At 45.9% G+C, this 142,604-nt stretch overlaps 4 protein-coding genes across 17 annotated transcripts in view; 1 reads left to right on the plus strand and 3 right to left on the minus strand.

Moving 5' to 3' along the window:
• The first annotated feature begins 3,351 nt into the window (after positions 1 to 3,351).
• On the plus strand, positions 3,352 to 33,281 carry MFSD4A (major facilitator superfamily domain containing 4A). Of its 5 annotated transcripts, XM_059940251.1 has the most exons (10): positions 3,352 to 3,675; positions 13,318 to 13,516; positions 14,184 to 14,444; positions 17,496 to 17,658; positions 18,104 to 18,219; positions 19,290 to 19,463; positions 22,201 to 22,348; positions 25,738 to 25,808; positions 27,110 to 27,230; positions 28,378 to 33,281. In XM_059940251.1, exons 1-10 carry the CDS (start codon positions 3,446 to 3,448, stop codon positions 28,431 to 28,433), a joined length of 1,539 nt encoding a protein of 512 aa, XP_059796234.1. In that variant the 5' UTR covers positions 3,352 to 3,445; the 3' UTR covers positions 28,434 to 33,281. The 5 variants fall into 5 exon arrangements, 2 of the variants coding, with proteins under 2 accessions (XP_059796234.1, XP_059796223.1); XR_009505939.1 differs by lacking the exons at positions 27,110 to 27,230; positions 28,378 to 33,281 and adding an exon at positions 23,430 to 23,602 and having other exon boundaries at positions 22,201 to 22,576; XR_009505947.1 differs by lacking the exons at positions 25,738 to 25,808; positions 27,110 to 27,230; positions 28,378 to 33,281 and adding exons at positions 23,430 to 23,586; positions 23,984 to 25,731 and having other exon boundaries at positions 22,201 to 22,576.
• A 347-nt stretch (positions 33,282 to 33,628) lies between these two features.
• ELK4 (ETS transcription factor ELK4) lies at positions 33,629 to 72,876 on the minus strand. Of its 2 annotated transcripts, none has more exons than XM_059940260.1 (5): positions 72,353 to 72,876; positions 46,652 to 46,867; positions 44,625 to 45,500; positions 43,743 to 43,859; positions 33,629 to 41,667 (listed from the first exon to the last, which is right to left on the minus strand). In XM_059940260.1, the coding sequence occupies exons 2-5, from the start codon at positions 46,856 to 46,858 to the stop codon at positions 41,569 to 41,571; spliced, it is 1,299 nt and encodes a 432-aa protein (XP_059796243.1). In that variant the 5' UTR covers positions 46,859 to 46,867; positions 72,353 to 72,876; the 3' UTR covers positions 33,629 to 41,568. The 2 variants fall into 2 exon arrangements, with proteins under 2 accessions (XP_059796243.1, XP_059796251.1); XM_059940268.1 differs by lacking the exon at positions 72,353 to 72,876 and adding an exon at positions 52,434 to 52,627.
• A 5,753-nt stretch (positions 72,877 to 78,629) lies between these two features.
• On the minus strand, positions 78,630 to 98,073 carry SLC45A3 (solute carrier family 45 member 3). Of its 8 annotated transcripts, XM_059940315.1 has the most exons (7): positions 97,643 to 97,758; positions 96,032 to 96,108; positions 94,733 to 94,794; positions 85,135 to 85,545; positions 83,533 to 84,318; positions 82,560 to 82,825; positions 78,630 to 80,412 (listed from the first exon to the last, which is right to left on the minus strand). In XM_059940315.1, the coding sequence occupies exons 4-7, from the start codon at positions 85,304 to 85,306 to the stop codon at positions 79,975 to 79,977; spliced, it is 1,662 nt and encodes a 553-aa protein (XP_059796298.1). In that variant the 5' UTR covers positions 85,307 to 85,545; positions 94,733 to 94,794; positions 96,032 to 96,108; positions 97,643 to 97,758; the 3' UTR covers positions 78,630 to 79,974. The 8 variants fall into 8 exon arrangements, with proteins under 8 accessions (XP_059796298.1, XP_059796288.1, XP_059796337.1 ...); XM_059940305.1 differs by lacking the exon at positions 94,733 to 94,794; XM_059940354.1 differs by lacking the exons at positions 94,733 to 94,794; positions 96,032 to 96,108; positions 97,643 to 97,758 and adding an exon at positions 98,051 to 98,073.
• A 29,367-nt stretch (positions 98,074 to 127,440) lies between these two features.
• The window catches only part of NUCKS1 (nuclear casein kinase and cyclin dependent kinase substrate 1), a 24,313-nt gene continuing 9,149 nt past the window's right edge, over positions 127,441 to 142,604 (minus strand). Inside the window, exons 2-7 of one of the 2 annotated variants that reach the window (XM_059940374.1) lie at positions 137,092 to 137,141; positions 135,136 to 135,241; positions 132,367 to 132,422; positions 129,804 to 129,956; positions 128,885 to 129,031; positions 127,441 to 127,947 (exon numbers count right to left, since the gene is read on the minus strand). In XM_059940374.1, the coding sequence (XP_059796357.1) occupies positions 127,748 to 127,947; positions 128,885 to 129,031; positions 129,804 to 129,956; positions 132,367 to 132,422; positions 135,136 to 135,241; positions 137,092 to 137,141 (712 nt within the window). In that variant the 3' untranslated portion in view covers positions 127,441 to 127,747. Of the gene's footprint in view, positions 127,948 to 128,884; positions 129,035 to 129,803; positions 129,957 to 132,366; positions 132,423 to 135,135; positions 135,242 to 137,091; positions 137,142 to 142,604 lie in introns of both variants that reach the window. The other variant, XM_059940366.1, reaches the window with a different exon arrangement.

The following is a 142,604-nucleotide window of genomic DNA, read 5'->3' on the forward strand; positions in this document are numbered from 1 at the left end:
AAGACATGCAGTTGATTTGTTGCTTGTAAACTTCCAGGTGTTAGCAGGAGTCAGTGTAGTGCAAACATCTCTCACCAAGGAGTCAATCCCCACACCCAGTGAAGAACAAACCCCATAGCCCCTGCCTTGAAAAAGCAGCAGTAAACAGGTCATTAGCAATGGTTTACGTTGGGAGCCCCAAGGAGGGACTCTAGGAAGGTCAGGGAAAGCTTCCTGGAGGAGATGATGCTTGAAGCAAAAGAACAGATTTCAGGCAAGAGCTTGAGAACACTTCACTCCTTCAGATTCTTTCTGTCAGTCTATTCAGTCTTCCATATTTTGGGGTCTCAAACTGCTTTCCAGAGCTTGTGAGAGGGAAGGGTAATTTCCTTCCAGTTTAGAAGGAGGTAAATTAGAGAATGGCTAAGGAACTACCCAAGGTTTTCTTTCAAATTTAAGAATGACCAAAGGGTGCCCAGCTAGGGCTAGACATTTGAATACACAGCACAAAGGCAATATAGGATAGACTCTGCCCTTGGGAAACTTGTTATTACTGGGAGATATGGTATGTAAATGAAAATCAAAAATAATTGTAAAGGTGTTATGCAAATAATTCAGTTCCCAGCTACTTATCCAGGACTTGCTATCTGCAAGGTGTTCTGTGAGGCATTGGGTAAAGGAGAGGAGTTAGAAATATAGGTAAATATAGTCCCAGCCTTTAAGAACCCACAGTTTAATTGGCTGCAGGAGAGACAGGGTGGCAGGAACAGGAAGCTAACACTTGGTTAAATGTAATAGCTGACACTATGAAGACTGCAGGGTGAAAGGAGTGGAGGGGGCTTGCTGGAATTTGGGGGCTGGATAGAACTTTGCTGAGAAAGCTTCCTGGAGGAGGTGGACAATGTGATTCTGGAAAACAGAGGAGATAGAGAAAGAGAAGAAGAAAGAGCACATAAGCAAAACCTTTTCACATACTTGCCTTTCAGATCCATTACAGTAATCACCTCTTCCATGAAGCCTTCCCAGGCATAATTAGACACTGCCCCCGCCCCCCAGACTCTCAAAGCATGCCTATTACAAAATGTACCTTATTGCTTTTTTCCTTATCTGTTTTTCTCCGATCAAGGGCCCCACACCACCAAAGGAAGGAAGGAAGGAAGGAAGGAAGGAAGGAAAGAAAGAAGGAAGGAAGGAAGGAAGGAAGGAAGGGAGGGAGGGAGGGAGGAAGGGAAGAAGGGAAGGCCTTTCACTATAAGGTGACTGGGTACTGCATTCACAGTGGGGTGTCTCACTTTGTTTTTGTTTACTTATTTTTACTTTTTACTATTTTATTGAAGTATAACTCACATACGGTGAAAGGCACAAATCATAAGCATACAGCCCAATGAATATTTACATGTTTACAGCTGTGTAACCACCACCCAGATCAAGTTATAGAATGCTTTTAGCATTCCAGACATGGTGGGCTTCCTCACTGACCTGAGTCACTGCTACTGTGGCCCGAGGATCTGAACCAGTAGGGTGATGTAACCGGGAAGCACCATCCAAGAAAATTATGAAAGAATTTCAGGAATTTGGGCTGGAAAAGCCAAGTGTGCAGGGGGGAGTGGTGGGGGGTGAGATCACTATGTGTGTGAAGGGCTAACACGCACAAAGCAATAGTCTTGTCCTGTGGGTGGCAGTGGGGAGCCACAGGGAGAAGCATTTCAGTTCCACATAAAACCTTTCCTACAACCAGAGCTGAACCACATTGGAGGCAGCCCCCCAGGAAATGATAAGTAAGCTCCCCATCAGTAAGAGGTATCAGTCAAGAACAATACTGACAAGCATTTATCAGCAGTGATGGGGTGGGGATACGGGACTCAACTGGAGATGGCTCCTTCCAGCTCTGAAGCTTCTATGGTACTGGAATTCTTTGAGAGTGGCAGAGAGGACTCAAACATTTGCAGTTATTATTTAGTTTTGCTTTTTCCCTGCAGAGGATAACTTTTTACTTAATTGCAAGTACTGTGCAGGCCCATCATTATCACCACTGAATAAGTAACTGTCATCACTTATAGGCCAACTGAGCCAGAGGGACCCTGGGGCTCCCCTCCCTGGTGCTCACAGCCTAGGGGAATGGAGCAGATGCTAGGGTGCCACTGTGAGGGGGGAGGGTACCTGCAAGAGAAGCTGGTTGCCCCGCCACATGCCAAGCTGTCATGGGGACACCCACCTACCTATCTCCTCAGCCCTTTCAGCCCTGGTCCCCTTGGTGGGCAAGTGGTCATGATGTCATGGCTCCTGCCACTACTAGGACACTTGGGCAGAGTGACCCTGAAGGACCTTTCTGCTCTGCTTCCAGGTGTCAGCACAGGAAAGGTGTCTGGCAGCCTCATGAGCAGGACCACACGGGACCCAACAGCCCCGTGGCCACTTGGGGGGAGTAACAGCCTGTGTCAGCTGCAGGATCCTGGAAGGACTCCCAGTCTGGAGTCTAACATCCTCCCACTCCACCCTCCATCCAGCTTTTTCCCGCAACAAAAAAAAACAAAAAACAAAAAAAGCAATTTTCCTCAGAACTCTTTTTTTTTTCTTTTCCTAGAGGATTATTTCAGAATTCCTTCAAGTCACTGCCCTGCTCCTCCCGCCCTCTCCTCACCCCTCCCCCAACTAGGAAGAAGGGAGAGAGATGGAGTCTGGAAGAACGTCTACATCTTCCTCCATCCGGCACCTGTACAGGGCGCCAATGTCATGTGGCAGGTGAAGACCGGCTCTCAGGCCCTTCTGTGGAGCTTAGAGTGATTACCTTCCTGGTGAAAGCCATGAATACTCTACCAAGAAAAAAACGTATGTATGAAATTTTGCCTTCTATTCCAGGGTAAGATGGGATGCTATCAGACCCCCGAAGTCCATCAGTGACGCCCCTAGGTTTAAGGGGGGAGGGCTCGGTGTTTCCTTCACCGCCAAAGCACAGGCCAGATGGGTGTCTGGGGAGGGTGTGCAGCTGCCCCGAGGGAGAAGCGCTGGAAGATCCTGCTCCCCAGCCTCTTGGTGTACCTACAGGACGTCTCAGGCTCTCAGTTTGCCCAGCTCTAAAATGGGCGTCCAGGCCCTCCAACCTTGGGGGGCTGGATAAGAAGGCTGGAGAGACGCGGAGCTGGGTGGGAGCGGGGGTGGCGGTGAAGAGCGGCTCCCGGTTGGTCTCCCGAAGCCGGGGGAGGGTGGAAACGTGAGTTCAGGAAGGAGGGGAGGCCGGCGCCTGGCACCGCACGAGGAAGGCGCTGGCCAGGACGCGGTGCCCACGGGCGGCCCAGGCGCCCCCGGTGCTCCCTGGGCCCGAGGGCGGGGCCCCTCGCCGGGCGGCCCCTCCCCGCCCCTCCCGCCCCTCCCCCGGCCCCGGCCTCCCCAGCCCCGCTGGCCCTCCCGCGGGCGAAGCGGCACTCGGCACCGCGCGCGCCCGGACCAGCAGCCGCGAGCCGGCACCATGGGCTGCGACGTCCGCGTGTCAGGGCTGCTCCGCCGCAACCTGCAGCCCACGCTCACCTACTGGAGCGTCTTCTTCAGCTTCGGCCTGTGCATCGCCTTCCTGGGGCCCACGCTGCTGGACCTGCGCTGCCAGACGCACAGCTCGCTGCCCCAGATCTCCTGGGTCTTCTTCTCGCAGCAGCTCTGCCTCCTGCTGGGCAGCGCCCTCGGGGGCGTCTTCAAGAGGACGTGAGTGCCCGGTCCGCGCGCCCGAGCGCCGCAGCCCCCCGACCCTTCCGACCCTTCCCGCCACCCTCGTCTCTGCCCCCGCGGGGCTCGGGCCGCCGGTTGTACCTGCCTTCTGGAAGGCAGCGACCACCCCTCCCCGCTCCGCTAGCCATGCCCAGCCTTAGCTGGAGGGCTGCGTCCCTCCCCCACCCCAGCTCTCCCCGCAAAACTCTCTCTGGAGACTGAAGGTGACTTCTGGATTGTTTATTTGCCTTCGCTCACCCCGGTGAGGGCATAGACTCAGCTCTCACCCCTCTCTCCCACCCACACCCCGAGGGAGAGGGGTGAGGGAGTTTGCAGAGGTGGGAGGGTCGCCCTCTTGCACAGCAGACCTGAGGTTTGTCTGCAGCCCCTGCTGCCGGGGGTGGGGGGCGGAATTGGAAGTGAGGTGGAAGGAGAGGGAGTGTCACCTCAGGGGCCGTGCCCAGTGCCAGAGCTGGCTGCGGCTGGACAGAGTGCCCTGGGGCGTGCTCCACTCAGATCCTCAGCTCCAGATCAGCTGACACGGGGTGTCCCTTCCCCTGGGCGGCCACGGGGCAGGTGGGTCCTGTGTGGTCCTGCTCCTGAGGGAGCCAGGGTTCCTGCATTGGCCCCTGGAGGTGGCACCCTTCTGCCTCTGAGACAAACAGGACCTTAGCACTTGGGTCCACGTAGGGGAGGCACAGGGTGACTCACCCATAGCTTAGTGAGGTGACACTCCAGCTCTGGTGCCAGGATCCCCCTCCGCTTTCCCCCACCCCATGTTACTCCTCCCTTGCCTCTGCCTGGCATGGCCCCCAGAGATGCCCCTTTGGATACCATTGCAGAGCCTCAATCCCCCGGCTCAAATTCGACAGGGCCACCTCCACGGAGCCCTTTGGAAAGGCAGTAGGATTCACTCTCTTAGTGCAGCTGGGAGAGCAGACCCAAAGCAGGGGCTAGATGACTTGCAAGTCAGAGGCTGCTGGAGGTTTCCCTAGTCCTGGCTTCTGGCTGGGTGGTTTCCTGGACTGCATGGACTCAGGCAAGCAGATGCCTGGGAACAAAACCACAGCTGACGCCTCTGGGGAGCCATTCTGCGCCAAGGGCGCTGCCCTTTGGCTCTCTGCTAGAGGTATCTGTGAGGTGGGTTTCCCCCTCCACCTCACTTCTAGAGCTGATGGAGAGGAGCACAGGTGTCTATACATACAGACCCCACATTAAGCCACCCAACTGACAAAGCATCAATTAGGGAGTGATTATCCCCACTACCAAAATCCTCTTGTAAACCAAAGTGTCCTCTTGAGAAGCAAGTCTCCTTGTGTACAATAGTGTTTCTGTGGGTTTTGTACAGGATTGCATGCATGGGGGACTCCGAAAATCTTAAGAAAAAGCTCCAGATCCTTTCTAATTCTGCCTAGAGGTTTAATTAGAAATCAGTCAGGGTATTTTTCTGGTTTTGTTTTTAAGTATTTTGACTTACAAAAGCTCCCTTACCTGGAACTTTTTAGGAACCCGTGTAGTGCAAAGAACAGGAAAGGGAATGAGGATCATTCTAAATGGCAGGTTGGCATGCCAGGCTTTGTGAAAACAGCAGAGGTACACAACAAGCTGGGCCAGCTCTTCCTTACTTGCTTTGTGCCTCCCTCAGGGCTCCTTACTCAACGAGGGGCTCTGAACAGGCAGTGGAAAGGGTCTTGCCTCAGGAAACTGGCTCACAGAAAAGAATGATCATGGTGGCAATAATAACTAGCTTTATTGAGTGTTTAGGCAATGCCAGGCACTGTTCTTACTTACTGATACTCACTGTATCAATTCATTTAACCTTCACAACAACCCTGTAGAGTAGTGCTATTATCTCCATTTTGTGCATAAGGAAGCTGAAGCACAGGGAGGTTAAGAAACTTGCCCCAGGTCACACAGCTATTAAGCTAGTGAGGATATGAACCCGCACATTTGTGTCTAGAACAAGATACTTTGGAAATCCCTCTTGCTTTTTCATAAAAAAAGCAAGCTGACTCATAGTAGTCAGCTTCAGCTCTGAAGGGTACAAGTTATACCCTATACTCACCAGGCAAAGGCATGGCATGAGTATCCCTGTGTATACTCATGGGCTGAGTACTCCTGAGCTGACACTCCTGGGAAGGAAACTATGGGCCTCTGGGGCTTCCTGCTGGGATCTGAGGGGTGGGGGTAGGGTGGAGTAGGGGGAGTAGTCCCATCAGTGGTTCAGGTTTAAATTCTGAACCTCAGTCCTCCCACCCCAAGACAGAATGTCTTTTTTTTTTTTTTAAAGTTTATTGTATTTGTAGTTGATTTTACACTTTTAGTCTTTTAACTTTTTTTTTTTTTTTAACTTTTGGGTTTAATTTTATTTATTTATTTATTTATGGCTGTGTTGGGTCTTCGTTTCTGTGCGAGGGCTTTCTCTAGTTGCGGCAAGTGGGGGCCACTCTTCATCGCGGTGCGCGGACCTCTCATTATCGCGGCCTCTCTTGCTGTGGACCACAGGCTCCAGACGCGCAGGCTCAGTAATTGTGGCTCACAGGCCCAGTTGCTCTGCGGCACGTGGGATCTTCCCAGACCAGGGCTCGAACCCGTGTCCCCTGCATTGGCAGGCAGATTCTCAACCACTGCGCCACCAGGGAAGCCCCGACAGAATGTCTTAAAGAACCTTTTCCCTTGGTTAGGAGCAAAGTAGACTTCAGTGGAAATAGAGGGCCATCACAGGGGTGGCCTGTGTGTAGACAGGAGTCATCACACAGCTAGGGCTGGACAGCTGAGCGCAATCCTCCATCTCCCAAAACAAACAGAACCTCCACCAGCCCTGAAACCAGCCTCTAAAGCTTGATTCCTTGGGGCTTCACCACAAGTTAAAACGCTAATACCACTGCTAGTGCTTTCAGCTTACGTGATTACTGCTGGTGCAGCTCGTCTGGTACTGCGAGAGGAGGGTTGGTTTAACAAATTGGGACGGGAGGGCCAGCTGTTGTGCGAGAGTGGGGAAAATTGCAGGATGACACACACCAGGGAGAGGAGAGTCAGGGCAGCACTCTTTCTCTAGGGTTCCTGCTCAAGTCCTGCCTACTCCTTGGCCCAGACTGAGTTCCAAGGCTGAATAGAGTTTCTGGATGCCTCCAAAGGGACATGCATTGGAGGGACTGGGTGTGGAGAGCCTTGATGTTAGAGTGGGTGCAGAGGAGGGCAGGAGCCCTCCACTCAGGATGGGACCAGCTCTCTCTCTCTCTCTTCTGACATTGACAGAGATCTTGAAGGAGGCCACCAAATGCAGGCCAAGAGGGAGAAGGGTGCAATTAGGGCCAGAAAAACCTGGACTAGACCTTCCTTAGAAAAATCTTGCTTATCAAGAGCAGGAAGCCTTTCAGAGAAGAGAAAAACCCAAAGCCACCTGGTTGGCAGGGTATATAGATATGTGCTTTGTCAGATAGGAAAGAGGAGGGGTATTTAGACAAAAGGTTAGGGTTTTGTTCCTGGTTCCATGGGGACCTGTTTAACCACCCTGGGCAGTTTGGGAGACCCCTTTATCTCAAAGGCATCAGGGCAGATAAATGGCTTTCAGAGTTTCCCCAACCTTTTCCCAGCCTCACCTGGGCCTCTCCTCTGCACACATGCTCTTAAAGGAAGGCTTGAGTTCTTCTCTTTGCTATATTAACTATCTCTTTCTCTACCTTTCTTTTTTCCTCAATTTCCTGCAGCCCTGCCTTCCCAATACCCACCTCTGACTCTCTCCTGCGCACTGCATGAAACCCAATCTCCATGCAATGTTCCCCAGGCCACTATCTGACCTACTTCCCCAGGATGCTGGCCCCCTGTGGTTCTGGGATCACAATACAAAAGCCAGTTCCCTTCTCTGAGCCAGACCCTGGTTAGTCTCCCATCTAGAAAGCCTCTGCCTCTCCCTCCAGCAGCTTGTCCACCTTTCAGCATGTAGCAAACGTGGGCTGAAGGTCTCCTAGGGGTCTGGCACCAGACATGGTTCTTGCTTAAAAATCCATCTCTACATGGGAGGTAGCATCTGACCCAGCAATTTCACTCCTAGGTATACTCCTCAACGAACTGAAAACATGTCCACACAAAAACTTATACATAAATGTTCATAGCAGCATTATTCATAATAGCCAAAAAGTGGGAACAAACCAAATGTTCATCAACGGATGGATGGGCGAACAAAATGTGGTCTCTCCACACAATGGAATATTATTCAGCCATAAAAACGAATGAAGTACTGACTCGTGCTATAACATGGGTAAACCTTGACAATGTTATGCTAAGTGAAAGAAGCCAGTCACAAAATACCACATACTGTTATGGTGTCATTTATGTGAAAGTTCAGAGTAGGAAAATCTATAGAGGTAGAAAGTAGATGAGTAGTTTCCTAGGGCTGAGGGTGGGATGCAGAGGGGAATGGGGAGTGACTGCTAATGGGGAAGGGATTTCTTTTGGGGGTGATGTAAATGCTCTAAACTCAGATTGTGGTGATGAGTTCATAACTCTGAATATACTTAAAAAAAAACCATTGAATTGTACACTTTGAATAGATTAATTTTTTGGTATATAAATTATATTTCATTTTTTTTAATTAAAAAAATCTCAAAACTCATCCCACCCTTTAATTCACTCATTTAACAAATATCTCTTGAGCCAGACCCTGTTTTGGGGGTGAATATGACACAGGTCCCTACTCTAATGGAGCTTACATTCTGGAGGATCATTTTAGTGAAATGAAGGAAATAAGGCAGGGTAAGGATGGAGAGCTACAGAGTTGGGGGTTACTTTAGCTCAGTGGTCAGGGAAGGCCTCTCTGAGCTGACACCTGAATGACAGGAGAGAGCCATGCAAGCAAAGAACGTGGGGAGAGGTGTTCCAGGCAGACAGAGCTGCAAGTTTAACCAGTGTGTAAGGAGCACTCCCTGCGGGTCCAGCACCCATTGAGCCAGGGAACGTCGTCATGCAAGGGTGCTCCCCTGATCTGAGTCTAACAGGGATCCCCCCAAAGACAGGCTTCCTTGCTCCTCCTTCTGGGTCCCCCAAGCCTTAACAAAGGGCGTCAAACAAGCTGGGGTGTCAGTGTGGGGGGCCCCAGTTAGAGGGGGACCTGTCCCCCTGCCCCTGCCTCAGTCTGTCACCCCTTCCCTCTCGCCCTGGCTTGCAGTCTCCAGCCTGCCCTCACTCCCAGGGGTGTCCTGTCCCCTGGTTCCTGTCCCAGGCCCCGCTCCTCTCTTGGGAGACTGCCGGCCCCTTTTGGGGTGGAGGGGAGCTGGGGATGCCTCTGACCCCTCCTGGTTCTGCATTCTGCCCCTTTCCCTGGTCCTTCAGGGAAGGAGATTATCCAGGGTGGACAGGGGGAATCCCTTGAGGTAAAAATGTGAGTGCCGCCCTGGGGTCGCTCACCCCAGTGGCACGGGGCTGGCCCTCAGCAGCATTCTTCCCCACCCCTGGGCAGTGGAGGGCTAGACAGCTGGCTGACATCTTACTGTTTTGCTCAAGCCCTTCCCCTGCGTTGGAGCCTAGCAGCCCCTCCTCTTACGACAGAACCAGGAAGGCCAGAGCAGGCACCCATGGCAGGACAAGGAGATCACATGTGCCCTCTGGGTAAGGCAGAGCACCGGGGCTGACAGGCCCGCAGTGTGCTCAAGGTCACACAGCCAGCTGGCGGGGCAGGCACCTGGCTCCCTGCTCTCCCTTGCCCGTTTGCACCTTCCGTGTGGAGCCGTTAATAAGTAACCTGGACGTTTCTCAGGCTTCTTGAGGAAGGGTTCCCTAGACTGTCTTGGGGGAGTGGGGCCCTTCCTCTCATTGGCCTGAATAAACATCAGAGCCCAGGGCCAGGGGAGGGACGTTCCACGACAACACGCTGGCCTTTTCCTGGATGGGAGTCAGAAACCAGGTCCCCACTCAGCATTACTCGCTCTCTTCCCTGTCTGGGCCGGCTTCCTGATCTGTAAAATGGGGGGTAGGACTCTTTGGTCCTCAGTGCCACTCTGGCAGTCAGAGGGCCTGGCAGCAGAAATGGGTGGGGCGGGGGTGTCGGGCAGGAGCTGGCTCCAGTTCTCTGACCCTTTCTGCCCAGCGAGCCTGCTTCTCTGGGCCTGATGGTGCTCTTTGGGGGCGGCCCAGGGCCTGCAGGGAGGGGGTGAGCTGCAGGTGGCCGGGAGGCAGCTTCCAGTGAGTGAGCACAGGAGGACCGACTGTAACGTCTCACTCCCTCTGCGCGGCAGTGCTTCATATCCCTGATTTATAGCGGAGCACCTGAGGCTCAGAAGGGCTAAGTGTGAGTGGCTTGCCGTGAGCCGCCCGCTGGGAAGTGGCAGAGGTGGGCCTAGGACCAGTCTTCTGATTACAAATCCCACCACATCCGTGCTGCCAAAGCTGCGATGACATTATTATTCTATAATTTTCAATTACCCACTTTCCTGGAAGGGGCCATTGACCAAACTATTAAGTGACCAAGACAATTAGTGTATTTCAGTCTGGCTCTGAGATGTGTCTAGGACTCCTTTTTTCTTGGCAACAACATACCATTCTAAAGAAACTTGTTCAGGCTGATTTTTGGAAGGACCAGGCACAGCCCTGCTGAAACAACTGGGGAGGGTGGGCAGCCTGGGCTCCAAACCCAGGGTTCGTTGTGGTGCGGCTGTCCCCATTTACTGGGAACAGGTCTCCATCTCCCCCGCCCCCCCGCCCGCTCACCCCGCCCGATACCCCAGGAACGCAGCTGGAAGGCTGCAAGGTCAAACCACGGCCCTGGGGTTGGCAGGAGTCACAGGGAGGGGACTTCCCAAGCCAGCCTCCCTCCAGCCTCTCCTTCCTCCTGTTCTCTTTTTATCCCTCCCTCCTGCCTGTCACTGGGCCTGGGAACGAAAGAGCCCCCTTTGGGCACCGAGTGTCCTTCTCTGGAATAACAAGGTGAGAGGGTACCAGTTGGAGAGAGGAGAGGCCTGGACAGGGCTGCCCACTGGCCACCAGCCCTTCCCAAACCCCATCCCCGCCTCCTGGGCCTCCTGCTGTTCCAGTCAGCACCTTCCTGGCAACTTGACCCACTAGATTCTTTATCTCGTTACCTCTGTCTCTGGCTCTGGCTCTCTCTCTCTGTCACCCCCATACTATCCCACATCAGCCTCCTAACGGTCTCTAGTCCCTTTCTCCAGGCCATGCTGTGTGGGGTGATGACACAAGCCTTTCTCAAGCATTCCCATTTCACTAGCAACATCCAGCAACCCTGGATCAAACACCTCAGGGGCAAACACAGTCCAGACATGGGGGTCCCACAATGAACAGGATACAGCAGATGCCTTGGGAAGCTTGCAACGGAGCCAGCAGTTATCCGGAAGCAGTTGGAGTTTCCATGACACCAGCAGAGGGTCCACTGGGGGCTCGTGTTCTAGTGGTTACAGCTGTTTGCCATTGCTTCCTAAGACCAAGACGCTGAAGAATCTGGCCTCACGCTCCCTGGCTGCTCCCCTCTCCAGCTTGGCTGCGTCCGTGGCCCAGCATCAGCCTTTTTACACACGCACGCACGTGCATACTCCTCCATGGGAAAGCAGCATGGCATAGGGAACAGCAAGTCAGAAGCCCTGGGTTTGGGTCAAGGATCTGTCTGCTACTTTCTTAGCCCTTCTCAGCCTCAGTTTCCTCGTGGGTCACACGAGGTACAATTGCAAGGTCTACCTCACAGCGTTGTCACGTACACCAAATGTCTTGGACCCTGTAAACAAGCGTTCGTTGTTTTCATGTACCCTGTAATGTTAGTTCTCCTTTCTTTTCCCACACCTTCCCACAGCTCCTGCCTATCTCAGTTCACTGATCCCAGGTCCCGTGCCCGCAGGACGGTGCTACAGGACTGGTTAACCACTCTCATCCAGGGTTTTCAGGGCAATAATGATAATGTATTAATTCTTCAAGAGAGCATTTTTGTACTTGGGGTGTCGGTGCTGTACCGCAAAGTGGTGAGTGAGATTGTGGCAGTGTCAGGCCCACGTAGCAGCTCAGTGGGGGAAACACTTGAGGGGGAGATGGGGACCCTCTTGCTATCCCTGAAGTCAGGCCACCCAGGAAGCTGCCTAGTTGATCTTGTGCGGGGAAAGGAAGGGGAAAGAGCTATTCTGAGAGGCCTGTGGATTGTATCAGCCTGCAGAGGTGTGGGGGCATCGCCTCTGTGCCAGTACCAATGAGACAGGCCACCAGGCAGCAGGAAGCAGAAACGCATGAAGCTTGGTGAGTGGCCCAGGCTGTCAGTGCTGGAGGCCGGCAGAGCAGGGATGCTTGGGGAGCGGGAAGGGGGTGCTGGGAGGGACCTGAACAGGCCTCTCCACAACACGACCCTCTTGTTCTCCTTCTAGTGGCCGGGGTGAAGTGAGTCTCCCCTGCCCCCTCACACACAGCTCTGAGCTGGGAACAGACAGGGGTCATGATTGGCAATCTCCAATCAGCAGATCAGCCTGGAAACAAGAAAATGAGAAAATAAAGAACTGCTGCTACCAGCAGAGCCCTTCTGATAAAGGATTTCATCAAAGATGGGGCGAGATGAAAAGCTGAGAGCCAACAGGGTCAGAGGCAAGAACCTCTGGGAAAAGACAGTCTGAGGGGTCTCTTGGGGCCTCCCCCTTTTCCTCGGTGAGCTGGAAACTCAGGTCTTCTTGTCACAGAAATACCAACACTCCCACCTCCACCCCTCCAGGTCCGGCAGCCAGACGAAGGCACCTGGGGCTCTCCACCTTCTCATAATCTGAGACACTTTCCTCTACAACCTCTCCCTTCCAGAGCCTGCTTGCTGCCCACTCTCCTTCCCCCCACGTTAGCCTTTCAGACTGGCCCCAGAAAATACGAGGCTTCCTTCCTTTCTCCGAGAGTCTGCTTACTGGGCGGAGTGTACCCGAAAGACCGGACAGAGCCTCAGGCCTCCACCCATGTGTTCACTCATCCTTTCACTCACTCAGCCTGCTGCTGTGGGCTCCTCTGGGGGAAGGTCACCACTCAGACACCTCTCAGTGGGGCCTCCCTTCTGGACACTTGCCAGGCACAGAGTCCAACAGCTCTGCCCATAGAGGGGTCACCAATTTCCCCAAATACCTCGGCTGTGGGCTTTGGTTCAGGCAGCTCAGGCCTGGTGCCTGCAGAGGGCCTGGCGTGTTCCGGTCCTGTGCGGGGAGGGCACTGCAGCTGGGCTCAGCCGCCGTCCCCGGCCCCCCTCCAGGCTCACGCGTGTGGCACGGCTCCCTGGAGATGCTCAAAGCCACCCCCCTCACACCTTCCGTGAGAGACATGGAAATATCTTTGCATATAATTGTCTATAAGCAGACAATTTAAAGTTTAAGTAAATGATACAAAATCACTTCTAAGTCCAATAATAGCAGTTACGCTTTGTGAAGTGTCCATTACATAGCTCTCACAACCTCCCTGCGTGGTAGGGATCGTTATCTGGGCAGACCCAGTCCTCTTGCCCATGACCCATAGCTAACACGTGACAGAGCTTCTGCCACAGCTCCCTTTGCTCTTGGACCAGAGGCGGGGGGAAGCGTCTCGGCTTCCCCGAGGGGCCACCCAGTGAGTGGAGGACGGGGTGGGGGGTCTTCCTTCGAAGGGCTCCGGCCCCCCATCCACTGACCGCACCCTCCGCTACTGCAGCCTGGCCCAGTCGTTATGGGCCCTCTTCACCTCTTCTCTGGCCATCTCCCTGGTGTTCGCCGCCATCCCCTTCTGCCGAGACGTGAAGGTGCTGGCCTCAGTCATGGCGCTGGCGGGCCTGGCCATGGGCTGCATCGACACCGTGGCCAACATGCAGCTGGTGAGGATCTACCAGAAGGACTCGGCGGTCTTCCTCCAGGTGAGCCCCCAGCAGGCGTGGGGCTGGGGGCAGGCAGGGCACAGGGGAGCTCCCTCAGCCCTCTCCCCCCAGCCAGGCATCTCCTCCCCGAGACCAGGACGGTGACCCAGAAAGAGGAGCAGGGTCAAGTTCAGTGTGACCGTTTCCAGCTGGACTATACTGGGCCGTTATCTCTGGACTCAGGTCTCTTCATCTCTAAAATGGAGTGATGATCCTGGCCTGCAGGTGGTCAGAGGAATCTAAGTGCTAATGAGCAAAGGTTCTTTGTAAGTTGGAAAGGGCGTGATGGAAGGGCTTGGTGTTTTCTCTCATCTCCTCCTCTCTCTGTGTTTCTTCTTCCTTCCTTCTCCTCCCAGTTACCCAGGATTCCAGTCCAGCCCTTCCCTTTACTAAGCCTCCTTCCCTTTGGGGTGTTAACTGGTGGATGCTAACCTGGGAACAGCCCCCAGCTGGTGGTTAAGCTTTGGGAAAGAAGAGAGAGGGAGGGGTTGGCCACTGTCACCAAGTTATCCCAGGCAGGAAGGTGGTGACAGGAGCTTCGCTCCTCACCTCTCTTGCCTCCCACCCTACTGGTCCCAGGCAGGGGCTCCCCAGATGGGACACAAGGTGGGGGGCAGGCAAAGCCTGAGGCATGCCTCCACCCACCCCAATTCTCCTCTCTTCCCAGGTTCTCCATTTCTTTGTGGGCTTTGGTGCACTGCTGAGCCCCCTTATCGCTGACCCCTTTCTGTCTGAGGCCAGCTGCTTGCCCACCAACAGAACAGCCAACGCCACCTCCGGTGGCCACCTGCTCCATGCCTCCAGGGTCCTGGCCCACCACCATACTGGGGCCCAGCGTTGGTCCAACCAGACGCTCCCTGGGCTGACCCCACAGGACGGGGCAGGGGCCCGTGTGTCCTACGCCTTCTGGATCATGGCCCTGATCAATGTGAGTGCCACTGGGGCAGGGCTGGGTGGGCACTAGTGGACAGTCACCCATACCAGTCCATACCAGCTCCCAGTACAGATTCTTCTGTTTCTGAGAAACGTACTGGGGCTGAGATATGCCTTCAGGAAGGCAAGAAGAGGGGAGAACTGACCCCCGGGGATTCATCTGAACACAGGGGGCTGCAGGAGATCACCTCTAAGGTCCTTCAGTTGTGACATCCTGGGATTGCGATTGTCAAGGGAGGTGAAACAGTGAGCAGGTTTAGTGCAATGAGATCAGGGTCAACTTCCAAGTCATCAGAGGTTCCCTGGGGAACCAGCTCTTTTCCTCCAAGGCCAGATGATGTAGACCCTGGGACAGAGCACTGCAGGACATACCAGGCTCTTCTCCAGGGTCCTCAATCACTAGTGGGATTCTCCTGTGCCTGCTGTGAGGTGGGCCCCTGTGGAGGCTGGAGGATAGACAAGATGACCTCCAAGGGACCCTGCCTGCCAAGGCTGCCCTGGTGGGAGCAGAACAGGGAGACCACGTCACTGTGTCTGGGTCAGATACCAAGGCCCTCTGCACCCCAGCTCTCATCCTCCCCTGCTAAGTCAGGACTGACTCTGGTCTCTGGCTGGAAACCTCCTCTGGTGCCCTGCAGCCCGAGTTAGCCCAGGCTGGGGCCAGAGGGAGAGGTGGGACACCCTCGCCGCCAGCTCCTCTCCAGCTTGGGAAGAATGGTCGTGAACACCAGGAGCACGCACTGGGGGTGGGGAGTATTCCAGGTGGCCATCCACCTGGCTATGGGATGGAGGTGCCACATGGTTTGTCACCCCAACTTGGAGTCTGTCTTTGCTCTAGGCAGACTTGTTACCTACCCCTCCTGAGGCAGGCAGGCTGGGCCTCAGAGTGATGCTATACACGTAGCATTGAAAGAAGCCTTTGCGGGCACCCAGTCCCACTTAAACAGCAGGGCAGGGGTGTTATACCATCACTGGCTCAAGGGCCTGATAAGGGGCTAGGAAGAGGCTTGGCCAGGCTGGAACCCTGACCCCCAGCACAAGCCCCTACCAGCTGCCCTATAGTCGCTGCTCATTTTCCCTTCTCTTTTGTAACTTTCCCTGTACCAGATTCTTCACTGGGGCCTCTGAAAAACATACATACCCCTCTCCCTCTGCTCCTTTTCCTTTCTGCCCATGCCCATCATTGTTTTGGAAACAATGCAGCTTTGGGCCTGTGCCCTCCACAGGGGACCTACGAAGGCACAGAGCACTGTCAGTACAATGTCAAGGCTGAGACTCTGGGACCAGGAAGCCGGAAGGTCCAGCCAGCTTAAGCCTGAGGTCTGTTTTCTCTTGCCCCATGAGGTGCAGACTGGAGGCACTTTGTTTGCTGCAGGATTTCCGGACTTTTTCCATTGGTTTGTGTCTGAAGATAAACAGCCCACCCCAGAAGAGAATGGGCTGTGCATGCATGTGGGCAAACACATTCACACAGGCCAGCCCACCTGGCATTCTCTGACTTTTAAGGCAGAGCCTACCTTCCCTGAATGGGCTTCTTATAAAGATCTGGTGTGTTCCTGCCAGCACTGTCAGCCAATCCTCTGTGAAGTCCTTCCCACCACCCACCTCCCTGGAGAGCCCAACCTGCGTGAGCACACCTCTTTTACAGCTGTTTCCCCTTGGCCTTCCCCCAGGCATTCTGCTACCACAGGCCTCTGTGTGTGGGTTTCCTGTTTCTCCCATCAGACTGGACGGAGGGCTTCACCTCCCCCATTAGACCCAGGACTCCTGAGGGCAGGGGTTGTCTCACCCATTCAGGCCAGCTTTATGGCTCTAATGGTGCTGGGGTGTGTCTGACTTATTTATAAGTGGAGGGAGGCTCCCAAGGTGCCCACAGGGAGGTGTCAGCACAGGGGTGGCATTCAGATGACTTGGGAAAACGTCTATGTGAGCCAGCCTGCCTCCAGGCGACGGAGAGGCTTCCCCAGAGCAGCACTAGGCAGGGGCTGGCAGCCCCCTGACGTCCATCTACCAGGCCAGCTTCGCCTGCGAGCCCAGAGGAGCCCATTAGCCCCTGGGACACTTCCGCAGTTCCCTGGGCTTCCTCTCTTTCTGAAGCAAAAGGAGCTGGGATGAAGTTGCAGAGGTTAGACTTGATGAAGAGCTTCCTGGCAGCAAGGGTGGTTAGACACAGGCAAGGCACCTGCGGGAGGCGGTGAAGGCTTCTCCAGGCAACCTCAGGAGCAGGAGACGTTTCCCATTACTCTGGGGAGTTCATAAAACTGAAGCAGCTTAACATAAATATCAGTGAACATGACACTGGGCTCTGCATGTGTGTTGCTCACAGCATGCATTTTTCAATCCAAAGGAGTCCCTGTCTCTCCCTGTTTTCCCTGAGGATAGCCTCTGTACCTTCATAAGGTATAACATCACCCAGAACAGCCCCTGACATGGAGATGGCACTGGTCAGAATCAGGTTGCCCGGGCGCCAGTCTAGCACTGTGCCTCAAGTCAGCTGTGTGACCGGCACTAACGCTCTCAGGTCTCTTCCAGTTGTAACAGGTTTTGACTAAGTAATAACTTTGAGCCTCAGTTGCCCCACCTGGAAAATGGGGTTAATGATTTCCCCCCAGCATGTTTTACAGAACTGTGATGAACAAAAGCCAAACTTCTTTGTAAAGCATCACATGCTCTACCAGCATGAATGAGTGTGAGGGGCCTTGCTCCAGCCCTGCTCAGGACAAGGCTGTTAGAAAGGAGTTTATCTCTAGCACCTCCTGTGCCAGCAGAGGCCCGGTGTGAGTCCAAGCTTTGCATGTGACAAGTACCTGTCTTTTCAGGGAAATGACTGTGGTTAAAGTCGGGCAGCAATTACACCAAGCCTGCCCAGGGGTCAAGGCACCTGGCTGCATTCCCCAGGTGGGCACCCTGGGAAAAGAGCTGTCTTCTCCCAGGACTGTGCAGACATTTGCCACACAGCCACGTGGAGGTGTACGCGGCAGGCCAGGCATGGGAAATGGGGACCCTAAAGGGAACAGGGCTCTCCTGACCCTCTGCCCACCCCCAGCTCCCGGTGCCCATGGCTGTGCTGTATCTGCTGTCCAAAGAGCGGCTGCTGACCTGCTGCCCTCAGAGGAGGCCCCTACTCCTGTCTGCAGATGAGCTCACCCTGGAGACGCAGCCTCCTGAGAAGGAAGACACTTCCTCGCTGCCCCCTAAGTTTCACCCAGGTGGGGGCTCTAATGAACTCTCAGGCTCATGGCCCCATACCAAGGCTTCCCTGGTAAGCCCTCCCACCCAGAGGGAGAACGTAGATCACAGGTGAGAATGGTTGGGGAAGAACCCTTGGCACTGCTGGTCTCGGGAGGCAGGAGATGGAACAAACTGGCCAAGAGAATGAGGAAGGCAGACTTCTGGCTCCAGCCTGCATTCTGCCTAACCCCTCCTGTGTGACCCTGGGCGAGTTACCTGACCTCTCTGAGCCTTGCTTCCAACAACACTGTGAGATGGCCAGGGGCTGTTCCTAATAGACAGTTGGAAGCTGGAGAAGGTGGGAGGCAGTAAGTGGTCTCCCCTCTGCCAGGGCTCTCCTGACTGCCGGCCACTGTCCCTGGGTGCGCAGAGGAAGGGAGCAGGAGCTGAGACCTGTCCCTGCTCTTCTCGTGTCTCATCCAGGGCATGAGGACCTGTTCAGCTGCTGCCAGAGGAAGAACTTCAAAGGAGTCCCTTCTTCTTTCTTCGCCATCCACATCACAGCCGCCCTGGTCCTGTTCATGACCGACGGCTTGACGGTGAGCCTGCCCTTGGACGGTGTCCCTTATTGGGCACCCCCCTGGGCTCCCTGAGCCTCAAATCTGGGGATGGTAAGAGAAAGGAGGAACGTCAAGGTTTCCTAGAGACCTCACCTGTACTACAGTGGGCCCAAAAATTTAAACCAAGCACAAGTCCCAGGGGAGAGTCTCTCCAGAATTGAACACAGCCCCTTGGAGCTGTGGTTTCCTGTCTCATTCAGTTGTTTTTATTTTCATGAACTCTGTGGATAGGGGCCTCTGGTTTGTTACTGAGTGTAGGCTCCCCACATTTTTTAAAGGGGCAGTGCCCTATTCCCCCAGGTAGAGGTCATGCCATATAAACTCTAGGGCACTCTGCTTCCTGGAATACATTCGAAGCCTGGGCTTCTCAAGCCACGTGGTAAACAAACTACAGGCAGGATCTGGGCCCAGCTATTCAGTCCACTAGTGACCTCTGTTACTCTGTTTAGTGCCTTTTTCCAGAAATCTCTAAGGATTAGGACATTTTTGAATGGCTGATGGATTAACTGGTTGCCATATGAGGGACTCTCCAAAGAAAAGGCCCTAAAAACCTAGATGACCTGGTGGAAAGTACTCGTGACAGTACTGGTTGACTTCCAACTCTCAGTGTGACCTTGGGCAAGTCACTTCCCTCTGCCCTCTCATCTGTAAAATGAGATGCCCATACACACCTTTTTTTCAGCTGCAGCACCCTTCCTTCAACAAAAAACCTTCTGTGGAATGCTCATAAATAAGGCATGTAGTGGAACTCTGCTCTGGTTGAAGGGGGGAGCAGAGCCTGCATGACCAGACCCTTCGGGACTCCCGTGGGGACCCAGAGACACCTTCCTGGATCCCCTAGCTCCTGCAGGCACCGTCCGGAAGTTGTGGTGCCCAGGTTCCACTCTCAGCTCAGGCCTGTGTATGCCACGTGGTCTCGGCTCCAAGCCCACCCCTAAGCCTCTAGCAGCAGGACCAGTCCCTGCCAGCCCACACCACACCTGCCCCAGCTAGGCCTCCTCTGCGAGGGGACGCTGCAGGTGTGCTCAGCAGGACCTGTCTCCCCACAGGGGGCATACTCCGCCTTTGTGTACAGCTATGCAGTAGAGAAACCGCTGTCTGTGGGACACAAGGTGGCCGGTTACCTCCCCAGCCTCTTCTGGGGCTTCATCACTCTGGGTCGGCTCATCTCCATTCCCATCTCCTCAAGAGTGAAGCCAGCTACCATGGTTTTCGTCAATGTGGTAAGTGGCCTCCTTTCACTTTTTGGAGACCCAGAAGAACCATTCACTCCTGGCCCTAGCACTGCCCCAGGACACTTGCTCGGACCTGGACTCTGCCAGCAGGTGAGGAATGTAGAAGTAGAGGGAGGAGAGGAGAGGAGAGAGATGCTGGTGGGGAAGGGATGGAAATCCAAGGGGTGGAGCCTATTCATGTGATCTTGGAAAAGTCCTTTCCCCTCTGTGGGCCTCTGATTTTGTACCCATTGAAGAAAGGGGCTGTAGGAGACGATTAGTGCTGCGTCTGGAGCAGATCCCAGCTGACAGCTTGCAAGGAGTAGAGAGAAGCAGGTGGTGGCCTTGATCCTCCCTTGTTCACCTTGGTGCCCAGCTGGTCAGAGCCCTATGGCCAGTGGAGGCCAGGGATCCCTTGGCCTTCAGAATCACCATCTCTGGGCTGGGGCCTGGGAATTTACATCTTGCAGCTCTCCCAGATGATTCTTAAGTAACCAGACTGGCATGTAGGATGGCCTTCAAGGAACTGGTCTGCTCCGGAGGCAGGAGGTCTGGGCCCGAGAAGTGGGTTAAGACTTTTGCCCTCATGTGTGTCCATGCCACCATCTATGACAAAGAGGTCCAGATTACAGATTCCTGTAAGGTTGTCTAGCCCAACCTCCGACCAGGGATTGAATCACCTCTATAATATCCCTTCCAAGGGGTCCACAGTCTGTCTAAACACCCCCGAGTGACTGGAAACTCACTACCTTTCCAGGAAGTCCAATCCACTGTTGGAAAGTACTTCCTTGAGTTGAGTTTCTAGTGGAGAGAAGGTTGGGAAATAATGTAGAGGCTACAGAGGTCAAAGATCATGAGCCCCAAGAAAGGCCCTTGGATTTGGCCTTGTGCTGGTTGATGACTTTCAAGAAAGAAATTTCTGTTCAATGTAGATTGGAGGTGGGGGGAGGGGGGTAGAAGCCAAACTCAAGAGGTTGAGGGTGGGAATTCCCTGGCAGTGCAGTGGTTAGGACTCCGTGATTCTACTGCAGGGGGCACAGGTTTGATCCCTGGTGGGTTTGATCCCTGGTGGCCTGGGAACTAGGATCCCGCAAGCCGCACAGTGCAAGCCAAAAAAAAAAAAAAAAGAGGTTGAGGATAAGAAGGAAGTGGAGGTGTGAGAATTGCAAATATGTCTGTGAAGGGAGTCTTGTTTGACAGGAGTCAGGTGGTACGAGTGTGTTTGTAGGCAGAGGAGAAAGGCAGGAAGCCCGTAAGGAGAAGGCCTGTGAGGATAGCACGTCAGAGAGTAAGTGAATGAAGAAGGCCAGGGGAGAAGGGATGGGGTCGAAGGACAGAGGCGAAGGAAGTGCTAAGCTTAGTAAGAAGACGGGCCCTGTTCTGTGGAGCTGGGGTGATGGTGACGTGATGCAGGCAGAAAGACTCCTCAGGTCCGTGAGGTGGAGAAGAGTGAGGGTACAGGGGCTGCTGGTGGCCATACTCTCTAGCACACGAGGCCAGCTGCTTAGAAGACAGTGGGTATAACTCTGGGTTGGTGAGAAAAGGAAGTCTGAAGCCTCCACATGAGTTAGGCACTGATGATAAACTCACCCGGGGTGCTGGTTTTTAAAAAGGAAAATCATTTCTGGGTCCAGCTCAGACTTAGTGAATCAGAATGTCCAGGGGAGGGGGCTAGCAATCTGTGTATTCAACAAACACTCTAGGGGGTTCGTGTCATCAAGCAAGTTTAGGAAAACACTATCCTAGAGCAAGTGATTCCCAAATACACTAGACCCACTGGAGGTGCTTTTGGAATATACAGATTCCTGGGCCCCTACCCCAGAGATTCTGATTCGGGGAGCAGGGGGAAGTGTGGAGGGGAACCTGGGTGTCTGAATTGTTTTAAAGCTTTTCAGGTACTTTTCGTGGGCAGCCTATTGGGACCACACCTGAACAACCCTGAGCAAGCTCCCAGATGCGGCAGCTGCCATGTCTCGAATTCACTGCAACTTCTTCCCAGATTCCGCTCATTTTAAAATTAAGGGTCACTCTGCTCTTGATGTTCTCCTGGATCTCAACAACCACTTACTGGTTAATGAGTACACACGTCGGGGGGGCCCTGCGGGGAACTGCCGGGGTGCTGAGTTCTATAAGATGACGTCTCTGCCTTTAAGGAGCTTACAGTTGGCTAGGGAAGAAGATGGGCGGGGGAGAGGGAGCGTGTGTGTCCCGGTACAGAGGTGAGGATGAGGGGCTGGTAGGGAGGTGGGAAGCAGGCAGACAGCCAGTCTGCGCCACCGACTGAGGAGGGGGCCGCGCCGAGTGGGAGCAGAGCTTGTCGGCAGAGTTGCTAATTCGCCCTTGGCATCCTCAGTCTTCTGTCATGCAGGCTAACTTAAGAGAGTCAGGTGTTTTTAAAACTTCCCAAGTCTAGAGATTTTCCGGGTGACTCTTCAAGGCTTTGTTTGTAAGGTCGGAGCGGAGAAGGAGCTAAGCGTTTCTAACGCATGCGCGGTAGGCTGTTTGCGAGATGTCCGGCTGGGCTCCCCTCCCCCCTTGCTCCTATTCTCAGGGTTTCCCTGGCCGACACCAACTGGGGAAGGTGCAGTTCCCACATATTCCACAGGGTAGCGCACGGGTCACACAGCGCTGCCCCTGCGGTCGGAGAGGAACTTTTCAAGTCTGGAGACGGACTGCTGGTTTTCCTTTCTCCATGACCACCCAGCTTTTCCCCAATTTCTCATCGCCTCCTTCTCCGCCATGACAGGTCGGCGTGGTGGTGACGTTCCTGGTGCTTCTTGTTTTCTCCTACAACGTCGTCTTCCTGTTCGTGGGGACAGCCAGTCTGGGCCTGTTTCTCAGCAGCACCTTTCCCAGCATGCTGGCCTACACTGAGGACATCCTGCAGTACAGAGGTGAGCCCGCCCGCCCAAGAGCGAAGAGGCACTCCCTCGGGCGGGGCGCTGCTTCCCCCGCGCAAGCCCCTCTTCCTGGGGTCTTCCAGCTACAAGGTCCCTGCCCCACCTCCTCACAGAAGTGAAGGCTCCCCTCCTGACTCTGGGGGCAACAGGCTTGTTCTGGCCCACGTGCCCCCCCCATTCAACGTTATACCGGATCATGTGATTTCAGACCACAGAGAAACAGTAAGCATCTCTTTCCCATTTTTTTTTTTCCGTAGCGGTGTCTACAGACCCACAGCTGGCATCTTGTGTAACACCCATGTGCTGGAAATAACAAGTTCAAAGAAAAGCAAAGTTGCACAGGAAAAATTATAGCATAGGAAAGGGGTTTTATAACTTATCAGTAAAAGGACCTCTGTGTTTTGTTGTTCTTGTGGCTGTTGTTCGAAACAGAGGAGTAGAACAATGACTCCACACCTGATTCAGGGTTGTGCCCAGCTTCCTTGATGTCGGAAACCTCTGATTCCCTCAACTAGTCTCCTTCCCTTTCCGTAGCCTCCCAAGGGCGTATAGCAAAGATCTTTTTTAAAAAAAATAAGTTAATTAAAAGTAATTATGTTTTGAACATTTAACGTTACCCTCAGAAGTAATCAGAGGTGCCCTAGAGTGTTGGAAAACCAGCACTAAAGATGAGTGATTTCTCTAGAGCAGGAGTGGGGGCCGTTGGTGTGGGGGGTTGCGGGGGGCGCCAGGCAGGATCAGAGCAAGGAGAGCTACATTCCGCTCATCCTGAGACCTGGGTCCTTGAAATCAAAGGATAATCCCCAAACTTCAAACGAGTAAAGGAAGTAATGAAGTAATGTTGGTATCACCTGTCACATAGTATATCCCACAGAGGTTGAAGTGATTAACAAATGTTAGAGTTTAATAAGAAAAAGAATGTGATGTTGGTTGGTTCTGCTGCAAGTGGTCACTCAAATCCGTCCTCTTCTTTTCTCACCATCCCCGCCTTAGTTCAAGCACTTAACCTGTTTGGAATAGTTAAGGGTGCCCAGCTTTTCATAATTTCTAATCACTCCCATCCCTGCCTTGGCAGGTCTTGGCTTGTCTCCTGGCCTTCAGATTTGCCTCCATCAGTGGTTCTCACTGCTGGTTCCACATTAAAATCACCTGGAGCCTTTGTAACAAAGCCCAATGCCTGGGCTTCATCTCCACGAAGTCTGATGTAACTGGTCCAGAGCTGCTGAGTGATGGTAACGTGTAGCCAGGGTGAGGAACGTTTACTGGGCCGTCCTCTACACGGCTGCAGAGGGATTGCTTGGAAACACAGAGCTGCTCACAGCCTTCACATCTTCTGTGGAGCGCCTTTCCCTTCTCCAGCCTTCTCCTTCCCTGCTTCCCCTCAGAGCCCGCATTCTAGCCATGTTGAATTACTTGCTATTCCCTGATGGCACAAAACCCATTCTGTATCGCCACACTTTGGCACAAAGTGAACCCTCTGCCTGGAATGCCCTTTCTCTTCTGTCCCACCCTCTCATCTGCCTGCTCAATTCCCTCCCCTTCCACCCCCCCTGGGAAGCTCCTCTGACCCCACTGGGAAGGTGTGCCCCCCTCCTTCGTACCTGCCTCTCGTGTTTGTCCCACCTCAAGGCTTTTCTACCTATGTTATCTGCGTCCTCTCCTTGACAACACGCTCCCTGAATGCACCAGCAAGGGACAAGGGCAAGAGCATGGGCTTTGAGGTCATCAGCAGATCTGAAGGTCAGTCCTGTCTCCACACCTTCTGGCTTTGTGACCTTGTGCAGTTCAATTTCCTTCCCCTTTCTGAGCCTCAGTTTTCTTATGTGCGAAATTGGGATGCAAATACCTTCCTGTGAGGACTGTTTTGTGCACTAGAGGAAATGTAAAGCTCTTGACTTAGCAGCATAACTGGCTCACAGGTGCTCAGTATATATGTTAACTCTAATTATTCATCTGAGTACTCTCAGTGTTTAGCACAGTACCTGATGCACAGCAGGTACTGAAAGGTTTTTGAACGTATGAGTGGAATAGACAGTGGGTACTGCTGACCAGTGTTGAATCTAGAGATAGCTTCATGGAGAGGAGGGAACATGAACTGCCCCAGGGTTTGGAAAGTCGGAGGAAAAAGGAAAGGCATTCCGGGGAAGGATGGGGTGGGGGGCAGTGAACAGGGTGAGAGCAAAGGCACAGAGACAGGTATAAATGTAAGTGAGGAACTTGAAGGACAGAGGAGACAATGGCGATCTCTGATTCAAAAAACACTAAGTGTCTACCGTACGTTGGCCACTGTGCTAATATTAAGCGGTGGTATATGCCACTGAACTAAAATTCAAGGCACATCCTCTCTCATGGGCTTCCAGCCTGTAGAGGGAGGCTGCCTGGTAAACAGGTGGGAGGCGGGTGAGGCACATGAGAGTAGAGTGCAGGGGGCTGAGGGAGCACAGAGGAGGAGGAGCTAATCCAGGTTCAAGGACGGGGGCTGGGGGGAGAAGATTATGATGGTAATCTCAAAAGGTGAACAGGAGTTTTCCAGACAAAGAGGAAGAGGAGGAATGTTCAGGAGGGGGTGAAGGCATGTGTGAGAAGCTGGCAGTGAGACTGTGTGCAGGGTCAGGAAACGGAAGAGAGTTTCTCATGACTGGAGGGTAGGTTGTGAGCAGATACTGTGACAGTCTGAGCTCTCAACCTGGGCAGATTATAGAGGGCCCTGCAAACCACATTAAAGCATTTGGACCTGATCCTGATGGCAGCGTTGAAGGGTTTAAGCGGAGAACTGGCCAGCGCTCTGCTGAGCACTCACGTGTCTTGCGTCAGAGTTATCCACACAGCAGCCCTGCGAAAGAGGTGTTGTCATGCCCCATTTTACCGAAGGAAACCAGGGCCTAGAGAAAGGGAAGGACTTGCCTAAGGTCCCATGGCTAGTAGGTGACGTAGCGGGCTTGGAACTCAAGTCTGACTCTGAAGCTTGGGCTCTGAAGGTCTGTGCCATGTTGCCGGATTGACCAGAGGTGTGGCTGGTCAGCACGATGCCAGGGCAGTGAGGACACTAGCCTGCCTGGCAGAGGAGATCAGGAAATCTTTCTGGAAAGGTAGTTGGCGTTCAGATTGGGAAGGGCCCTGAATGCCAGGCTAAGCAACTTGGAATTTATGCTGGAGACAGTCGTGAGCAATTGAAGGTTTCAGAACAAGGAAGGGATATAATGACAAGCAGGACCTAAGCAAAGTTAAGAGCTAAAGTCTGAGAAATCTCAGGGATCCAAAGTAGTACTCTTAGGCAGCTGTACCACTTTGCAGAGGCTTCCCGGAAACAACCTGGATTATGCCAGCGGACTTCTGTCTCCTTAACTTGCTATTACTAAGCCAGATCCTTCTCTTTTGGTTAGGCTGTGCGACCACAGTGCTGGTAACAGGGGCAGGCGTTGGTGAGATGGCCCTCCAGATGCTGGTTGGTTCGGTATGTGGGGAAACTCGGGGTGGGGGGAGTAATCAGGGAGCGCTCCTCCAGGCAGGTGAGAAGATGTGGCCAGCCCCCGTCTGAACCTAGGCTGTCCCTTCCCTGAGCCTCCCACACAGCAAGCGGGAGCCCCACTCTGTCTCTGTCACCTGTTTCCGTTTCCAAGCCACCCTTGAGAGCTGAGCCTCCAAATGTGGGACCTGGAGATGTAAAGGGATGCTAGGTATTGTCCAAAGCAAACACAAGCCATGTCTGGGAGCAGGGCCAGAGGGCCCCGTGGGAATGTTTAGCTCTCAGAGCCTGGGATGGGTTTGGGCTGCAGGCGGAGTTCCTTTCCATCCCTCTCAATCCACCACTCCCTGCCCCACCTCTCCTCGCCTTTGGCCACCCTACAAAGGGCCCAGCTTTCCTGCCCGACTCCTGCCCTGATCAAGGGCCAACTCACCCAGTTCTCTTCAAACATACCCACGTTTCATTTGTTCATCAGGAAAAAAAAAAAATCCACCTACTTTTTATGGAAGACTGTAATGAAGATATTGTTATGCTTCTTTTTACAAAGGAGGATACTGAAACTCAGAGAAATTAAGCAACTTGCCTTCAGTCACACCTGTAATAACCAACAGAGATGATGTCCATGATTATGTCTTTCAGTCTCCAAAATCCCTCTAATCACTACTCAATTATCCTTCCCTTTTCTTTTGTCCTGCTGGACGGGAGGAAGAGCTATATCTTACGCTACCCTTTGCATTGAAATGACGTGATGTCATTCGCTTCAGTGTAATCTAGTGCAGGGAAGAAGGGGTACAGAGGGGTACAGAGGAAATATACTAATTGCTAAAGTTGGTGATGGGTCCATGGGAATTCCATATGCCACTTGAGTATATGTTTTAAATTTTCCATAATAAAAGGAGATATATATATATCATAATAAAAGGATATGTATATATATATCTTTCTCCTCTGCAGAGTTCTGGTCAGGGATTGAGCGTATAGAAACATCTAATATGATTGGAGTTCTAAGGAAGATATGGAGATTTTCAAAGGTTCCAGGACACAGAGCTGAAAGGGACTGCAGGGGTCACTGGGTCCAACCTCTGCCGTACAGCAGGATTTCTGCCACCTCCAGAAACATAACCTTGAAACAAGGCCAAGATGTCCCTCCTACCAGTGTTTCTGTCTATTGGCATGATGGGCCAGAACTTGACTGAAAAACCTGCTGAGGCCCGAGAAGGCTGCTTCCTCCAATACATCTTTATGTGAAGTTTTGATGGCCTGTTTCTCTGTGTTTTCCCCTTTGGCAGATATTCCAGGCTCAGGGCAGCTATAGTTTCCTGGTCTGTGGCGTGATCTTTGGTGGCTTGGCTTTTACCTTCTATATCTTGCTCCTGTTTTTCCACAGGATGCACCCTGGACTCTCATCAGGTAAGGAAAGAATCTGTTTCTACACAAGAGGAGGAAAACAGAGCAGGGGGGCACGTGGGAGATGCTGTGGATCTTAGCACGCTACAAATGATGTTCTGTTCCAAGTAAAATGCAAGGAAATGTTTATTTTTCTACAGCTTCCTTTTCCCCTCTTCCTGCTTTGCCCTGCGATTGTCTGTGCTGGGCTCTCAGGGCAAGAGGGAACGGGATAGGCTGACTCATGGTTTCTCCATCAGGAGAGGGGCATGGTCTGTGAACTGGCTTCCTGCATCCCACCAGACCAGGGGACCATGGGCCAAGAATTGCATTCCAGCCTGTGCTGAGCACTGAAAGGCAGAGCCTGCCTCCTTGGCTGGAACTCGGCCCAGCAGCCTAATTGGCCATTTCTTTTCAGTTTGGGACTTGACTCGAGTCCAAATCTCTTTTTCAAAAAGAAGTCCTTCAGGCCAAGTGGCAAAGAAAAGCTCCTTCAGGGCAGAGACACCTCCTAAGAATAGTCTCGCTCCTGGAGACCCCAAGCAGGGGGGAGTCCCAAAGCTGTTTTCATAACCCTGAGCCCTCACCTGCCTTTCCGCCCAGAGCTCTCAAAGTCCCAGCAACTGAACCAGCTGTGCACATAGCCAGTTCTTAAGAGAAGGTGCCCAGGCAGAACCCTTATCCTCTTCATAGAAAGTAAAGTACCAATCACAAAAAGACTGAAGGGTCAGGCATCCATGGTCCTGTCTCTCAGTAGGTGGACATACACTCCCTTTAAACATCAGCATGGGCCCCCCAGTCAGCACACACTACAGCCTTGTGCCTGAGGTGGCAGGTACCAGAGTTGTTCAGTCCAGCGCTCGGCATAGGGCCTTCAGTTAGGCCACTGTTCAAGAAAGCTCTGATGAATATCCAATGAGTAAGACTTAATGAGTTCCCTGTTCACGGGGGACAAAAAAAAAAAAAAAAAAAAAAAATATTCCCCAAGCCCTAGACACTAGTCTCAGCAAACTGCCTCCACCAACTAGTCTGCCAGAACTAGCAGGTCTGACTTTCCACTCGGCTCCCTAATGTGAGCCATTGAATGGCAGAGAAACAAAAAGTAAGCTCTCGGGATGAATAAGGGCTAATCAGAACTGCTGAAACGTGCTACCTGTTTTTTCTCTTGTAGTTCCTACCCAGGACAAAGCACTTGGAATGGAAAGCCTGGAGTGCTACCAGAGGTAAAACTAGATGAAGGAGGCTGGCGAAGACTTCTGGCCTCTTGAGCACCAGCTCAGGTCAAAGGGCTGAAGAAAGCTGGGGTGGCAGCGGAGGCAACCTCTCGACGCCTTGGTTCCGATCTTCACTAATACTTGGTTGGGTAGAAGAAATTAAATTGAGTTCTGGTACCTGGGTCCTCCCTGGGCAAATCATTAGATGTTTACCTGGCTATTCAAGTTACTCTCCTCTTCCCTGGCTCAGACTTTTGGTAAGAGCGGGCTAGGATACCCAGCTGGGAAGGAAGAAGACAGCTAGATGCTTCACTCCACTGGCCGCCTCCTTCATGGACCACGCCCTGGGTTTGAAGATCACTCTTGGTTGAAGTTTGAAAAAATAAGTTGAAATTATAAAGAGCGATGTTCATTGCTACATATAGATAGACTTTAAATTAATCAAAACAAACCCCAAGTTATTCCCTGGCATGCTCAAAGTATTTATGTGCTTTTACTTATTATAGTCCAAAGGCCCTCCAACTCCTGCTGCTGCTGTCAGTAGTTCGTCTGTAATCTAAAACATCGAAAGGAAAAGTTGAATCTTGCTACCTTTGGGGCACTTCAGTGGTATGCTGGGCTAGCTCATACCAGCTTATAAAAGCCAATTGTTAAGTTTTCATTTTGAGAGCTGGTTGTTAAACCCAGCCATTATTTAAAATTAAATTAGAGAAACTTATTACCTTTGTTTTTAATGTAATTTAACTATAACTACTCAAAACTCATCACTTCCTAACTTTTTTATACCTATGCTCTTGAAGTTATTTATTGTGCCTGCAGGGTAGAAATATTATATAAAGGTATGCTTCCATGTATGTCTTTCCAACTCCACTTTCAGTGATAACATGTTAGTGGCTTGAGATCAGCCATGGTGGGAGTATTTACATCACAGAAATTGGCAAAAGCTACAAATCATGGCTTTATTGTCCCCTTGGAGAGCCATCTGATAAACATTTACCAGCATACCACTGCTAATCATCAATGCTAATTGGTCCAGAAGTTGTCTGGGAGAATGGGATAGAGTTTCTGCTTTTCTTACTGACATTGAATGGCTTATAAAAGGTATAGAAAGAGCATTAAGAATTTCTCAAAAATATCTAATTTAAACTTTACATCTTCTATAGGGAAAAAAACTTTTTATATCACGTCAGAATTTTCTTTAACATAAAGCTGGACGACTGACCAATTCGAGCTGTGCAGTATACTGAAAGCAGTGTCTGTCAAGGAGTATCAGCTCCTGTCCAGATCAAATCCTGTAGTAATACAGAGACAGAATGCAAACTCAGCAACTTGGAGCGGGTAAGAGTGCTGAGACTTCTGTAAGTAGTGAAATGGCTATTACAGTGGCTGTTTGTGTGTTAGTTTACCAGCACTTTCTCTGTGTAAATACAAATGTACATGTATAAATATAAAATAAGTGGATCATGGTTCTCAATAACCTGTCCAAGTGGAGCAGTTCACATGCCCCACACCAAAGGCTTATCCTGGAACCGTCGGCATTGTCATGTTAGCCAGCTCCATCTGCCATCAACATGGTGTCACAGTGAGAATCTGGCTATAGAGAGAGACCTGGTTCAAGCCCTGGCCTCACCTTGTAGCTATGTGGCCCTGGGCAGATCACTGAGGCTCTTCCCAGGCTTGCTTTTTTGTATCTGTAAAGTGACATTTCTAAAAGAACCTCACCCTACCTCAAAGGAATTCTGAAAGAATTAAGTGAATTTGTGTAAAGCAGTTATCATATGCCTGACATAGAAATTTGCTTAATAACTGTTAGCAATTTTTATTTTTAAAACCTCCTCGTTAGCAGCTTAGAAACTGTTCATATGTTTGGTACATATTTATTGTAAGTCAAACAGATCTAAATTCTTTTGAAAGCTGGTGGTCTAGGGGTATAGTTTTAACTATGTCTGTAAATACTTAAAAGTATTAGATGGCAGCCAGACTTACTTGTGCAATCTAACCAGAGTGAGTGACTGACCTGGGGAAAAAGAAAGCAGTTATATTTTTCTTGTGGTTTTTTTCAAGAAAACATCCTTTTTTATACAGATTTAGAAAGAAGAATCAATAGCTATATCTAAGGTGATCATGATTAATTTGTGAATATAGAAAACAAGATTGAAACAAATCTAAGAGTACCTTTCCTAAAATAAAATATTTTAAATTTAATAAGCGTGTTGTCCATTATGAAGGACAATTGATCCTTTTATAAAAGCTCAGAAACAAATGACCAAATGTTGCCCAAAGACAGGTTTCTCTCATACTGTAGGTTCCCATGGCTGATATTTTAGAAGAAACAAAACTCTCAGAGGGAGGACTGAGAACCACTGTTCCCTCTTACATATGATCAGAATAAGGGGAAGCAGGTAGGTTTTATACCACACTTCAATATCAGTTACAGAGAAAGTAGGCTTTTTTCCTGAACTTCTTTGAAGGGTGTTGACATTTCAGAGTGCTGTGGAATCACCGTGTTCCCAGATTTCCTTCTGCCACTTGGATGTGGGAATCTAACCCATCAGTATACCAGAATCTGCAAGTATACCAGATTCACAGTGACATAAAAAGTCTTTTAGAGAATTCATTTATTCATTTAAAAAAGATTTATTGATCACCTTCTAGGTTTAAAGCACTGATCTAGGTGCAGATACAGCAGAGAATGGGACAGAAGTCCCTGCCTCACAAAGACAGTAAACAAGTAACATGCCACAGGGTGAGTGATCATTGAGTGCGTAAAGAAAAATAAAGCAGGGAAGGTGGATGGGAAGAGGGAATGTCAAGAGATGCTCCAGTGGCCTTTCTAAAGAGGTGCCATTTATGCAGAAACCGAAATGAGAGGCAGGAGCAACCATTCAAAGACCTGAGGTATTCCCGTCAGGCAGGGGACACAGCAAGTGCAAGGGCCTTAGACTGAATATGCTTATAGCGTCTGAGGAACAGCAAGCAGGCCGGTGTGGCTAAGTGCAGTGAGGAAGCGGGAACAGTGGCAAATAAGTTGGGGTGGTAGCTGGGGGGTCAGATCATATAAGCCATGGTAGGAATGTGGATTATTATTATTATTATTTTTTAGTTAGGTGAGGTTATTGGGAGAGTTGTGGGCAGCAAGGGACATGATCTGATTTACATGTTTAAAAGTAATACTCTGGTTGTCGTGTGAAAAAGAGAGAGACTGTGGAACAAGGATGAAACTGAGGACACCAGAAAGGGTATAATTGCAGTGAACTATGTAAGAGATGGTGGTGGCTTGGACAATGTTGGTAGCATCAGTAGTCAGAGTGATTGGGTTAAAGTATATTTTGAAAGTCAAACTGACAATTTGCTGATAAATCAGGTGTGGGGCATGAGAGCAAGATGGGAATCAAGGATAACCCCAAAGGCATTTGATTTGTGTTATGGGCATGGGATAAGGCCATTTAACACTGGAAGACAACGGGAGCGCTCAAGAGTTGTTTCAGGACATGTTCATTTTATGATGCTATCTTGGATGTCAAGAAGGCTGATAGATATAAAATCTAGAGGTTAAAAGTCAAGCCTGAAGATACAAACTTCGTGGTCACCTACATATAAAGAATGTTTAAAGCCACGGGACTGAATGAGGTCATCTAGGGAGTAAATGTAGAGAGAGATCGAAGATTGAGCCTTGGGATTCTGCAACACCGAGAGGTTTGAAAAGAACAGGATCCAGCAGAGTAAATGAGAGAAGCAACCAGAGAAGTAGGAGGAAGTTCAGGAGAGAATGTGGTTTCCTGGAAGGCATGTGAAGAATATCTTAAGAAGGAGGAAGTAATCAGTGCTGCTACAAGGTCCCATGTGGACTGAACATCAGCCACTGGATTTGGCAATACGGAAGGTGACCTTGACTAGAGAGGGGTTTCTATCAAATGATGTGTACTCAAAACATATGAGAACCATAAAATCAACTCTGTTCCAGCAACCTCCTTGCCACCAATGCTTGCCACCTAACTTGCACAGCTATTAGAAATTATTGTCCCTGTTTCATTTTTCATTATATAATGCCCTCTTCTTGGAAATTATTCCAGATGAAGTCAACTTCATGGACTCCCTTCAGTTACAGGGTGTATTCCAGTAATTGCAGTGCTTTGTAGTGACAATCAATGTGAACTCTTACAACTGTTAATGATTATCTCTTACCTAATAATGCCAGCCCTGGAAAATTACCCAATATTAGGATATTTGTTTTATCATTAGATGCATCTATGAAACACAAAGTATTGATAATTGCAAAATAGACATTATGCCTCTCAAAAGAGGACGTGTCAGCAGTCAGAAAGGTTAGAAAATGGTGGATTAAACAGGTTATTTATACTAAAAGATTTCTTAGAGCTTTTAATATTCTAATATGCACTTCGACTCTCCAAGAGGTGAAGACCCCATTTCCCAAACTTATTCGCCCTCGTGGGACTACTGTTCTAGGCAATGCATTTTGAGAACATTGGTTTAGGGGAATCCAGCAGTCCTCACAAGTGGTTACCACCCACTGTGCTGAGTGAACATTGCCCCATCATCTGAAGGGACATCTCACCAGGGCTAGTGAACTGTCGTCCCCTGCGGGACAGTTAGTTTGTTACTCTTATTTTCATCTAGAGATATGAAACAGAGCTCTGATGTGATTTTGCCACCTATTATAACCCCACTTGCCCCCATGTATATTTTATCAGACCAGTTCTAAAAAGGCCTAACTAACTAACTTCATTTGCTGAACGAACTGAAGTCTCTAGTTTCTAATCTCAAAAACTACGTGAAAAAACAGTGCCTAGAGCAGAAATAAGCAAGAGCTGCTTCTTACAAAGGACTAAAACAAAAGAACCTGATTGATTGATTAAAATTTAAATACTTTTTAAAAATGTAAATAAATTTTAAAAGTAAAATAAAAAGATTTCACAAGGCAAATAATTTTTCTAGCCAGTCAGTACTCTTTTAATTCCTTTTTATATCAACAGTCATTTTACAGTTTTCCCTTTTCACTACCTATCTCAACACAGGCTTTAAATATTTTAATGTAGATACACATCAAATAGTTGAAGGCCAGGTTTTAATGATTGATAACCTTTGGGAAAGCTGAACTTTCCTTACCCACATTTAGCATAGATGGGAATATAATACACAAAGACTACCTCAATAGATGCGAGAGGAGGGAAATAATTCAGAAAGTCATTTTGTTAAAAATATTTATTTAAAAAAATACAATTGTCCATATCAAGTTGCACATACATCTATTAACATATCTATATAATTTTGGACTTCAGTAAATTTGATACAGTGCTTTCTTAAAGCCAGCTTGCCATTATACAAAGCAGATTCCTCTGACAGTTCTTATATAAAATAGTTTTTAAAAACGTATCATCTTTCTAAAAAGATGCATATCATCATTACAGAATTTAACAATATTTTTGCATAAAACTTGAAGCCATAGAAAAAAAAGATCACCTGATTGGTTATTCAGAGCAACCCCTTACTATGTCTGGAGGTGCACTGAGTATCAACTACACTTTTCCCTCCTAAAAGCAGCATATTATAAAGCCCTCAAAGTGCCAGCGCATATTCTTCCTCACCAACCTAAACTCTGTAAAGTTTTTTTTGCCACACACATGTAGAGCTGAAGGCTCTGGCTACAGCCATACTAACTACTCTAAAACAACATCCCTTAGTTTCCCAACACGTTAAGTCAGACTGCTTAGCTAGAAAATGTGGCAGTTTCTCTCCAGCTGCATCAACAATTAATGTGATTTTAATAAATGTTAGCAGTTACCATCATTTGAATTGCTTTTTTAGGAAAAAGAAAAGAAAGTGATTTTAATACTTCGAAGGTCTCCCTCATGTAAATTACACTGAGATTAATCAAGACAAGTTATTAATGACAATTTAACAGTAATGCAGTCTTTTGGGTAGGTGTGCACTGGCATTATATGTAAGTATTCTGTTTATACAAAAGTAGTGGATACTAGATATTATGAGAGATAAATTTCAATAAAATAAACAAGGGGAAAAATAAACAATGAAGTAACTGTCTTCTCAGCTGAATGAATCGGAGTTTAAGAAAAGCACCCTGACAAGTTCTTATTACAGAGGCCAAACTAAGACGCTGAGGTAAAAGAATACATCTCTCTGTGTTAACACCACATCAGACACATGCTCTTTTTCTGACTTATAGATGGGGTGGACGAAAATCAAAAGTTTAACAGTATTTAATTTTCAAGTGATGTCCATACTTGAAGATCCAGTAGGGCTCACAGAAAACTATTAGTTTGTTCTTCAAAGGACAAAATTGTACACTTTTTTTTAAAGCCAACTTGATTATCTAGTGAAAAGGGCAGAATTCTAAAAAACTAAGTCAAAAATTTTATTTGCCTCAAACCAAAGCCAACCAGTAGCAAAATGACTGGACTGAGTTTCATATTTAATCTTCCCTACCCACAAAGATAAATGAAACTGCTAGAAGGTAAAAGTGAAGAAATACATATGATTGTCACTAGAAAAGGTCAAATGGCCAAACCAAATAAATAGGCCTCAAGTAATCAAAAATTAATTGCATTCATTTCTATCTTTACATATATGCATCTTAGTTCATTTCACTAATACTGAACAGGGAAGTTCATACAATATGCTACTTTATCACATAAGCAATGAATGTAATGTACACTTAAAGGCCCTTGGTAATACTGCCATCAAAAACAAAAAGTATGAAATGTCTTGGGAGGGACTGTGTCCCCTACCTGACAGACAATAAGCAACAATGATTAAACAGAAAAGAAACTTAAAAGTTGGCGAATTCACAAAGTTGAGTATAATCCACCAACTGCAAACCATTAAAAGTCATACATTTCTACAAAGCAGAATATTAAAAGCTTGTAAATTATTTTAAAGCATCCTAGCCAAAACAGCATACCTTACAGAGCCTAGAATGGCTCATTGGGTAATCCATTTATCCCTTCTCCAAACAGTCTTAAGTTCCAGAAAACATAAGCAAGCAATAAACCTTAACTTCCCTGACCCTCAATATCCTCAAGGTGAAATTAAACAAAATAATCATTAAGTGCTTCCAGTTATTAAAAACAGAACAGTGCTAATAATGGTGTCCCAAAAAGTGCCAAGTGATTTCATACCAGTATATGGCATTCCCACCCCTGAACTCTAGGCAAGCTTGAATGATGGACTGGCTAGAACTCAGGCCCAGTCACAGGGCACCTCCCCACCCCCAACCCGTCCAGAAGATCCCAGGCCTGTCCTCGCAGGGCTCATAATCCTTGGAGGGGACAAGAACAAGAACGGGCCCTTATGAGATGGGAAACAAGGCAAAGTTGAGAAGACCATTCAGCCCAAGATACTCTGAGTTTTCTGCTAATGCTTTTTATGTACAGTTCAAAAGGATGAATAGGCTACAATGCCAGAATTCCTCCACCACTATATCAATCATGGTTAAATCTGTATTTTAGAAATACTACGTCTAGTATAAACCTCCTCTCTGAGAAACTTAGAACCCAACGTAACAAGGATTTAACACAAAAATGTAGAAATTTTTAGAAAGAACATTCTTACTTGCTCAATAATACATGAACATAAGAAAACAGTTTAAGATGACTTTGCTTAGAGTATGTCACATGTAGCACTGTACAGTATTTCTAAAGAGTAGACAAGCAATTAGTCTTTAAGGCCTATGATTCTATGCATTTAAAAAAACTGAAATGTGCAAGGCATTAATTTTTAAAAAGTGACAACTGCAAAGTGCAGCCAATTTTTGTGTTTAAGTTTTAGTATAAAATAGCCTAGGAACCATCCTAGACTAGGATGACCATATGTTCCCTCTGAAAAATAGATTTATTTATACACATACACACAAAGATATACTCAGTCAATACATCAGTATACATACACACACATATATGCACTCAGCCAATCACAATGACTTGGAAAGAAGTGCTCTAGTTTCCAAAAATATTTTAAAATAAAAACTTAAGCCTCATAAAACTTCTTGATGTATATTATACTCAAAAGATTAGAGTTCAAGAGACTTACTATGTTTGATTGTATCCCTCATAAATTTTCTTGTTAAAGGTTTCATTTAAAACGTTAACAACAGCCTGAATTTCCTGGTTTCTATAGAAAGCTTAGAGCCAACCTTTCCCCTCTTACACAAACCACTCTGATTTCCATTTTCAGAACAGCTAAGTGTGGATGGCAGCACCCTAGAAATTGCTATTTTCTGGCAGGCTGTCAATCTATCACAATTTTTTCTTTTTTCAGAAAAGTAGCTTAAAGAAACTGGCAGCTTCAAATGGAACATTTATACTACATTAATAACTCACCTTTTCAGATCTGCTCTGTTTACAGGTAAAAACATGACTTTCATCCAACAGGTTCCACCAAGTACGAGAAATGAAATCAAACCGCCTTCTTTTCTTGCTTAATACACCACCACCCACAAGAATTCTAGATTCTAAGATTAAAACTTCAACTTCAGTAAGCAGAGTTCTGATGACACAGAGAAATAACAGGGCACCTTGTTTCAGGCAATGCCAGCAGCATTAAAAACAGTAACAACCCATTTAATTGTTGACCCAAAACCAAGAAGATAATTAACCAAACACTTTCCATCGAACTAATTCTCTGGTCAGAGTACCTGCTCAAGATAATTATGGCTGGCCTCCACTTCACTACTATGAATTGAACAATTAACTTCTCAATTCCATCCTGTCACACCCTCAGATCACAGACTACGTACTTCATGAAGAGTCTAGTTTTCCTGTTGCTGTGGTCCTTCACTCAGAGCTCCAGGCTTCTGCACAGAGACCTGCACTTGTCGCCATACTTGTTTACACACCTAAGAATGGCACCTCAGCACAATGCTAGATTTCTGGCATGGGTAAATAAAATATATACAATAAATGAAGTGATAGATAGAACAGACCCATCAAGAAAGTATTTATTTCTTCAGATGCCAAAATGTTACCAAAAAAATAATAATAATTAAAAAAAACTTACCAATGCAGCAAGAAAATGGAGGTTGTTATGTATTTTAACATAAAGCAACTTGAAATAAGTCTGAAATTGTTGGTAAAATGTAACATTAATAAGGCCAAAAGAAGTTTGAGAGCAGCTAGTAAAATAAAAGTAAATTATAAAGTCACACCTAATATGAAAAGGAAAGAGACAACAGGCTGTCAAAAATAATAAGCCTGAAGCTCTGGAAAACATTTGGTAATGGGCTATTTGGCAACATATGAAAAAGAAATTTCTTATGAAAAAGAAATAGGAAATTTCAGAAAGTTGACGACAAGCTCTGCTGAAACATTCCTAATCTCTACTGGAGATTTTACATAAAAATCAAATATGTAAAGGATTTCCCCATACATCAAAACCAAAGCTTCCACATTGTATTTTTCAAGATTAGACTGACAAACAATACCCTGAGTCAGGGGGCTTTAAAGTAGAGTACATGCCTCCAGGGGGGTGCACAAGACAATCTACTGGGTGCAGGAAAAAAATATTAGAATTTCTACTCAAGATTTATTTTTATGCCATCCTTAATTTCTGTTTTGTGTTATGTCTTATAGTGTACATAGGACTTTAGTATAGCAGTATATAACTTAACATATATACATATAAATTTGCAATAGGGTATTTGTGTTCAAAGCCTTTTATTGATCAAGGTGTGTGTTCAAAAAGGTTGGAGACTGCTTTTCTGAAATGCCAGTGAGTGGCTCTAATGTGCATAAATTCACTAGAAACATACAAAACTGCCCTTGAGAACTTCAGAATCATAACACAAGTTCTGAGATCAGGATGAAACAATGTCATTAGACTAGACATCACACAATGCCAAGTGTGAATGGAACTGAAGTGATAATATCAACAGCCTGCAGTTACAGCTCCAGAATTCCAAGCCTCTGATTTACTGTCTCCTCCAAGCCTGAGTGACGCATTGTATGGAGAAAACTAAAAATTGTGCCATGTAAATAGATTCAACAGTCAGTGCTGCCTTTTTTGATCTCTAATATAGTATGTAAATCTTCAAGGAATTGTAAAAAAAATCCAGTGTAAAAAAAAATCCAGTACCCTTTTACTATAGGCTCATGGGCTTATTTTCCCCATCAAAATGTAAAGAAAAAAATTACTCTAACCTGTATTTTAACCACCAAGATGTAGAAAAATTAAACCTATATTTTAACTCGAAGAAGCATAAGGTTGACCTTTTGAGGGTTTCTGGATTCTTCCATCATGTATAAATTTTTAAAAAATCAATGGAAGTTTCCACCTTTGTTTGAACACATAAAATATGCCATGAGGAATATTATATCACAAAAGCACTGTGACAAACCAAAAAAAAAATTATTTTAGAAATTATGTGAAAATCCACCCTAGGGTGAAATAAATGCAGTGGTTCGCTGGCTGAGTGTGTGGCTCTGAGCCAACTGTGCACCCCCCCTTCTCAACTCCAAGGTGGTGGCTTAAATTCAGCCACAGAGGGAGTAACTTACATCATGGGAATCAGCAAATGCTACAATGTAAGGGCCTTTTTTTCCCTTCAGAGAGCCTGGTGGTTAAACATCTCACGGCATACAACTGACTAGATATCGGCCAGAGCAAATGAAAAGTTAAGCTAATCACAGCAGAAGTCGCAAAAACTCACTAAACCTGCTCCCCTATCTTAACTTGGGCTACTTTTGCCCACCAGCATTCATCCTGGCAGAGTGACTAGTGATGGATACCAGCTACCGCTACCAAATATAAGTCTCTCCAGTGAATACTGATCTTAAGTGGTATGTCACCTTTTGATGCTAAGAAGAACTCTGTGGATGTTCAAAAAAATACAAAACAGAGACTTTTCCAAGAAGGAGGTAGTTTACAAATAGAACGATCTGCCTCATACACTTGCACTATGGTTGCAGTTTCATTTCACTTAAAAAAGTGAACACATACATACACACGAACACACACACCAACTTCCCCAGAATAGTTGATCTCAAAGAGAAAGCAGATCATCATCAACCTCCTAAGGCCCACACCTCTCAGAGACTTCTGGGAGAGGTTTATAGGCAGAGGACTCACTCAAACTGGTTCCTAGGAAGTTGCTTTGACTGAGTTTTAATGGTGCCCTTGGTTCCAGGCACCCCTATGCTGAGACGGTTAATTATCAAAGATACTATCTATGAAAACAAACCAATGGCTTTTCTCCTTTGACTCAAAATAAGATACTTTTGTGCTTTCAAAATTTAAAATATCTAGTTAAATCAAGCCATCAATATTTACTTATCTAATGTACAAAATGTGAATTAACCTAATAAAAACTAGTCCAAAGTGCTGCTGAGCAGTCTAATTTCAAAGAGGCATGCAAACGAAATGATTCAATGTGGAAAGAAAATCCAGTATGTCTGTTCCCCATCACTACTGAACACTACCTTTCAACACTGCTATTGCACATCTCAGGAACAGAACTTTTCAGCTGATAACCACAAATGAACCAGTAACAGGTCTCCAACACTACAAATATAAAGGCAGCTCCCTGAATACTATCCTTCTGCTACTAATGAACTAGCATAGACATCTTATGCTAGAGTTTCTCCATACTGTATAAAACAAAGTGGACTTTATATATCTGGAAAATGCTGGTTTATAGCAGTGTCACTTTGAGCCCTCAAGTCCTTACTACTCCCTTATTCCATTTACTTCAGGTGGTTAATTATAGGAACTATTTCTAGGGTTAAAAGACTAGTTTAATGGGCAGGGTGGTGGTGGTGGTAGCAGCATATCATCTGATCCTGGACTTTAAAGCCAAGTTTTTCAAAAGACTCAACTGTGATGTTGGTATCAAATCAGTTTAGGGGATCAACAAATCTGTCTGCACCTGGCACTGGTTACTATATGGTAATATTTTATAAATTTGGTAGAGATGAAGGCTTAAGTTTTTCATTACTAATATGAATAATCCAATCCCTGTGTATGAGCATTGCCAAATGAACTCTGCTCCTTCCTTATTAAAAAAAAAAAAAAACCTCAAAGAAATAAGCATATCTTTACTTCACTACAGATTTGGAGGCTTCACTTTGCTTTTCATCTTCCTAATTACATTGTTAAAACTATCACAACCTCTAACAACCTTAAATTTAAAAGACAAATATACAGTAGAAAATCGGATAAAATGAACAAAGAAAAGGGTCCTTCATGCCGGTACCTTCCAACTGAGAAAAGCCTTACATGTTGTTTCAAGTTATTCAATTGAATCTTTGACTCAGAGATGCCTCAAAATTTCAAACCCCAGGTTCATCTCCCTAAAAGCCATCATTTACCATACTGTATTCCGTGGGTGTGTAATCATACCACCTAGAGAGCAGATGACATTTCTGTGCCAGATATGGGGTCCCATATTCTCACTGGTTGTTCCAAATACTGTTTTAAGTCCCCGGTTTAAAAATCTCCCTATGTGGGAATAAACTAGCTCCATGCTCTGTTGACAGGTTCAGACAAGATCACACATATGGCTAAGAGATCCACCCTGAATAAATGTAAATAAGATGCCTTTTTGTGGAGTTGCTTACATATGTTATAGTTCATAGCAAAACAGAATCTACCCAACAGTCCTGCTCCAATCTTACTTTGTGTGAATAGGAATGATTCTTTTTCCTCCACTGCTTATGCACAACTCAATATTCAACAGAGCACATTAAGTCCTAAAGACATGGCCCATTTCATTTAACTAATATTTCTTTATATAACATGCTCAAAGCATAATTTTTTTCCTGGCCAAAGGGTCCCAATAAGGCAGGAGGAGTAACTTTGTTCTTAATTCTCGTGCAAAGCATAGCTAGCTGCTAAACCCCACCAAAAATTTCTTTAACACAAAGTTCAAAATATTTTTTAAAAAGAAAGCAAAAGAGGGAGGTGGAGTCTGGACTCCAATTAAGGCATTTTTATACACAGTCTAACTTGGGTCCTATTCAAAGGGAATCCTAAAAAAGCATTTTTAATGGGGAATGGCAGAAATCACAATAGTCTATTATCAGCATTGTGACATATCAATTGCTCACTTTAAATGTAATCATGTTGGGTGTCTTTCTGTTTCTTTATTCCTTGGTTCTCTCATCCCACAAGTGCATAGGTTATGTTTTCTGTAGATCTGGGGAAAATGGGCCAGGGGTGGAAGGTCCATCCAGGCCAGACAGAGTGAACGGCCCATGACTGTTCAGCACAGAAGGAAACTGAGAAAGAAAATAAAACACATTATCATCCTATTATGCAACCCTAAATTTCACTTTCTGTCCCTATTATATTCCCTGAGGCAGAACATGACATCCACCTGCAGTGGCTCACAAGACAAAGGCAGTAATTGTTTATCATGGAAGAATATGATGTCACAAACACTTTAAAAAAATTGTTTGTCTTACATGTTAAATATTAACACCCTCCAGCATACCTTGATGGAATGGAAAGAGCAAACCTATACTTTCCCTCAGATGCTAGGGTACACAGGTTCACACTTGACTTCAAATGAAGGTTTTAGAAAGTTCAGTAAATGACAGCATGCACTACAGAGTATAATTCAATTGTATAGCAAATCACAGACTGTCAAAAAGAGGTCCAGAAGGAGATGCCCATCTCTTAACTGCTGCAAATAGTTGTAGGGTGCTCATCCTAGAAAAGGGCTCCCCATCATGTATTCTGAGACCAAATTTATATGGAGATTCCAAGCTGAAGCTACATGAGCACTATGACTTTCTCTCTATAATTCAATTATCTGTTTGTGAGAGGCAAAGAAAAATGTAAAATGAAATATGGAAAATTCTCAACACTCTATTCAATAATTTATAAGTTTTTGCAAAAAATTGCAGAAGTAGTAAGATTTTTAATTTTCTTTCTTTTATTCCCCCTCACCATTCCATTTCCAAAAGAACAAATGAAAATTTAAATTACAAAATCTAAGAAAATCTCCCAGGGAGTCACCCTTCAATAAGTGAATGAATCAACTACAAGAAAGCCTACAAGTTATAAAGTCTAGATGTTTTGGGCAAAATAATGGTTTAAAGCTGTGAGACCGGGACTTCCCTGGTGGTCCAGTGGTTAAGAATCCACCTTCCAGTGCAGGGCACGACGGTTTGATCCCTGGTCGGGGAACTAAGATCCCACATGCCGCGGAGCAACTAAGCCCGTGCGCCACAGCTAGAGAGTCCAACTCGAGAGAAGCCCATGTGCTGCAACTACTAAGCCCGTGCGCTCTAGAGACCGCGCGCCACAACCAGAGAAGCCCGCACGCCACAACAAAGAGCCCACGTACTGTAACGAAGACCCAGCGCAGACAAAATAAAATAAAAATAAATAAATAAATACCTTAAAAAAAAAAAGATTAATAATACCTGCCTTGCAGGGTTTAAATAAATAAATAAATAAAGCAAGCTGTGAGACCTTTCCTAAGATCTTGGTTAAGAGGTAATACAGGCCTTCCCTGGTGGCGCAGTGGTTGAGAACCTGCCTGCCAATGCAGGGGACACGGGTTCGAGCCCTGGTCTGGGAAGATCCCACATGCCACGGAGCAACTAGGCCCGTGAGCCACAGTTACTGAGCCTGCGCGTCTGGAGCCTGTGCTCCGCAAGGAGAGGCCGCGACAGTGAGAGGCCCGCGCACTGCAATGAAGAGTGGCCCCCGCTTGCCGCAACTGGAGAAAGCCCTCACACAGAAACGAAGACCCAACACAGCCAAAAATAAATAAATAAATAAGCCTCTCTTTAAAAAAAAAAAAAAAAAAAAAAAAAAAAAAAGAGGTAATACAATATTCTTTTTGAAAAATATATGTATTTAAAATGCTGATGAATATCAATTCTGAATGAGGGGGGAAATGGGAGTATTTGATATACTATTCTCAAGAGTTTTCTCTATTTTTTTAAAATCCTCAGTTAAAAGGGGAAACCCCTCTTTAAAAAAAAAAAATATATATATATATATATACACATTTTCTTTTTTTAGAAAAGAGGATTTCTAGCATTTAAAATGACCAAAAAAAAAATTGGATGGGCTCAAAATCTACTACAGTTTTAAACAATTCTTGGTCTAATTCAAATGTATGGGATAGTAAACAATGAAAAGGAAACTCTGCCATGAATATTTATCTGAGTTGTTTGCTGACCAGATAATTAACACTTAGAAATTCAAAAATAAATCTAAGCAATACTTATTAAGTAGAAGTTTTACAATGATTAACTGAAGAGTGGATACTGCCTTCTTGCCTCTTTCTTCATTTACCACACCCCAATTACAGAAGACAAGCTTTTATGTAATTTACCTGGAAAAGTGTGTTAGCACCTTGTAGCCTGGCTGGACTTAGGGGAGCAACAGGGCTGAGAGTACTCCAAAAGTGGATACTGGAGAGCAAGGGGCTCGGAGTCAGTAAGATGGGCGTCTGCAATACACAAACCAAAAATATAACTAAATGGCTTATCAGAATTATGTTTACCCTTGTAATACACAAATAGCTCTGAATCCAAATATTGTCCTATTCTCCACTCCAAGTATCTCCAAGTCGGAAATCTTATCATGAGGAAAAATTCAGAAATTACTTTTACAACCCAGGTAAGATAAAGGTCAAAATATTTTCTAACCCGTTTTTGGTAGAATCTTTTTCAAATAGAAAAACGAAACCAATCTGAATTTTGGTATGGAGAAATTCTGGGTAACTGAGTCACAAACATATTTTCCCCTTAATAATGCGTAGGTCTGGCAGTAATCTAACTATTTAAATGTTATATGAGATGAGCAAGTTAAGAAATAGCTAATGAAAATAACTGCACAAACTTGTAAGGACCTCAGGATCTGTTGTCTTCTAACTTGAGATTATCACTGTTGTTTTATAAGACCCCCCCCCCCAAAAAAAAAGAGAGAGAGAGAGGGAATATACTTATTTTCTTTAGGAGAAAGTGGAAAAACCAAATACTTATTTACTGTAGAACAATGAATTTTTTAACACAATACTCCAAACCTTTTATTTTGACAATCCTAATTGAGGTGAGGAATTGGGTTACTTTCACAGGGTCATATAACCTTCTGTAAGGCAAGCCTACGTAGCCAAATGAGAACTTGAGGTTATAAATTCTGGATTTGTTTTAAAAGGTGAGTAAAAACAAACAAAACAAAAAAAATGCGGCACTAATAAGAAAGAAAGTGTTACCTGTGAAAAAAGTGCTGGCGTAAGAGAAGCTGTAGGGAGAGATGGGCTTAATATTCCCAGTGGGCTTGGATCACTGCCCGTGATCACCAGGGTTGGTGCCAGTTCTAACCCCTTGGGTTTCTTGGACCTTGATGAATTATTTGTTTTGTCCTTTTCTGGCAAAGCCAAATCCTGGTCTTTAGGCTCCAGGGACAAGTCCTCTGGAAGTTCCATTGGCTGAGAAGCCACTGATTCCATGTCTGTGTCCATATCTGGGTTGGAACTCAGCGGTGGTGAAGGTGTTCTAGAAGGCTCCTGCAGAGGGGACACGGACGAAATAGGTGGTGTGGTGGTAAAAGCGGCAGTTACACTAGATGCAGAAGTTGGTGCTTCCAGAGAAGGCAGTCTGGGGGAAGCCAAATTCTCCAACACTTGCATAGTTTCTTCTGAAGATGGAGAAATACTTGGCCCAGTTGAAATGGCAGCAGCAAGAGGTTCAACTGGTGGCTTTTTGGCAGGTGTGGTTACAAATTTGATAACAGATGGTGTTGGCTCCTGAGGAGATTTTTTCTCTGCCAATTTCTCAGCTGGATTCTCAACCTTTATAGATTTGAAAAGCTTCCTGTTGGAGGAGTTCAAAGAGTTGAGAGTAAATGAAGAATATAAGCCAGAGTGTATGTAGTCATTGCGGCTAGAGGTCTTGGCACCAGGCTGTGGTGGCTTCTCTTTCCCGCCATTCTCCACATCTTTGGAACTGTTGCTGCTGAGGTCACTGAAGCTTAAAGCTTCACAGTCTCCCTCAGCCCTGCCCACTGTCATCGGATCCATGTTCAAAATCTCTGGGTACGAGACAAACTTGTACACAAACTTCTGACCATTCACTTTTTTAATGATATTCTGTAGATAAATAAAATAAGCACTCTTAGACTTTCTTAAACTTTTCTTAAGCATTTCTTAAACTTTACCCACCCCCATGAAAAAGCTGACCTAATGGGGTTCTCTATTTGATAGGTAGTTTACTTGAAAACTTCAAAATCATCTAAATTTATCTAGCCATACCAAACACAGTTCCTACTATTATGGAGTACAAGTTAAAAACATTTAAATGTCTTATTAACAACTGAACTAATATGTTACATAAAAGCTGAAAGATTTTAATTGCTTAACACTGTCAGCCAAGTATCTGTATGAAGTCAAAAATCGCTGAACTGCAATCTCAAATAACTCCAAAGGTACAAGCCATTCACATCCTGAGGAAGCAAAAAGGAATTCAGAATATTACTTCTGCTAAGGTTCCTACTTCCTTCAGAAACTCCAGCTGTTTCTTACCTCATCTCTCCATACAGGAAAGCTGATAACATCAACCACTCAAAGGTGAAAGAAATTAAGATCCCAGCTTCTCACTTTAATTCTACCCATTTGAGCCATTTATTTTACTTCAGTGCCCAAGAATGTATTCAAAATAATAAGAAATTAAACAACAAAATTTTAACTAAGAAATCACATCTAGGTATTAACAGCTATTCTTTAAGGTATTAATTTGTGTTCCAGGTTAAACTAAAAAGTAAAAATTAAGTAGAGCTAAAAAAATGAGTAAATATGAGACAATTTTTAAAGTAAATTATGATATAAACAAGAGTATTTATTGATCCTCAAGAATCTCAAATTTCCTTTTCCTTATTCCAACTCTATAATCATTTTTTCTTTAAAGACAACTGTAATTAGGAATAAAATATGAGCAATGGGAGTTGGGTACTGAATAAGAATTTGCAGAAATACACCTGGAACATTTACATCTGTCAGCCTAATTCCAAACTGCTGAAGCTGTAAAATAAATTGAATTAAAATAAACCAGAACAGTGATCATTTCACAATGTCTACGAATATCGCATCATTATGTTGTACACCCAAAACCAATATAACTTTATGTCAATTATACCTCAGTTAAAAAAAATTTCTTTTAATAAATAAATAAACCAGGACATTAGTACCTCTAACCTCACCAGAAGAGAAGGATCAATTCTTGTTTTGAGGTGGATGTGTATTACCTTCACATAATAGTATCTGAGGGCTCGGCTGAGTTTGTCATAATTCATATTAGGCTTGTTCTTTCGAATCCCCCAGAGACGAGCCACCTCTTCTGCCTGCAAAAGCTTGAACTCTCCATTATTAGAGGTCCAGCAGATCATGTGATCGTTCTGAGGCTCCTTTAGGAGCTGAAGGAGGAACTGCCACAGGGTGATAGCACTGTCCATAGCAATGAGCTGAAAGAGGCATCGAATAAGATACACAGTTAACAGCCAACCGTATATGTCAGACGCTGTTTTAAGTACTCTAACTGTATTAGACTAATTCCTCATTTTATCCCAACAATCCTATAAGACAGATACTACTGCAGCCTCATTTTACATGTGAAAAAACTGATTCATTAAAGAGTTAAGTAACTTGTCTAAGGTCACACACGTAAATGGTGGAGCTGAGATTTAAACGCAGGCAATCTGGATCCAGAGTCCAAACTCTTAAGCATGCCACGCTGCTTAAGAAAAGTCTTGCTGTGAGATAAAGCTAGTTTCATAAATTGCAGGAGCAGACTGACGAATGCCAACCAGTAGAGTATCACTGTTATTAAATTTTATCTTAAAAACTCATTGTCATATTCTCCGAGGAGACCACCATTTCAGCATCTATCTAAATAAGCCCAGCTGGTTTATTTGCCAGGATATGTTGTGTGTCTCAGGGTGGCCCAGAGGTATAGGGAATAATCTACTTTTGCTCCACTGGTATTTCTCCTCCAAATAGTTTCCATTATCATAAATGTAATTTACACATAAATTGGCAACACTGAAAATTCAGCAAAATGTTCCCTAAGTTACAAGTCCTGTCACCATTCTGTCCACAGGGATTCCACCTGCATAGATCCTCCTTTTATTTGATTAGCAACCTTTATTTGATTATCAGGACTGTAACTGAAATATCTTTCAGTATCTCAAGTTTTAGGATCTTCCTATTTAGGCCAGAGTTTCCTAAATTCAGCACTACTGATATTTTGGGCCAGATTATTTTTTGTTCCTGGACGCTGTCCTGTGCATTGTAGTTTAACAACATCCCTGGCCTCTACCCACTAGGTGCCAGTAGCACCTCCTGCCCAATTTGGCAATCAAAATGTCTGCAGGCATTGCCAAATGTTCTCCTGGGGGGACCATATCATCTCAGTTAACAACCATTGGTTTAGGCAATGGAGCAGCAAGGAAATGTTCTCACAAAGTTATTTTCCTCACAAAAACTTCAAAACACCTTGTTTATAAGGAAGAATTTTTTAAAATATTTTTTAAACATCTTTATTGGGAGTATAATTGCTTCACAATTGTGTGTTAGTTTCTGCTTTATAACAAAGTGAATCAGCTATACATATACATATATCCCGATATCTCCTCCCTCTTGCGTCTCCCTCCCACCCTCCCAGGAAGAATTCTTTAGGGCAGAAACTCTGGCCATATATAAGCACATTCTAAAAAGTCTATAATTGAACTTAACACACACACACACACACACACACACACAACAAAAAAACCTTCCTTTTTAAATCTATGAATTAGATCTCACTGGATCAGAACAGGACTTAAATGAAATCAATTCTGTTAAAATACTGTAAAAACAGGTAAATTGACTACATCAAAATTTAAAACTTTGTGCTGCAAACAATACCATCAAGTGAGAAGACAATCCTTGGAATGGGTGAAAGTATTTTCAAATAATAAGGGACTTTCATCAAAAAAGTATAATGAATCCTTACAATTAAAAAACAAACTGAAAATAGGCCAAGGATTTGAAAAGACGTTTCTCCAAAAAGTAATACAAATGTCCAATAAGCGCATGAAAAGATGCTCCGTGTCATTAGTTATTAGGGAAATTAAAATCAAAACCACACAAGATACCACTTCACACCTACTAGAATGGCTATAATCAAAAAGACAGATGATAAGTGTTGGCTAGAATGTGGAGAAAAGTGAAACCCTCATACATTGCTGATGGGAGTGTAAAATGGTGCAGCCACTTTGGAAAACCGTTTGGCAGTTCCTCAAAATACTAAACATAGAATTACCATATGACCCAGTAATTCCACTCATAGGTATATGCCCAAGAGAAATGAAAATATATGTCCACACAGACACTTACACAGGAATGTTCACAGTGGTACTCATAATACCCAAAAAAGTAGAAACCACCCAAATGTCCAACAACTGACGAGTGGACAAGCAAAATGTAGTCTAACCACAGAGTGAAATATTAGCCAGAAAAAAGAATGAAGTACTGATATGGGCTACTTCAGTGGATGAACCTTGAAAACATTACCCGAAGTGAAAGAAGCCAGCCATTTACATGAAACGTCCAGAATAGGCAGAAAGTAGATCAGTGGTTGCTTAGGGCTGGGAATGGGGAATGGGTGGGGAGAAGAAAAGGGGAGTGACTGTTAATGGGGTGATGAAAATATTCTAAATTTAGATCGTGGTGGTGATTATACAACTCTGAATATACGAAAACCACTGAACTGTACTAAGTAGGTGAATTTTATGGTATGTGAATTATATCTCAATAAAGATGTTAAAAACAAACAATACAAAAGTTAGGCCTGAGAAACCTAACTCTAACTATGTCCAACTCACAAAGGGTCAGCAATGTCTGCTTCCAAAAAGGGCAAAGATGAGGAACTATACTAGAAAATACCTGAGTTTCTGTAACTTTTCTGAGACTTTCAAAAAGTCCTCCAATTATCCTCAGTTATCACTTCGAAGCTGGTTATACAGAGATACTGTCATCCAAAAGTAGAGTTGGGAAAATAATAAAGAATAGAATAGGGGAGATGCCTCCCACATTTACAGAGTTAATGGAGAAACTGAGGCCATGAATCTAAGTCTCTTTCATCACAGTCATATACTCTGTTCATTAGGGAAACCACTTCCCTAGATGGATAAAAGCATTCACATCACCAGTGGGTTGTAAAGAAGTATTACATTATTAGATACTAAGTGATAATAATGTACAAATATGAAATGCTACTTTAATGCTAAATAACTATGCTCACTAGAAATCATAGTTTCCCATAGCCTCACTTAAGCTGGGTTAAAATAGAGGTTTTATATTATATCCATCAAGTATTGGGCAGAGAGGTGGGGGGTGGGGGGTCCCTGCCATTTCTCTGACTTTACTGCAGAGGCTTTTCTTCTGATAATGCCTGTTCATGGCAAGTTACTTTTTAACTACATGTTTCCCATTTAAACAATTATTTGTTAGTCTAAATCTGTTACAACTACTTCCCAGTAAATTTCAGCTTAACCAGAGAACCCAGTCTCCACATTTCCAGACATCATCTTCATTATCAACAATGCTTACAGCAGTGTGTGAATATGTGTGAGAGAATGATAATGGTGGTGATGTTGAAGCTAGAAAGGAGGGGAAGAGGAGAGAGGAGGAAAGAAGAAAGTGAACGGGGCAGAGAACTGGAATCTCAAGACTATTACAAATTTGGTGCCTGTAATTCCATTTATTTTTGGAAAAATTCCCCAAACCAAATCCTAGAGTCTTAATGCCTATCATGCAGATAGTGCTTGAGCCCTACAGGTTTATAATGGCTAAGCAATACATGCAAAAAGAAAGAAAGAACCATCAACATCTCCACAATGAGTACACAAGCGCCATCCTGAGCAAATGGGAGGTGTTCCCAAGGTGGTGTGGGTTTACCTTCCACCTCTCCCTTTGGTTATTAGGAGAGAGTGTGTACCGAGCCAAACGCTGGTGGGGCTGTTGCATACTGCAGGGCAGAACCCAACTGTGTGGAAAACGCTGCAGCTTCTTTAGTGTACTTCACAGTGCGTCGCGGATGGGAAATGGTTGTGAAAGAAAATGGGCACTGTGGTTTTGGACTTAAATACTGGAAAAAAAATTTCTTTTGCGAAAAACTAACAAAGACGTAAAATGGACATCCTCAGTGGGTACTTTAAAGGAATATTTTACTCATTCAATTTTGATATCAGTTTATTCTTTGACTGAAAAGGTGGTGAACCACTGGGCATATAGTAAAGCTGAACCTTTCATTTTAGTTCCTAAAAGTGTGCTTTAATATGAAATTCAACAATTTCTTCAGCCATAAAAGAGAATTAAAGGAAAAGAAGTTACAGAAGACAGTTATTTAAAATTACAGAGTGAAATAAAGTCAAAAATATTAAATACTTTTATTCTTATTATCTATCAGTCAAAAAACCCCAAAACCCTTTCTTTTTCTTCTCACGAAAATCTCAATGTTTCTACAATTACAGTTTTTTCCAAAAGTTACAGTTTTAAAAGAGATTTTTAGTAGAAGTATAATGAGGGAGGGAAATACTTAACTGATCCAAGTGAAGGAATCTGATTTTTGAGGGATTAAATGTGGAAAACATAACTGATTCTAACTTAACACTTCAAAGATAGTAGATTAGTCCCTGTGCTAAAATGAAAGAAGGAGCATGTTGAAGTAACTCATTAGGGAAAGGAAGCCTCTATTAAGTGAAACCTTTCCCACCCTAAACGTGTTTACAATACACATAGTCCAGCTGCTGTGGTGACCCATGGCCCAACTATTTTTCAGAAACAGTAGCTAAGACCCCAAAAATAAATGTCTCCAAATTCAGAGTGCTGCTTAAGTAAAACAAAAGCAAATTATGAAATGTATCAAGACTAGTTTCGACTTAAAGTCATCGTAGTTGTCAAAAAGTAATCTGGTGTATCTAACTGTACAGTATCCTATACTAACAGAATATTAAAAGTGTACTGTTCCATTACCATAAAACTTAAAAACAACATTTCCCTAAATGTATTCCACTTACGCAGTTTTAACATTTAAACAAAATTAAAGAGGGGAGAGTTCCTGAGGGGGAAAACTGAATCACAATACATTTTAATGAAAACACCACTGACAGTCTTAAATACTGAAGCACCAAGTTTTCCACGCAGTGGGGCGGTGAGTGGGAGATGGCAAAGAGGGAGGGAGGCTCTGATCCACCAACCAAAGAGATGGGTGAACCGTTCTTATGAGGAATAAAATTCCAGAGTCTTTCTTTAAATGCCCTAAACTTCAAATAGCAATAGCTTGGGAAAAAGCCAACTGTGTATCGTTTGACTACTTCAGTCAACAATGCCCTTTATTTCCTGCCAAAACCAGTTAATAGTCAGCCCCCAAAAGGTGTTTCCAATTGATCTTCTTAGCAATGAAGAAGCCACCAGCCTCGCGGCAGCTGTACATTAAGCGGAAAGTAGAGGGGAGGGGGTTTGCGGGAGAGAAACAGAAAAAGAAATGAAACTTGACACCGGATGAATAGCGAGCTTGGGGAGAGGAAGAGACACGGATGACCGTGTGCCCCCGAGGAGATCAAAGTCCGGGGGAAGAGCCGCAACCTCACCGGGCCTGGGTAAGCACTGAATTACTGTACTTTCACTTTCCAACTTCCTGTCACTACATAAAGTCAGAATTGCTCCCCTCTTGCCCCCCCCAAAAAATACATCACTGCCACCTTTTGCCCCAGGGACCTCGCGGCACCAAATAAGGGGCGAAGAGAGCGGAGCGCGGCGCGCCGCATCTACCTGCGCGCCTCGGGGCTAGGGCCGCCTGAGCGGGCGGGGCGGGGCAGGGGCGGATCCCTAGGGGAGCGCGCGCCGCAGCCCCCGCGCCCGCCCCCGCGCGCTCGTTTCCTGTTGTGCAGCGAGCCCCTCGCCCCCGCCCGTGTTCCCCGCCGTTGGCGGGCCCCAAGACCCCGACGGGGCGCGGGGTGGACGGGGCGTGCGGGGCTGGCCGCTCACCGAGGCCACGCGCGGGGCTCCCTCTGGGTCTCCGCCTCGAACACGATGCTCCTCTCCGCCCGCCGCCTTCTCAAGCTGGGAACTCGAGGATGGCGCGGCAGCCGCTGCGACCCCTGCGGCGGAGCCGGAGAAGGCGCCGGCGGCCGAGCCAAGCCCGCGGGGTGCCCGCAGCCGCCCGCATCTCCCGCCGCCGCCGCACCCGCCGCGGCTCCTCGCGCCCCGCCCTCCCCGCCCCCACACGCGGCGGCGGCGGCGGCGGCGGCGGCGCGGGTCTTCGGGGCCGCTACCCGCCGGGCGCGCGCTCGGGGCGTTCCTCGCCGCGGCCGAGCTTGCCAATCGCTCCGCGGCCGCCGCCACTCTCAAGCCCCCCGGCTGCGTTGGAACCCCTCCCCGACGCCGGAGCTGATGCGCGTCACTTCCGGGGGCGGGGAGGGAGGGGCCAGCAGCCGAGGGGCCCTGCTAGCTGCCGCCGTAGCATCCTTTGCCGCTGTCCCCTTCCCCGTCCCAGTTTTGGGGGGCCAGGGGTGCGGGCGCGGCGAGGGTGCCGCTTGGGTTTCTCCGCTTTGCACTCTCCGCTGGACTACTAGCCAGTTGCTGTTTACTGAGGCCCACGACCCGAAACCGCACACCAAAGCTGCCACATGGCTCGGGACCTCGGAGGGGCCTGGGGCCCCTCCGTGTCTCCCCCGCCCGAGGGAAGAGGTGGCGCTCGCCAAGCAGCCTCCAGGGGACCACTTCTGTTGTTGCGAAACTTAAATGTTGAGGGCTTCTCCCTCCAGGCCTCCCGTCCTGCCTTCTTGGCTGGGTGGACACAGAGGTCGGTATTGCCACAGCTTTCTCATCAAAGTGCCAGATCCCAGGGCACTATGAACACTTGATAAACATTAAATCAGCACTATGGTTCTCTAGTGCCGGGACTGACAAACAGAAACACTGGTGTCCTGGGGAAAGCTCGTTCTGGCGTTGGAGTCGGAGACCTGGAATCCTTCCGTGGCTCTGCCTCTCACTAACTCGTCAGTCTTAAGCAATTTTCTTTACCTCCCAAAACAGTTTCAGTATACGAAAAATGGAGAGAACCCAATCTCTTAGAGCTGTAATGATTAAAGGAGATAAGGTGCATAATCACCTCGCAGAGTGTCTAGCCCATAGGTTCTCATTAAATAATTTTTAAGGAACCAGGTCACACTTGGTACAAGAAACTACTTGAACAATTTAGCAGCAGAAGGTATAACCTTATGCTGAACAAAACCTCCAAGAAATATACTGTGTATCCCATTTAACAGGAAACCAAGGACAGGCCAGTGTCTCACTAGCTGTGTATCCTGCAATGAGTTGCTTCACCACTATGAACCTCAGTCCCCTCATGTAAAATGAAGATAATAATGTGCAGCATTGCTGCGAAGATAAAATGTGATAAAGGCTGTAATGTGCTTAGTGCATTACCTGCAGGGCACATAGTAGACACCCAGTAAATGGTGATGTCATTTATTTTTGCCTCCTCCTCGTCCCCACAGTTGAATTCATGGTTTTTAAAAAAAAAATTTTTTTTTTTGGCCGTGCTAAGTAGCTTTCAGGATCTTAGTTCCCCGACCAGGGATTGAACACTGGCCACAGCAGTGAAAGAGCGAGTCCTAACCACTGGACCTCCAGGGAGTTCCCCATGGCAAAATTAATTGAACTCACTGAGTGAAATGGGATCATCTCAGGGAGCTCTACTCAATACTCTGTAATGACCTATATGGGAAAAGGATAAAAAAGAGTGGATATATGTATATATATAACTGATTCACTTTGCTGTACAGCAGAAACTAACACAATATTTAAATCAACTATACTCCAATAAAAATTAATTTTAAAAAATAACCGATACCATAAATGAAAAAGGAGACATCACCATCCATCCTATAGATATTTAAACAGATGATAACAAAATACTATGAATAATTTTATGAAGATACATATGAAAACTTAGTTGAAGGGAAAATTCCTAGAAAAATAATTTAATAAAATGGACAAAAAAAAAAGAAATGTGATCCTATCATCCCTTTGAAGGCTTTTGGAAGAGAATCATCACTTTAATTTCCAACCTCCTCCATCATAATACAGAGTAATTATAACACATAGAGGTATTCGTGGAAAAGCAATGCCAGCTAAAGATGTTAGCTTTTCGAAAATAATTTTATGACATATTTTCATTAAGAAATATGTGTTTTATGAGACTGACACGCTGCCTACTGCGCTGAGGAGGCAACTAAGAAATAGGTGTTTTAAAAGGAACATGCAACATCTGAAAAGCAATAGTGCTCTTGGACCCTACTACAAGTTTTTTCCTTGAAAAACTTCCATTTTAGAAACCAAGAGGGGGACTTCCCTGGTGGTGCAGTGGTTAGGAATCCGCCTGCAAGGGACACGAGTTCGAGCCCTGGTCCGGGAAGATCCCACGTGCCGCGGAGCAACTAAGCCCGTGCGCCACAACTACTGAGCCCGCGTGCCTAGAGCCCGTGCTCCGCAACAAAGAGAAGCCACCGCAATGAGAAGCCTGCACACCGCAACAAAGAGTAGCCCTCGCTCCCTGCAACTAGAGAAAGCCCGCACACAGCAACGAAGACCCAACACAGCCAAAAAATTAATTAATTAATTTAAAAAAAAAAAGAAATCAAGAGGAAAAATAAGAATTATTAAGGTAGGCTGCTTAAGGTACACGCATTGGAAACATTTGTTTATGGGAAGATTTCATTTTAAAGCCCCATACCAGGAACAGTTAAGGGTTGTAGAGTTCCTCTGCAAACTACCCTGCTGTGCCCAAACTAGCAGTAAACATCTGATTCAGCCTCAGGGTCTGTAGTTGTATCATAACCCCGAAGACTGAGCTGCCAGTATTGTCAATTGCAATGTATTTTTGGAAAAGAACCTACTTTGGGAGTTCTTAAATTAGTCATAGCAAGTCTGTCTGCTTTTAAATTGACTGGGTTTTTTGTTTGTTTGTTTTTAAACACGGTATATGTTGACAGCAGAGAAACCAGAAGAAAAGTGGATTTCAGATTAGTGAATTAAAAAAAAAGTTTATTAATGTGCCTGTTTTTCCCACTCAGGATTGTATAAATACAGAATCTCTCTCCATGGTTCCTTACACAACAGATGGTTCTGTTTTTGCAAACTCCATGGTGGTTATATTGGTCAACCAAAAAGATTGTGCTTTTTTGTTATCTTGTTTGTCATTTTCCCACCAGATAGATGGATTCTCATGCTTAGCCTTAGCTACTCAGGGCTATATCACATATAATTTGCAGATTTTTTCAGTGTTTAAACACATGTTTTCTGCCTGATCTGCCCTAGGTTGTATGTTTTAACCTTTACAGTTATCCCAGCCCTGCCACCCCAGTTCCCCCAATTTAATTACATTTCTAAGAAACAATAACAATAAGTTATGATCATTTCTTCTTAAGGCAACTTCCCCTTCCCTCGCTTCTATTTCACTGCCTCATCATTACACCAAGTTAGCACAGTCAGTCCTCTGTATCCAGGGGTTCCACATTCACGGATTCAACTAGCCTTCTGAAAAAAAATTCCAGAAGGTTCCAGAAAGCAAAACTTGAATTTGCTGCATGCCAACTATTTACATAGAGTTTACATTTCATTAGTATTACAAGTAATCTAGAGATGATTTAAAATATATGGGAGGATGTGCTTTATATTCAAATACTACTCCACTTTATATATGGGACTTGAGCATCCTCAGATTTTGGTATCCTCGGGGGTCCTGGAACCAGCCTTCCACAGATACTGAGGGATGACTGTATCCCTTTTTTCCTAAAGAAATATTTCATGGACTCTGACTCATTGAGCAAGCATGGAGCCATCCAGTTGCCTGGTGTGTCTTTCAGGCATGTCTCGCAGCACACGAAATAAAGAAGAGATAACCTTTAAGTCAAAAGGAGCACCAACAACCCCTAGGGATAGATGTGAGACAAAATTCACCACGTCTGAGATGAAAGAAGAAAAATCAGGGATCTCTGAGTTCTAGCCTTTCAGTCTCCCAAAGCTTGATCCTCCTGAGGAAATCCTAAGGAAATAATATCTTTCCTGGGCCTCACTTTCAACATCTTTGAAGATAAAAGAAAGTCATACCTTTCACTTCTAGTCTGTGGTGCATAGAGTAAAAGAAAAAGATGGTTGATCAAACTATGCCTGAACTCTTGTTAAATGATCCTATAGTTACTATATTTGTGAGAATTGAGATCTTGATAGAGGAAAAGTTATTTGAAAATAAAATACACGCTAGTTGTCTATAGAATTTGGCAGCATTTGCTAAGCCGCAATACCTATCAAGGGCCTAAAATTCACCAAAGACAAACAGTGAAATGATGGTTAGAAATGTCTTTTCACCAAGACTGTTATTCTGGGCAAATACATTTCATCCCCAATAATCAGAGAATATTCAAGGTCCAGAGAAAAATCCCTGAAAAGGTCCTTGAACAAGGTACTCGTGGCCTCTAGACTATGAGGCAAGCTCATAGCAACATCTTTCAGCCCCAGCTGTAATCTTCACACAACACATTGTTTTCCCAGAGAGGGAAACATGACGAGACATGAGTTATTGCAGTTACGTGCCTGGGGCATAGCAACTATCTAATACATTTAATGACCTGTCACAAACACACCTTCATATAATTTTCATCTTTAGAATCTACACCCGGGCTACTTCTTTCCTCCTCCACTAATATTTTCAACCTAAAATAATTTTATTGGTTTTGGGGGAATTCCCTGGTGCTCCAGTGGTTAAGAATCTGCCTTCCAATACAGGGGACGCGGGTCCAATCCCTGGTCAGGGAACTAAGATCCCACATGCCATGGGGCAACTAAGCCCATGTGCTGTATAGCACGCACGCCACAACTAGAGAGCCCGCATGCGGCAACTACTGAGCCTGTGCACTCTGGAGCCCTTGTGCCACAAAAAGAGAGAAGACTGTGTGCTTCAACGAAGACCCGACACAGCCAAATAAATAAATAATAAAAAATAAAATAAAATTTAAAAAATAATAATTTTATTGGTCTTTGATAAATGTGTTTTCTCTAGGCTTATGAAAATTGATATGGAGTATGTTCTAGAGAAAGAGGAGGGAACTTCATTCCTAACTGCCCTTTAGAAAAGATATAACTTAATTGACAAAAGCTCATGAAATCCACCTTGTGTGTAACTGTATGATTCTAGGTGGCTTATCCAGCTCCTTGTAGGATACATATTGCTCTGAATTTTAAATTAGAAGTTTTGTTTCCTCTCTTGTATATATTGTGATAACTGGCTGGAAATTTTTTTTTCAATTACAATTAATTCAGGAACCACCAATACTATTATTCAGCATAATACTAAGCTGTTTACTGTAGAGGAAACTCAAAGAGGCTTTGTTCTTTTTCCTAGGAACTTTCAGTCTTGGACCAGTGACACTGACACCCTCAGAGACCATCGTTACTATGTAAGACTTCCATTGTTTTTAGAGTTCTTTCACATTATCTATGTTGATCCTATTGACATAGACAAAGAATTCAGCAAAGGATCCAGAGATGATGGGAAAAGCAAAGTCAGGCTGACAAATGAAGGGGTAAGTGCAGCTCTCAACAGGGTTTCTTGTGGTGAGGAGGGATTGGGAGAGGGAGTGAAATTACCACCTCCCACTGCATTAAGGTCCATTTCCTGAAAGAGGTGGAGTTTGAAAGACATGGTGCCAATTCAAAAATCTGTAATGACAGCTTTTTTCTTCCTTACTTTATCCAGCTGCAAAACAAAATTAGTTTTGCTGTGCTACAGAACTTAGCTTGTGAGTTGTGTACCCAATTTAGAAGTGTGACACAGCCACCAGCTCCCCTCTCTCAAGGGAAGGAAATTTGAATTCTGTCTGGGCTCACCCTGTGAAGTGGGAAAATTGTTGGGTCTGGAGGGCTTTTTTTTTTTTTTTTTAATTCTTTTTTTTTTTTTAATTTTTATTTATTTTTATTTTTATTTTATTTATGGCTGTGTTGGGTCTTCGTTTCTGTGCGAGGGCTCTCTCCAGTTGTGGCAAGTGGGGGCCACTCTTCATCGCGGTGCGCGGGCCTCTCACTATCACGGCCCCTCTTGTTGCGGAGCACAGGCTCCAGACGCGCAGGCTCAGCAACTGTGGCTCACTGGCCCAGTTGCTCCGCGGCATGTGGGATCTTCCCAGACCAGGGCTCAAACCCGTGTCCCCTGCATTGGCAGGCAGATTCTCAGCCACTGTGCCACCAGGGAAGCCCCTGGAGGGCTTTTTTTCCTCCCCTCTTTCTCTCAGCTTCTCCCCATTCCTGAGAAAATGCAGCTGTGTTGCATATAACTGATCAAATATGTCTAGAAGTCAGATTCCAATGGGAGAGCCCTAAAGTAGAGGGAGAATAGGGGGTTCTGCCCGTGACAGAAAAGAATCCAAAGGCAAGGTTCCATGGAGCAGAGAGTTCTGGTTAGATTTTGTTTGGAATTATATCCCTCGCCACCCTATGTACACTTGATCTTCGTTTCTTTGCTTTCTTCCCACCTCCCACCTCCCACCCCAGCCTTCTCTCTCAGCCTTATTCTTCTTCCTATGTCTACTTTTCCTTTCCCTTTATACCTCTGTTTATTAACCTTGCCAGGGGCCCCTTGAAAATATATTAACCATGATAGTGGTCCTTGGGCTTGAGAAGATTTCATGTAAAATTTTTTTTTAAGCATTAGCCATGTGCTGAACACTGCACTAGATGCTTCAGGAGACACACAGACGAGGGGGTAAAAACCACTATGACACAGGAAAGCACGTTAAATAGGGGTAAAAACGGCAGGAGGCTCCTCATGTTCTCCACGGGCATCCAGGGTGTCTAGGATTTACAGAAAATTGGGGACGGGATTTGCAGGAAAAACATTCTGCTTGGAATGCCTTTTCCCCTGCCCTGCCCTGCCCTGCCCTGCCCCACCTGGCTATCTTCTACTTTAGGTCTCAGCTCAGATGTCACCTGCTCCAGGGAGTCCCCCCAAACCCCAGGCTGGGTTTGTGACCTCCAGTGTCTCCCATTGTGTCCCATACTGACCCTGTCTGTGGCACTCACCGCACCGATCTGAAATTTCTTATTTGTCTCTTTAACCCTTTGGACCGGGTCCTTGAGAGGTCTTGTTCCCCATTGCAGCCCAGCACCCAACACAGTCCCTACCCTGAGAGCTGCTCAATATACTCACGGAATGACTAGACCATCTAGGCGAAGGGCATGAACATACCTGACGCGGAGAAGTGCACTGGGGTTCAAGCCACCCATCCTAAGGGAACTTCCCCCTTCAACTCTCAGCCTATTTTTTCCTCTCTTTCCTTCCCTTTAGTATCAAGCTTCAAAAAATAATGGTTTATATTTGCCACCTATGCTTTCTCACCTTGCACTCACTCTTCAATCCACTGAATATGTCTATTGGCCCCACCATTGACTCTTCCCTAGTGGAGGCTACAGGCATCCTAATTGACAGATCTGACCTCCCCTTTCCAGGCATCATCCTGTTCTCCATCTTTAAGACTAATTCACACATCACCTCCTTAGGTAAACATCCCCTGACTTCCAAAGCAGGCTTAGATGTCTCTTCCTGGCACCTTCCCTGAAACACAGTTCTCTCTTGGCTTGCATGATTCTCCTTCTATCTCTCTGGCCAGTTTTTGTCTCTTTGGGGGCTTCTGTTCCACCAGCTCTGAAGAATGGGCTGTATCCTTGCCTTAGAGTTCTGTCTTTGGGCTATTGTGCCTCAACACACTCCCCACAAGGGACCTCATTCTCTCCAACACTTTGTTCACCACCCAAATGCTAATGACCCCTAAACTTTATCTCTGACCCTTACTTCTGCCCTGAACTCTGGATCCATGTTTCCAATTTCCTACAGGATTTTTTCACCTGATGTCCTCATGACCTGCCCTCCATCTCAGAATATACAACTTGAATTCATTACCTGCACCTGCCACACCTCCCCAAATCCTCCTTCCCAATTTCAGTTGAAAGCATTACCCAGACATTTCAGTCATCTCTAATGATTCCTTCTTCTTCACCCTCCACAACTGTTCACCATGGTCTATTGTATCTAATCTTTGGAATATCTCACATCTGTCCCCTCCTCATGCCTGTCCCAAAGGCTCTCACCATCTCTTGCTAGGACTATTGCAGTAGCCTTCTAACTTCTCTCCTGGTGTCCAGGCATTCCAGCCCATCCTCCACATTACCACAAGGAAATTTACTGAAACCCACATTCAATTATGTCACTCATCCATTTTAGAGTGTCCAGTGATTGATTTCTCTGCTGCTTCCAGGATAAAGTCCAAACTCTGGCCTGACAGGCCTGTGAAGAGCAAGGTTTAAAAAGGCCATATCATCCTTCAATGTTTCCTATTTCGATTAGTGACCCTTTACAGTCTAGCCCTTTTTCAACCTAATCTCCAGCCTCACACACTAAAGCCCCTCAAACACATCAGGCACTTCCAGGACTTTGTGTATGTAGCTCCTCAGCCTGGAATGTCTCCTCCATCGCATGGAATTCCTTGAAAGCAAGTACTGTGTCAATCATCTCTATATACCCAGTGTCTCCTAGCCTAGTGCCTGGTACATAATAGGGACTTTAGTAAGTACTGAATGAGGAACTCGCACTTCAAGGAAGGCCCAGCTCTCAAATGTTACTTCTCTATTTCTCCTGACCACTGCCCACTTCCACCCCAATTAGATGTGATTGTTCCCTCCAGCCTTCATCACTTAACAAAAATTTCATGAATTCCTGCTAAGTACCCGGCCCTGGGCTAAGAGAGAGAGCCACAAGGAACCTCAGTCTAGGTAACAGACGGACCAGCAAAGGATTAAAACACTGAGATAAGTGCTGTGACGGGGTCCTTCTGTCATACACCTTTCCTGTAGAGAAATTAACATGAAAAGCCAAATCATGACCATCATGCTAATTGGTGAGCATGGTGTTTGGGCAGAGGGAGGTGGGCTAAATGAGTCAAATGTTCCATGATGTCTTAGTCCATTCAGGCTGCTATAACAAAATACCACAGACCACATGGTTTATAAACAACAGAAATTTATTTCTCACAGTTCTGAAGGCTGGGAAGCCCAAGAACAAGGCACAAGCGTGGTTGCATCCTAGTGAGAGCCTGCTTCCTGGGTCAGAACCAACACCTCTCTGTGTCCTCACAAGGTGGAAGGGGCGAGGGAGCTCTGTGAACTTTCTCTTGTAAGAGCACTAATCCCACTCACAAAGGCCCCATCCTCATGACTTAAGTACATCCCAAAGCCCCCACCTCCTAATACCATCATCTTTGGGGATTAGGATTCTCATATACGAATTTTGGGAGGACACCAACATTCAGACCATAGCACATGGTAACTAGATATGCCAGCTGCACAGCAGGGTACTGGCAAGGGAGCCCCTTCTGAACAGCATGGGACCGATCACCCCCAACCCCTTCCTCATCTGGTCCCCCCTTTCAGCCTCCACCTGGCCATCTCCCTTCTGCTGACACGTTCCCCTTAGCCATCTTAAAACAATCTCCTAGGTGCTAGCCTAACTCTGCCTGCTCATCCAGATTCAGATATCTAACAGAAGAGAAAGAGAAGTGTGTACCTCTTTATGGCCTATACAGCATTCCACTTTGTATTACAGCCATTTGTGCCCTTGGGACGGGGACTTTAGTTTCTCATGCTGAATAGAGTGCTTCATACACAACAGACCAATATGTTTGGTTGGATGAATGCTCATAACAAACTTCTTCAGACTCCTCTATCCGTGACAACTGACCATCATCCATAGCTTCATATCAGAATCTCAGGGTTAAAAAGTGCTTAAAAATAATGTAGACCAACCAACCCTTAATGCTTACCCTGCACCAAGCACTCGTCCAGCCCATGCTTCAGTGCCTCCAGTGCCGGGAGCTCCCTACCTCCTGAAGCAGCCCATTTACTCTTGACTATCAAAATCTGTATTCCTGTAACCTTCCTCCAGCCCCCTGGCCTCAGGAGAACACAGAACAACTCCATTCCTTCCTCCACAGAACAGCTCTTTAAATAGCTGAAGACTGCTCTCAAGTCCCCTGCGGAGTCTCTTCCCCAAACTAAACACATCCGCATTTCCTTCACCTTCATCGTGTAATGGGATTTCAAGTATTCTCACCATCTTGCCCGCTGCACTTGCTCTAAACAGGAAGGACAATTATGATACTGGCCAGATTGGCATAACACAGCTTTCTTTTTCAAGCTGTTGACCCAAAGAGAAAACTCAATCAGAAACTTTATACAAGCAAAAAGCAGAAAAGTTACACATAAGGTTTGAAAATAGGCTTCTGGTCACCTCATGACTCCAAACAGCCTCTGCCCACTCTACCCACGACACATCCTAACATAGCCAGGAAGGCAGACGCATGCACACAAAATGTTATTATTTTTTTAATTAATTTATTTAATTTATTTATTTTTGGCTGTGTTGGGTCTTTGCTGCTGCGCGGGCTTTCTCTAGCTGCAGCGAGGTGGGGCCACTCCTCACCGCGGTGCATGGGCCTCCCACCACGGCGGCCTCTCCTGTTGCAGAGCATGGGCTCAAGGTGCACGGGCTTCAGCATTTGTGGTGCACGGGCTCAGTAGTTGTGGCTCCAAGGCTCAGTAGTTGTGGCATGCGGACTCAGTAGTTGTGGCTCGTGGGCTCTAGGGCGCTGGCTCAGTAGTTGTGGCACACAGGCTTAGTTGCTCTGCGGCATGTGGGATCTTCCCGGACCAGGGCTTGAACCCGTGTCCCCTGCACTGGCAGGCAGACTCCCAGCCACTGCGCCACTAGGGAAGCCCCAAAATGTTACTTTTTTAAAAAGGCAAGCATTACTGCCAGAAGTCTGTATTTCCAGAAATTTCTTGCAAGCTCACTGAATTTAAGGATTGGGCCAGCTCCAGCCACTCATGCCCTCAGATGTGTAAAGTCTCAGCTTCCCAGCACAACATAGACGACAGTGGTCTGGACCAGCTCTCAAGGTCATAAGGAGGTGAAGTCTGTGGGCCTGCCCTGCCCTTCCCAGACCCCACCTCCCACTGTCCCAAATGCCTCCTCCTTTCACTTTTTATTTTTTTTATTTTTTTTTATTTTTGGCTGTGTTGGGTCTTCGTTTCTGTGCGAAGGCTTTCTCCAGTTGTGGCAAGCGGGGGCCGCTCTTCATCGCGGTGCGCGGGCCTCTCACTATCGCGGCCTCTCTTGTTGCGGAGCACAGGCTCCAGACGCGCAGGCTCAGGAATTGTGGCTCACGGGCCTAGTTGCTCCGCGGCATGTGGGATCCTCCCAGACCAGGGCTCGAACCCGTGTCCCCTGCATTAGCAGGCAGATTCTCAACCACTGCGCCACCAGGGAAGCCCTCCTTTCACTTTTAAAAACCAAACTATGCCCATCGTGCATGGCTTGCTTCTGTCCACCTCTGAAACTCTCATTCATCAAGGACGCCCTTTCTAAGAGGGTTGGAACTATGTCTATCTTTTCACCTTGTACTCTTGCCTTCCCCCACCAAAAATTGCTCTTCAGAAAACATTTCATCAAGTCATTTATATTCTCTTATGAATTCATATCAGTATATTATTCTCCCAGGGATATTTGCATTTTAAGTATTCTTTGTAAATATGGTTTCCAGTTAAGGAGATTCCAAGCATCAGCTAAGTAGTGAACATGGTAGGTGGAGTATGCCATGGGAAGACCCTTCCTTCTTGGGCTGCAGTTTCATCATCCATAAACTGAGGGAGGTGTTTGATGCCCAGCTCTGGCATCTGTGAGTTGATGATTTACCTGGTGTTAGTAAGACCTCATTCTGTTAGTCACATTTCTCCAGAGAAACAGAACCAGTAGGATTTATATACAGAGAAAGATTCATTATAAAAAATTGGCTCACACAATTATGGAGACTGACAAGTCCTAAGATCTGCAGGGTTAGTTGGCAAGCTGGAGACCCAGGAGAGCCAGTGGTGCAGTTCCAGCCCAAGTCTGAAGGCCTGAGAACCAGGAGAATGGTGGTATAGCTCCAATCTGAAGGCCAGCAGGCTCAAGTCCCAGGAAGAGCTGATGTTTCAGTTTGAGTCCAAAGGCAGGAAAAAAAGTTGATGTTTCAGTTTGAGTCCAAAGGCAGGAAAAAAAGTTGATGTCCCAGTTTGAGGGCAGTCAGGAAGAAGGAATTCCATTTAACTCAGAGGAAGCTTAGCCTTTTTTGTTCTATGCAGGCCTTCTACTGATTGGATGAGGCCCACCCACGTTTGCTTTACTCCACCTACCAATTTGTGTTAATCTCATCCCCAGACACCTTCACAAATACACCCATAATAATGTTTGACCAAATATCTGGGCACCCTGTGGCCAGCAAGTTGACACATAAAATTAACCATCACACTCGTAGAAGTAGAGTATGGTCACTCGAAAGGCCTGGCCCTGGTTGTGAACAAGAGAGACATCGGATGGGAAATGGCTTTGAAATACCGTACATAAAGGCAAGGTCATCCTTGGTATTTAACTCCACCCCTTCCCCCTACCACCTGCCCACCACCCCTACAATTTCTTTCCACTCCCACTTCACAACTTTAATTTTTCTTTTTCTATGTTAAGAAAATTTTACAAGCATTTTAAGGAAAATATTATCCATAAAATTCACAGACATTAATAAATTAAATTAACTACTTCCTTCTATAGCATACTGAAACAAAAGTCACAAACTCTCTCCAAAAAAATGTGAAACCACTCACACAGCATTACTAAACTGAATCTAAAGGTCGAAAAGAAGTACTACAATAAACCACACAAAATGCAAGGCAAAACACAGCCTTCATCTTCAGACGAACCACCTGATATTTGAAGCAGAGGTGTTAAACTGAGGTTGTCCACTTGCTTAAAAGTAAGATGGCTTTCATTTGCCCATCGATTTTGTTTGCTCAACAATTCATTGAATCAAGCAAGCAAATTTACTGAGCACCCATTGAATACTATGTGTAGCTACAGACCTAGATATGGGGCAACACAACAAAGAATAAGATGCAGCTTTAGCCCTGGAAAAACTTGCTGGGGGAACAGATTGCAAATGCCTGCTTGGGCCCATCTCATTTACCATTGCTTCTCCTGGGAAGCCCTCTCTGACCTGCTACCACCAAGCCTTATCCCAGACCGGGCAAGGGCCCCTCTATGCACTCCCCTAGCCCTGTGCCCCTTGTCATAGCACTGTCACACATTCTGTAATTGCTTCTGTGTATCTCCAAACTCCTCACTGGTTGGGGACCTCCAAGAGGGCAGGGACTGTTCCTATCTTTCCACCCTGCCACAACTCTGGCACATGGTAGCTACTTAAAAATTGTTTGTGAAACGAATTTGTAGATGAATAAGCCAAGTTTCTTTTTTTAATTTTTATTGGAATATAGTTGATTTACAATGTTCTGTTAGTTTCTGCTGTACAGCAAAGTGAATCAGTTATACATATACATATATCCACTCTTTTTTAGATTCTTTTCCCACATAGGTCATTACAGAGTATTGAGTAGAGTACCCTGTGCTATACAGTAGGTCGTTATTAGTTATCTATTTTATATATAGTAGTGTGTATATGTCAATCCCAATCTCCCAATTTATCCCTTCCCCCTTCCCCCCGGTAACCATAACATTGTTTTCTACATCTGTGAGTCTATTTCTGTTTTGTAAATAGGTTTATTTGTACTATTTTTTTAGATCCCACATATAAGTGATATCATACAATATTTGTCCTTCTCTGTCTGACTTACTTCACTCAGTATGACAATCTCTAGGTCCATCCATGTTGCTGCAAATGGAATTATTTCGTTCTTTTTTATGGCTGAGTAATTTTCCATTGTATATATGTACCACATCTTCTTTATCCACTCCTCTGTCGATGGACATTTAGGTTGCTTCCATGTCCTGGTTATTGTAAAGAGTGCTGCATTGAACATTGGGGTGCATGAATCTTTTCAAATTATGGTTTTCTCCAGGTATACATGCCCAGGAGTGAGATTGCTAGATCATATGATGATAGCTCTATTTTTAGCTTTTTTAAGGAACCTCCATACTATTCTCCACAGTGGCTGTACCAATTTACATTCCCAGCAACAGTGTAGAAGGGTTCCCTTTTCTTCACACCCTCTCCAGCATTTATTATTTGTGGATTTTTTGATGATGGCCATTCTGACTGGTGTGAGGTGATACCTCATTGTAGTTTTGATTTGCATTTCTCTAATAATTAGTGATGTTGAGCAACTTTTCATGTGCCTCTTGGCCATCTGTATGTCTTCTTTGGAGAAATGTCTATTTAGGTCTTCTGCCCATTTTTGGATTGGGTTGTTGTTTTTTTAATATTGAGCTGCATGAGCTGTTTATATATTTTGGAGATTAATCCTTTGTCCGTTGATTTGTTGGCAAATATTTTCCCCCATTCTGAGGGTTGTCTTTTCGTCTTGTTTGTAGTTTCCTTTGGTTTGCAAAAGCTTTTAAATTTCATTAGGTCCCACTTGTTTATTTTTATTTCCATTACTCTAGGAGGTGGATCAAAAAAGATCTTGCTGTGATTTATGTCAAAGAGTGTTCTTCCTATGTTTTCCTATAAGAGTTTATAGTGTCCAGTCTTACATTTAGGTCTCTAATCCATTTTGAGTTTATTTTTGTGTATGGTGTTAGGGAGTGTTCTAATTTCATTCTTTTACATGTAGCTGTCCAGTTTTCCCAGCACCACTTATTGAAGAGACTGTCTTTTCTCCATTGTATATCCTTGCCTCCTTTGTCATAGATTAGCTGACCATAGGTGCGTGGGTTTATCTCTGGGCTTCCTATCCTGTTCCATTGATCTATATTTCTGTTTTTGTGCCAGTACCATATTGTCTTGATTGCTATAGCTTTGTAGTATAGTCTGAAGTCAGGGAGTCTGATTCATCCAGCTCCATTTTTTTCCCTCAATACTGCTTTGTCTATTCGGGGTCTTCTGTGTCTCCATACAAATTTTAAGATTTTTTGTTCTAGTTCCATAAAAAATGGCATTGGTAATTTGGTAGGGATTGCATTGAATCTGTAGATTGCTTTGGGTAGTATAGTCATTTTCACAATATTGATTCTTCCAATCCAAGAACATGGTATATCTCTCCATCTGTTGGTATAATCTTTAATTTCTTTCATCAGTGTCTTATAGTTTTCTGCATACAGGTCTTTTGTCTCCCTAGGTAGGCTTATTCCTAGGTATTTTATTCTTCTTGTTGCAGTGGTGTAAATGGGAGTGTTTCCTTAATTTCTCTTTCAGATTTTTCATCATTAGTGTATAGGAATGCAAGAGATTTCTGTGCATTTGTATCCTGCAACTTTACCAAATCCATTGATTAGCTCTAGTAGTTTTCTGGTGGCATCTTTAGGATTCTCTATGTATCATGTATCATGTCATCTGCAAACAGTGACAGTTTTACTTCTTCTTTTCCAATTTGTATTATTTTATTTCTTTTTCTTCTCTGATTGCCGTGGCTAGGACTTCCAAACTATGTTGAATAATAGTGGTGAGAGTGGACATCCTTGTCTCGTTCCTGGTCTTAGAGGAAATGCTTTCAGTTTTTCACCGTTGAGAATGATGTTTGCTGTGGGTTTGTCGTATATGGCCTTTATTATGTTGAGGTAGGTTCCCTCTATGCCCACTTTCTGGAGAGTTTTTATCATAAATGGGTGTTGAATTTTGTCAAAAGCTTTTTCTGCATCTATTGAGTTGATCATATGGTTTTTATTCTTCAATTTGTTAATATGGTCTATCACATTGATTGATTTGCATATATTGAAGAATCCTTGCATCCCTGGGATAAATCCCACTTGATCATGGTGTATGATCCTTTTAATGTGTTGTTGGATTCTGTTTGCTAGTATTTTGTTGAGGATTTTTGCATCTATATTTATCAGTGATATTGGTCTATAATTTTCTTTTTTTGTAGTATCTTTGTCTGGTTTTGGTATCAGGGTGATGGTGGCCTCATAGCATGAGTTTGGGAGTATTCCTTCCTCTGCAATTTTTTGGAAGAGTTTGAGAAGGATGGGTTTTAGCTCTTCTCTACATGTTAGATAGAATTCACCTGTGAAGCCATCCAGTCCTGGACTTTTGTTTGTTGGAAAATTTTAAATCCCAGTTTCAATTTCATTACTTGTGATTGGTCTGTTCATATTTTCTATTTCTTCCTGGTTCAGTCTTGGAAGGTTATACCTTTCTAGGAATTTGTCCATTTCTTCCAGGTTGTCCATTTTATTGGCATAGAGTTGCTTGTAGTCGTCTCTTAGGATGCTTTGTATTTCTGCGGTGTCTGTTGTAACTTCTCCTTTTTCATTTCTAATTTTATTGATTTGAGTCCTCTCCCTCTTTTTCTTGATGAGTCTGGCTAATGGTTTATCAATTTTGTTTATCTTCTCAAAGAACCAGCTTTTAGTTTTATTGATCTTTGCTATTGTTTTCTTTGTTTCTATTTCAGTTATTTCTGCTCTGATCTTTATGATTTCTTTCCTTCTGCTAACTTTGGGTTTTGTTTGTTCTTCTTTCTCTAGTTCCTTTAGGTGTAAGGTTAGATTGTTTATCTGAGACTTTTCTTGTTTCTTGAGGTAGGCTTGTATTGCTACAAACTTCCCTCTTAGAACTGCTTTTGCTGCATCCCATAGGTTTTGGATCATCGTGTTTTCATTGTCATTTGTCTCTAGGTATTTTTTGATTTCCTCTTTGATTTCTTCAGTGTGCTCTTGGTTATTTAGTAACATATTGTTTAGCCTCCATGTGTTTGTGTTTTTTATGTTTTTTTCCCTGTAATTGATTTCTAATCTCATAGCATTGTGGTCCAAAAAGATGCTTGATATGATTTCAATTTTCTTAAATTTACTGAGGCTTGATTTGTGACCCAAGATGTGATCTATCCTGGAGAATGTTCCGTGTGCACTTGAGAAGAAAGTGTAATCTGCTGTCTTTGGATGGAATGTCCTATAAATACCAATTAAATCTATCTGGTCTATTGTGTCATTTAAGGCTTGTGTTTCCTTATTAATTTTCTGTTTTGATGATCTGTCCACTGGTGTAAGTGAGGTGTTAAAGTCCCCCACTATTATTGTGTTACTGTTGATTTCCTCTTTCAGAGCTGTTAGCAGTTGCCTTATGTATTGAGGTGCTCCTATGTTGGGTGCATATATATTTATAATTGTCATATCTTCTTCTTGGATTGATCCCTTGATCATTATGTAGTGTCCTTCCTTGTCTCTTGTACCATTCTTTATTTTAAAGTCTATTTTATCTAATGTGAGTATTGCTACTCCAGCTTTCTTTTGATTTCCATTTGCATGGAATATCTTTTTCCATCCCCTCACTTTCAGTCTGTATGTGTCCCTAGGTCTGAAGTGGGTCTCTTGTAGACAGCATATATATGGGTCTTGTTTTTGTATCCATTCAGCGAGCCTGTGTCTTTTGATTGGAGCATTTAATCCATTCACGTTTAAGGTAATTATCGATATGTATGTTCCTATGACCATTTTCTGAATTGTTTTGGGTTTGTTTTTGTAGGTCCTTTTCTTCTCTTGTGTTTTCCACTTAGAGAAGTTCCTTTAGCATTTGTTGTAGAGCGGGTTTGGTGGTGCTGAATTCTCTTAGCTTTTGCTTGTCTGTAAAGCTTTGAATTTTTCCATCGAATCTGAATGAGATCTTTGCCGGTACAGTAATCTTGGTTGTAGGTTCTTCCTTTTCATCACTTTAAGCATATCATGCCACTCCCGTCTGGCTTGTAGAGTTTCTGCTGAGAAATCAGCTGTTGACCTTATGGGAGTTCCCTTGTATGTTATTTGTCGTTTTTCCCTTGCTGCTTTCAATAATTTTTCTTTGTCTTTAATTTTTGCCAGTTTGATTACTATGTGTCTTGACGTGTTTCTCCTTGGGTTTATCCTGTATGGGACTCTCTGTGCTCATGGACTTGGGTGGCTATTTCCTTTCCCATGTTAGGGAAGTTTTCAACTATAATCTCTTCAAATATTTTCTCGGGTCCTTTCTCTCTCTCTTCTCCTTCTGGGACCCCTATAATGTGAATGTTGCATTTAATGTTGTCCCAGAGGTCTCTTAGGCTGTCTTCATTTCTTTTCATTCTTTTTTCTTTTTCTGTTCTGCAGCAGTGAATTCCACCATTCTGTCTTCCAGGTCACTTATCCGTTCTTCTGCCTCAGTTATTCTGCTATTGATTCCTTCAGTGTAGTTTTCATTTCAGTTATTGTATTGTTCATCTCTGTTTGTTTGTTCTTTAATTCTTCTAGGTCTTTGTTAAACATTTCTTGCATCTTCTCAATCTTTGCCTCCATTCTTTTTCTGAGGTCCTGGATCATCTTCACTATCATTATTCTGAATTCTTTTTCTGGAAGGTTGCCTATCTCCACTTCATTTAGTTGTTTTTCTGGGGTTTTATCTTGTTCCTTCATCTGGTACATAGCCCTCTGCCTTTTCATCTTGTCTATCTTTCTGTGAATGTGGTTTTTGTTCCACAGGCTGCAGGATTGTAGTTCTTCTTGCTTCTGCTGTCTGCCCTCTGGTCCCAGTCATTTTTTGATTGGGTTGTTTTTTTGTTACTGAGCTGTTTGTATATTTTGGAGATTAATCCCTTGTCAGTTGCTTCGTTTGCAAATATTTTCCCCCATCCTGTGGATAAGCCAAGTTTTTGTCCAATGTACATGAGTTGCACAGTAGCAGTATGTTACGGGAAGACAGAGAAGGAAGTGATTAACTTCAGGGAACAAGAGAAGGGGATGTTTAAGCTGAGGGTTGGAGAATAACCACGATTCCCATAGGCAGAGAAGAGGCAGAGGGCTTTCCACGAAGAGAGAGCAGCAATGGCAAAGGCACTGAGGCTCATAAGAGCAAAGTTTGGTTGAGCAGTGGGAAGAAACTCACTATGGCCGAAGCAGGGTTTGAGGGACTGGGGGAACGGGGAGGTGGCAATGAAGGGGATAAAGAGGTGGACGGAGCCACATGTGAAGGAGCCATGACAGCATGGGGCTGTCAGCTCAGTGCATGGGAAACTAACTCAGGCTGCAGTACAAGCATGGACCTAATGGCGGCGGGAGTCAGGGTGAGGGAGATTAGCCCAGATAAAGGGAGATGGTTACGGTTAATGAATTGGTCCAGGAGAGGGACAACATGACAGTGGCAGTGAGGTTAGCAGTGAGGCAATCAGTATGAGGGATATTTAGGATGTAGAATCAATATGACTTGGTGGTTTTCTTTATGACTAATGCAGGAAGCCTGAGAAAATGTATGTACTATCGATTGAAGTGCTCATGTATTTCAAAAGTGTTCATTAAGTCAAAAACACTGAACTTGTTTTGCAGAAGGAAATAATCTTTGTCCCTATTTAAAAAAACATCCTCCTAGCAGTGGTTTCTCTCCCCATCTCCCTTGTACTCCTATGTATTGTCGGCACTTATCAAACTGCCTTGTACCATTAGAAATAACTTTTCATTTGAACATGTCTTATTTTTCTATGGGGAAACCTGAGAACTCACAGAGAGCAAGGACCACGTGTGATACATATTCATTACCCCCTTGGTTATACGTACCATGGAGCCTTATACCTATCAGGTGTTCAATGAACAGTAATGGTTGACTAATTGATTTTTTTGGTGTATTTCAGAAGGTGGTGAGATGGGTCAAAAGACAAAAGAACCTTTTTATTTTGGAATAATATTAGATTTACAGAAGAGCTGCAAAGATAACGCAGAGGCTTCCTACATACCCCTCACCTCCACCATTTAAAATTGGTGACGGTAGAACAAAAACAGCCCTGAGTCAGTGTGCCCTTGGACAAGTCACGTCATCTTAGCAAGCCTCAGTTTTGTCACTGGTGAAAGAAGGATAACAGGGTCCCCTGCCTACCTGCTCTCTCCACGTCACTGGGAGAAGTCACGCCAGACGGTGAGGTGGTCTCAGGGTGCGGGCGGCTGCTCACTGGCGGACCCACGCCTTGCTTCCCTGGAGCCCGCTTCCTCTCCAGGATGGAGGGCCCTACGCGGGCAGGAGGCTGCTCCCAGTCTGCTTCCTCACAGCCCCATCTGAGCTGCCGGTGATTGAGTCTTCAGTGCCACAGCCCCAGGGCACACATAGGGTCCAGCATATAGGAAGATAGACAAATATTATTTGATGAAAGGAGGGAAGGGGAGAGCATTAACTGGGGACTATAAAGTGCTAAACAGTGTCCTGGGGAGGGGAACACAGGGCAGGGAACTGTGGAGCATGGAAGTCTAGAGCTGTGTCTGTAGAGATGGTCCATTAACCCCCTCATTGTACACATAGTAGAATGACTTGTTTTTTTTGTTTGTTTTTTGGTTTTTTTTAAATTTATTTATTTATTTAATTTATTTTTGGCTGCGTTGGGTCTTCCTTGCTGCATGCGGGCTTTCTCTAGTTGCAGCGAGCGGGGACTACTCTTCGTTGCAGTGCGTGGGCTTCTCACTGCGGTGGCTTCTCTTGTTGCAGAGCACAGACTCTAGGCACGCGGGCTTCAGTAGTTGTGGCTCGCGGGCTCTAGAGCACAGGCTCAGTAGTTGTGGCGCACGGGCTTCGTTGCTCTGCGGCATGCGGGATCTTCCCGGACCAGGGCTCGAACCCGTGTCCCCTGCATTGGCAGGCGGATTTTTAACCACTGAGCCACCAGGGAAGCCCTAGAATGACTTGTTGAAGGTCAAATGCTAGGAAGGGGCAGACTGAGGTCAAGTGACCTGGTCGCCAGGGCACACCAAGCTACCTCCTAACGTGTGTGGAGACCTAGTGACAGTGTTGGATGTCAGAAAGTTCCTACTCTGAACAGCCCTCCAGCCAACAGTGACAAAACTGTCAGGCTGCTGTAATCAAATCTGATCCTGGAAACCAAGGGCTTTTGCCCCAGCTGCACAAGAAGTAACCTGAGATCCAAGCTGCCCACCCATGGGATGTTCCCCACCCCCACTCTTCCTGCTCCCCTTTCTCACTGTAACTGGCTCTGCAGGGAGAGGCACCCAGGCCAGAAAGGAAGACCCATGAATGTACAAAAGATGGAGCACTGCCCATCTAACCCCACCCCAACCCCCCTTTCTCCAATTCCTGGGCTCAAACCACAAGCCAGGACCCAGGGCTCCATCCCCCTCTGGGAGATGGGCAGGATCCAGCACGATGAGGCCAGAGAGCCTTCCTCTCTCCACCACAAAAAAATCATTTTCCCTTCTCTAAACTCTGTTAGTATCTTTGGTTCATGTTCTGAATTTTCCACGTACATCCTACCTGATACATCTATGAACAATTGATTCATACATGCTTATTCCTTTCCACCTAAATTAAATTTTCCTTAAGGGCACTGGCCAGGTTGCACTCGTCTGAGACCCCACATGAAAAGGACTCAGTAAATGTTATTTATGATGTCTTTGAGGTTACTTGCAGTTTCCTCCTCCTTTCCAGAGTCCCGTTTCTTCCTGCTTCTTTCCTCCCTTTCTACACTCCTTAGCAAGTTGGTGTTTCTGTGAAGAATGCACTTTAAAGCTGAGGAATTACCATTGTAAATCAACTATACTCCAATATAAAAAAAAACAAAACAAAACTGAAGCACTACCAACACAAGGCCTCACAGCCTGTGAGCTGGCTTTGCTGGTCCCCAATATTGAAAACTTGTGCTAGAAAAGGCCCTCTGAAGTTAACTGCATCAAAGAGAGTGAAACACTTAGGAACAAACCTAACCACAGAGGTAAACGACTTGTACTTGGAAAACTATGACGAAAGAAACTGAAGACAACAAACAGATGAAAAGATAAACTGTGATCAGGATTGGAAGAATTAACATTGTTAAAATGACCATACTGGGTTTCCCTGGTGGCGCAGTGGTTAAGAATCCGCCTGCCAATGCAGGGGACACGGGTTCGAGCCCTGGTCCGGGAAGATCCCACATGCCGCAGAGCAACTAAGCCTGTGTCACAACTACTGGGCCTGCGCTCTAGAGCCCGTGCTCCACAACAGGAGAAGCCACTGCAACGAGACGCCCGTGCACCACAACAAAGAGTAGCCCCCGCTCGCCACAACTAGAGAAAGACCGCGTGCAGCAATGAAGACCCAATGCAGCCAAAAATTTTAAAAAATATTTAATTAGAAAAAAAAACACACAGTGAGATATCACCTTACACCAGTCAGAATGGCTATTATTAAAAAGACAACAGGGCTTCCCTGGTGGCGCAGTGGTTGAGAGTCTGCCTGCTAATGCAGGGGACACGGGTTCGAGCCCTGGTCTGGGAGGATCCCACATGCCGCAGAGCAACTGGGCCCGTGAGCCACAACTACTGAGCCTGCGCGTCTGGAGCCTGTGCTCCGCAACAAGAGAGGCCGCGATAGTAAAGAGGTCCTCGCACCACGATGAAGAGTGGCCCCCGCTTGCCGCAACTAGAGAAAGCCCTTGCACAGAAACGAAGACTCAACACAGTCAAAAATAAATATAAAAATAAATAAATAAAATATTTTTTTAAAAAAAGACAACAAACAACAAGTGTTGGTAAGAATGTGGAGAAAAGGGAATCCTAGTATACTGTTGGGGATGTAAATTGGTGCACCCACTATGGAAAACAGTATGGAGCTTCCTCAAAAAATTAAAAATAGAACTGCCATATGATCCAGCAATTTCACTTCTTGGTATTTACCTGAAGATGACAAAAACACTTGAATTACTGATTTTGAATTAAAAGATATATGCACTCCAAGGTGCATTGCAGCATTATTTATAGTAGCCAAGATATGGAAGCAACCTAAGTGTCCCATCAATAGAGGAATGGATAAAGAAGATGTGGTGGGAATTCCCTGGCAGTCCAGTGGTTAGGACTCCACGCTTTCACTGCCAAGGGCCCGGGTTTGATCCCTGGTCAGGGAACTAAAATCCTACAAGCCATGCAGTACAGCTCCACACACTCACAAAAAAAGAAGATATGGTATACATGTACATATGTGCATGCACTCACACACACACCCCCCACTGGAATATTACTCAGCCATAAAAAAAAAGGAAATCTTGTCATTTGTGATGACATGGATGGCTCTAGAGGGTATTATGCTAAGTGAAATATCAGACAGGGAAAGACAAACACTGCATGATCTCACTTATACGTGGAATCTAAAAAACAAAACAAAACAAAACCAGACTCACAGACCCAGAGAACGAATGGATGGTTACAAGAAGGGAAAAGGGGCCAGGGGACAGCTGAAATAGGTGAAGGGGATTAAGAGGTACAAATCTCCAGTTATATAATAAATAAGTCATGAGTATGTAACATACACCATAAGGAATATGGTCAATAATATTGTAATAGCTTTGTATGGGGACAGATGGTTACTAGACTTATTGTGGTGATCACTGCATAATGTATGCAAATATCAAAGCATTATGTAGTACACTGAAACTAACATAATATTGTATGTTAACTATGTTTCAATTTTTTAAAAAGAAAGAAAAGAAAAGCCTCTCTGAGCCCAAGTTTCCTGTTCCCCAATGATTCCCAGTCTCCTTTTGTGTATTCTGAAAGTTTGCCAAAGTGTTCATTCTTTCTCCTTTGGATAGGGAGAAAGAATGAACATGCCTTCTGGGCCAAGTTCTACGTTCTGGTGGCACAGACAAGCTGACATTAATGACTGACTGGTGGTTCTTTTTGCTTCTTCTCACACATACACACATACATGCTGAAAGCCTTGGGCCAGGCCTTCAGCTCTGTTTCAGTGTAGTAGAAATTAGAGAAGTAAAATACATATGTATGTAGATATATAAATATATATAATCTATAATCCTGAATTTGAATAGGAAATATCAGCAGAAACTCACCATGTATTTACATTAAAAATTTTTTTCCCTAGCTTTGTCCACTGAAAAGACCTAAAACCAATGATCAACCTAGTAACAAGTACTCCCAATGCCGGTATTATGGTCTCCGTGGGAAAAAAACTTTTTCCACAAAAAGCAATCAGAGACCCTTAGAGAAAATAGCTCATTCCAGGTCTATGGCAAGAAATATACAAGATGAGCCAGGACATCTAGTCATGCCAGAAAGCAAAGAAGCTTTCAAAGACCATTTAGAAGTTTGTCAAAAGGACTCAAAGAAATCAACTTGAAGAGGCTCCTACTGGCCAAAGATGGGAACAATTTGAACATGAATAGCAAATGCAAAGGATTGAAACATATCACATATGTTTAAACACATGAATACATAATGACATTAAAGGGAAAAACCTCTGTCATCACTAGGGGGTAACCAATTCATTATTTTGAAAACTGGTAAATATAAGGAAGGAGTCCAGCATTTGTTAAGGAAATAAAAGAATATCATAATTTTCCATTGCCTATGAAAAAATGGATCTAAGATATCAATGTTACTAACATCAAAAAAGGAAGACAAGCAGACAATACATATTCCCTTCTATGGAGGTACACAAACCTATTAAGTATTCTTGCAAAAACAAAAAAACCAAATCTGATCTGGTCTCTGACTATAATTACCAAAATAGAAGGGCAATTACAGAAAATAGAAGGGCAATAAAAACATGTGAAATATCACCACAGGGATGCAATCAGCAAAATCCAGATGATCTATAGGACAAACAATCTAGTTCTCTTAACAAATGAATTGCAAGGAAAAAAATTAAAATTGAGGAGGTACCTGTGGATTACAAGAGATTTAAGAGACACATCAACCAACTGCAACATAAGGAACTTATTTAGGTTTCACTTTGAACAAAAACTATACAAAAAAATTTATGAGACAGGGCAATGTGAACACTGACTGGATATTTGATTATACTAAGGAATTTTCTTTTTTTGGTCTGATAATAGCAAAGTGACTATGTGTTGTTGTTTTTTAATAAGTGCTTATCTTTTTGAAATACATCCTGAAATATTTAGAAATGGAATATGATACCTGAAATTTCTTCAAAATTATGTAGGTGTGTACAGAGATATTAAGTTAAACATTTAAAGGCCTGTGTCCCTCTGATGGGACAATCAAATCTGAATCTAACTAAGCCTCTAGATCTTATTACCAGATTATGGGGGAAAAGGGGGGAAGAAGGAACATTTTAAATAACACTGAGGATACAGTCAGCCAAACATAGAACGTGGACAATTTTGTAGGAAAAATGGCTGTTTCTTCACCAATGAATGGCATTAAAAAAAAAAAAGAGGGAAACTGTTAGAGATTAAGAGAAACCTAAGAAGCATAACCACTAAATGCAAATTAATAGTTGTTTTTCTTAGATCTTGATTTAAACAAACCAACTGTAAAAAGACATTTTCAAGGCAATTGGGGAAAACTGTACATGGGCTGGGTAATTGATGATAAGGAATTACTGTTTGTTGAATATATTCATGGTATTGTGATCAAGTTGTTTAAAAGTCCTATTTCTTAAAGATACATTCTGAAGTATTTTCAGGTGAAGTGAAATTGTATCTGCCATATGCTTTAAAAATACCCGGGGGGGGGGGTGGTGGTGGGCGGGGAAGGGTGGGGAGGGAATATAGATGAAATAAAAATGGCAGAATGTTAATAAATGTTGAAGTTGGGTTCATTATCACCAGGCTCATTTCTTGCGTATGTTTGAAAACTAATAGAAAGTTAAATAAAACATAGAACATTTAAAAAATAAAGCTAGTCTTTGCCTAGGGTGTTAACTATACTGACCACTTGAATTTAAGGGACAGGAAGGCCAGTCAAGTTTGGAGGGGTGAGGAAGTGGCAAGGCTGAGAAGACTGAACTTGACCTGAGCCTGGCAGGAAGGGTGAAGGAGGTGGGAAAGGGTGGCAACCGAGGCACAGTGGTGTCGAATCCTCACCCATACATGCCAGGGGCTTCCTATTGCTCTGGTTGATAATGGGTGCTTGCTCCATCTCGTTGGCCACACCGCGAGCCATTTGAGAAGGAAAATGCCCCCACTCTCTATACTTCTTACTCTCCCGCCCTCTCCCTCACCCTCAAAGGGACTCCCCAATTCTAGGGAAGCACAGCCACACCCAATCGCCAAAGGACAAAAGAGTGTTGGTCTATGGCTCCACCTGCTGGTGGTGCTGGGAACTGAAGCTGCCAAAACGGTCCTGATGAGAAGGAAGCCGAGGATAATTTGAGAGATTTGGTCTTTTCCGCTCAGAAAAGACACAAAGACCAATTAAACATATAAGAAGGCTTTAATTTCATCACCATAAACATTATACTCTGATTGCTCACATACAGTATAAAATATTTACTCCACTAAATAAATAAGACATAACATTATTGCAAACGGCACTTAAAGCCCCCGGAGATAAGACCTCCTTAGCCCAGGCAGGGGGTGCTCCTGAGTTTCTGTGCTAGATTCCCCAAGCACAGATATGCCCTGGGGGCTGAGACGGATAAAGGCTCAAGGAGCCACACTCTGTGCTTCTGGTCCTGAAACAGCCCCAAGGAGAGGGCTGTGGAGCCAGTGGGGAAAGGTGGGGTTGGGCAGCTCCTTCATCAGCCCAGTCCTAGAGGGAGCAGAGGGGAGCTGGGGGGGGGGGGCGCTGCGGCAGGGCCAAGAGGGGAGGGGAGGCTACGGAGGCTGCTGAGACCTGAAGCCCCACCCTTCACCTTTCCCCAGCCCTCCCCGCCTTGGGTAACAGGATTTGGGATATCAGTTGGGGTAAGCAGAGCTTCCAGGCTCAGGGTTAGGCAGTTCTGGGGCCAGACCAATCACTCCAGGAGGAGATTCTGACAATTCTCAGCCCAATAACCAATCGTCTCAGGGGACCTAGTCATTAGGGATCTCATCCTACCCAACCCCTAAACACCTTGATTCCCCTTCTACTTAAATAAATAAGTTAAATATTTAAAAACCCGTGTCCCTGTGATGGCAACACAGGGGCCAACAAGCCAAGTCCTAATAAAAGGCAGGGGAGGGGGAACAGGAGAGAGGTGGCGCTGTGGGGCTAGGCAGCTTCCTTTCTCCCCTCGGGACCGCATCCCCCAGTAACTTTCATACTTTCAAATCCTGTAGAGGAGCGTTTCACATTAGAAACTCCCATGCAAGAGCGACACTGGGAGAACCTGTGGGATAAGAGGCCTTGGTTGTAGGAGACCAGGTGGCTGAGTTTACTCAGCTCCCCAAATCCCTTCTCTGGGTATTTCTCGACCAGGACACTAGCTGTTAACCCTGAGCCTGGGTGATCCCCCGGCAGAGTCCTGCATTCCAGTGCACAGAGTTAATTAAATGCCCTGCCCTTCTCTCCTCGTGGAAGTCCAGACTGAAGCCTTCCGGAGAGCTTCCAGTCAGCCAGCCCTAAAGACTGAGGAGAGGTGGGAGGGAAGAAGCCCCAGTCCCCTACTTGTGCAGCTATGCACCTCACTGCCACAGGGAGGCAGCAGAGAGCCACACCACTTTGGCAGCAATAGAAACTGGAAGGCCAGCCCCCAGCCCTACCGGGCCAACGGGAGACTGGAATAGGGAGAGCTGGGACCCAGTGAGGCAGGTCCTCCCTCAGTGGGTTGGAAGTACTCTACACAGAGTATTTGGCCAAGTCGCTCTTGTCAAATACCACCTGTGTGACGAAGTAAATGGCAACCAGACCCAGACCTGCAGCCGACACCATATAGGCAGTGACAGACTGGCTGAGCTGAACAATGGAGCCCATAAACAGAGACGGGGCCACCTGGGACAGCAGGAAGGCACTGTCCAGGACGGCAAGGTCCAGGCAGATGCCCCGGCCCGGAACAACCCTGGCCTCCGGTGGCTCGCCCACCACTGCATGCATGGAGACATCGCAGGCAGAGGCCCCGCAGAGAGCAGGTGGAGGAGGGAGCAGGCCGCTGCCTCCAGCACCCGCGTGTCCACTGGGGAAGGGAGATCCGGCCTTAGGGCCCGGCGAGAAGCTGGTCATCAGGCTGTCCTCACTGGCACCACCTCCATCATCTCCGCGGTATTTGGGCAGGAAAACCTGGGGGGAGGGGAACACACAAGGACAGGTATGTACCCAAGCATGGGATCCCCCAACTAGGAGAACAGACCCTGGCCTTTATCCCAGGGGCTGGAAGAAACCAGGCACTAGGCCTTAATGAAAATCGGGCAACAGGTCAGAAAACTGAGCAGACCCTGCTTGGTCTGGGTCTAGTGAGGATTCTCCTCAGAAGGGGGGCAGGGGGGCAGGGGGGCAGGAGGGGACATCTGAAACCAGAAGTCTAGGTCTCCTCTAGCCTCTCCTACAATCAGTAAGTGACAGCCAAACTCAGTACTGCAGGTTAGGAAGAGAACAGAACCCCAAGGTAAAGGAAAGACACAGAAGAATGAGGACAGGTGGGCAGAGAGACATGTCAGAGCAGAGGAACAAAGTCCAAAAGTGGGGCCCCCAAGGCCCCAAAGCCCCACACAGATGCTCCTAACCCTCCTCCTGCCCCTCCCACCTCACCACTGGGAAATCCTTGTCAACCTCCACAGAGACACGCTCCCTTCCCACTGTGGGTCCCAGGCCCAGGCTACAGTTGCTGCCCTACTGTGGGTATGCGGCCCCAGCCTGGGGCAGGGAGGGTCCTCAGACTCAGCCTGGAGGAAGCGAGGAACAGAAAGAATCACCCTCTTCCCAACTCCCATGATCCAGCTGTGCTGAGGCCGAAGCCTTCTCGTTCCTTCTCACTGTCTGCCTTGGATCAGTGTGACCTGCCCCTGCCCTGCCCGCAATGTCCCAGAGCCTCCCTCCTATCTAAGGACGAGGCCAGAACTCATCTGACCGCTTTCCCCAGGCCCACTAGTGCCTAACACAGAGCTCTCAGGGTCAGCTGCATTAGCGCTGGGAGCCACGGCAGAGCTCAAGCCCGGCACCAGGGAATCCCAAGGCTCGTGGTGCAGCCAGAAGTGGACAAAGCAGACATAGATGGGATGCGGGGCCAACCATGCCTGGGACCTCACCTCCTGCCTGCCACCCCACAAAAGATCAGTGCGGCTGGAGCTTGGAGAGGCCCCTGGGGACAGACGTGTTCTCAGCCTGAAGGGAAGACCAGCTCAGCACATTCCCTGGCACGTGCCCAAGCCGGGCTTCTGGACACCAGCCCAAGCCCCCAACCAGGGCGGGAAAGCGTGGAGGATGATGAAGGTTATCAATGCACTGACAGGGGCCTCGGGGACCAGCTTCCCCCAACCCAAATCCCCACCTCCACCCCCACCCCTGCAGCTACCTATTCAGTTAACCAGCCTCCCAGCTAGGTGTTTCTCTGCCACCCCACCCATGTACTACAAGGGGCAGACTATGTCTTTCCTACGGTCTAGAAGCCCTGTGAAGCCAGGCTGCATCTCTTTTTCCTCGGGATGCCCCAACTTCTTGCCCTCTGGGCAGAGCTCTGCACCCAGGCCTGTAGCTCAGTGAGGCCAGTGGAGACAACAAAGGTGACCACACAGCCTGGTCAGGAGGCTTCCCAGAGGAGAGGGCCCCTGGAGGGGCTGGGTAGTGTGGGGCTGAGCAGGAAGGAGGCCCCCCAACTTACACAGTGCCCAGGCGAGCGGTGTCAGGCGCATCAGGCTCAGAGATCCGCCATGGGGGCGGGGGGAGGGGACGAGGCAAAGGAGTGAGGCAGGAAAAGAAAAGAGAGAATTAAACAGAAAAGGAAGACAAACCAAAAGAGGGGAAGGGGCGGTAAGGTGCTTTCCCCATCTCCGAGACCAAAGCAAGGTTTGGGTCACTCACAAGGTCCCCCCCTGAATAAGGAGAGGCGTGGCCCACACCAGACCTTTCCCACTCACTGGCTGCTGAAGCCAGGGACCCAGAGGTCATCTGATCCAGCCCCCTGCCTCTGCACAGAACAACTCAGCCCTGACTGAGGGCTTCTGCTAGCCTGATTCTTCAGGATTTCCAGAGAAGGATTTCACATTTCCTGCAATCATCCACTTTAAGTGCTTTATAGTCCTGACACCAGGAAGTCATTCCCAGAATCTAATCTACACCGTCCTTCCGCAGCCCAAGTCTCTGGCCCTGGGGCTACAACAGGCTTCCTCTCTGATCAAAGAATTCCTTCTCCAGCTTCTCTTGCCAGACACCGGTTCTGGGCTAGTCAGCTGCCCCTCCACCCCACTCCACTCCGCCGCCAGGGCGAGTACCTGCTTCTCCCGGTGGTAGAGGGACGCTAGCGTGTACGGCAGGATCTGCAGGGCAGAGAAGGTGAACCCAGTGAGGGCAGCTGAAGCGGTCACCACCACCACGCTGCGGGACAGGCACGTGGCGCCGGCAGCCACAGGGAAAGCCACCATGCTGGCCAGATAGACGGCCCGGGTGCCGAATCGCTGCACCAGCCGGTCCATGACCAGAGAGAAGAGCAGGGAGACGGCACACTGCAGGAACAGCCCCAGGCTGCCCATCCGGACCCCTGGAGCAGGGAGGGGGAAGAGGCCATCAGACAGGCGGTGGGGAAAAAGGACCCAATACCATGGGGGAGGGGAGGGGTGCTCAGAATTAGGAGCCACAGGCACCTGCTGCCCAAGACCTGCTGTTTTCCGGACCTGGTCCCCAGCATCCCCTGCCCTACCCATAGCAACGGGAGTGTAGGTCCTTCCACTGACCTCAGGGAATGTGGCCAAAGCCACTGGCTAAGGGCAAAGGAAGATGTTCTAAGGGTTGGCTGTGCTCAGCTTGTCAGGAGGGGTAGAGGGAACACGAAGACATTTCTGCTGTGGGCTCCAAGATAGAATTCCAGACGCCTGAGCTGGAAGGGGCTGGCAAGGCGATTTGGAAAGTCAGTAGGGGAGCAGAAGGCACACTGAAGTTCGGGCCAGGCAAATCCGAGGCCCAGTTTCTGGACCTTAAATAAGCTCAGCCTCTTCGTCCATCAAGTTGGGGCAATGACTGATCAAACTCTCCGATCAGCCCAAGGCTCTGCTGAGACTGCAGCAAAGCCACTCTGCTCCTTGAGCAGCTGCACACGCAGCCTGTACACTGGCCCATTTTCCTGATGGGGAAATCGGGGCCCAGATGCACAGCTTCCAGCCCAGGCACAGGCTGTGGGCATCTCCCTGCGCCCGAACATCCACAGGAGGGCAGCTCCCGCAACAGGGCCCCAGGCTGCCAAGGCCTTACCTTCATCATAGTGTCTCCGGGCCTCGGTGCCTGGCTCAGCCCTGGGCACACCCTGGTACAGCCCCTCGCCCACAAAGTCTGTGTAAAACAGTGTGAAGGTCATGAATGCCATCCAACTGCACAGCTCGGCCACGAAGAGTCGGCGTAGGGTGCGAGGCATGCGGCAACAGAGCTGGTGCAGCCGGGGAAAGAGGGTGCGCAGGTTCCAGAAAGCCAGGCGGGCGTGGCACGGGCAGCAGTGGGGTGGTATGGAGGGGACCGACAGCCCTTCCACTGGCTCGGCTGGGCCCAGGGCTGCCTCCTCAGCCACAAACAGTGTGGCTGCCACGCAAGTGAGGAAGATGAGAGTGAGCAGGCCAAAGAGGCACTCTTCCTGGGTGCCCAGGTAGGGGGCCAGGGCACTGGCATCCCAGTCGATAGCAGGCAGAAGGTAGCCCAGGCAGCCCCCCAGGCTGATCATGAAGGCGTAGACGGAGAACGCCTGGCGACAGTGGTCTGGGTCCAGGAAGAGGTCAGAGAGGAGGGCCTCCAGCGGAGTGAAGCACACCTGGCCGCAGAAGTCCAGCAGCCCCACGCCCAGGATCAGCAGTGCCAGCTCCAGGGGCCTGGTGTCCGGGCACAGCAGCCCCGCCAGCCGGCCGGCCCTCGGGATGAGGAAGAGGCTCAGTAGGACACCCAGGGACAGGGCCCAGATGAAGGGCCTCCGGCGACCATAGCGCCCACGCCAGTGGTCGCTGGCTGAGCCCACGAGTGGGACCGACACCAGACCCAGCACTGGACCGATGCCTGCAAGAAGGGCAAGTAGTATGAGCTGGAGGCTGGGGCCCAGAAGGGGCAGGGGGAAGGGTACCAACTGCCTCGAGAAGGATGGAAATGATGATGATATCACATGGAGGGCCAACTGTGTACTGGGGCTGTGCTGAGTACTTCACAGGACCCCAATTTACTCCTCACAACTAATATCACTAGTGCGCCAACTGACCAGTGATCGCCGTGCACAGGCACGGTTTCAACAGGCAGTCTGACCCCAGAGCCTGTCATCCTGACAGAGCCCCCTCTTCTTGGGAGTCACATGATGATGACATTTGCCCTCCGTGGCTTTTACAGAATTCGTCCGCAGTTAGGAGCCCAGCCCCTGCCCTAGCGGCAAGAAAGAGCCCTGGCGGTGGGGGCTGAGGGTGGTCCCGACCCTACTAATCAGCAGCTAAGCTAGCCGTCCAGCGGCCTAAGTCACCTAACTGCTTATCAGCTTCCATCATCTTCTCTGTGAAATGGGTAACCTCAAAGCGCTGCTGCAGGAATTAAATGAGACCACAGGTATGAATTACAAAAGGCAGTTTCTCCAGTGTCTCCTGTGGGCCATGCATGGCGTAGGGACCAGGGATACAGAGGTCACCAGGGAACGTCCCTGTACCCTTTTCTTTCTCTCAGACCCCCTCAGCCCAGGGTCACCCCCTCCCCAGCCACGCTGACCCACCAGGCTCAGGGACAGCAGGCAGCCACCTCTGCCTCCAAGCAGCTCTTTGGGCAGAGGCCCTGTCGCCCTACTTCCCCAGGGGACATATATCTGGAGCAGGAGGGAAGGAGGATGTGGGGACTCACCCAGCACCATGGTCATGAACTTCTCCTCTACCCCCACTTCCAACAGCAGGGGTGGCACGTAGGTGATACCTGCAGCCAGGCACACCTCCAGGCCGAAGGTCAGCAGATTGACCAGCAGGAGCTGGGCTTTCCGATGCCGCAGCAGGCGGCTCACCCACAGCCTCTGGACCATGACGGGCCAGGTGGGTAGGGCTCCGGCCTGTTCACACACTCCAGAACTGCTCCGTCTCAGCCTTGCTCCAGACGCCTAGGCCTCTCCTCCTCGCTGCCACCGACCGCCTAGGACTCAGCCAGAAACCCATTTCTGCGGGCCCTCTGTGCAGGTCTAGTTTCTCAGCCATGCTAACCGCCTGTCTGTCGTCGTGGGGTGCCGCGGTGGGGACATATCTCAACACTCAGATCCTAAAAGAGCTGGGACAATCACACACACAGAGTATTAAAAGAGCTGGGACAATCACACACACAGAGTATTAAAAGAGCTGGGACAATCACACACACAGAGATTCCCGGGAATCTGATCTCCAGGATTTGCTCTGAATTCTGAATCTTGTTCACTCCCAGGCTGATGGTGTGGCCCTGCCACCCACGTGTCACCCCCTACTGGCCAATCAGGAAGTGCATGTTAATACTAGCTTAAAGTTGACATATTAATAAGGTAAATATGATTTTTAAACCTCAGTACACTCCAGGGCCAACTAGATGTCAGTAATTCTCTGTTTTGGAATATCTTTGCAATTGCCCTTGTTTCCTAGTATTGAAGGAAAAAAAAAAAAAATCAAACCAGCTGAATTCCCAGTTCCCGAGGCACTGTTACCAAGGTGCCCCCTGGAGACCCTCTGCCAGGCCTGGTTTGTTCGCTTTTCTCTCTCTACTTCCCAAAGCTGGGCTGTTCAATTCCCCTTCGTTAAGAGTCACACTTCCTATTCCATACTACCTGGCCACAAGCCATGCTGCACCGTAACTCCACCCCAAGGACGAGGACAAGGAGGAAGACAAGAGAGGCTGTGGTTTGTCGGGTTGGGTTTTAAGCTGTCACTGAAACCATTTAAAAAGCGCTCCCCTGTGGGCTTCCCTGGTGGCGCAGTGGTTGAGAATCTGCCTGCCAATGCAGGGGGCACAGGTTCAAGCCCTGGTCTGGGAAGATCCCACATGCCGCGGAGCAACTAAGCCCGTGCGCCACAACTACTGAGCCTGCGCGTCTGGAGCCTGTGCTCCGCAACAAGAGAGGCTGCAATAGAGGCCCGCGCACCGCAATGAAGAGTGGCCCCCGCTCTCCGCAACTAGAGAAAGCCCTCGCACAGAAACGAAGACCCAACACAGCCAAAAATAAATAAATTAATTAATTAATTTTAAAAAAAGTAACAAATGTTCAAGTACAATTGGTGTCTTAAAAAAAAAAAAAGAGAGGCTGTGGTTTGTCAGGTTGGGTTTTAACCTGTCACTGGAACCATTTAAAAAGCGCTCCCCTGGAAGAACCTAGGCCTGAAAACCTCTACCTTGAGTTTCTCTCCATGCTCAGCGTCCATGGGGAGGACATATTCCCACATGCGCTGCTCAACTGTCAGGGGACAGTGGGGCCGGTCCCAGGTTCCAGCCTCACAGGGGCATGAAACCGCACCACCTGGCAGCCACTGCGATGATGCCAGTGACCCCGGGCAGGCTTCCTCTCTCCCCACCTGGCTCCACTCTCAGCAGAGACGTCCCCACAGCCCTTCCTACTAGACCTCCTGTGCACAGACATCCCAACAGGGGAGCACCCCCCCTGGGTCCTCCACCCACAGGCAGTGGGCCTCCAGGTCTTGCTTCCTGACTGTGGCACCCACTGCAGTCCGCTGTTTACAAGTGACCACAAAAGAGGGGAAATCAAGTCAGCTATGCAGAGAAGGTATAGAGGGTGGGCCCTAGTCCCCCAACCTGTCATCCATCCCATGGCGGCGTAGGCGGGTGGACAGAGCTTCACACCACTTGTGGCTAGAGTCTGGAGTGCCTTCCCTAGCCTCATCGACTCAACCCCATCGATACTGTTGAAGAGCACCACTCCTGTGCAAGGTTTACTGCCAAGGGCCTGGGCCCACCCGAGAGCCTTCCTGGAGCACCCTCGGCCCTCATTCATGCCCTCTTCCAATCTCAGCATCTCATGACTTGGTGCTTCAACTTCTTTTATCGTTTCAAATATCACTAAGCCCCGCAGGGACTTTTGTGTTACGAAGCACGTTGTAGGTGCTCTCTGAGCTGTGCCACAAAGAAAACAGACGGCCATCAATCCTGGGTAAGATGCGTCCGTTCCGTAACTGCCCTCCAGGGCTTTGCAGCTTGTAGACCAAGGAAGGGACTTCAGACAAGGCTAGGCAGCCGCCTCCCCCAAGTTCCACTAAGACCCAGACCATCCACTTGGGAAGAGGCACAGACTCCTATGGGGGTGGCACGGGGAGAAAACATTGACCCACACGGTCCCAAAAGTGGGTTGGGGGGCCAGACAACAGCCTTAGCTGGGCGGCTGTGGGTTCGGCTCGAGTTCTCCCCACTTGCTGCATTGCCATGGCACCCCCAGAAGGAAAGCAGGGGGCTGCAGAGACCAACGGGTGGCGCTATCCGACCTGGAGGGAAGGGTTCTGGGTCAAAAGGCTTCCAGCCCATTCCACTCCCCACCCTCAGTCTGGGAGGGCCCTGGAGACTCACCTGCCCCGGGTTTTTAAGGAACCAGGTCCTCCCTGAGCAAACAGACTTTATCAGACGCAGCCTCTCCCACAACATGCACCCAAGCCCTGGTTGCTCCCTGTGGTTTAAATAAATTGCAGCTCTCCAGCAACCATTAATCACCCCACCTGACTTACTCCCTCCCTTAATCCAGCTCCCCACTCCCAGGACCAAGCAGGACCTCCACAGCCCACGAGGGAGAAAGGCAAAATCCTCCTACAGCCCAGCGCCTCTCCCCGCCCAGCTGCTTCCCCCTCCCAGCGCCTCTCTCCACCCACCAGAGGTGCTTTACCCAGCGACCAGGGGCTGGGCCAGGTAAAGAATTCTTTGAGTTGGGTAGGAAGTGGGCGGGCTCCAGCCCTGCTCGGCACCCCTCTCCTCTTAGGTTGCTGAGCCCGTCCTCCCTCTTTTGGGCACTCTCACCGCCACAGACTTGACTCTTCCCAGCCCAGAAGTGCCCGAGAAAAGTCCAAGCCCGTAAGAACACTCTCCCTTCCAAAGCCCCCCCTTCCTCCTCCTTACATCTTCCCCAGTGCCCCAGCCTCCCCCACTGCATCCCCACCCCAGCTCTCAGGTGGAAGAAACTACAGAGGACTCCCACAGCACAAGCTCAAGTCACCAGCGGCCCCTCCAGGGCCTTCTTCCCAGGGACACAAACAGAAAAGCCCAGGCCCCAGGGTCCCAGGTTCAGAGGGGAACAGGAAGCGGTTTGTCACACCCACTCCAATCCGCAGCCCCAGGGCACACTTCTTCCCAAAGCTTGAAAGTGACAGATCCCCGTTGGGTCCCTCTGTTTCAGGAGCTCCCCCGCCTCCTCAGGAATACAGGCGGGGAAACAGGATCCAAGGCTCCCCTCCAGCCTCAGAGATGCTTCTGACTCAGATCCTCCTGCCCCACTGCTCCTGGAGCGCCCTGTCCGGCAAACAGAAGATCAACCAGAAGAGCCAGCCCCCGAGTGCTCACCTGGTGGGGAGGGGGCGGGAGGAGGAGGGAAGTGGAGGTACGTGAAAGGGGGAGTCTGGCCTAACCTTGTGAATAGCAGCCTTCTAAGGAGGACAAGTCCCTCTCAAGGTCCAAATATCTCCCCCCTTTTCTGGGCCCCCTGATAACGGGACAGCAAGAAAGCTGGAGGCAAGAAAGCTGGAGGAAACCCAAGACTTCTGGGAACCTTTAGGGAGCTCTGCTCCAGGCCATCTTCCCTCACCCTTGGGGGAGCAGAGCTCAAGCCCTGGGAGACTGAGAGCCGTGGGCACGTTCGGTGAACCTGCATTTTACCTACCCAGCTCCAGATACAGGGAGACTTCGAGTGCACCCCCAGAGCAGGCTGTAGGCTCCACTGCAACTCTCCAGCACCCACCCTAGCATGAGAAGGAGCCTGGGAAATGCTTACCTGCAGAATAAATGGCTGAAAGCAGCCTGGGAGTGGGAGGTGGAAGAGATAGGAAAGACCTAAGCGCCTACCCCCAGCCCCCCACGCACCAAGGAAATTCCAGCCCGACCCCCAGAGGGGGCAGCTCTCCTAAGGGTTCAAAGGTGGTGAGTGGATGGGACAGAGCCTCCCAGGCTGGAATGCCCCATCCCTGCCCACCCCGCCACCTCAGGTTAGGCCCCAGCAGGGAGCACAGGGAAATGAAACTGAGCAACAGGAACAAACTTGGCCTGAACTTTCTCCAAAATTCAAGAGTGGAGGAGGCAGGACGAAAGGCACCTCCTGGTAGCTCCTCTGGGAAGGGAGAGTCAGAGGGATATATAAAGAGGCCTTTGAGGGCTTTCAAAGGGGCTCCTGCCACCCCTCGCGGCTGAGGTGGAGCTGGGGGAGCAGATTCCCTCCCCTGAAGGACAGAGGTCAGAGGGAGCCGGGCTGGGGGCAGCCCCGCAGCGGGCCAGTGTCAGGCAGCAATTCTATGGCCTCTTTATGCGGGCCAGTGTCCCCACAGCCGGCCAGGCACATCAAACGGCCGCACCCTGACCCCGCGAGCCGGCGACCCTGCGTCCTCCCTCCACGCTCACAAAGACTGTGCTCTTTCTCACGCGGCCACTGGGAAGCCCCTCCCCGCAGAGAAGGAAACTGGGGATGGGGTAGGCCAGCCACGAGGAATAACGACTCAGCTGCAGAAAGGGGTGGGATCACTCCAGGCCAATCTCCCTAACTCACACCCCAGCCCAGGCCATCTGGCCCAGGCCAGGACTGCAGGTGGGGAGAAGCCCACAGGTAGAGGACGTGAGACTGCACGGGAGGGGGGACCCCTGTTCCTCCACACCGGGCTGGACGCCAGAATCTCATTCCAAGTTGCGCTCTCCCAGATCCTCTAGGTTGGGGGCACAGAAGTCCTAGGGGACCAGTGCCCTTGGCAGGTCCACAGGAGTCTTGGGGACACCCCAGAAAGAGCCTGCGCTGGCCAGACAGCAGACGGGAAATGAACATCCTTGTGAGGCAGTGAGCTCTCCACCGTGACAGACCCCCTCGTCAGGGGTGCTGCGCTGTGGGAATTTCTGCCCGGGCAGCTAGGGAGAGGGGGACACAGGACTAGTCTAAGCACGGCTTCCATGCCTTCCAACACATATTTAGTCTTTGATTCTCTGAGCTCAAACGCGTACTTCCAAAGAAGCAAGGGTCTGCTCCCCCCAACCCTACCCTACCGAAGGCAACAGTGATTTGCACAAAGAGCCAAGACCCACAACCTCCCAGCGCTCCCACAGACACCTGAGAACCCCACTCAGAGTGCAACCTTCCCACCTCGAGGGAACTGTAAGACAGAAGAACAGGGGCTGGAGCATCTGCAGAGAGAAGACCCCACCCCCATCCAGACTTGCTCCCTAGCTCCTGCCTCCCCAGGGCCCAGAGGCCAGGGATTTAGAGTCCGCCCTGCTGCGCTGCCTTTTCTTCACTCGGACTGGAAGCCTTCTGCTTAGCAGCTTGTCAGAGAGAGTGAGGGGCCTGCAGGCCGGGACACAAAGGGGGATTAGGGAGAAACCTCTCGGCCTGCAGAGTAATCCATCAAACTCCCTCCCGGCTGCCAGCACCGGCCCCTTCCCGCTCAATTCCCCTTCCAGCTGCTGCGGGCCCCCACCCGCTCCAGCTCCTGAGCCCTGCCACATTGGGCAGCAAAGAGAATCCCAGTCCCTGGGGGCGCAGAGGGGGCACACTGCAGACACTGGGAAAAGGGCAACGGCTCCCTCCCCCCGCTCACCCCCAATGTATGAAAACCCAACAGGTGGCAGTGGCTTGGAGGAAAGTTGCTTTTGTTGCCGTCTGAGAGCCCCCGCCCAGCTTCTGAAAGGAAACAAATGCCGGAGGAGGTTGGGGGAAGGGGAGGGGAAAGGACAGCGGGCTGTCCCTGGAGCCTGCTCTGATCTCCCCTCCCCTCTCCAATCCAGCGACAGGAATTCTGGGGCTGGCCTGACCCTCACCTTGGCTAGTCTAGGCCAAGCACCCCTCCCAGAATCACGTGGCAACCCCACGCGGATGGTCAAAACAGACACACATCTGACTCCAGGCACCTGTGCCTCCCAATCAGACTTCCTTTCTGCGAACAGCTGCGACCCAAGGTCACTCGGGGTCACCTTGACCAAGTGCCTTCCAAACCAAGACAATCAGTATTCTTCAACCTGGAGCTCTCTTCCACCGCAGGTGTCACAGGCCTCTGAGCCCAGACATCCCCGAACCCAGTGCATTCTATAGGGTGACCGAGGTCTGGCATGGGTTTGCATGCCATCTCCATATGTCACTGTAACTATATGTGACCTTGTTAACTGACCTCCCTAAGCCTCAGTTTCCTCATCTGCAATTACTAACAGCAGCTAACACTGAGGTTTACTACATGCTAGGCACTCTTCCAAGCGTTTTAATCTTCCAAGTGCCTGATGAGGCGGGTACAATGAGTATACCCATTTGACAGGCGAGGAAACTTAGATTAATACCACCAACTTCATAGTCGTGTAGTGTGTTTGAAGGAAGTATGTGGAAGTTCCTGGCAGCCACTTCTTCAGTTGTCTGGGCTTCCTCAGCGGAGAAACTTGGGAGGGGGTTTCTCATTCCCAACAGGAGCAGCAGAGGTCGGAGGGGGACCAACACTGCTTCTCTTCTCAGCTTCCATCCCCCTCACCCACGTGCCTCCCACCCGGGCACTAGCGCCTCTTTCAGCCCCCAAAGGCAAGAGGAATGCCAAGAATGTAAATGCCTCCCCAGGTGCTGGCCCCGGCAGGTGAGCAGAGGTCACTCAGCAGACCTGCCTGGTGCTGGAGGCTGCAAAGGGAAAGGAAGGGTGGGATAAACAACCCCAGTTAGGAGACAGGGTGGTTCCCAGCCACAGGGAAAATAATCACAGCGGCTGACACCTGCCAACCGTCCAGGAGGTGTCTGCATGTACCTGCCAAACCTTCTCTAATTCATACCATTTGTACAATCCTACAAATTATTTAATATTCCTATTTCACAAGGATGAAAATGGAGTCTCAGAAATTCATTAACACACCCAAAGTTGCACAGGTAAAAAGGGCTGAATGGAAAATTCAAACCATTCAAAAATTCTACAAAGTGCACTGAACTAGGAGCCTGGACAGTGTAGTCCGGTTTCAGCAACTCTTATAACTGTGTAGCCTAGAATAAGCCACTCTACCTCTCTGGGACTCAGTTCCCGCACCCGTAAAATGAGAGCTAGTCTAGATGCTGTCTAAGGTTCTTTACAACTGTGCAGCTTTGTGATCTCACACCCGCGCCCCCGGCCCCAGGCAGCATGCTCACCAGGGACAGGTGCCCACTGAGTGCTCACTGACAAAGCCACGTGGCACTGGTGGGGAGAGGGGGGGGGGGTATAGCCTTCCACCAATGAGAGCCAAGGAGAACCAGGTGGAGAAGGGCTCCCCAGCTGCACTTACCCCATCCTTTACCTGCCTACACATTGCTCCAGTACAACAGAGCGCCAAGGGTCAGCGGTCACCTGAAACTGATCCGAGTAACCAAGACATCTGGGGGCAGAATTGCCCTCTTCCCTACTCCCTCCCAGAGCTGGACTCTGTTCCTGGCAGAAATCAGTAACTAAATTCTTCCTCTACTTGGGCCACAATAAACACTCTCCTACAAGGTGGGGGTAGTGGTACCAAGAAATCCCTTGGCCCAGGGTGGGGGCATTGGAACGCAGGAGGAGAATGGGGAGCTTGGCACGTTTAGGCCACTGGGAAGTTCCCTCCCCTTGCTCCCTACAGCCCCTGCAAAGTGAAACCTGAACAGCCTCCCTCCTAGTGAACTTGAACTTTGCCAGTCAGCCAGACCAGGCAGTTCTCCCCAGCCATGCACATCCTTGTCCCCTCCCTGCTGCCTGGGCTCCCTTAGAAGGTGATGGATACAGGAAGGAGGCCAGGCTCTCTCAGCGCTGCTATCCTAAGGTCTGTGACCAGCCCCATTTATCATCAGAGGGCTCTGGGCCGGACTCAGTCCTGGGGATGTGTTCTCCAAAACAGTCCACTCAGTGGTAAGCAGGGCGTGAGGGGGGTCCAAAAAAGATGTGATTTTTTTGTTGTTGTTAAAGAGCCCTACTTTGCCCACCCTTGAAGAGAGTGCACCTCAGTGCATTACAACCTCACCTTCCCCAGAGAAATGTCCAAGAGACTAAAGCCTACCCACCCACCACTACTGAGCTCCGGGCACGTGTGCAAGCCTGCTGTGAAGGGGCTGGGGATTCAGAAACAACTGACTTCAGCCCCTTCAGAAGAAGGGCCAAGGTGTAGCCAGAGCACAGTGAGGTGGTGCAGGGGCTGAGACCCAAGTCCTTACAGTAGGACATATTCAGTGCCTCCAGAACTTCCTAGAGGAGGCTGAGCCGTGAGAGACGAGTAGGTAGGAACTATGCAAAGGGTAGATGTCTGCAAAACACAGCTGCTGGAGCCTGGGATTTCTATATGCACCCACCTCTCCTTTTAGCCACTCCCCAGTCAGGGGTGGTGGAAAGAATACCAGACCCCAAATCATGAGACATGGGCCCAAGACGGGGCTATTCATCAGCACTGGGCCTATTTTTGCTTTCAAAGTAGTCATCGGTTCCAGTTACCTCCCCTGGGCCTCCTCTCCCTTTCACCTGAACCCTGTGCAGCTCAAGTCCTCCACCTCCTCCAGGGCTGCCTGGACCTCGAGCTGTCAAGGACCCCTTTCTCCCAAACCTTGACTAGTCGTCAACCTCCTTCTTGCTGGCTCATCCCAGCTTCCCAGAGACAGTGATCTCCAGAATTAACAAAGAAGGGGAAAGGAACAAACACGAACCGAGCACCTGGTCTATGCAGGCTCCTTGCTAAATATGGCGATCTCATTTAATCCTCACCATAACTTTGCAAGGTGAATATTATCATCTACATTTTACAGACACAGAAACCAAGGCCAACAGGTGAGGTAGGCCTGTCTCCAACATCGGAAGCAAGAAGCCCCACAAGTCGTTCAGGGTCAGTGACAAAACTGTGGACTTCTTCCCATGGAGGAGGAAACACAGACCACGTAGCAGAAAAAGGGATTAAACAGGAAGTTCTGGCCAGACATCAGGACCATCCCGTGATGGCTCTGTCACCAGCCCCTGCCCCCAAGCAGGGACACTTAATACACTGGACAAAGCTCCACACTCCAGCTCTATTGCTGGGAGTCAAGTGGCATCAGCCTTCAAGACACTGGGCCTGGTACCAACTGGTCCAGCCTCCACCCTTGCTATCCAACAAACAGGGCCACTGACTGTTCACAGAAAGCCAGGCTGGGTTTTTCTTCTTGACACCAGAAAGCAGTGCAAAGTATCCCAAGGGTTGGGGGGTGGGGGGAGGACAGAGCAGAACACTCCCTCCCTCTCACACAATTTCTCCAAAAATCAGAACAAATAACCTTTTCTGCATAGAAGGCACTTAACCTTTCAGGATATATATTCACCTCCATCACGTCATGGCACTTTCTTCCATCTTGAGGGAACAGGCAGGCCAGGGGTTTCTGGACTGATTAAAAAACAAACCACACACAGTATTGACAGGGGAGAGACCAGGACATGAAGTCCTGGTGTGTTCTTTGCACCAGACCACAAGTTCAACTGCAAATGTGTCATTCACAGTTTACGTATAGTTGTATATAGTATAATTCCCTTGCTAAGAAACTTTGGTTCCTGAGTGTAAACCACAATGATTGCCTCCATTGTTACCAAATAACAGCAGCTGACATTTATCAAGCTCTTTTTACTTGCAGCTGCTGGGCTCAGAGGTTTTATCAGCTCGTTTAATCCTCACAATACTGTGAGGTAGGTACTGTTATCCTCATTTTACAGAGGAGGAAGTTGAAGCACAGACAGGTGAAGTAACTTGTGCAAGAGGAAATGGGATTCAAACCCAGGCATCTGAGTGCTAGAGCCCAGTTTCAACTAGTCATACCTACTCCCCGAAGTCCAGGAGGCCTTGGTCCCAAAGAAACAAAGGTCTACAGGAGAACCCAAGAACAGATGCCCAGGCTGGGTGCTGCTGTCCACTGGGTCACAGGTGTAGATATAGTAGATATAGTTAATACCAGCTAACATTTACTGAGCACTTGTTACCTATCAGGCACACAGTCCAGTGCTCTATATATATGGTTTAATAGAGCTATAGTTTTTTTTTTTACATTTTAGATATATATAATTATATATTTACATATATATTTGTTCTATTTATTATTTAATAAATAACAAAGCTACAGAGTAGATATTATCATGATCACTATCATCCCCATTTTGCAGCCAGGGATACTGAGACTTAAAAGAGGTTAAGTAACTTGCCCTTCGTCCCACAGCCAGTTTGGAGCAGCCAGGATATAAATACCTGACAGTCTGGGTTGTTATCCATAATGCTGTGTTATCAGGCTCCAATGGTCCAAATGATAGAGCTTAATTTCACTTTTGGAGTCCTGAGACGATCCCTGCCTCTCTGCCTTTAATCTCCAGAGCCCTACCCAGGCTGAGAGAGGGGAATCCATGCCATCTTTCCACCACCCAGTGGCCTGGAGGTACCTCAGTGGGCCACCAAGGGTCACTGTCCAGCTCCTCCTCCTCCTCCTTCGGGACACCTCAGAGCCAGGAGGAACAGGCGAGTTCACCATACACTCCATGAGTACAAAGGAAAACTCCCCCCACCCCGCCCCCATCACATCTCCACTAAGGTGGGGCCTGAATGTCCACAGCTGTACATTCACCCACAACTGTATTTGTACCTTCAGATTCATCCTGCTGACTCGAGCTCCATTTTTCTGAGCACTTTTAGAACAACTGAGTCCCGGCTCCAGACAAGCTTGTGGGGAGGAGATAAGGGAGGAATGAGAGGATGAGACCCATCCAACAAAAAGGACTGTGACCTCAGATAACTTTGCAATCACACCCTAGAAGTTGCTCTATAGGGAAGCCTGAGGAAATCATCAGCCTACACTTCCTGGCCCTGCCCTCCCCACCCCCATATGCCAGCCTGTTCCCCAGGCCTTGGGCAGGTGAGTCCAACACCAAGGCTGTCCCGCTCTGAAGTGCTAAGTGCATCATGAAAGGCAGCCAGAAGCCCCCGGGGCCTCACCCCAACCCCTGAGCAACGCTTTCAGGAGCCCAGCAAGGGTCACTCTAGGCCCTGGTCCACAGGCTGTGCCCGGCTGCAGACTCCAGGGCAGCAAGACAGCAGCTGGGCTATTCTTAGTCCCTGCTCCACTGGGATCAGGTCCGTGTAACAGCTGAAGGGCAAGTCCTCAGCAGGTACCCACCATGCCAAACCCCTCCCTACACTCAACTCTGGCCCCTTGGGAAAAAAGAAAGGGGAAGGTGTGGCCCTGGGGACGGGGGGAAAGCTGAGCACATCAAGAGTGTCTGTCAGGAAGAGGAAACTGATTCAGAGGTCAAGGGCAAGATCAACTGACAGGGCTGCAGCGCCTGGGGAGAACAGGAGACTATGGGAAGGACTGACCCTCACTCAGGAGCAACCCTGAGGGTCCATGGGGCCTTCTCCAGCAGGCCTGCCATGCCTAAGCCCAGAGCCCTGAGAAGCTGTAGTGAATGCCCAGATATCACCTCATCGCACCTGTTTGCTGATCTCAGCATTCTCACCATCCCTACCTGAGCCCGGGAGGCAAGGATAAAGACGCCCTCTCTTTCTCCTCCTCCCATGAGGGATAACCGAGGCTCAGGACGGGGCACACACTCCAGCCCAACTCTCTGCCTAGAGCCAAGCCCCAAGACTAACGTCCGAAAGGGCTCAGCCACCCTTCCCTCCTTAATAACCCCTCACTCCTCCCCAAGCAAGTTGGCCCGCGCCCGAGCACCCCGCGTCGTCCCGACCGCCGACCCCTTGCCCGGCTCCCAGGTCCCGGACTGTGCGCGCCACGGTGACTCATCCTGCCCCTTTCCGGTGAAGCCGAGACAAGGGAAGAAAATAAATGCAACTTTCCAAAGAAAACTCTGACGCGGGAGGCGGCAACAGGAGCGAGCGGCCGGTGTGCCCGCCGTCTGCCCGGCCCGGGGCTCCGGGGAGGCGCCTCTCCCCGCCCACCCCGCCGCCCGGCCCGGGACGCGGGGGACCCGGCGCCTCCAGCCCGGCCCACCTCCGCGGAGACCCGAGCACCCCGCAGCCGGCCCGGTGCAGGAAGAGGGGGCGCGCCCGGGCGCCCGCAACCCCGTCAGCTCCCCTGGGACTCAGGGGGCTGGGCGCGCGGGTCCGGGACAGCCACGGCGCGGCCCCCTCCTGCGGGGCGCAAAACACGCGACACCACGGAGCTCGGCCGCGCAGCGCTCCTCCCCTTCCCGCGCCGGGACCCCCTCCCCGCGGAGAAGGGCGGGCGCGCCCCTACCTGGCCGAGGCGCGCGGCTGTCACCCGGGGCCCGCGCGTGCGAACTCGTCCCCCCCGCCTCCCCCCACGCGCGCCAGCGGGCGGCTTTTAAATCTCCAGGTTACTCCGCGGGGGGGAAAGAGCATGCGCGCTGGGGCGGCCAGGAGGGGGCGGGGCGAGGAGGGACGGAGGTGGGGGGTGCTGGGAGGGGGTACGAAGGGGTGGGGCTGGTACCCAAGGGAAGAAAGCGGGAGGTCTCGAAGCTGTCTTTGTAGCCGCGACCGCGACGGGCAGCCTCCGCGTGGCTCCCAGACTGCTCTATCATTACCTAGGGCAGTGCGCCGCCCCCTCGCCACCAAAACACTTAGGTGAAAGCTGCCCGGCTCCGCGGGGCGCCTCCCCTCCCCTGAGCCAGTCTGCGACCATTACCCCCACGCGCTCTTCCGGCCATCCCCTTGTCCCCGGTCCGAGCAGCACCCCACCCATCCAGGACCAGCCTTGAAAGGAGATGTCACATTCTCCCGGAGTTACTCTTCCTACTGTTTGCTGTTCTCTGAGGCATAAAGAGCTTCCTGATAGCTAACTCACTCCTTCCTGAAGTTAAAAGCCAAATTTCAATTTTTTTTTCTCCTTAAGGGTGTGTATGGGGAAAGGGGGTGATACACTGACAGTAAAATGTTCCCTTTGTCAGCTGTTGAGCAAGGTCCCAAAAGATACCTGTTTCCAGAATGCCTTTGACAAGAGTGAACAATGCAGGTGGGAGATAACTGGGGGCCCAGGCTGGCCTTGGGGTTGGAGGCCCAGTTGTGTCTTTCTTCCTTCATGGAGTTTTATTAGAGTGGAGAGAACTCCAATTTGTGTGCATTGTTGACTCGAATGCTACAAAAATCGGAGGAAGATGGCTTTGAAGGGGAGGACCTAGTTGACTGTAGCCATGGACTGGGCACTGGGGCATTGAGCTCCAGTGCTGGCCCTGCCACCAACCGGCTGTGATGTTGGGCAAGTCCCTTCCATATTCTGAACCTTGGTAAGAAGGAGTTGGCCAGAGGGTCTCTAAGGGCACCTCCAACTGGAGGCAGAGAAGAATGGGAAATCTAGAAAGGAGTGGGGAACAGTGGAGCCCTGTTGGCTGTGGGGAAGAGAGCGTGGGTGCAGGAGAGAGCAGAGGGAGAAAAACCAAGAATCTACCTTCTGGGTCAATGAATAAGTTTAACTTGTAAACGGTCTCAGCATTGCGTCTCTGGGCTCACTCACCCCCCACCTCCCAGCAGGTGACCCTCCAGTGCCCCAGTGGCTTTCCAAAGCCTTTGGCACACCCATTTGTGGCCAGCAGAGAGACTTGGGTGGAGTCCTGGGTCCCTGAGCTGGTGTCTCCTTTGCCCCAAAAAAGGGGGCAGGAGTCAGAGGGAATTCCAGGTCAGCTGGAAAATTACTGAGCCAGGAGAGAGTGGATGGTGGTATTTTCCAGGCTTGGGGAAGGAGCACTGGGGGAGCAGGAGGGAGTTGTCCCACCTCAGAGGAATAGGAACCCTCCCTCCCACACGAGGAAGGGGGAGGAGGGCTCAGGAGAGTGAGCAGACAGCCTGCTGTGAGATACTGGACCCCACCCAGCGGGTCTGGCCACCTGAATAAGCGCCAGGGCTAAGCCACCTTTCCCTCCTTAATAACCCCTCACTCCTCCCCAAGCAAGTTGGCCTGCGCCAGAGCACCCTGCGTCTTCCCGGCCGCCGACCCCTTTCCTGGCTCACCCCTCCCCAATGCAGGTGACCCTTCTTTACCAAGCCAGTTGGATGTACTCTCCAGGCCCCACCCAGCACAGGGTGCTGTAGGGGCTTCTGCTGGGAAGATGCTCCCTCCCCTTTTTCTGCTGGTGTAGCCTCATGTAATAATAGTTAACTTTTACTGATTGTGCCAGGCACTGTTCTAAATGCATTTCATGTATTAACTCATTCAATCCTTGTGACAACTCAAGAGATGGATATCATTTTCAGATAAAGAAACTGAAGCAATCCCTCAGTCCAGTTACTACTACTACCACTACTGCTACTACTAATACAGACACACACACACACACACACACACACACACACACACACTCACACACACAGAGTCTCTGGGCCCCAGAAACAAGGCAGAGGCAGCAATCCCTCATCTATCCTGACCAGTAACTTCCAAGCCTTAATGAAAGTCCTAACACCCAAACTACTCCCCACAATGCTGGGTCGTTCTGGATTAGTAACAGCTTCTCTGGGTTTCAGTTCCCCACTAAGTCAGCTGTAGGAAGACCACCATGTCCCTTTCCCTTCATCCCCACTCCCTCCCCCACCACACAGGCACATGCACACACCCTACTCCCTAGCCACTTCCCATTTATAGGAAATGGGGGATGGCGTGAGGAGCAAGGCCATCCTTGGGGAACTGCTAATAGTCTGGCTGGATATTGGAGAAACCAAAGATGCTGGCAAAAATGCATTAGCAGCTTCTGCTCCACCCCCCACCCGTAGCCCCTTCCCATTATCCTTGGGCTCAGAGCGAGCATCGTCCTCTTTCTACCGAGATAAGATAGCCATCTGGGGCTGGGTAGCCTGGAAAATGCCTGAGAAGCCATGAAGAACCTGGAGTTGCCTTGATGTTTCCTCCTCCTCTTGCTATCTCTACCACCCAAAGGTGGTGGTCCCCTTTGAGAGGGTTCTTTGCTTCTTCCCCTGCCTGTCTCAGGATGAAGGGTCAACAGTCTCTTTAGGCATAAAGGCCATCAATAGGCCCAAATCCTCACCGTGGACTTAGAAGGGGGAAGGATGGGTCCTCTGGACACAGGAATTCCATTTCTGGGATTTCTCTTATGGCAAAATAACCAGAGATATGTATATCAGAAGTATGTACAAGATGTTCATCTCATCATTCTTTTTTTTACAAATAAATTTATTTATTTATTTATTTTTGGTTGCACTGGGTCTTCATTGCTGCATGCGGGCTTTCTCTAGTTGCGGCGAGTGGGGGCCACCCCTCCGTTGTGGTGTGTGAGCTTCTCATTGCAGTGGCTTCTCTTGTTGCAGAGCACGGGCTCTAGGCGTGCAGGCTTCAGTTGTGGCACATGGGCTCAGTAGTTGTGGCTTGCAGGCTCTAGAGCACAGGCTCATTAGTTGTGGCACACGGGCTTAGTTGCTCCGCGGCACGTGGGATCTTCCTGGACCAGGGCTCGAACTCGTGTCCCTTGCAGGCGGATTCTTAACCACTGTGCCACCAGGGAAGCCCTCATCATTCTTTATAATAGTGAAAAATTAGAAACAATTTAAATGTGGAATAATAAGCCATTGGCTAAGCAAATTACGGCAAATCCATGTAATGGAACATTATGCTGCCATTAAAAATGGTAATGACCGTAGAGAATGGACTTGAGGACACGGGGAGGGGGAAGGGTAAGCTGGGATGAAGTGAGAGAGTGGCATGGACTTATATATACTACCAAATGTAAAATAGATAGCTAGTGGGAAGCAGCCACATAGCACAGGGAGATCAGCTTGGTGCTTTGTAACCACCTAGAGAGTTGGGATAGGGAGGACAGGAGGGAGATGCAAGAGGGAGGAGATTTGGGGATATATGTATATGTATAGCTGATTCACTTTGTTATAAAGCAGAAACGGACACACCATTGTAAAGCAATTATACTCCAATAAAGATGTTTAAAAAAAATGGTAATGACATAGAAGAATTTTAACTGAATGGGGAAATGCTTATGATATATTACCAACAAAAATAGCTGGGTACAAAATAGTGCGCATAGTGGGATATGCATTTTTTAAAAAATTAGTTATATACTAATGCAATGTGATATCCTGGATTGGATCTTGGGACAGAAAAGGGACATAAGTGGAAAAACTGGTGGAATCCGAATAAAATCTGCAGTTTAGTGAATGTTACTCCACCAGTATTAATTCTCAGTTTTGATTATTGTACTATGATGTTAACATCAGGGAAAACTTGTTGAAGGGTATATGGGAACTCTATTGTCTTTGCAACTTTTCTGTAAATCTAAAAGTATTACAAACTAAAAAGTTTTAAAATTAGGTGTATATCTATAGAAAAGAAATGATTTTAAAAAGACATAACCAAAAGTTGAATACTGGTTTTCAATGAACAGGATGGATGATTTTGAGGGCAGGGGGCACTAGGGAAATTTTTCTGTATCTCCAAATCTATGTGGATCATAAATTGCTTTCGTAAATAGAAAAAAAAGAATCGATAAATAGTGTTTTTTAAAGGAAAAAAATAAATAAAATGAAGGAGGAAGAAAGAAGAATGAGAAATCACCCCTGGGCCGCTCCCCAGTGTGGACTCTCGCACCTCATTTCTGTTCAGAGGGTTAGGGGTTGGGGAGATCAGGGACCGGAGAAGGAAAACCACCCCCAGGGCCTCCTTAACTGAGAGGTTTAGAGCGGATTGGGTGAAGAAATAAGATAAAGCAGTTTGAGAAGGGTGGAGGGGGTCTATCCCCGCACTTGGACCATATTTCCACCATCACCAGCACTCCGTGAGCACAGAGAGGAGGATATTGAAACCACTGAAAGAACTGGACAGCTGCATCTTCCCTCTCAAACCTCAAGCTTGGGAATGACCATGGCCTCTAGGTCCTGAGGTCGCCCCGCCCGTGCTCCCCCCTGACTATCATTGCTAGAAGGCGGAGCCTTAAAATTGCTGACGAATGAGGTCTCCCACCTCGCAGCTGGGGACAGTCCAATCTGAGTGGTACCCCATGCAGGGAAGTTTTTAAAACAACAACAAACACCTTCAAGGGTACTTTCTTCAGGAAACTTCCCTCTGACCGTGAAAAAACAGAAATTCTTTTACGAAGAGAACTTTCCTCTGGATTTAAACCTCCTTCTGAGTCCTCCCCGAGCCCCACCCAGGCCCATGGGGAACTGGGGGGGAGACCAAAATTGCCTCCAAATCAGAGAAATCCAGCTGAGTGGGGAGCAGAGGGAGGGAAATGCTGAGCCCGTTCTTCCATGGAAAGGTGTTGGCTTTTCTGTAGGCAACGGCAAAGTCAATGTCAAAAGGGAATGGCTTCAGAGGGCCAGCCTAGACCAGCGGAGAGAGTCACGGGGGGTCAGATCATAGGTGAGTTCACAAAGGGGCAGGACCCAAGCCGCTTTCAACAGATTAAGCGTGGCGGGGACATTTGCAGGGCTCTCAGGCACCAGGTAAGGCGTGAGCCTGGATGAACACAATAGTCCTTCCCAGCTCTAAGAACCAATGAAACCCGTCCCACTTTCCTCTCAACTGAGTCCTTTAGCCTCTTAGATTTTCTCGGGGCATCAGCAGAAAGCTCCCAGTCAGGGAGCCTAGAACTGGAGCCGCGACGGCTTAGTTTTAGAAACCTAAGTAACACGAAGGATTGGAACTGGGGGTGGAACGCTTCATGGGACTTGCTCAGGGCAGTGAGGCAGAGGCAAAAAGGTAGTGCTGTCTCCTTCCCCTTAAGGGTTCAGGAGTGAAGCAGACAACTCCCCTATAAGTCTCTAGTGGGAAAGACACTTAGTTAACTGGGCTGGGTTCTAAAATGCCTGTAGCAAGGAGGTGATTATGTCACTGTGAATACCCGGGATTCTACTCTGGAGCTCAGAGCGCCTGAGGGGCTAACTACCAGGCTGGGTTTGGTTGGAGAATGGGGAGGGACAGCCAGATGTGACAGAGCTCTGCCTGCTCCACGCCCCCACGGAGATCTTGCACCAGCTAGTCCCTGAGAAGCTCTGCGCTCCAGTGGAAAAAATGTGGGCTCTGGAATCAGACAGATCCAGTGCTATTTACTACTCATCCAGGCATTCATTTCTCATTCAACAAACATTTGTTAAATAACAATTACGAATCAGGCTCAGTGCTAAGGTATAGTAACTTTATGCCTGCAAGCAAGTCATTTAATCTCAGAGTCTTAATTTTTATGCAGGAAGCTTGTTGGGAAGAATGCAAGGCTACTGCTTAAATACTGTATTTAGAGGAGAATCTCAACCCATGTTTGTACATTCTGTCTTATGTACAGAGTCCTAAATGTGATTTAGGAGATGGGAAGAACATATGAGGTACCTCGTAGAGGTTACAGTCTTCTCTGGGAACTAGAAAGTGGTGTGACACATCAGCAAGTGCAAAAATGTCAAGGCCATAAACCAGTTCCAGAGGTCAAACATGATCGGAGTTCATTTATCCCATGTATCCCTGGGATAAATCCAGGGAAGCGGGGAAGTCCCGAGCTGGGTTTTTAAGGCCAGCAGGCTGGTGAAGGTGAGGGATAATTACTTGTTTCTGTGCTACACTTAAGGATTTACAAACACTTTCACTGATATCAGCAGGTTTGATTCTTACAAGTACCTCTAAGGTAGGCAGGTGCCACCTCCTTTTATGGATGGGGAAACTGAGGTCAAGTCACTTGCCCAAGGTGGCAGAGCTGAAGCAAGGGAGGGCCTAAGGCCCCTCATCTGGGTGGATCCAAGTCCTGGTTCCCTGCCCAGCAGCAGAGGGCAGAGCTCAGCGCTTACTCATTCAGCTGTGTTCCAGCAGCAGCAGGTGGACAGAGTCCAGATCAGGAGGCCAAGGAGCTCAAAGGGGATTTAGTTGCCAGCTGTGACTCCACAGTCTCCAGAGTGGGGAAGATAGAGGGGTCATGTGAGGGGCAGGAGGGCACAAGGGAAGAGGCCGCAAGGTCTTGTTCCCATTCTCCCTGTAGGGCTGACTTTTCCACTGCAAGGCAGGAATAAAAGGAGGAGACTGCTATCCCCACTGGTAGGTGCTCTCACAGTCTTTACTCAACCAGAGACAAGGAGGGCCAAACAAGAGGGAAAACACTAGAACTGCAGCAAGAGGGATGGGAGTCAGACTGGAGGAGGGACTTCCCCGGGCATCTGAGGTAAGGTGTGAAATCTCTAACCTCCTTGCCTTAAGTGACCCCACCCCCCCCAAGCTCTCCGAGTTCAGTGCAGTGCACAGCCCACAGATCAGGGTGAGGTGACCTGCAGCTGGCCCCATCTCCGGGGGCTGCTGTTGGGGATCCTGCTGCCTAGGCAGCGTTTCCCATTCTGGCAGGGATGGCCTGAATGTGCCAGGAGTTGTGGGCAATAGCCTGAGGCTGGAGTGGCTTTTGGCAGGATTTACTGCTGTACCCGGATGTGTGTGTGTGTCTGGGGGGGAGAGGGGATCTGATACTAATGTAAGTGTCTATAAAGCCATTCTCACGGTCCTGATGCAATGCTCAAGATAATAAGCAAGTGCGTAATTAATAACTAGATTGTGAACTAACCTCTTGCCTCAGGCTATGGTGCCAGTTTTGCACAATCTATCCCCAGGCCTGTGGGGAAGAGAGGCACAGGCCTGGTTCAGGTGTCTGGGCAGGGCGAACAGCCCCCAGACTCTGGAGCTCCAGAGGAAAGAAGGAATTGGTGGGAGGGGCCCATCTGCTGGGCTCCCAGGCCAGGAAATGGAGGGGTAACAAGCCACAAAAGCTATATCCTGGATTTTGTTTGGTTTTTCTTTTCTTTAATTAATTTCAAAGTCCCTCCCAGGGCTGCAAGGTACAGTTGTATTGATACATGCTATTCACTTCACAAGCACAACTAGGCAAGGCTCATGGCTGCATCTACCTTTCCCTAATTTGCATGAAAGCACTTTATGGGCTGGCAGTAGCCCTGGCACCTATGGTGGACCAGGACCAGGACCAGGTACTTGGTGGGGTACACAGATCACGGACTCTGGAGTTAGGCTTGGGCTTGCTGGCCTCACTAGGGGTAAACTTGGGGCAAATGACTTTGCTGAGCCTAGGTCGCCCCCTATAAATGGGGATGTTGGTACCCATCCCACAGAGTTGTGTGAGAATCAGAGAGTGCTGAGTTTCATGCCCGTCACAGAGCAGTAAATAAACACTACCCTGGTCCATCCCCCCACCACAGTCCCCTGCCTCCAACCCCAGGCTCAGGGCCGTGGCCTGTCCCCGTCGCCCTGCCAGTCTTCCCTATCTTCCCCATCCCTCATTCCATGACAGTAGGAGTCCTGTTTTCAAAGCACTTGCACAGACACCTTCCACGTGCTCCTCACTACTCTGAGCAGCGGACAGGAAGGCGTCAATTCTGCACTTCATAGGACGAGGACACAGCCCTGGAGAGGTGGCTTACCAAGGGTGATGTGGCTACAGAGTGGCAGAACTGGACCACAACCCAAGGCCCACACCCTCGGTGCTGAGCTCCCCAGTGGTCACACAGGGTAGGGGGTGAGGGCTCTAGAATTTTACCAACACCTTCCCAGAATAAAGGAGGGGAAGGCCGGTGTCTCCTGAAATCCACACATTGACAACCTGTTCTCCACCCTCCCGGCCCTGAGCGGATGAGCAGCAGAGAGCGAAGGGCTAGGAGAAGCCGTTGCACTAGCCTTGGCGGGAAGCAGATCACCATCTCTGTCTAACTGCCGGGGCTGCCCCAGGAAGGCTGGGCCCAACCAGAGAGATGCCGAGATCAGACCACAAGCAGGGGCCTGACTGTGATGTGAGGCTGTGATAGCATCTCCAGGGCCTCCCAGCTCTGGGACAGGCCCTCCTCCCTCACTAATCAAGGCCTCCAGCCCCCCTAACTCTGCTCAGGGCATGTTATGTTTAGGTTATTTCCAAGTCACTCAACCGCTTGGGCCCTGTCTCACCGTTAGTGTAACGGCAGGCTCACCCTGTCCGTTGGGTGGTGCGGTCACAAAGACCACAGCTTGTTCCCGTGAACATTCCTTCCTGGGCTTCATGGTTTTCAAAGTGGTTTCATGTGCAGCGTGTCATTTGGTTCTCATGATGACCTTGGGAGACAGGTAAAGGACTGAAACGTAAACTTGGAGAAACAGAAAGTGACTTGCTAGGGCCACACAGCCATACGAGCTGGAGCCAGGCCTGACCCCTGGCCCTCTGGCCATGACTGCTTCTAAGGAAGGTGAGCCACGGGCGCACAGGCTGCTGGGTGCTGGGACCGGAGCGCAGGGAGACAGACAGCGCTCTGCCTCTGCTCCCCGAGAAGTCTTTGGTAAAATGAACCTTTTCTTCCTTGGAAGGAGCAGGGCAGTGGTGGGGTCTGGCCCCGCCCTCCCAACCCCCCAGAGATGGTGGAGGAAGGACCAGGAGAGGGACGGGGGCATCGAGTGTCACCCTCTGCACGGAGCCCCCGCCTTGACCTTAGGACGGCAGCCCGACCTCTCCTGCTCTTGGTGTCCTGTTCACCACGCACCCCAGCTTTTGCGAGGCCTGAGCCTTTGCATTTGCATTTTGACTCTTGCCACTTCTCTCCACAGCCCGCCCCCAAGGCCTCCTCGATCTTGAGGCTCCATCAACCCTGAGTCTCTGCCAAGAAGGGGGAGACTCCCAAGGTGATTATAAGCTCCCTGGAGAGAGAGGCCTGTCATTAAGAGCAGACTTTCCACATCCTCGAAGCAGCTAGCTCTGCTGTTTTTTTCTGAGAAGAATCTATCAGAGCTCTTGTAGGCTGCTCTACGGGGACCGGCAGTGCGGACGTGGAACAGCTTCTGGGAGGAAAGAGGGTGCCTAGGGCTCCTCCCTAGGGTAGGTTACCTTTGTCTTTGAGAGCTGATGTCCCAGAGGTTAAGCCATTTAACCTCCCCCCGCCAGATTCTAGAAGAAAAGCAAAGGGAGGTCCGAGGAGCTGCAGCAGGGCAAGGGGCTCCGTGGGGCACCCCCGTGGGGGGCCTTCTTCAGAGGCTTACAGATGTGCAGCTGCCCCCAGTGTCTCTCTGGACTCGGGGAGGATGGTGCTGCCTCTATGACCAGGGCTGAGACAGGGCTTTCCACAGCGAGCAACAGAGAGCCCTGAAAGAGGAGCGGTCCCCAGGGGCCACGCTGTCCCTCTCCTTGTCTCCAGGCAGCCTCTCAGACCTGCCCTTTCACTTTTTAAAATCAGCTAGGGGTCCGCGTACATTTTCTTTAAAGGGTCAAATAGTAAATATTTTAGGGACCGTCAGGTGGCCTCTGTCACAGCTCCACTCTGCCCTCGTAGCACAAAAACAGCCACAGACAACACATAAACAAGTGGGCATGGCTGTGTTCCGATAAGCTTTATTTATGGACCCTAAAATTTGAATCTTTCATACAATTTTCATGTGTCAGGAAATAGTCTTCTTTTGATTTTTTTTTAACCACTTAAGAATGCAAAAACCGTTCATCATTCATGAGCCATACAAAAACTGGCAGTGCCCTGGACTTGGCCTGCGGGTGGTAGTTTTCTGTTTAGTCCCCCATTAGAGTTGTCCTGTGTGCCAGCCTCCTTAAATAAAAATGATAAAGCTGATTAAAGAAGTGAAGAGGTTAGTGTGAAAGAGCACCTAGGCTCTATTTTACTATCTTTGGATAACCATGTGGATTTATTTTTAAACCAGGACTTATTCCATATCTATTTTGTGCTTTCACATAATTCTCTCATCCTCACCACAATCTTATGAAGCCAAGTGGTAGCATTTCTATTTTACAGATGAGGAAAATTAAATGCAAAGAGGTAAAGCAACTTGTCTTGGGCTGCACAGGTAATACATGGCAAAGCTGAGCTGCAAACTTATACTTGGTTTCCTAGTCTCTGCAGCCAGCATTCTGCCCACACTATGGGCCTCTCTCAGCTCAACTACAACCTCAGAGGATCCATCTGTCATCCAACAAAATATTGGTTAAGCCCCTTCTAGATGCTGGAGACACACTATAGGTCCTTACATCTTGCAGTATACATTCCAGAGGGAAACCACACAGACTCGTGGCTAAATAACTTCAGATGGCTATGAAGGAAGTAAAACAAGATGGTGAGTTAGAGGGCCTGTGGGGAGGAGATGGGGAGGGAGGTCAAGGAAGAGAGGACCCTCTGAGGAGGTGACATAATGAGCTAGATCTGGAAAATTAAGGAGGCGCCCACCCCAGCAAGATCTGAGAGGAAAGGACTAGGAAAATGGAAGAGCAAATGCAAAGGCCCTGAGGCAGGACCAGCCTATGACGCAGATGAGCGCAGGAATGGAAAGAGAGCCAGGGGAAGAGAAGGAGGCAGAGATGGGGTTGGGTAAGTGAGCAGAAACCAGACTGTGTGGATTTCGTTCTTGGGCAACAGGAGGACACTAGAAGGAACCAAGCAGGGGAGTGAGGTGATCTCATTTATGTTTTTAAAGAACACTTTGGGAGGTCTGAGTTTGGCAGGGAGAAGTATCAATAACTCCAGCGAAAAGAGTGATGATGGTGCGAAGACATTTGGAACAGGACCGGACTTTTGCTGTGACCACGGGAGTGGCCTGGAGGGCCCTGAACGGGGTGGGAAGGGCTCCTTGGGACCGGCCACACTCAAGGGGAGCTCTGCCTCCATCTCCCCTCTCCTGTCTCCCCCACCACCCCCACATTTGAGGAGACCCAAAGGGTCAGGGGAGAGAGAACTGGCAGAGTGAGAAGACCAAGGCAATTGGAAGGGCCGTGGTCTGTTACCCCCTGCCCCCCAACTACCGGTTTCAAAGGCCGGGGGCTCTTCCCGGCGCACCTCTGGACCCAGCCTGGTCCTGGGCGGCGCCAAAGGCAGGATGGGAACAGGGAATGGGGTGTCAAGAGCCTGTGATCTCCTTCTCTTCCTTGTTCAAAAGAAACAAGAGTAGGAAAAAGGAAAGGAGGGTTCTGTTTCTCCCTTTCTGGTGGCCTAGGGCTGGGGATAGTCCCATGATGGGATCAAAAGGTTAAGCATCTTTGTCAGATCAAAGGCCGGGCTGGGAGGAGGGCTGTGCAGGGGCCAGGCAGTTTCTGGAAGGCGTTGGAGGCACCAAGGACTTTGGCTGCTTGGGGTTTGGAATTTGAAGGGAGGGGTAGGTTAGTGGACAGTTTGCAAGGGTTTGGCGGGGAAGGCATTCTATCCAGTAGCCATTCCAAAGAGGGATGCCCACTGTTCATCTCAGGCCTTTAATAAAGCAAGGATAAGCTCATCTTGAAAGTGGAAAAAACCAGCATGCTGTATCCAGCCAAGTGGTAGTGAAACTGGCGATCCCTTGGGCCAAGTACCATTTGCCGGGTCCTGCTCTACTTGGAGTCAACGCTGATGCTGAAGAGAGGCGCCTCATCTAAGGCAGTCCACTGCTGGGTCCAACGTCTCTACCTTTGCTCAGATCCTCCCTGTTACTCTTATGCCCCCCAACAGGCTTCCTTTAAGCCAGACTCCTGAGGTCTCTCCGATTAGCCCCGCTCCAATATCTATTTCCCCTTACCTCTCTTTAGGGAGTGGAGGCAGGAAGGAAACGAACATTTATTCCGGGGCTGCTGTGAGTCAAGAACTTTATATACCCTGTTTTTCTTTACTCCTATTACTCTTATGAGAAAGATATTTATCTTCATCTTACTGATTGGGAAGTGGAGTCTCAGACATTTAAGTACCTTGCCCAGAACTCCACAGCTAAAAAATGGTGAAGGCAGGATATGAATCAGGTCTGCTTCCCAAGCCCCTCTTCTCTTCACTCTTAGAGCTGCCTCAGCATCCCCATGACTTCCTTGAGTATCTTTCACACTGTCATAGGCTGCTTGTCAATTGTTCTCATCCTCACCACAATCTTATGAAGCCTTTTGTTTCTATATAGAATCTTGCCCTCCTTGTCCCAACTGCTTAATGCCAATGATGACCATGTGTCTTTTGGTCAATTCTTTCTTCAGACGGTGCCTTGATTTTTGGTTCGTTGTTGAGGGTAACTCCTCTCATGCACCATAATCCTCCCGTCCTCCCTCACTCTCTCCTGGATGAAGTGCTATAGCAGATTGTCCTCAGTCTCCAAGGAGCATTGACTGAGGATCCACTGTGTGCCCACTCGATGCTGTCACTGGATAGAAAAACCACATGATGTTCACATAAAACCTGGTCACAAAAGTCCATAGCAGCCTTATTTGTAACAGCCCCAAACTGGAAACAACCCAAATGTCCTTCCAAAGGTGAATGGTTAAATAAACTCTAGTAACAACATACCATGGATTACTACTCACCAATAAAAAGGATAAAAAGGGATGAATTATTGATGCACACAACAACTTGGATGGATCTTCAGGGAATTGTGCTGAGAGAAAAGCAAATACCAAAAAGACACATGCTATGTGATTCCTTTTATATAACATTTTTTGAAATAAAACTTTAGAAATGGAGCACAGAATAGTGGCTGCCAGGAATGGTGGGGGAAGGATGGTTATAAAAGGGTGACACAAAGGATCCTTGTTCCCTGTCATGTTGTAACTTCAGAATCTGGATTGTGACAGCTCCAACATACACAGGCGATAAAATTGTATAAAACTAAACACACACACACACACACACACACACACACACACAAGCACAGGCACAAGTAAAATGGAAAATCTAGATAAGTTTGGTCGATTGTATCAGGGTCAATATCCTGGTTGTGATATTATACTATAGGTTTGCAAAACGTTACCTTTGGCAAAAACTGGGCAAAGTGTACAAGGAATCTTATTGTTGTAACTGCATGTGAATTTGCAATGATCTCAATAAAAATTTCAAATATGGGAGAGAGAGAGAGATCTCCTGCCTTCAAGGGGTTTACAATCTCTACCGTGTCCTCTGTGTCTTTTCTCTGCCTCTTTATCCCACTCTGCACTGAATGTAGTTGAGGCATAATGAATGAGTGGGCTGATCTTCTTCACGGAGGAGATTGCTGAATGGCCTTTGAAAGGCCACAAATTCAGGTTAATCTTCACTCCTCTTCCTGATTTCTCCATTCCCAATTTCCTCACACAACATCGCCGACCAGGGATCAAACCCGCGGCCCCTGCAATGGAAGTGTGGAGTCTTAACCACTGGACCACCAGGGAAGTCCAACTTTGACATTTTTAAAAAGGAGAATTGGGACTTCCCTGGTGGTGCAGTGGTTAAGAATCTGCCTGCCAAGGCAGGGGACACGGGTTCGAGCCCTGGTCCGGGAAGATCCCACATGCTGCGGAGCAACTAAGCTCATGCTACTGAGCCTGCGCTCTAGAGCCCATGAGCCACAACTTCTGAGCCCGTGTGCCACAACTACTGAAGCCCACATGCCTAGAGCCCATGCTCTGCAACAAGAGAAGCCACCACAATGAGAAGCCCGTGTACCGCAACGAAGACCCAACGCAGCCAAAAATAAATAAATGAAATAATAAAATAATAAAAATAAAAGGAGAATTGGAGGGAGAGGCTCTTAGAACCTTGGGGTAGCCCTGAGATTAAAGGGTCAGAGAAAGGCGACAGAGAAGAGGTGGAGAGATGGTCTCTCGTGTGGCTCGGCACGGCCCAGCTCCCTCCCAGCTGAGCAGCTTCCTCCATCTCACTGCGGGTCTTGCAGAGACTGTGGCTCTTGGGATCTTTCCTTTCTGTGTCTCTCTGCGCCCGTCCGTCTGTCTGTCTGTCTCTCCAGTGGTGGAAAGAGGAAAGGTGCCCGTAACCCTCACATCCTGGAATCTGCCTCATGAGTAACCTTTGCAGGGAAGCAGCAGCCCAGCTGTTTCCCGCTCCCATAACTGCGCCTCTGCATCCCTCTCACAGAGAGTCCCACGAGGGGCTGTTTTCTAAAACCACCTCCCAGGGACTGTGCTGATGGCGGGAGGGCCTGGGGGAGAGGAAGATCTGGCAGCCCTGTCCTGGGACCTCAGCCAACCTCCCCCGCCCCCCCCCCCCCGGGTTATCCTCCCTCCCCGCCCTCCCGCGCACCCCCTCCCCCAGCCAAGCTTGCAGCAGCCTCCCAGCAGCTGTACACAGCCGGGGTGGGGACAGCCACACTCCCTCTCACTCCCAGGCAGCAGCTGAGGGGCTGTGAATAAACAACTCAACTTCCTCAGGGTCCTTTCTACACACAGCCTGTATCCACCACCTAATCACATCCTTTGCTTGGGTTTCCTCAAAGCATCCATGTCACATCACAGCCAGGCCCAGTGGCAGTTGCAGGGGCTTCTGCCTGGAGAAGGAGACAGTCCGTGCCTCCGGGCTGGGCTGGGCGCTCCTGGAGAGGCCAGGGAAGGCAGAGAGGACTGCAAGCAGCTGCTTCCTTTCTTGTCCTTCCCATGATACCCATGAAGAGGGGGCACCAGAGACCTGGGTTTCCCAGCTCGGTGGAGAAACTATTTCCTTTCATAAAGAGGCATGTAATTAGCCCCGGGGAAATGGGAGGACCCCGCAGTCAACGCGTCCTTTGGCTACACTGACAAGAGAGGAGGGGCTCCAGAGGGATGAGAAGCCCCCACTTCCAGCCTCCCAGCCTCCAGAACACAGAAACACTTGAGGCTCTGCCTGTTTCTCTCTTATACATACACACACTCAAAAAAAGAAATAATAGGTGTCCTAGAATATATGGAATACCTCTGAAATCTAGTTGCATTAGGAGCACGCCGTGATGGGTTCGGGAGGCAGGCAGACGTGGGGCCTGCCAGCCAGAAACAACTTCCTAGAGGAAGGTGCTCCCTTGGGGTCTTTACCTCCCCACTCCCTGTTTCGTGTCGCTTTCCTCTCACCACCAGCTCTTCCCCCAAGCCTGAGACCCCACAGGCCTGCGCTAGGCTGGCAGTTGTAGCCTGTCCACCGAGGTGTGCCTGAAACTCCAGGCCTCCCCACCCCAGCCCTCCCTCCTCTATAGGAACTGCAGCATCGGAAGGGGAGGGCTGAGTGGGAACTCACACCCTTCCCAACCATCCCCCCTCCTCCCCAGCCCACATTGTTATTGCCCTCTTTCCTAGTCGGAGCCTCGATATTAGATGTTTCTCCATGTTTGCACCATGCACCACCCCCACTGCCTAACCAAGGAGATCTGACCAGCCAAGAGAATGTTGTTCCGAGGCAGGCCTGGTCTGTGCCCTTCCTGGACGTTAGGGCATTCCAACAGAGACCCCTGTCTGGCTCCATCCACAAGTACCAAAATGTACATAAGAAGCCTGCTGTTTGCCAGCTATTTCACAGGACAAGTATAAATAAACAGACAGTGCCTGAAGCAAGGCACTTGGGAGGCACAGAGGATTGGCAGCCAGGAGCCTTGAGACAAGTTGGCTGGGTCGTTCCCAGCCCTTCCTCCCATCCCCTTATTCACCTGGACTGCACCATCATCCCACCTTCAAGAGAAAACACAGAGAAATGTAACGCCCCTCTGCAGCACGAATGAAGGGCTCTCCCGTTCGGCAACTGAGGCTGCTTCTTGTTCATCCTAGTGATGCATTATTAGCTTCTCAGCCCACACCCCTCCTCAGCCCCGCCCCCCCCACCGGCGGAAATACCACCATGAGGCCTCTTGCTGGGCAGTTTCACTTATGGTCCTCATAACAACCCTGAGAAGTAGATGTTACTGACATAGTTAACAGTCTGAGAAAACTGAGACTCTGGGAGAGTTAAGTGTCTGGTGGTGGAGAACGAGAACTCAAACCCGGATCCCTGACTTTCTGTCTAAAGTTTTTATTTTTCTTCATTATATCTCTCTTTTTCATCTATTTTTGGTCAATTCACTGCTCCCTGTTATTTGGGCTAGAGGCTGGGTACTCTGGGGAATAGCCTAATGCAATTGATCAACGTTGGCCTTAGTCAATAAAAAAGTAGCAGAAAAAAAAAAGTAGCAGAATGTTGTGTTTGTCAGGAGATGTGATCTGGAGCACATTGTTTAACCATCTCTAGACCTCAGTTTCTTCCTCTGTAAATTGAGGATAGTGATACTACCTGGACCTCATGGGACTGTTGTGAGGATTCAATGATAGCAGGGATGATAAACATTCAAGATGATTCCTTACACATAAGCACTTAAAAACAAGAGCTACTGGGACTTCCCCGGCGGTCCAGTGATTGATTGGTTAGGACTCCGCGCTTCGACTGCAGGGAGTGTGGGTTCGATACATGGTCCTGGAACTAAGATCCCGTATGCAGCACAGCGGCTCGGCCACAAAAAAAAAAAAAAAAAAGAAAAAGACTTAAGGCTGGAAGAAGAAGTACAGCCCAAATGAGTTTTCCAGGGTGAGATGTAGATTATTAAAGGATGTAACTATGTATGGTCTTCTCTTTGCTCTTTTCTTGAACATGAATATCTGTGATTTGTCAAAGACGTTTTCTTTTTTTTTTTAATTAATTAATTTATTTTTGGCTGCATTGGGTCTTCGTTGCTGCGCATGGGCTTTCTCTAGTTGCGGAGAGTAGGGTTACTCTTCGTGGCGGTGCGCGGCCTTCTCATTGCGGTGGCTTCTCTTGTTGCGGAGCATGGGCTCTAAGCACGCGGGCTTCAGTAGTGGAACATGGGCTCAGTAGTTGTGGTTCATGGGCTCAGTAGTTGTGGCTTGTGGGCTCTAGAGCTCAGGCTCAAACGCAGCACGTGGGATCTTCCCGGACCAGGGCTCGAACCCGTGTCCCCTGCATTGCCAGGCAGATTCTTAACCGCTGCCCCACCAGGGAAGTCCTAGTTACTTGTCATTTAACTCTATTGCACTGATAAGAAAATGAATATGTGTATTCTCAATTAAGAATTTCATGTGGAAAACAGGAAAAGAAACAAACATCCCATAACAAAGAAATCTCTTTTGAAAGTCTGATTGACACACGCAAGAACTGACTTGGTCTGTCAAGTGATTAGAGAAATGGGGCTCAAGAAGGCGGGCTCCTTATTCTTCATGCTGGCCCTTCACCATTGGATGCTTTCCTATTGAGAACCTGCCTTGTTTGTCTGTCTGCCCCCAGCCCGCATTCTGACTCTACAAGAATGTTGTGAAAGCTAAGCCCGGTGCGGGGTGGGGGGCGGGGTGTGTGGGAGAGAGCTATCCCAGTGTACAGCTAAGTTTTCTTAATACCATACTCTTAAGAGGGAACAAAATTCCAGTTCTCATGACCTTAGATGCTGGAACAAAATTCCAGTTCTCATGACCAAAACGCCTAATGAGGAGGAAGCATGTGTCATGCACATTAACAGAGCTCAGAGACGCTAACTGGGCTGAGAAAAGTGAAAATTTTACTCAAGCCCAGATAACCAGTTCTATCTCCTTAGGCAAGATAGCACGACAAGGGGGACTTTCAGCTTCTGGGAGTTATCTTATCTACACAAGAAGCACAAATGGTGTTCTTAAAAATCTGATGGAAGAGAGTATTACAAGATAACAGGCTGCTGACCAGAATTTCAGTATCTGTACAGTCTGACTGTTACTCAACTTATATAAATCAAACTTTTTAAAAAAGGCCTCTGGACTTCCCTGGTGGCGCAGTGGTTAAGAATCCCCCTGCCAATGCAGGAGACACGGGTTCGATCCCTGGTCCGGGAAGATCCCACATGCCGCAAAGCAACTAAGCCCGTGTGCCACAACTACTGAGCCTGTGTTCTAGAGCCCCCGAGCCACGACTACTGAGCCCGCATGCCACAACTACTGAAGTCCTCGCGCCTAGAGCCCGTGCTCCACAACAAGAGAAGCCACCGCGATGAGAAGCCCGCGCACCGCCACGAAGAGTAGCCCCCGCTCACCTCAACCAGAGAAAACCCACGCACAGCAACAAAGACCCAATGCAGCTAAATAAATAAATAAATACATTAAAAAAAATAAAATATAAAAATAAAAAAAAGGCCTCTTCCCTATCTGTTGAAATTGGGTCTTTTTCCCCCACAGACTGAAGAGAATTTGTGGGGGAAGAGGGAGGCATCCATCTTGCAGCTCATCCCTGGGGTTCGGTTGCAAGATGCTCTTCATCTGTAAAGATGAAACAGAAAAAGAAACAAACATCAGGGTCTCCTGATACGGGTCCTCCACAGAAAGCATCCTAGTGAGGCTCCAGGATCATGAGAACACAGGCTATCACACTGCAACAGTAAAACAGTTCAGTTGAGCCCCAGGGTTCTGTCCCTGCTAATGGCTCCTATAGATAGTGTTGTGGCTTCCTTTCTGGTATTAAACTTGAAAAACCAAAGATACAAAAATATAGTGATTTCATACACCAGAAATATGCTCTTGACAAGTATTTCTAATCAGTTTTCCAGTGAAAATGAGTGTTCCCTCATTTGAAATGTATGTCCCATAACTAGGAATATAGTTTGTAACCACTGGGTGGAATTATTTTTCCTATGAGAAGCTGAAGAAACACTTGAACGCCAATCAGTTCTGTGTACTTCCACTATTAAAAAATCCTTTCACTAGAGTAGGTGACTTGGGAATTACAGTCACTCTTCCTTCCCCTCTAAAGCCACCCTACATTATGGACTGGTTAAAGTTTACCCTTCTGCAAAGAGTGTTCTCACTAATAAATAACTCATTTGTACTTCAGAGACAAAGCTAAAGGGATTTCAGTTCTGCAAGAATAAGGGTTTCACCGGCCCTGTACCTTGCCTAGAGGTACTTTGCTGCTTTTGTTTGAGGCCGGTTAGTCTACAAAGCCAGCAGCAACTTAGGTTCCAGGTGTTACGTGCACACAGCCTCATTCATGCTCACAGCGTCTCTTTGAAGAAGAGGAAAGTCAGTCTCTTATTATCCCCATTTTATAAAAAGGAGAAAGAGGCATGGGGTGTGGAGAGATGGGGGGCTGGGTGGGTAAGTGACTAGCCCAAGATCACTCTCTAAACAGATCTGCTTCATCCACAACCAGCCACAAAACTTCTCTTAAAGCAGGTCTCAAGATGAGGAAAGGCGATGGGGGGCTTCAGTAAGACAAACTCATGCTTTAGTAGGTGTTACGTGCTATTCTCAACTCTGCTGTTAACACCTGTTACTTTTTATACAGGTCACAAGCATTTCCTGGAGTAATCCCATTTTAAATATTTCACGCTTTAGTTCCTTAAACTATAAAAATATCACAGAAATGCTAATACTCTGAGATCCAGACTGTATCTTAGACTTTTTTCCTAATGAGGAGTAGGACAAAACTCTTCATCACACCACAGGTCCCAATTTTGCGTTCGGAATATAGTCACCATAATTTTCATTGTTGAAAGTTGCTGGCTAATCCAGAGGTGAACTCTAGAAGCAACAGATGTACTAGGAACTCCCTTTTCTACCGTCTGGCATTAGGAGCGTGTCCACGCTTAGACTTGGATCTCCCAGAGTGGGGCATCTGCTTCTCAGTGACTGCTCAGTGCTGTTGACTTCTTCGGAGTGAGTGGCCCATGAGCCAAATATTAGGTCTTATTGCTTCACTTGAGGGCGTGGGAAGAGAATGAGGGAAAGCAAGATGAGAAAAGGAGTGACCTGCTTTGCAATAACCCAAGAGTGGCCCATTGTGCAAGGTCTAGGGCAACAAGCACTCTCTTAGACTAGGCACCGTGTATATCCTGCACACCTGAAGTCACAGCAGCAGTGCCCTACAGTGGAGCTTTGGAATCTAAGTTCTGCATTGGTCCAGGTTTACCAGGAAATGCTATTTATCTTGTACTTGGGCCAACTGTGTGACTCTCTACAGGACAGCTGGTTCCCCAACCACTTCTAGGGCTATCTGGTTCATGTATAAACAATATATTTACCTCAGAAACACTAACGCCATAGAAACTGTTCATTCACAAAAATAAAAGAAGGAAAAGAGAGATAGCGGTGTATTAGGTCAGAGGCAGGAGGAAAAGACCCAACAGGAGGAGCCTGGAGTTTGTAACTGAGATGTGGCATGCATTAGATATGAAGTTAGGTTACTGAAGCCCCAGATTATGTTCCAAGGTCTAAACAGAATGTTAGCTGAGTCCTCAATGACTCCTAAAGACATTTAGTGCCTTCAAAAAGAGCTTTGCTATTTCATTCTTCTTAACTACTTTAGATGTAAAACCATATTTTTTAAATGATCAGTACCCTATTCCATTAGGTCGTATTAGAGGATCAATTTATAGTGACAAAGTGAGGAACCAGTGTATGTGACTGCCTCTATACACTTTTTGGGTAAAGACAACTGTTTCACGATCTACTTTTTATTAATTATATCACTATACACATTGAGTTCATTGATGAGAATCAATTTTTATCACATAACCAATCATCTAGAGTTACCAAATTGGTAGTTACCCTAAAATTTAGGCCATCGTTTTTCTTGTTCCAGTGACTTTCTACCTCCTTCAGAGCCTTACCTAACTCATCCGCCCTAATCTCATGTCAGGAGAGCCTTATGTATTCTTGTTCCTAGTCAAGGTGGAAAAAGTGTCATCCATTAGACACATTACATTCCACATTGGCCAAGGAAGTGGTCTTACACATTCTATTAAAAGGGTTTGTGTGTGTGTGTATGCCTATCTCTCTATATGTGTATTCAACTTAATAGCTAAAACATTACCAATAATAATAATATATATGTGATCTTCCTTGATCTACTACTTATTCCTTAAAGATAGACTTTTATTTTTATTTATTTATTTTTAAATTAATTAACTTATTTATTTTTGGCTGTGTTGGGTCTTCATTGCTGCATGCGGGCTTTCTCTAGTTGAGGCAAGCGGGGGCTACTCTTCGTTGCAGTGCGCGGGCTTCTCACTGCAGTGGCTTCTCTTGCTGCGGAGCACAGGCTCTAGGCGCACGGGCTTCAGTAGTTGTGGCTTGCAGGCTCTAGAGCGCAGGCTCAGTAGTTGTGGTGCACGGGCTTAGCTGCTCCGTGGCATGTGGGATCTTCCTGGACCAGGGCTCAAACCCATGTCCTCTGCATTGGCAGGCGGATTCTTAACCACTGCGCCACCAGGGAAGTCCCAAAGTTAGATTTTTTAAAATAAATTTATTTATTGCATTTATTTTTTATTTTTGGCTGTGTTGGGTCTTCGTTTCTGCACGCGGGCTTTCTCTAGTTGAGGCGAGCAGGGGCTACTCTTCGTTGCGGTGCGCGGGCTTCTCACTGCGGTGACTTCTCTTGCTGCGGAGCACGGGCTCTAGGCACGCAGGCTTCAGTAGTTGTGGCACACAGGCTTAGTTGCTCCGCGGCATTTGGGACCTTCCTGGACTAGGGCTCAAACCCATGTCCTCTGCACTGGCAGGCGGATTCTTAACCACTGTGCCACCAGGGAAGCCCCCAAAGTTAGATTTTTAAACAAATCACTTCTGGGTGCCAACTTAGAGCTAAATCGAGGCAAACTATTACTTTTAACATTTTATATTATCATATTTTTAAGTAATTATTTTCTTTACTAGGATGTAAACTCTGGCTGCACTCTCATTCTCTGACCTCAGAATCAACACAGCATTTATTTCACTATATTTGTCCAGGACTTTAATATTGAAACAGGGGTTACACCCATGAGCAATGCTGATTTCTCCTCGTGGTGGCCCAGCCAAAGCATCTCGAATGGGTACCTGTCCATTCTACTAAAATAATGGAGGGAAAGAGAAGCATGCCAGCAAGATAAAGGAACACAAGGTACCATGTTACTTTGAAAAGAAGTCTCAGTATTGCTGTACACGAACATGTTACCAGTGCTGCTTGTGCAAGAGATGAGGCTTTTGAGCTGGAGGGCAATTTCAAAAGGCAACACCTGTTTCCAAACGGGGCCAAGAGTTCACAGATGCATTTTTTTTTTAAACGTCTTTATTGCAGTATAATTGCTTTACAATGTTGTGTTAGTTTCTGCTGTATAACAAAGTGAATCAGCTATACATATACATAAATCCGCATATCCCCACCCCCTTGCATCTCCCTCCCTCCCTCCCTATCCCACCCCTGTAGGTGGTCACAAAGCACAGAGCTGATCTCCCTGTGCTATGCGGTTGCTTCCCACTAGCTATCTATTTTACGTTTGGTAGTGTATATATTGTCAGTGCCACTCTCTCACTTCGTCCACACATGCATTTTTGAAATCTCAACATATACTTTCATCTTTTAGAATTGTTAAAAGGGAACAACATAAGCAGACAGATGTGCATGAATCGAGATCCTATTTTTGCACTTGAAATCAGAAAATATTGCTGCTGCATACACTAGGATGTTAAGTGGGCACACTGATCACAGAACATCCATCTCTAACCCAAGCAGGTGGTAGAGTGTCCTGATAACCTGTGGTCGCTGAGCCCAGGAGTCGGTATCTAAAGATGAGACGGGGTAAGCAATGGTCCCAGTAGCTAAGTATATGGAGGACAAACACCGCCCTCTACTGGCAAAGGATAAGGGTGGTGCAGTCAAGATGACATATTTTCCTCTGTATAGCCATTACCTTAAAACATAATCAAAAATTAAAAAGAAATTAAAGCTTTTACATAAGTTGAAGCTTCGTATGCAGGGACCACAGGGATTTTCAAGTAAATTTAAGTATTTAATGAGAAATTTTCTTATCTCATTGAAAAGACATTTTTCCCATTAAATCTTTGATGTAACTCATTGGACTGGTTCAAGTATCACTGTTACTTAGTGATACTGAACAACAGCAATATGTTCAAAAGTTTATTATCAGTAGGAAGCCCCAAGGGATGCATTTACATAAGATAACGGGAGCTGGTTTTAGAACCAACAGCTGTGACAATTTAAAGAACGACCTGATTCAAGCCTTGTACCATATACTAGCCACGTCAAATCACATCCTGAGCCAGTTTATTTTCTACAGAATTGGAGGAACAACACCTGAGCAGTCACAGTTGCTGGGAAAACTCAATAAGGTACTGTGTAAATAAAAAAGCTTCATAAACTGCAAAGTGCTGTACAGCTACAGGGTTAAGTTACTGTAGAGTATCGCTCATGGATACGAGTCGAGTGAGGGAGTTCCAAATGTTTTTTACCAAACCCAACCTCTATGAGTCTGTTTGTCTACCTGATGGTTTTTTTCTTTTTTAAAATTTATTTATTTTTTACTTTATTTTTGGCTGAGTTCGGTCTTTGTTGCTGAGCGCGGGCTTTCTCTGCTTGCGGCGAGCGGGGGCTACTCTGTTGCGGTGCGCAGGCTTCTCATTGCAGTGGCTTCTCTTGTTGCGGAGCACGGGCTCTAGGCACGCAGGCTTCAGTAGTTGTGGCTCGCGGGCTCTAGAGTGCAGGCTCAATAGTTGTGGCGCACGGGCTTAGTCATGTGGGATCTTCCCCTACCAGGGCTTGAACCCATGTCTCCTGCATTGGCAGGCAGATTCTTAACCACTGCGCCACCAGGGAAGCCCTACCTGATGGTTTCTGAAGTCCTTTAAACCAGACTCTATTTCTTCAGCATTGTACTAAAACAGAAATTTGATAATGTTAATCATAAAACACCTGAAGATTATGAGGAAAAGTGGCTGGTTAACGTTCTTCTGAAGTAAACTTTGACCTGGGACAAACAACAATGTAAGAAATAAATGCCAAGTTAGCTAGTCACTAAAGGGTAATAACAGCATGCAAAAAGCACTTAATTTCAAAGCCAAGGTGCGTTTGTATGTTAATTACAATATTCAGATGACAAGGCAAGAATGTAAACAAGGGGAAACGTTGAAAAGGATAAAATTCCTAATAGCTACAGTATCTTGTACCATATTCTCCATCTAAGAGATAATACTTAACTATAAATTGCAAGATAGGGTAGTTTTTACAGGTATTTGAAATTGAATGCAAATGTCTGTTTTACAAGTATGAACACTATCCTTTATTATATATGATTATTTAAAAATTTTTCCCTCCGTAAGACTTCATAACCTGGACATGAACATGAGAAACAACGCGAACTAGGGATCCTGATGCACCAAGCCCAGTGCTCCCCTGATTAAGCAAAAGTTAACGAATATACATACTGCCTCTCTTGATTCCTTACTCTGAAGTACTAATTAAGACAAGGCATACTTTTCTTGTTACCAACACCAGTGATGGTCACTGCTAATTTCTAAAGAATTCATTCAGATAGTGGGTTCCCCCTGAAGTCAGGCTGGACCGGGAGCTGACAGACCAAGGTGACCAGCTGTATAGTAAGTCAGTGTATTTGCTTGAGAGTATTACAAGAAGTACACAGAGCACGCATCTGGGTTACAAAAGCCCTTTTATAAAGCCATTTTTAAACAAAACAAAAAAAAGTTTACAAAAGAAAAAAAGATACAGAAAAAGAATAACTTGCTTCATGTGTCCCAAAAAAGAGAAAAAAATAAAAGGGACAATGCCAACATGCTCAACAATAAAGGGTTCTTTTTCTTATTTTTTAATACAAAATACAAGCAAAGGATACATATACTTAAAACAGAGCTCAGGAACAGACACGCAGTCCTGGAAACCCTTCAATAAGAGAAAGCAGGAATTTGTTTTTTTCTTTGTCTATGTAGATACATACAGAGACTGGGATATGTAAAAATTAAGTATCACAAAAGACCATCACACAAGTCTACCAATGCATGTTGCATCTATAATTCACGAACATGGTCAACAAAATCATGTTCACTTCAACCCCTTTTCATTTAAATTAAAAAAAAATTTTTTTTAAATAAAGTGGTTACATTCAAACTTTAACTTCCTTAGTACCATGCTGCAGATTTCAGCACTGTTAAGGTATTGCAAGAATGCCCAACCCTCGGTGTCTGATCACATGTACCCAGCAACACTGCAGTATTAAGGGATGCCCTGGTCTCAGCCCAAGGACAGTTAAATACATTTAAGCAGGTTCTTCTCTTTTACCCTTCCTGCTCAGAACATAAAAGGTTAAGGACTACAATTAAGGAAGACTGGGAATTTTAGAGCTGGCAAAATGAAGTCTGAAAGATGAATCAAGGTGAACAATTACTGAGAACCTGGCTGCTGCTTAACCTGGCAAGTCTTAAGTCTTTCCTTCAGCCTTGAGGGAATCAGGTGTATAAGGTTTGCTGCAACATGTTCTTGGTAAACAAACTAAGTAGAGCTCTTATTTACAAATCTTGTAACAAATACTTCTGGAGGAAAAAAAGAAAAGAATTCACTAATTTCCAGAAGACAAAGGTTTAACTGCCAGACATGTAACAAACACACACTCACACACACACCCACACAATACTTCAGGGGTTTTTATACAAGTTATTTAGGGCATAAGCTGAGTACTATACCCCTACACCCGACCAAAAAATTCCCAATTTTACCCTCCCCCCATAATCTAGAAAACCCTCCCTTCACCCCTGATGTACAAAGTGTATGCACAATGGTGGCATTCCACCAGCCACAAAGCATGCTCAAACAGATGTCACCAGCTCAGTCACTCCATTGGCATGGCAACAGGCAGGTTTACAGGATTTTTCCCAATAGTGGTTAATACACAGCACCACTGTGAATGTTGTGAATTAGGCTTTGAAAAAAAGTGTAATTTAGGGATTTGGGACTCAAAAAGACTCATTTTATATCAAGCTTATCTCAAGAAAAAGGGAAAATGAGTTGCACATTGTAATTTGGCTATGGGTAGTTTGATGTCCCAATATTCAAATAAACTAACTCCCTTTTCAAATAAACCCAGCTCCATGCACAGAGAAAAGGACAACTCTCCAACCTCAAGAGCTATCCCGTGACAAAAAGTGAGCCATCACTCCTTCTAAGTATCTGTCTGAATGCCATAAAAACCACAGGCCAGGTTTCTTCCTTTCCAAACTCCTAAAGTGGTAGTTTCTTCTCCTCAGCATAGCTCCTGGCGATGCAGGCACAGAAAGAACTGCTCAAATCAAAACTCCCTTTCTTCATAAAAGCCACAATGGCCACATGACCTTTAATAAAGCTTTCCCTGTTGCTCCTGCCTTTCTAACACTCTCAAATCATCTCCTAGGGAAAGGGAAAAAAGCACTATTCCCTTTCCTCAACCACTACTCTAAAAGCCACTTGTTACTGAATGTTCATGGATTCAAAAAAAATAATAAAACGTTAAAAAAAAAGTGTCAAGTTCAGTTTAGTTGATCATATCCACAAGAATGTCAAAAACTTTACTGGATTGTAACCTCAAATTCCACTCTTGATTAGTTACCTATAAGAAAATGCTATTTGAACCAGTAACAAGAATAAGTATTGAACTGAGGGTTGAACCTGGAGCAAACCAGTTATTGTGAGAAAAAAGAAAAAAAGTATCAAAGCTCCAACATGGGAAATCAACTACTATTCTTCCAGATTTAAAGATTTTTCACTCACTACCTCCATAAAGAAGGACACAGCCATTAATTTTCCTACATGGACTCAATAGGGCATGGAGATATGAAAGGGAGAGATGTGTTAGAAAGCAGGACAAATATACCATTACTGAAATTAAAATGTATCCTTTGGGCCCACTCCATTGATTATAATCTGAGGTGGGGAAGGCTAAAAGCAGCAGCAGGTTACAAATAGATTTAATAAGATGGAAGCTACCCATTTCTGGGGGGGTGTGGTGTGTGTGTGTGTGTGTGTGTGTGTGTGTGTGCGTGCGTGTGTGTTGGGGAGGTCTGAAAAAAAGAATCTTAAGAACTAGAACGTAGTGTCAGTTAGCATAGCTGCCGAAATCCATGTTCCAGAGGTAAACCTAACAGAGCTAACATAGAGAATTGAGATAATACAAACAAGCACGTTCAAAGTGAATGTCCCACTTCCTGAGCACTGCAAAACAAGACAGTGAATGCTACTGCCACCTCACCATAGGCACACTAGAGAAAGAGGGCATTTAGTCAAGGGTGGTGCCAATGGCCAGTCACTATCAGCTTATCGCTTGTAACCTGTTCTGACATCACTATCAAGCCTGACTATTGAGCACCTGTTTCCAGTTGAGACACCACAGCTGTCCTATTGGCATGCATGATTTGAGGGGAAGACCAGAGTGTTTTAAATCATTAGCAAAAAGTGGAGAAAACAAAGGTCATTCAGAGCCTGTCTTTCTTGGGGACACAGATCCTTTGTCCAGTCTATTAGAAATATACAATACATTTTTCAATCTCATGAATTAATCTTTAAAAAAGGGATCCCGAACAAAAAGCCCAACCAAACGCACACAAATAACCTAGAAGATGTGATTACCCCTAAAGGATGTGCATATATCACAGAGATGTTAGTGCAGATTAATATATTACAGAGACTGTGTTACATAAAATACCAAGGCTAAAGTTTTAAAAGACACTTGCCCCCAATCTTCACGAAATATAATCTAAGCACAAATGTTACTAGGAATGTAAGACTCAAAGTTATAAACCCCTAAAAATAGAAGTGCATGGTGGAAACACTGATAGGTTTTTTCAGTACGTGAACACAAACCTTCTTGTTAAAATACCTGAACAAACCCATACAGCAAATAGAATAATCTTTAACACCTCATTACAAAGTTCACAACTATAAAGTTAACCTTCATGAAAGATAATAATCCAATTGCTACTTATGTTCAAGTTTTACATTTTTGGCCGAGTACTACAATCTCCAAATTCATTCTTTAACACGCATAGTGCAACAGTGAAATGACTCTCTGCCACTGGGAGCTTTCTTGAAAAAAAAAAAAAAAAAAAAAATCACAGAGTAAGGATATTCCTTACAGTCTTAAAAATGAGAGTAAAAATATTCCTTAAATAACCTTTGTTCTATGAACATCTGTAAGAACCAGGTTGTCTGAGAGAAAAATATGCTGTAACTCAATAGGTAGAAAGAAAACTGCGTACGTAAATACTGAGGAAGCAAATCTAGATAAAAAGGCAGAGGTTAAATTTCACTAATTTTTCAACTTATTAGCACACTAAGACCCCCTAAACCTTGTTCCCATTAGCGCATGGTACCAGAATGTGGAGGAGCAAACCTACAGATCTGTCTTGTGACTGCCTTCATAAGGCATGTAACAAGGCTGTTATCAACTACACACAGACCTCCTGAATGCATGGTTTCTCCAGCCCCTCAGAGCCCCTTAAACTCCTGCTTTAAGCAACATGAGCAGTGAGCAAGGGCACCAGTAAAAAGATAACTGCTAACTGAATAGTGTTGGAGCAGCGTTTAACATACTCCCGTCAAGCACAGGATATGAAGTAAGTGAAGAACAGAACCTGGAGAATTCATGTCCTAGAGCAGGGCTGGTAGCCATTAGTGGTGGGGCTGTGCAGTAGTGTCCTATGTACTAGCAGGAATCCAAGAGATGACTTCATACCATGTTTCTACAAAGAAATGGGAAGACAGGGGTATGAAAAGGAAAACATTCTATCCCCAGATAAAAACAGAGCATGGTTCATGGGATCTGAATGCACATTTATGGCATACAAGAATTTCAATTCTCTGTTTTCATAAAGCAAAAATGTCAAGTCTTTGTGATTGAGTTTCACATTAACTGGTACTTTATTTGCTTAAAACCTAAACATTGTCAGTTTGAGAAGAAATCCACTGTGATATATAGATCTCCCCATTTAAATTCTAGGGTTTCTTCTTTTGATCCTTGGTAAAATTTTATCCAAGAAACAGAATAGATACATATATATATTTTAAAACATGAACCATTAGAGAATGAAATAGAAAATCAAGAAAGATTTAAGTTTTGGCGGCCCTTGCTTTTTTTTTTTTTTTTTTTTAAAGTTCCGTAAAGACTGTAGCAGGATAAAGGATCACTGGCTCCGAGTCTCTTAGAGATAACAAGTGATGAAATTAAAAAAAAAAAATAACCCACACCCTCAAACAAGGTCAGGTAACCTCAATTCCCTGTGCTGCCCCAGGATAAAAAAACATGAATACTTTTAGTAACAATTCAGAATTCATCTTTATCTCCTACCTGCCCCATCAGTGGAAGTTTAAAGTCATGATTTTTCTAGACATCCATATTTTTGTGTATAGAATATAAACTTGAATTAGATGACAACTGGTTTTTTTAAAAAGTTCAGGTAGAGAAAGAAACAATCACTTTTAACTAAAACCTTCTATGTTTTTTGATTACTGTTTAACTTGCTACCATTTAGCAAAAAGCAAAATTTCCATAGTGTTCACCTCAAATCTTATTGCTTTACAACTGTGGCATACCCTCCATTAAAAATAAAAATGAAGCAGTCAATCCAGTGATTAATTTAACATGGCTTTCATTGGGAAAGAGGAGGAGGGAGAAGAGGGGGTCGCGACAAAGAGACCCATAGACAAAAAAGGTAAATTAAACATACAATGGTTTTCTTAAAAAAAAAAAAAAGAAGAAGAAGAAAATGTTATTTTTCAACAAAAGGAAAAAAAAAAGCATTGAAAGCCCATGAGTCAAGCCATAGCCAAAACCATATTCTATCTTAAGTAGGTTTTCTTTTTTTTTCCCCTCTTTTTTTCTTTTTTCTTTTTTTTTTCTCTTTTTTTAATAAAATCTCTCCCCAAACCATCATCACTTTTAATCCTCCCCAGACTGGGCTTCATCTTCAGACCCTTCATCCCCAGATTTCTCAGGTGGAGGGCTTGCAGATGTTTTCTTTTCAGGAGGGCTTTCTGGTTCCTCGTCATCTTCTTTGGGAGAAGGAGTCTTTTCCTTTGATGCCTTTGAAGCTGTGGGGCGACCCACTTTCCCTTTGCCTTTCACAGGGCTTGGCGTCACTGAAAGAAGAAAAATACCAATTTGGGGAAGGGAAGAAAAGCATCTTTAACAAAAATCAGCTACTAAAGAAAATAATCTGTAAGAAAAAAATCTATAAACACAACACCCTAACTTACTAAAAATGAAGGTGGGTACTGGTTTCCAAACCCTTTTAAACAACACTGTAATGTTATGTTAGCAGTAATGCTTACAATAGAGAAACAGGATGCTATAGAAACTGCACATCATCCTTAGTGGCTTGTGAAACTAAAAATTGTTTATGTTTAAAACTCAGGTGAAGAGGGGATGCAACTTAACCTGAATAGAAACTAAAGCCATCAAATAACTTCTAACAGTTCCATCATTACTAACAGTAAGACATGATGAGTAAAAGTTCTATTTGCTAGAATAAAAAAAAGCAAATCCAGCTTTCTGATTTAATCACAAACTAGCTTCAACCAGGAGAATACCTGGTAGAAACCATAAGGGCCTAAAGAAAATGAATCTATGCTGTCAAGTGTGATTTTATTTTGCTAGCACAGAGGATGGTGTAGGGATCAGAACACAGAACTTAAATATATCACTGTAGGTGTGTATTTTCACAATTTCAAGTCTTTACTAGCTGCTGGGATTGTGATATCAGTGGGAAAAAAGGGCAGTAATAGCTATGCTGGTGGGGTGTTTCTACCACTGTACCTGACACTAACAGGTCATTCCCAAATCTTGCCTTTCGTATGGCAGTAGTTGAAGAACAGGGCTAAGCCACCAGACTTTCAGAGGGGCTGGAGTCCTTATTAATAAATAAGTGATACTTCCAGGTATAGAAGACAGGATCCTTTTATTTTTGTTAAGTACGTGGCCAATGCCAAGCCCTAATGAAGAACTTCTGTAGAGAAGGTTTATTGGTTCTTCACATTTTTCAAAGCAGTAATTTAATCTGACTTCTGCAGAGCTCACCTGTGGCCTTTAGCCTGGGTTTGGGCATTTTCTTTTCTTTTCTCTCAGGTTTGGACTTCTTAACCATCTTTTTGTTTTTCTTTTTTGAACTGCCATAGTCACTATCATCATCGTCTTCCATTAGGAAATCCTCATCACTGCCGGAATCTTCTGAGAGGAAAGAAGAATTTCAACGTCCAACTTAATGTATACAGCCTTCCAAGTGAACAAAGGGAGAGAGTGCTAAGAATGGAGAATGGATTTGGAAGTCAAACACTCTTGGATTCTATTTGCAGCTGTACTACCAATCTGGCTGGAACTGTCACTGGCCCCACCTGTAAAATGGTTTAGCACACACCATGAGGGTTACATGACTGACTTGTTTGAAGAGTACGTTGAAAACAGGAAAAGATAAGACTTAATCTGGATAAAAACTGAAGCCATCAAGTAACTTTTGGTAGTTCCATCACTCCTATATAGTCCTGATGAGACTAGGGAAATGAAACTGAACTGATTTGTTGTGTTTGGCCCAAGTATAAACAAATGAAGTAAGAAAACTACACACAAAGCAGATATACATGTAATTAATTAATCTGAGTAACCTGTGAAACATCTAAATTTAGTCAACACCTTTTTTTGCAAGGTGAGGTCTACACCCTTCTCCACCAAGCCAAAATACAAATCTTAATCACAACACCCACCACGTAACTGTTAGTCTAACAATTGTTCATTCAGTATTTGAGTAGAAATGATGGACATAATGATCATGAGAATCTCTGAACCTTTTAAAATATACAAAGATATCAAAACAGTCGTCTCTTTTAATAGTTAGTATCTAACTTAAGCGACTGATTTTAACATCGAGCATCCACAAAAACGTGGAAGTAATCGAGGTCACAAACTAAAACCATGAGCAAAGTAACAAGGCAGCTTTACGTACTCTCCTGGAATGGCACCTCATCCTCTTCTTCTTGTTCTTCTTCACTGCCCACATCTTCCATGAGCATCTCCCTCTGTTTAGAGGCTGCTTTAGAGGCTGCCTGCCGTTGCTGGCGCACATTTTTATGATCTTCTTTTTCATCTTCACTGTCCTCTGCAATATCAAAGGTATAATGCAATGATCAAAGAGTTATGGGTTTGAGAGCCGACTAGAAAAGCCGATATGAGATATAACCTGCAGCTTTATTTCATTCAAAAAGGGTAAATTTTATCCCTAAAAATTTCTACAAAATATACAAAAGAGCTAAAATTCAAAGAATGAGCTTGAATAAGACTATGCACCCACTAGTACATATAAAATAACTTAGGCATGTAGTTCTAAGTAATAATAAAGCTGAATTTAGGTGTGAGCCCATGTTTCCTATAACATACTTTAAACTTGTATCATTGCTTTGCCCTGAAATTCTCAATCCCATTCAAACCTATCTACACAGTTTTTAGAAACTAAAGTTAGAAAAGTATTTTTAAATAGTAGAACAGGGGAAGATTGTCTTCCAATGATATTTATTCTAAGATACAAAACATACAGAACCTAAAATAATGCCAAACTACTATCCTTTTCAATGAATGAGGTGTGGCCATTTCAGTTTAGAGGAGATTGAGGGAAATCTTTAAAACACATATTTAAATCAATTAGATCTCAATACAATTTTATTAAAAAAATTACTTTCATATACTATAGTTTATAAATTAAAAGTTCTTTTCAACACACAGTTGTGGCTGTGCATAAATCTGGTTAAACAACAGGATGCCAGCCTATTGGCTCTAGACCAAGTTATATTTTTATTAGTTTCTACCTACGGCCCTCCTCCTGGACTTTGAGGCTCCCTTATTCTGTTAAGGTTTAGCTGTTACTCTTCTGGAAACACTCGAGTCTTATAAGCTTTGCCATGGTCAGTGTTCAAGTCATCACTTTCACTACCCAAAACCTCACCTGAAGACAAATAGACACAGGGAACGGAACTGACTTTGGTAGACTCAAAACTAAACGCACCTCACAGTAGCTTAACACTAGTACAGAGTTATTCATCTTGAAGTGCTCAAATGCTTACAAATGTAAGAGATTCAAATTAGGATTCACAAGGCAGATGAATAAAAGTGTATGTTACATTATCACAACAGCACTAGACAGCGCAAAAGGTTAATATAATTTATTTTCAGACAATTAGCAGACTTGGGAAAAAAAAACGGAACACAAAATAGCTCAGTGGAGTGAATCCAGTGGAACTCTGTCTACCCTCTACATATTAGCTAAATAGCAGTCTCATTTAAAGGGGGATCCAGGAAGGCAAAAGCAGGGGAATATAGACCACAACTAAAATGGTTGGGAGCAAGATGGAATAAACTCTCAATTCTTTTAAGAGTTACATTTTAAAAAATAAATACCAACAAGTAATCAGCATTTAACATTTAATTTAGTCAGTTCCTCATTAATTCTTTTAAGTTAGTATTCTTACAAAAAAACTTTCTCTGTGGCTACTGTTTCAAAGGACTACTTCCCAGCTAAAAAGAGTCAGATTGAAACTAATCGTTGTTTACTTTCCAACCTGGAGTCATCACTCCCCCTTATTCTTATTATTCTATTTAGTTTGGTATCTTTTATTTGTTCATGTAAATGGTTTTCAATTTTGACTATGCATGAGAATAATCTGTAAATACTTATACAAAACAAAGCCCCAACATCCCACCTAGACCTTACTGAATGAGAAGTCCTGGGATGGGATGGATATAAGTAGGTTATAAAAACCTTCATAGCAGACTTCCCTGGTGGCGCAGTGGTTAAGAATCCACCTGCCAATGCAGGGGACATGGGTTCAAGCCCTGGTCCGGGAAAATCCCACACGCCGCAGAGCAACTAAGCCCGTGTGCCACAACTACTGAGCCCGTGTGCCACAACTACTGAGGCTTGCGCGCCTACAGCCTGTGCTCCGCAACAAGAGAAGCCACCGCAATGAGAAGCCCGCACACCGCAGCAAAGAGTTGCCCCTGCTCGCCACAACTAGAGAAAGCCCGCGTGCAGCAACGAAGGCCCAATGCAGCCAAAAACAAATTAATTAATTAATTCATTAGAAAAAACAAAAAAACCTTCATAGGGACTTCCCTGGTGGTCCAGCGGTTAAGACTCTGCGCTCCCAATGCAGGGGGCCCGGGTTTGATCCCTAGTCAGGGAACTAGATCCCGCATGCCGCAATGAAGATCCTGCACGCGGCAATGCAACTAAGACCTGGCGCAGCCAAATAAATAAATAAAATTTTTTTTTTAAAAAACCTACAAACAAAAAAACCAAACCAAAACAAAAACCAAAACAAACCGCCTTCATAGGAAACTGTAATAAGCCCCAGGATTGAGAACCACTGTGAGCTCTTTGAAGATGGAAACACATAATGTTTGTAATGCAGCATTTACCACAGAGCCTGGCATTATAATAAAACCACTTATTAAAATGTCCAATAAATAAATATATAAATAGAATTACACCTATTACATTAAAAATTCTTTACTACCTGCTGAGTGAGAATCATCCTTCTTGGTCTTCACATCTTTTTCTTCTGAGTCCTCACTGTAAGCGGAAGGGGGAAAAGATTAAAAATCTTAGATCAAGATCCAAATGAACATAAATCTCTGGTATCTGACTGAAGGAGAACGTCGAAGAAAGCCTCTTTTATACATAAAATATTCAAACAGATGCTGAGGAGTGGAACTGCTTGCATTATTTCCCTACTTCATAGGAATGCTGGTGATTAAGAACAATTTTATCTACTTTTAGAAAACACTGCTTCCTCTGAAGACCCAAAGGAAAAAAAGAAGGTATCTCAACACAGGCTAAAAACTTTTCACCTATGGATAAGACCTGGTTCACGAGAACATTTACTAAGAAAAATTTTTTGTTGTCAGAGGCAAAGTATGAATATACTGAAAATAAATTATATAATGTATCAATGGTGGTAAAGTAGGCAAGTAAATGGATAGCCTCAAATATAGATGTAGAAAACACCTTTATAATTATTAAAGGAAACGAGTTTAGTTATATAAATTACAATATGCCTAAAAAATTTATCTAAAACAAAATGAAAACAAATTAATTAATTACCTCCTAATATTAATATTTAGGAGTCCAATATTTCTATACATCAGAAACCTCAACACATAGGCCTGCCTTGTATCATGGAGAAAATAAAAGCGAGCTAAAGGTCACTGCAGAGTAAAATAAGAAGTTAAGGAGCTTCAAAGTTCAATGGAAAGTTTTATAAAATAACTTTTTAGGTCACAAAGATGCACATTTTATATCTTCACAAATCTTAACTTGGAAATCTGGGTTCTAGTGTTCTGTCTTTGTCATGAATTATTTAGTTGTATGATCTTAGGCAAATCACTTGTACTCTTCAGCGCTATAATTTTATGATTCCATGAGAAATTCTGACAAACAAAAAAAGAAAGAGTCACATAAAAGTTGATAGCTTTCTTTTCTCAAACAGCAGATCTTGTAAATCTCTTTGGTATTCCTGTAATTTACACCACACTCAAATGACAACCTATTGAACCCAAGATTCCTAAGCAAAAAGAAAAACCAAACACATTTCTTTACTAAGTAATCTGATCCAAATATACTATAATTCTGAAACCTGTGACTGTTCTATATAAATATTTTATGCAAAGTAAGCATTTAATTCACAAGTCTATTATAATGATGAAGAACGGTATCATTTCCTCTAGTTCTTTTATTATTGAGTTTATAGAGACGGTTAATCCTTGAGCCCCATTACAGTGAAGTCAAGTAAAAGCTAAACCTTTAAGTAGAGACCAACAAAAAAATCAACATTAATATTGGTCTGAGGGAATAAATGTACAAGGCACTTAATACAAATGGCAACAAAAGCTATATTTATTTCAACCATTCCTGGACACTTAGCAGAGAGTCATAAAGCCAGATGACTGCAACAAGGAAAAATTTAGGCTAGGTATCAATTATATTGATGAGACATTACAACAGGCCACGAAGATGCTCATTCCTAGGAGAAATATAATAAAATAAATATAATGAAAGATAGTTCTAAGTTGGGCTGCTATATAAAACTGGATTAGAGAGATATATTATGAAACTATGGAAAACGTGTCTCCCTACAGTATAATTTTATCTTATTTTTCCTCAAAATTTTTCCACATTTCTGAAATTCTCCAGGAAAGAAAATATTAGATGTTAGCGATTCAAGCAAACAGAAAATACTAGGTACATTTATTAATTATTATTATTTTTACAAACTTAGCGTTCTGTGAATTCAGAATGGAAAGATTTCTGCCTAGGGATTATAGTGGTTTTAGTGCTCAAAAGTAAATAACTTAGAAGAACTAGTGAGAATTATTATTTCATTTCTTTGAACTACTCATACTTAATAGTATTATGTGGAAGTGGTATAGCCTAATGGTTAAAAAAATAGACTTTGGAGTCCAACAGACATGGTTTCAAAATCTACTGGTCTATTTGCTGGTCCTTGGATAAATCACTGACCCCTCTAAGTTAATATTACTTACCCTAATAAAGGTTTTGTGAGAATTAAATGATAATGAATATAAATTAGCATATAATAGATACTGGCACATAATAATTATAAACGGTAACTATCATCACCACCACCACCACTACCATCAAGGAGGTCTTAAAGTTATGCTACACTGAGTATGAGAGTGAATGAATGTGTATAGCTGTAAGAGCAGAGATGAAAGCTACAATACCCTGGTCTCATGAGACAATTACAGTTAAAAATACAACTCATCTGAATTCATTTATAAAACTAAGGGAAAGGAAACAGCCCAAAATGATTAAATTATTTAAACAAAGTAGAATTGACTATAGATAGTAAAACTCGGCAGGCAATGGAACTTAACATTCTATAAGCTTTAGTTATGATTCTGCCAATGATCTGTGACTGAATAGGAAAGGTCACTTATTCTTTGCCATTTCTACAATGAAAATGCCAATACTAACCTTGGGCAACAAATTATATACTTAAACAATCTTTCTACCTGTGTTCAGAGGTTTGAAGTAGCACCAAAGTCATTCTGGCATACCTGGAGCTCACCTTGGATTCCATGACCTTAAAGAGGCTAACCTCTAGACTCAGAAGCACTGTCTGAGATAAAATGAAATATGCAAAACAACATTAGGTGAATAAGCACTTTCCCAAAGTAACTGAAGATTCTACCAATTTAGAGACCAGACACTATCCTCATCTGAGTGGTGACAGTGTAAGAAGAATCAGACTTATGCCTCTTACCTATCTTCCTGTGAATTCTTTCCAGATCGCCTCTTATTTTTAGCTTCTCGGGGAGATGATCGAATTTTCTTAGCTGGAGGGCCCGAATCTCTTCCATAATCTTCATCTAAACAAAGTATTTTTCAAATTCAATGAACTATATTATGATTTTTACATGTCAAAATTACCACTCTATTTACTGATAATTCTCTCATGCTATTTAAAAGGTGAGAGGGCAGAATTTCCTAAATAATTTTCTTTCATTAAAAAAAAAATCTTTTCGGGCTTCCCTGGTGGCGCAGTGGTTGAGAATCTGCCTGCCAATGCAGGGAACACGGGTTCAAGCCCTGGTCTGGGAAGATCCCACATGCCGCGGAGCAACTAAGCCCGTGAGCCACAATTACTGAGCCTGCGCGTCTGGAGCCTGTGCTCGGCAACAAGAGAGGCCGCGACAGGGAAAGGCCCGCGCACCGCGATGAAGAGTGGCCCCCACTTGCCGCAACTAGAGAAAGCCCTCGCACAGAAACGAAGACTCAACACAGCCAAAAATAAATAAATAAATAAATAAAATTAAAAAAAAAAAAATCTTTTCTACTCCAGTTCCACCTTAACTCAATCATTTCCATTTTTGCATATTACTCTCTAGTCCTCATGTGTATATTTTAATATACCCACAGTCAAATATCTCTTACTTTATATTCTACCCTTTTAATTTGTTAAAGACTTACATGTTTCCACATCTTCATATTTATTTGGAAACTATTATAGTAATATGGTTATATTACAAGCATTTTAGACTGTAAAGAACCCACAATTCTACAATCCTAACACAATTACTGTTATCAAGTAAATTACTTTTAAACTAAAGTATTATATATAGCACACTCTGGCACTTGAGGAAAATACCTCCAATTTAAAAAGTCCTATAAAACCTTAAAAAGTGACTCTTCCAAAACTTTACTACACCATCACATATAATCGTGAGTATCTAGAACAGTCTGAAGCTTCAGCAATTATTAAATGGTTGGATAATTATAAATTATGGAATACCATACAACCATTAACCAACATAAACTTTTAGTAACACAAGAAAGATAAGTAGGGGTGGGTGGGAGGGGCACAGAACTCAAAATTCTATAGCAATATGTCAACTATATTTTTAAAAGGAGAAAAAGGACAAAAAGGTTAAAATGGCCATCTGCTGGCTAAAGGACTTTGAATAATATTTCTGCCTCAGTTTCCTTATCTGTAAAATGGAAATAAAAATAGTATAATCCCATTTTAACAGGAATGATCTAAGGATTAAATGAGTAAGTGCAAACATTTAGTAAGCATTTAATAAATATCAGTATTACCTCTGGGAGGGTGGATTATGTTTTTATTCTTCTTTATACTTGCTGCATTTTCTAGGTTTTCCCAAGGTACATAGTATTATGTTTATAAAGTAAAAGTAGATTTTAAAAAAATAAAGGAAAAAGAATAGTAAACACATCTGGAAAATGAGAGTAAGGACATATTCTAAAAAGACCTTTTATGGCTACAATTTAAGACACACTACTCACTCTTAGTTCACAAATCAAAGGTATTTCACAAAATACTCTCATCATACTTTACTATGCAAAAAATTTACATACTCCCTCTTATAATGTACAAGTTTTACCGTGATTATAGCAGGAGATATATTAAACTAATAAACACTGCATCAGAATTATCACACATTTAAACTTTGGACTCCAAAACCAGATAAGAAAAAAAATTATTCAAGTGTTTATTATCAATGATTTACTAAGGAAAAGTTAAAATCCATGCAAGTTCAACGTTTGTTTTGGGTGACACAGATTGACATAATTTATATACATCAACGGTCTAAAAATAAAAAATGAAACCTATTTCAAAAGAATAATAAGAATGTACACAAGCTGGGTATTCTTCCACTAGTCAGTCGAATTTACAACTTATTGAAATCACAAAACTTACCAGCATCATCAGATTCCTGAAATTGTGAATAATCAACGACCTTCCTATTTCTGTGGAAAGAAGAGACTCTAATTAAGATCACAAAAATGTAGGACTTTTCTAAGATATCAGAACCCACATTTCTACTTCACAAACAGAATTAGAACTAGCTCTCTGAAATTTATTTTTCAACAAGCCCCTACCTCAGCCAAAAAATGTCCCATTTTGTTATAGGAAAGTATAGCTTAAACCGAAAGTATTTCAAATGACAATTCTCATATTGCTCATCTGAGGCATAGCTCAAATACTATCCTTTCCTACAAAACAACCTCCCACCTCCCACAAGTACATAAAACAGCAAAATAAGCCAAACTACCATAAATATTCATTATACAGAGATGATATCATATGCACACAAACCAAAACTGTAAATGTTACTTTATTCTTACTGCTATACACACGTGTACACCTGATAAATAAGGTTATTACTGAGTTTTTTTCACGGCAAAGTGACCTTTAAATATAATAGTTAATTATATTTAATTAACTTACCGTCACTATGGTGACGGTAAGTTAAGCCTTACATAGGAAGGGATGGAAAAAAATTGATTCAAAAGATACTCTTTATTAAAGAGCTTTTTTTTTTTTTTTGGCCATGCCGCGCAGCTTGCAGGATCTTAGTTCCCTGACCAGGGATTGAACCCGGGCCATGGCAGTGAAAAACCTGGAATCCTAACCACTAGGCTACATGGAACTCCCTAAAGAGCATTTATTAAAGATACAAATTTATGTATTTACTTGACTCAGTGATTTTTTTTTGACTCAGTGATTTTTAAGTACTTCTTACTAGGTAAGGCATCTTTAATATCTCAAACAAATTTAATTTCCATTTTCCTACTTCATATTCTAAACTTAAAAGTTTAAAATTCCTCTCAGAGAGATATAAGAGCTTCCATGTTAGTATCCAAACAGCCTGGAACTTAAAAGAGCCTCAGATGTACTGTAACTAAATGGAAACTAAACAAGTGAACCGAAAGAACTGTAAGGGAAACATGCCACTAACTACACTTAAACATAAGTCGAGGACTATTCCTGGTTTTATATATTAAGACACCATTTAAATGCAAGAACAGGAGAGTAAGAATTCAAGTGCAGGCAGAACTTCTATATAATACGCAAAAATGATAGGGTGGGGTGAATTCTGAACACATCTTTGGGGCTTAGATGTGGAGGAAGGTATAGCCACATCCTTGATTTAAGAGAGAGAGAGAAAAAAAAAGAAAGGCTCTTAAGGAATCTTGTATTCTGTTTTTCTTTAGTCTACCAACAATGAATTATATCTTCTGACTTTACTGCCTCAATGAGTCAAGATGCAAAACTATAAAATATGTTGTAACTATATTTTGTTATAAGAAACTGAGTTTATATATTAAAGATACCCTTCTATTAGTAAAGTTAATTTCAAAAATATTGCTATTAGTTCCACTTACATGAGTTACCTAATCAAATTCATAGAGATAGAAAGTAAAATGGTGGTTGTCAGGGGTGGGGTAGTGGAGGATGGGGAGTCAATGGTATGTACAGTTTCAGTTTTGCAAGAGGAAGAGTTCTGGAAATTGAGTGCCCAAAAATGTGAATATATTCAACGCTAGTGAACTGTACATTTAAAAATGGTTAAAATGGTAAATATGTTATTTTACCACAATTTTAAAAAAAGAATAAAATAAAAATATTTTTTCTTAAAAAAAACCCTATTCGGGGGGCGCTAGTAATCAAATGCTTATCATGTTCCAGGAAATAGTGATTTTTAATGACAGATGCCATGAAAAACAGTATTATGAACACAGTGCAAAGATGACCATTTTCTGCATCACTTAGGATCAAGGAAAATGTGACATGGAACTAGGGAGAAAGGATCCGGAAAAGGGAGTTTTAAATCTTTATCTCTAACAATTATGTACAGGTTCTGAAATCGCGGGCATAATAATTTTAGGTTAGCTGGTGGAATTGCAGCTAAAATACTGGTACAATTTCCGGTATCAATTTCTGGTATCAATAGATACATCCTACGAGACTATATAAAGGAGGGTAACCATATGGCAAAGGATCATATGAAGAACTATTGAATAAACTGGGATTTTTAACCTGCAAAAGGGAAAACATGTTAGCTTTGGTGATCAGATTAAGTGTGGGTTCAAGATAAAGGACTTCTTAACAGTTTACTAATGATAGTTACTTCCTTAGTCTATCACTAGAAACACTCCAAAAAGGAATTATATAGTACAAAATACAGAATCTGTTAGTAGGAATCCTGGGTTCTAGAACTTCAAACAAATCACTTACTTCTCTGGGCCTCAGTTCCTCATCTGTGGGAACTGACGACCTAAGTTGCTTGACAGATCTAAGAAGCTGCTCTATAAAATTAAATAAAATTATCAAAGTTTAATGAAAAAGACGACTTTTTCAATTGTAAATGGTCAACTATCCTTTTGCACACCATACATCTTAACATGTACCACTGTACCATTTGTTTTCTTCACTAATCTAAGCTTCTTGAAAGTAACAATCATGTCTTATATCCACATTTCTGGTACAGAACAAGGTAAAAAGTAGGCACTCAAATGTTTTCTGAACTTTTTGCTCTTAGGACCAAATTTTAAGAGCTCTGTTAGAAACCTAATTTTAGAAAATACTCTAGAGGATAATATCCAATCTCCTTAAAGACTTTTAAGATCTCACCTCTTGCCACTTAACAAGCAAGCAACCCCAGGAGGCTTAATTCCACCAATCAGGTTGTTTTTTTACCACTTGCTCATGCAGCTCCCTTGCTTAGAATGCTATTCATATCACTCTCACTCATATCAGATATAACCTCACCTCTCAACAACTTTAATCCCTTATTGATAGTACATAAACTACTAAATGTCTGTCTTCCCTATTAAACATGAACATCTTGAGGACAGGGGTTGTCTCTCCTTCATTTGGAACACCAAATTCAAGGAAGGCTTGATGAGTGAATGGACTTGGACTTGGCATCTGTAAAGGATTAGTGTGGGAAAGGGAATCAGTAGAGAGGATGCATGTACCACTGGAGTCTTCAACTTATCAGACATTTAATCCCACTGCCAACGACAAAAGAAAATTTAGTTTTCTCCAAACTGAAAAACTTGTTATTTAAAATCTAAGAGATTTAAAAGGGGAATTCCCTGGTGGTCCAGTTGTTAGGACTCGGCGCTTCCACTGCGGTGGCCTGGTTCAATCCCTGGTTAGGGAACTAAGATCCTGCAAGCTGCACGGTGCGGCCAAAAAACAAACAAAAAAAAAGATTTAAAAGGCAATTATTTAGTACATTTTTTTCTATCCTAGTTTTCAACACAGGAAAACTACAAAAATGTCACATAGACTACACTGACATTATATAAGCAATTAAATTAAAAAATTTCAAAACTAAATTGAAATACTACTGCTTCCCTTGAAACACAAAATATTTTAACTTTCAATTATGTGAAAATGGCCAGAATTATCTTACATAATAAATGTTATTTATCACAAAAACTGTAAAACCTGAGTAAAGCAAAATATGAATATAGAAGCACTCTTGTCTTAAGGGTAACTAGTAAAAAAAAATCCATCTATAAATGCTAAAGAGGGGAAAAGAAAAAATAATTTCAATAAAAGATCTACGATAACAAGGGTCATTCACAAAAACTCATTATAATGAGTTATAATAATAGTTTGGTTCATTTTCTGCTTTCTAAAGATGCTTATTCAAAACATACTGTTTTCCACTACTTAGAGATTCACCTTATTCAGGGTTGATATATATTTTTGATGAACTTATTCCTATGCAAACTTGAAATTAAGAAGGCAATATTTAAGTCTAAAGGCATAGGAAGTCCTACCTCTAGCTGAAAACAAAGAAACATTCTCATTTTTATTACTTAAATTAAATGCCAAAGCTAAACCAACTCTTCAGTGTAAAATGAGCATCAAAAACTGGAACTGGGAGGACAACACAAAATTTCAGTATAGCATAAAAGTTAAAAACACAGATTTTTAAAACTGGGTTGAAATCCTGGCTCTGCCAGTTACTTGCCCTCACTGAACTTCAGTTTCCTCACCTGTAAAATACGAAAAACAATACCTATCTCTCGAGATTGTTTCGAGGGCCAGGTACACAATTATCCAATAAATAGCCATTATTTCTTGTAAGCACTAACTTGTTCCACCCAGAATACTACTGCAATCTTGAATCACGTGAATACACAAGTAACACTCTTATTTATTAGAACAGCACGATTAAGCCGCTCCTTTTAAAACCATTGTCTTAAAAAATAAATAAATAAAATAAAATAAAAACGTTATGTCTTAGAGTATTGGTTCTAGTGCTATTTAGAAAGATTGTCTTTAAGAGTTTGTTGCTCATTTCATTAAAATGCAATATCAAAATACCCCCCTATTTTTATATTATTTCCAACTTTATGATAAAAGTTTTCAGTTGCCATTTAGGCCAGAGAAAGTAGCAACGGTAGCTATTTTAAGTCCACCATTTAAGTTAGATCGATTTCTATCAACTGGAGTTCCATCTAAGTAAGTCTAAAAGTTTGCACTAGAAAAGAGAACTGTAACCCAGTAAGGAAAACAAATGTTTAAAATAGAAACTATAGGAACACAAAAACTTCAATTAAGGGGCTTCCCTGGTGGCACAGTGGATAAGAATCGGCCTGCCTATGCAGGGGACACAGGTTCGATCCCTGGTCCGGGAAGATCCCACATGCCGCGGAGCAACTAAGCCCGTGCGCCACAACTAATGAAGCCCGTGCACCTAGAGCCCGTGCTCTGCAACAAGAGAAGCCACCGCAATGAGAAGCCCACACACGCACCACAACGAAGAGTAGCCCCCACTCACAGATAGCCCACGCGCAGCAACGAAGCCCCAACGCAGCCAAAAATAAATAAATAAGTTTAAAAAACCCAAAAAACTTCAATTATATGCCTGCTCTTACTTTAAAAGCTGATATAACCGCTATATTTAGATTCTAAAGGTACCTTGGTCACAAATGAACCAATTCCTGGATGATCACCAGAGAGCTTTGAGATAAGCCCTTACTTTTGCATCAAAGTGCAAAAATGAAAGGTAAAGTTGGAAGCTAGACAAAGAACACTAAAAGATCCATTTTTGGCACCAAATGTGGATAACTCAAGCAATAGGATTTTTTTTTTTCTTCCATTCTCTTAATCATCAACTTCTTTCTACTGAATACTGGTAAGTCTACCCCCCAAATGCCTTTTCTTTCTTATAGCAGCAACCATCCAAGACCAAATCAATAATATTCCTGAAATGTGAGGTATGTAAAACTAATATTCTAAAGAATCAAGGATCAACAGTATTTCAGAGATGGAAACTACCACATCTTTTGAGATGATCTCTTCTAACCCTTTGAACCTTAAAGATGAGAAAACAACTTAAAACCACAAAATTCAGTGCTACTCTTTAACAAACCTGCACATCAAAATATGGAGAAACAATTAAG

Source organism: Balaenoptera ricei, chromosome 1, assembly GCF_028023285.1.
Source record: "Balaenoptera ricei isolate mBalRic1 chromosome 1, mBalRic1.hap2, whole genome shotgun sequence".
Taxonomy (NCBI): domain Eukaryota; kingdom Metazoa; phylum Chordata; class Mammalia; order Artiodactyla; family Balaenopteridae; genus Balaenoptera; species Balaenoptera ricei.

Bases quoted from the DNA above. Each gene is read 5' to 3' on its own strand.
- ELK4 (XM_059940260.1), bottom strand. From the start codon at position 46,858: ATGGACAGTGCTATCACCCTGTGGCAGTTCCTCCTTCAGCTCCTAAAG. The intron at 43,860-44,624 runs GTAACACTTTCT...TGTGTATTGCAG, and splicing joins CGCCAGCACTTTTTTCACAG to ACGCCCATCTTACTGACTCC. The intron at 41,668-43,742 runs GTAAATTACATA...TTTCTTTCTCAG, and splicing joins GTGCTAACACACTTTTCCAG to TTTCCTTCTGTGCTGAACAG.
- SLC45A3 (XM_059940354.1), bottom strand. From the start codon at position 85,306: ATGGTCCAGAGGCTGTGGGTGAGCCGCCTGCTGCGGCATCGGAAAGCC. The intron at 84,319-85,134 runs GTGAGTCCCCAC...CCCTTCTTGCAG, and splicing joins GTTCATGACCATGGTGCTGG to GCATCGGTCCAGTGCTGGGT. The intron at 82,826-83,532 runs GTAAGGCCTTGG...TCCCTGCTCCAG, and splicing joins CCGGAGACACTATGATGAAG to GGGTCCGGATGGGCAGCCTG.
- MFSD4A (XM_059940251.1), top strand. From the start codon at position 3,446: ATGGGCTGCGACGTCCGCGTGTCAGGGCTGCTCCGCCGCAACCTGCAG. The intron at 3,676-13,317 runs GTGAGTGCCCGG...CCGCTACTGCAG, and splicing joins GGGGGCGTCTTCAAGAGGAC to CCTGGCCCAGTCGTTATGGG. The intron at 22,349-25,737 runs GTGAGCCCGCCC...TCTTTTGGTTAG, and splicing joins GGACATCCTGCAGTACAGAG to GCTGTGCGACCACAGTGCTG.